Here is a 144,179-nt window from a genome sequence, read left to right as displayed (position 1 = left end):
CTCCTCCAAGAGAGCCAATGATGGGACACCACCAGTGACATTACTTCACTTCTCATGCTGGTGTATCCTGTTGGCTGGTCAAAGGATCATGTTACAGCAGCATCACTAACAGTCCTTCTGGAGTCTGTTGTGATGTCCCATGCATTTATCATGCTGATCAAGGTTGTCCACATATCAATCCTCCACACATTACTTCTTGCCCATTCAAGCAGTCTGTGTCCAAGCTGGCACAGAGTATCAGTGATGACAATGTCATTTTCTCAGGGAGAGAAATTGCCATCTCTATTTCAGTTTGTCACCCGAAATACAGTGATATGCACATAGCATAATTGATATGGGGCCCACATATGGACATGATGATGTTGCAAGCATATTTCAGTTGATCTGCCCTGCATTCATGTGCAAAGCAAAGCTATATAAAATAATCCCTGTCATATAAAGTACTGTTAAATATACAAGAACATAAGTGACATGAAAACAACTTCTGAATACTAACACGTGGCACAATGTGTTTATGTCAGATTATTGAGTTTTCGGAAACTTGAACTTCATGCGGTTGAGACCATATGTTCAACTTTCCAAAAACCCGAATGAAACAAATTAACAAAAATCTATTTTTTGTAGGAGGGCAAGCCCCCCTGCACCCCCACACCTGTCATACACAACCACAGTCACAGAGACATAGTGTAATAATGAAAGTTACTGTCAATATATGGTATGCAACATGATGCTATAAAGCAAACCTGTAGAAAGCAAACAGTCATAGTTGTGTGAACTGTTATGCACGAATATGTACATATCAACACAATAAACAGTGAGCAGGCAAGGACATCCCCATTTTGACTTCCTGGGGTGAAATGCACTAACAACCATTACTATATTGCTATTATAAGAAAGTATCTGTACAGTAGCAATTAGTTATGGAAACCATCAGAAAGACTCTTTATCAGTAGGCATACAAGGTAACCAGACATGAACATGGATATATTTTCATTCTGGTGCTATCTATAGGGCAAGTATTGCAAAGCATCAATGAATACCCAAGAATATCATATCATTATTGATATCAATTAAACTGATCAACATTCAATGTACAGATACACTGAGAACATGGCAATTTCTGCAACTATAACACAGAATGTACAGGGTCACCAACAATGCATGCAGATGTATTGTCAGCCTGTCTGTATAGGCTGGTCACTCAGGCTCTTTCCATTTATCTTTACAAGTGCTTATGTGAAATCCCTGCTTGTCAGTGATGCAGATGTACCCATCTGCATGCATTGTGGTCAATCCAACATCCCTGCAGTATGTCACAGTAGTTTTGCAGACAATTTTGCAAAAGAAATGTCTGTCAACATGCATAAATAGATTTATAAGGAGTAAAAATAACATAGGTTTATAATGAGTGATATATTCTACCACAGCAATGCAAGCAGGTGTTACATTACCTTTGAAACTACCTGTAAGTCAGGTATACCTTAAAGTAAGGGAAGCTATGTGCACACAGCTTTAAAGTGCCATTTGCACTGTACGTAATTAATGAGATTCATTATTATTCAAGGTTTTGCATATACAGCCATGTAAGTTCTTGAAATTTGGCACATTGATGAATAGCTCAGCATAATAGGGAGGCACTCTGCATCATTATCCAATAGGTGTCATTAAACTGGACCATCTGTAGCACATGACCTTTACCCTCCAGTGAGATGGCTACTACAAGGATTCTTTGGCTTATCTTGGTGTTGAATTGGAATGAGGAGAAGACGACCCAGATGCTTACCATGTGCACTGCACTTGAGCAATGTATGCAAGCAAAGCCCAGGAACTTTGCGATGGTAGACATATGTAACCATATTCCAAGGAAGCACTAATGATGAACAGAGCTATAACAGACCGGAGTGCAGGTTCACCAACTCTATGATGACTTATATTGGAGGGACGCAGAGGATCTTCACCAGAGGGTGACTGAGGTATACAGACAGCCTGCGGATGCCTACAGTAAATGTCATAATAACCACTGTAACTCTACATTCCTATATAATTACACATGTAGCTGTGAGCCATATGTCCTATTACTCTTTTATAGTAATTACTTACCTGTTCTGTCACTTAGTTCATATGGTTACAGAATAAGGCAATGTGACTGCTTCTCCCCTATGTGTGAGCTCAATTCCCATTGTAGGGGTTTCTTTAAAAGTGTTTATGTACATACAATTGAACAAAAGACTTATGTGTGTTTCGCAACTTATACAATACATTTTTCTAGACATACAGCATGGCCATGTTTTAGTGATGCCTATAGTGCCTAGGCTGTGGATGTCTATGCATTACTGCATTATCTGTAATACTCTGAGACTATCATATAGTATACTTCTGCATGTATGAATACTGAGTCATACAGATCTACATTATTCTTCTCTGTTTTAGAAAATGGACAGTCTCATTAAATACATGTTTTTGTTCAGATGGTCATGAATGTAAGAGCACAGTCAGCATGTCTACGAGTTGTTGTACTTTGTAAAACTTAATGCATTCTGGCTGTCACAAATCTTATTTGTATGTGGAATATAAAGGCCTATAGTGTTTAGGCGTCAGATGACTACCTTTTCCGTCATATTTTCCAGGAATCTGGACACATTTAATAGTAATTTGTTGAGGAGGAGAGTATTGTGTTGTCTCAGCTTAACCTGTCAAGCAAGAGGCCTGTGTGTGTGTGTGTGTGTGTGTGTGTGTGTGTGTGTGTGTGTGTGTGTGTGTGTGTGTGTGTGTGTATGTATATATATATATATATATATATATATATATATATAGATAGATACATATATATATACATGTATATATATATATATATATATATATATATATATATATATATATATATATATATATATACATATATATATTTATATATATCATGGATACCTGTGGGTTTGAATCCACATATATGGTAGCTTAGATTGCATTTTGATCTGGTTGTGTTAATGTTTTGAAACTGTTTGTACAGACAACTGCTTATTCATATAGACAGATAGATCGTACATGTTTACGCCCATAGCATTTAATTATCGGATTACTACTAATAGCTCTTTTATCTGTAAATTTTCTGGAAACAGCATAGCTATTTCAGTATAATTGTATGTGTAAGACTTTGATCATAGAGGTCTACTTCACATGTACATTTGGAGCATAGCTCTCAACCAATCAGGGATACATCACAACATACTCATGGATTAATCCAGAAATACTTGACACTCAAGGGTACATTTTCTCTGTTAGTACTATTAATGTGTGACAGTAACAGAATACAGGAATGTGAAATAATATACATTTGTCAAAGTTAAAAGTATTCTATAACTGTACTTATTGTCATTATTTATTAAGCACAATTAATCACCTTTCTCCTAGTGTTACTAGAAGGGAGTGAGAGAGACAGAGCTACACTTTGAGTCAAAATCTGCGACATTTGGGAGGTATGATTTGGTACATCCAAATACATTCTAGTTAGACACTGCCTGCCCTCCTACCTATCACACATGTTGATGAATGACATAACAGTGATTAACATGAAGTCCTGCGTATTTGTCTGTTAAGTGCAGCCACATGTTCTATTACAATGTCTGAGACTCTCAACTATGAAATGTTACTGCTGTGTCGTGTGCTGTTTTTGTGACCAGTGTGCTGACATGCTGTCAGGCTTACATGTTTTTGCTTACAAATGCATAGCATGTAGTACATGTTATTTATTTATTTATTGATTTATTTATTTATTGTCATTTGTTAACCGTGTTGGTACAATTGAGCCAAAGGCCCATTTTCAGTGGGGGCCCAAGGAGAAAAGCTCCAATTGCAATTACAGACATTCTAAAAAAAACAGTAATTAATACAAAGACGAAATATTTCAATAGTAATATTGCCAAGAAACATTTACATAAAATGAAATAAACAAAGACAAAATATTTATATATAAGTTTAAAAAAATCTAATACAATAGTGTCAGGGATAAACCCTGAGTATGAATATTTGCAAGAACCTGATTTTAGATAAACTGCAAATTGGAGTGTTAGAAGAGCAAAAAAGAATGGCAGATAAAAACAGGGAAAAACTTAAAGTAAACAAAAGTAGAATTTAGGAAGAAATCAGTTAGAGATCAGGTCGGAGCTTGGCAAGGGGAGGACCAGGTCTTAAGAAGGTAGTGTTTGAGTTGTAGCTTGAAATAGAACTTATGGGGGATTCTTCTTATTTTAAGTGGAAGGGAGTTCCAGGTGTTTGTTACAGAGTATTTATATAGGCCCCGGGATTCATGAAGCTTGCGCCAGGCGCAGGCATAGCATAGGCAGTATAACACCAAATATGGCCGCCGAGCGATTCAGGTACGATCCAATTCCACGTGCACTACCAGCATACGCCAGATCTGCACAGCTCTCGGCTTATGTATGCTAACCACCCCATGCGCAGTAGTGCAGCATGCAAATGAAGGTACATAGCGATTCATGAAGTGGTGCAGGTGTAGCATAAGCATACAGAAATGCAAACCAAAAAAAAATGGTTTACATTTTTCCAAACAGAACATCGGAGCCATGAAAGCAGACCAAACTTACGTATTACAAAGTTAACATATGCCAATGGCTAAATATACAGCCAATGGCATAAAAAAACACGCACAACACATAAAAAAAATAACATTTAATGTCATGGCCACACTAACGTAAAGTACAACTGCAGGGAATGTGTGCGCAAATGGGAACACAAGGAAAATATATACAGATGTCATAAAATTGTAATGTAACACAGATCATGATTTCACCATAATAGTCAATGGTATACATGCTACACCACAACCAAGGTGTAAGGGTTGCTAAGGGTCTGTGACAGTGTTCGGCATGGTAACTATGAATTAGTAGTCAATGCCAGGCAAATGAGGCAAATAATACTGAATCGCAAATGTCACGCCGGCCTAAGGATGTACCATACGGTGCAGTGGTACAACACTGAGGAGTGGTCTGGAGGTATACATGACATCAGCAGTGGGGTGTGCCACCGTAGCTGTAAGCACATTGGAGCATTGCTAATCCGGGTTGCCCATTGCTAAGCAAAGCCGCAGGATAGGGGTGTGGATGTAGCCATAGCTTTGCTTAGCTGAGAGCACACATGGTAACCGAAAGCGCATGGGTACGTGGATGACAACGCACTCGAAACCCGGTAAACTGGTGCGCACGGTGCGCACCACAGCTGAAACAGGAAGGATACGGGAAGACAATAAGGAAATGCCGCAGTAGGGTAATTGGAGTACAACTGAGTAATTAACACCTATTAATTCACAGTGGGCCATTGACGGTAGCTAACAAGGCTGCTAGTAGCAACCTGCAGAACAGGATAGGGGAGGTGCCGGATTGCAAAGAAAAGAGAACTGTCACCGCAGAGCAAAGCAAACCTGCAGTAGATCGGCTATAGAACACATTTTGCAACACAATCCTGGGTTGGGAAAGTACAAAACAAGAAAGCAGGCTGTTGGATGCTTGGCTGACAATGGCAGGGGAATCATTATGAAAAGTGAAGGCAAGGGCAAGAGGTGATCCACGGCAGCTAAATGTAATTCAACACCAAAGGCACCACAATAGCAGTACCTGCAGTAACACACATAAGTAAGATACCCTGCGGCTCTGATTGTACATACATACTCTATGACATCATCAGTTTCCAAAGCACAATAGTATAAAGTGTGAAGGCACCTCACACACACTTGTGTATTCCCAAACACTGCACCATCAGTGTAAACAGATGGGGAACATTTACAATGTACTTGTTGGGAGCTGCCATAGCTGTGATTCATCACCATGTGTTGGAGACTGAAGGTGGTGTGGAGGATGATGCTGACAACCACCTCAGGCCCTGGAGGAGGAGGAGAAGAGTGTTCAGACCAAGGGTAACCTAGCAGGGGCTAGATGATCTGGAGATAGTAGGCATTGCAGGGTGGGCAGGGACATCATGCAGCAAATCGTTGAGCTGTGCCGGCCATGCTGCAGAGCCAGAAACAACAGAGGGGAAACCCATCCCAGTGGACACGAAGGTATGTGTAAGCCTGAGAATACTAGTCACAGGTACCTTTCAAAGGCCAACTGGAGATATCATGGGGATCTCACAGGTATCAGTATCCAGGGTACTCCACCAGTTCCTGGACGCCATGTTACCACATGCCAATGAGCATATATACTTCCCCCAAACTCAGGAGGAGTTGGCCAGCAATATGCACCTCTTCCACCATGTGGCAGACTACCCGGAAGTACTGGGTGCAATAGACTGCATGCACATACATATCAAGTCACCACCCGGTGAGCATGGTAGGCACTACATAAACTGCAAGGGATACCACTCCATCAACTGCCAGGTTGTGTGCAATGCTCAGGGCATTATCACAGATGTGTGTGCTGGCAGCCTTGGAAGCTACCATGACTCCCACATCTGGCATGCCTCACAGCTGTACCAGGTATTTGTCAGGGGGGACATCCCATATGGCCACCTTGTGGGGGATGCTGGCTATGCACTGGAGCCGTGGATGATGACTCCCATCAGAAATGCACACACACCCATGCAAGAACGCCATAATGAGGCACACGCACAAACCAGAATCATCATAGAGCATGTGTTTGGGATGCTGAAATCACAGTGTCATTGCTTGGACATATCTGGTGGAGCTTTGCAGTACTCTCCAGGCATGTGTGCCCACATCTTCATAGTATGTGCCATGCTACATAATATGATCCTGTGGAAACAGCTACAGCAGGGACATAATAGTGAAGGCCCTCACAGCACACTGCAATTGCCAAGGGCATCACAGGCACAGAGGGATTCAGACCATGAACACCCTGTGCCAGCCCCAGTAGGCAGATGGAGGCGTGCCCAATATGCCCATGCCTTGGCAAAGAGAGAACGTATAGCACATACACTGACAGTGGATGCCACTATGGACTGATACACTTCTCCACCTGCACACACAGTAAAATGGATGGCACACACACACGACCACCTGTAAATTGTTATGTATAGGTGGTCTACTGTGCGCATCCTATATAGGTAGCCCTCAACTATTGCACACACAACAGCTATTGGTACAAGGTAAGTCAACACCTGCACAGTAAATTAAGCTAACAGCACGTGTTGATACTGTATGTATAGGTTCCTAGGTACATCGGTAGGTACATGCCTAATTGTCAGAGGCCATTCATCAGCCTAGTCAAAATGTGTCTGGTGTCGCCACCCCATTGATTAACTAACTATCCCTCTGTGGAGCAGATCCAATTGCAGTATCCCTGGGGTGTAACCACTGTTCCCCACCCACTCTGCAAGGATTCCCTGGTGTGTTAATGAGGGGCGGGCTCCATATAATGTAATAAGGGATGTAGCTCCGAAGCATGGGAGTACCCATGATAGGTATCTGTCACCCCAGCATTCTCCAGTTATGGTTGTGGCAAGGTGTAGCACATTACAGTGTGTGGCTCACTGTGACATGGATTCCCATATCTGGAGCACATCCATTAAGCATCACTTGGACATACCATTAATAGGTATCATCCATATGTAAACTAACTGAGTTACACATTTGTTTGCAGTATGGAGGAACAGCCGTAGTACAGTCCACATACTAAACACCATAACACTTGTACACATTCCAGATGAGCCAGTGGTAAAGCCACTGACTGGCTCGTGCATGCTCCCGGTTCCATGATCTGCAAGGGCTATTACTTAATTTCGATGTCCCAAATAATGGATGTTGGATGCAGGTCATTAGAGCACATTTAAGCACATGCTAGCGGGTTTATGTGCCGGCAAGTGCCGGTAAGTGTCATTTAAACATGACTACACGGATATGCGCAAAACAGGTCTAAGCTTTGCTGAATATCTCACAGATCATGGGCAAAGCTGGCCAGAACTGCTTAAATCTGTGTTATTCACCCTTGTACTAATAGTGCCTGCTCAGAGAGGTAAAACTACCACTGCTAGGAGTAGAACATGCAACCATGTACACAATCACCTATCACTAAGCTACCTGAGATGTACCAACAGCAGGTGTGTATTGTGACAGGTTAAAACACAAAAGGGCAGAGTTCGGGAAATAGTATACACCGCCATGTACCCAACAAAAGGTGTGTTCTCTCTCTCTCTCTCAATATATATATATATATATATATATATATATATATATATATATATATATAATATAGAGATAGAACGTGTAATAGAGAGATATATGTCGATATATATGGATATACATATATATGCAAATATATAGATAGGTTAACAACATGTACACAACCATGGAGGTACATATATATAGGATACTACCAAATACCGAATGCTTTACATACCGGCATGTGTAATCACGAGGCTTAAAGACCGAAAGACCACAGTACCGGAACACTAGAACTGCGAGTACTATTATCACAATGTTAAGGGACATTTAGTTAGTGCTTCTGGTGCTGCGGTCCAGGTAGGTACTGTGTTTAAGTGTGTTTCTGATTGCTGTAGTGTGTTTAAGTGTGTATTCTGAGTATGGCGTGTGTTTCTGTGGGACTGTAATGTGTGTGTGTGTGTGTGTGTGTGTGTGTGTGTGTGTGTGTGTGTGTGTGTGTATGTGTGTGTGTGTTTGCTTCATATGTCTGTTCTTGCTATCTCGGAGGTAGATTATTACAGTAGGTGTGGTGTGGGGGGTGCAGCCACCCACATGGGGTGTGTATGGGGCATGGCCACCTGGCCATATGTAGTGTAGGATGGTTTGTTTGGATGTGATGGGTAGCAGTGTGTCTGTGTGTGCGTGTGTGTGTTCTGTGTTTGTGCTAGTTCTGGGAGATTGACTGTCGTGAGTTTGAGTGTTCGGTATTGTGGGGTTTGGGGGTCTGTGAATGGTAATGTGGTTGTTGGAAGTGTGTGCATTCCTGAATCCATGGGTATGCCGTATACAGCAGTTGAAGTCTTCAAATATGTGCACAACATGGACCATAGCAATCACACATTCCGCCATGACTGAACATTATGAACAAAGAATATGGAGACTATATTATAGCAATAACCCACGCCTGGGTGTGGGTAATGCTGGATTTACCCATGGTTGGTGTAGTTTGGTCACGAGGGCGAAGCCCGAGTGGCCAAACAAAGACAACCGTGGGTAAATCCAGCATTACCCACACCCAGAAGTGGGTTATTGCTATTATACAATGACATTATTTAAGAAATAAAATAATTATTATTCTTAAATAATGGTATTGTATAATGCCTCCTTGCTGCCCTTCCGCAGCTGTCTGTTATTTTGCAGCAGTTCTGATGTACTGCACATGTGTATGCTTATGCAGTACATCAGAGCTGTGGGCAAAAGCAACGAAGAAGCAAGATCTCTGTTGCTTTTTACAAAGTGTCTCGCTATGTTAAAGGAGCTTAACATAGCAAGACAGCTTTAAAAAATCAACGGTGTACTGCGCATGTGTATGCTTATGCAGTACATCACAGCTGTGATCAAAAGCAATGGAGAAAGCAAGATCTCCGTTGCTTTTTTAAAGCTGTCTCGCTATGTTAAACTCCTTTAACATAGTGAGACACTTTGTAAAAAGCAATGAAGATCTTGCTTTCTCCGTTGCTTTTGCCCACAGCTCTGATGTACTGCGTATGCATAAAAATTTATTCAATGCCATTATTTAAGAAAAATAATTATTTTTCTTCTTAAATAATGTCATTGTATAATAGCAATAACTCACTTCTGGGTGTGGGTAATGCTGGATTTACCCACGGTTGTCTTTGTTTGGCCACTTGGGCTTCGCCCTCGTGAACAAACCACACCAACCGTGGGTAAATTCACCATTACCCACACCCAGGCGTGGGTTATTGCTATAATACACTATTACAAATATGTGCTATGGACATGAGCTAAACATAGGGTTACCACCTGTCTCACCTTGCGAGGGGCAGTCCCTCTATGTGTGGTAGTGTCCTGAACAAAATGAGTACAAATACTAATGTCCTACAATCTTGAGACGTTCTGCAAGTTCCATAGTTAATGTAATGGTTGCATAAAATAGTCATCTGTATCTAAAATACCTACATGTAACAAGAAACAGGATAAGCAAGTAAACCGCTACAAGAATATAAGCTTTTATATAGGCATATATGCAAAGTTCTATACTTTGTACTGACCATGGGTATATGTCGGCCTCTAAAATCCAATGTGTGTCCTGCAAATGTCCCACTATGGCCATTTGAAAAGGTGGCAACCCAAGCCAAAGAGGTTCAGTCACCAACACAACTCCAATGAGTGCAAATATCTGTGACAGAAATACATGAGACAGCTTTCATGTAGCAACATTTCATTACATACCGATGTATTTCCGAATGGATTGAAGGACCAACATCACCTGCATGCTTTATAGGAACCAACTAACAATGGCTTAATGAATAAGCCTTCAATAACCATAGTATTAGTCTACTAAATGATAGGTCTTCAATTAGGGAAGGAGCTCTCACACACATATGGAATATGTATAAATGCAGTTCCTACACACCTTCATCTGCTATGTACACCCACCTACATCTCCCCCACACCCGAAACAATTGCAATACAGACTGTAATAACATCACAAACATCCACTCACTCTGTGACATCTGCAGAAGCCTTAACATACCTTGTGAGAGAAACACTATAATGGCCCTATGTGAAATCATTGCTGTTGTACAATGGAACAGATGCCGATGTTACAGGGTTTGTTTGCAATAATCCCATATCAGATGGCTGATATAACAGCTACACTCACATGTAGAACTACATTGTCTAGCGGTCACACACAATCCACGGGGGCCATGAAGTTAAAATATCTCTGTGTCTCTCCATATAGCTGTTGCAATTCATCACAAACAACACATCCAGGCCATCTTCCTTGAAAGTAGGGCAAAGGGACAACGCCCAAGTGGAGTATTCAATTATACACCACTGTTGCCATGTCATTGGCTAATGGAGTAGCTGCACAGCTGATGCACATGTAATCATCTACTCTGGAACACCAACTGGTGGCAGGATACCACATGTTACTGGTATCTACGTATAAAAGGATGGCTTGTCATACATTCAAACCATATGTACATATGAGAAAACTGTTAAAACAGAAAAGGAATAGGACTGATATTATCATCAACTTGGACTACTAAGAAGGTATGTAGAACACTCAGTATGTTAGTGTATGTAGTGCCTGTTCTGTATTAATGAAAGTGTACGCAATGCATATAGTGGGAAAAGGTATTATGTAGTGATATGTTGAGCATAGTAACACTCATAGAAATTGTGTGTACTGCTGTGGGCCACAAGGTAAACACCTCATACACCACAAGGGATGCTACATAAGGACTTTAAACACAAGTCCACTCCAGCCGCTGTCAGTGGCAGGGTTTGTCCAACAAGTACATGCCATAACAGGGGATAGTATATGTTGATATACTGTAACAGCAGGCATATGTATGGGTGCATAACTGAGAATAACATGTCTAAGGTGGTCCTGCTGTGCAATTATGATTTGCATTGTGGGATATTGTTGCAAAAATGTGAAATGTACAGTATTGTAGGAAAATATGTCTAACATTTTACATAGCATTACTGTTATATTATGTAAACATCAGGTATGGCTATTGGCATGTGCAATACACAATAACAGGATACATAAGACTTGTAGCCACCAGACAGTGTATCAGCATAATATCTAATTGAAATGGAAGAGCTAGTCAATTATCCATGCACAAAGGATATGTAATAGCTTCATAGGTTCATAGTTAGGTACTATGCTGTCTGGCCAAGTCCATTCATAAGCCTACCTACAGTGTTTTCACTTGCGGCACCTCCCTTGGTTAGAGTCCTGTGCCTGTGAACAGCAGAGCCATTCATTTCCTGCACCTCTGTACAGCAGAGCCACTGCAGTGATCCCTGGTGTACATGTCTGTCTCCCATCCACCCACCGAGGTATCTCTAGAAGAGTGCTAGTGAGGGTTCCTGCCTGATGTACATAGGAATCATGTTCCAAAACATGGTGAGTGTCCGGGTCAGGAATGTATCCCTCCAGCACGTCCTAGTCATCGTTGCATTTAGGTACATATCCCAGAGCATGTGGATCTCAGTGGCTTTGCTTATGTGGAGCATATCCATCAATATTGTTTTGGACACGGGCCTTGTATGTTCAGCAGAGATCACCTCTGAGTATGCAGTATGCAAAGGAGTACAGTTGGGGTTTCTGTAGTTGGGCTGCATACGTCATCCTTCGGATGTCAGTAATCCTCTTGGTGTGGTAATGTTGTGGTATTTAAAGCCATTGTTATTGTCTCGTAAGGTACATCCCAAATGGGGTGTTGTACCCTTTAATGTGTTTCATAAGTCATGAGTAGAGAGGTACAATGGCTGCCTTTGTTCTGGCTACAAACCCATTAGAGATTAGGGTGGCCACGTAGAAGGATATCCACACCACCTTGGCAATATGGTTATCAAAGGAGTGGATGCTATCTACTTGGGTTCTAAGATCCCTTATTATGTCTTATGTATGTAGGGGACTACCACCTATGTGATAGTCCGCAGGTGATTAGTGTAATCCAAAGGGGATGTCTATGCACCTTGTGGCATGCAGCTTGAGGCAATGTTATTGACACCTTATGGAGGGTGTCTGTATCAGCTGGTGAATCAATCATTGCCCCTAGTTTGCAGTCGTCTACAAACCTATTCAGTGTAAGTCCTTCTGTGCTAGCCTGTACCTCAGAGAAGCATATACCGAACAAGAGGGGCCCTATGACCGAGGACTGGGGGATGCCAATTGTAACTGATTTACAGTAGGAACTAGGGTATGCTACCCTTACTGTGTGGGTTCTGTCCATGAGCCACTTTGCATAACATCTCGTGACGTAGGGGTTGATGTGCAGGTGGATGTGTATGTTGACAATACCAGAATGGGGAATGGTGTTGAAAGCCTTTGAGAGGACAAGGTAGGCTGTGTGGACCTCCTTACCCTCATCTGCTGCCTTGGCAACTGTCTCAAAGGACTCCATCAGGTTTAGGAGGCATGGTCTGGCCCTAACAAATCCAAACTGGGTGGGATCAAAGGTTTGGAGGCCACCAATGTCTCTGTGAATGAGATCCATGATGATGTGCTCCATAGCCTTGCAGAACAGTCTAGTCAGGCATATAGGGCAATAGTTCCCCTGGTCCATTGTGGTGCCACCTTTGCGAAGTGTGATAACTGTTGCTGTGCGCCATTCAGGGGCCACAAGGCCTGATGCAAGGCTATTAGTGAATTTGTTGCCCAAGTGGGGAGCCATTTCATTCTGAAGTTCGTGGAAATCGCAGCCTGGGATGTTGTATGCTCACATGGATTTTGTATTACTGACTTTAGACAGTGCAGCATTGAACTGTGTAGTTATGATCACAGGGACTCTGCATTGTTCCTGTATAGATGTGGGCCCTTTAGGGTGTGAGAGGGGTGTAAAGTTAGCACTGAACCTATCTGCCAGGATGTTGCCAATATCAGTCAGTTCTGTAATGTTCGTGCCTAACTGCTGTACGTCAGAGCAGATGTGGGTATCACCATCGAGAGTAGTGACATACCTCTAGAATGCTTTGTGGTAGTCCTTGGAATGGGTCACAGTAATGTTTACGTAGCTAGCTTTGGAAGATGTGATAAGGGATCTCAGATTCCTACTGAGGCTGACAAGGGAGGTCCCCCACTCACGGGATTGTACTCTACTTTGCAACAGTCTTCTCCTTCTGTTGTACATTATGTCCATGGCAGTGGACCACTGGAGTGGTGTCCATTTTCTGGTGGGTACCGTCATGGCTCTGTTTGGGATAGCATGATCCATGCAGTCATGTAAGTACTAATTAAGTGCAGTTATGTATGATTCAGTTGTTGTAACTGTATTGTCCATCTGCACGGGTGTCATGACGTTTACTACTGTTGTCATAAGAAGCCTGAAGTTGGCTTTGTAGAAATATTGTACTGTGTTTTCCGAAAAGGGTGCGGTGCTGGGATGTGGATAACAAGGGTGATTAGTGTACGTTCAGATCTGACCAACGAGGAGATAACCCCAGGTGTGGAACACCAGTCACACATGTTGGTAATGTTCAGGTCTAGGATATTGTTGGCCCTGGTGGTGGTGTTGATAGGTTGAGCCAGCCGATTGGAGGTTATGAATCCCAGAAAATGTTGGCCTAATGTGTCGGTACATGAGTAGGTATCCCAGTGAATGGTGGGGTAGTGTCAGTCGCACATCAGTAGTTTCTGTTTGAACCCTACTTTCGAGTACACCAAGAAGTGAGGACCGTTAACCGTGGGGTATGGTGTGGAATCTGTAGCAAGCTACAATTTGTATAGCAGTTATGTCCAGAGTTAGTTGCACTTGGATTACGTCTGATGCATTACATGACTGAAAGGTGTGGTCTGAGCAATAGCCTGTTAGTGCAGGGCTGCTCTCAGGAGCCTAGAAGCAGGTCTCAGTCATTGCAGAGATATCGAAGTGGTCCATTACAAGGAGTGCCTCAGGTGAGTGCATTTGAGATGAAGATGTCAAACATTGAGTAGCATTACCCTCAGGTTTTGCTTGCCTGTTCCTGTTATGGTGGTGAATATGTTATTTGAACCATGCCTAAAACAGTCACTATAGGAGCAGCAAGAGCCTTAGACATTATCCGTAATCCGAGGGCCGACAGGTGCAGGTCATCTGTGCCAAAGCATCGTGTGCTGTCAACCATGTCATTCAAAGCAGACAGATACTGGATACCCTTGGAATGACAACAGAAGCATAGCCAACTGTTGAAGTAAATAATTCAGTCCCTGTACTGCATAATCAGTCTGGATGAATGCCGAATGCTTCTCAGGGCTAGGGCGATACCTGCCTGGGCTACAAGATCAGAGAGCTATTCCATGTCTCTGTACATGTAGTCCAGGAAGTTACATCTCAGTGCATTCACACTAACATGTAGAATGACGCAGTCATATTGTACCTGTTGAGGAATGACCTGAGTGCATAGGTTATGTTGCAGATCCTGTTACCCGACAGCCAGCTGAAAGTGACTATCACCTTGTGTAGCCTGCTGAGTGGGACATCAGTGAGACTGCCTATAGAGTCACCTATGACTAGTGTGTTGGGTATGTTATATCGCCCTATTGGCTGTGGTTGATGGGCACACTGAGTCTGTGGGCTATACGTAATTGGTGTTGTGTTGGGTGGTGGGGGCTGCCTGTTTTCTGCTTTGGAGTTCTCTGTTGCCTAGACAGAGTAATATTGAGAGGCTCCACAAATGTTGTAGTCTTACTATGTGTGGCCTGTGGTGGTGGAGATCTAGTGAGACTATGTGATGAGTGTGGTGTGGTGCAAACATTTAACATCCCCACGTGATTGTCAGGTTCAGTTTGGATTGGAGAGAGCTTTACCTCCAGCATGGCTAGATATGTGCATCTTCCACAAGTTGTAGTGTTGTATGTAGGAGGGGAGTATTGACTGTGTACACGAGACAATTCCTATATTGCCTCATGATGCCCATATTCATCATATAGACAGGTGATAACACTGGGAATTGACACTTGGGCATGCCTGAATATTTAACTATTTCCCACTAGATATGTGAGGAAAGTGTGTACAACAACTGTCTTACTCTAAGCAAGTGGGAAATGTGAGTACAAACAGTGTTTACCTGTAGGTAATGAGGAGGATTGAGTGCTATAGTAATTAGTAGCTCATGAAGTGCTTACATGTTCTGAACAAGTGCTGAGCATGAATAAGCAATACAGATAAGGTGTCGGATAACATAAACACACTGTGCCCCCCCCCAACAGGTACACAATCACATATCCATGAACACTACAGAGCCTCTGTAACCATAACTATGATGGTACAAGGTGCACTCAGGCTGCATGTGACCTGTCCACATCCCTGGTTGTATCATACACATATGGCAAAACAGTTTGCTCTACACATACACATCATGTAAAACATAGCTTCATGTCAGTCTGTGAAAACACTGAATGGTGCACACCAACAGTTATCACAACCCACAAAGTGGAGACACCACTCATAATGGGAGGCACTGCACTATTACCCTGCTGCGTCTGGTCTGAAAGTCCATGAACCTTAATCAACGTATATGTCGTTAGCAGTACAGATGTAGATGACAGTACGGATGATTTCACACTGCATATCATACCTGTGACAGGTCACAGGACATCATCACCCATACTGTGTTCCACCTACACTCAGTATACTAGATGTACCTTTGTATGTCAGAGGAGTGTTCTGCCAGTGGACTGTTGACAGAACCAACACTACAAAAGGTGTCCGAGTAATATGTGCATATCACACCAGTGGCAGTTACAGTAAAAAAGGGTTAATTCATTGTACTCCCCCTCAATGTAGCCCATACCACACAGACAAATGGGAGGCATCTGCGTATTTAAGTATGTGAATGGCTATGACCTAGGAGCAATAGCTGACTCAGTGTTGCAGACAACATACAGAATGTGCTTTGTGGGTGTGGTGTGTGACATATGTGCACAATATGACAGCTGCATATTGCATTGTCACCGCTAGGTTAATAACCCTGTACCCATGAACTACCACCTAGGCAGCGATCAACATAATGGACACTGTGTGTAAGGGATGGTGCTGTGAAGTTTACATCCCTCAGCTAGTGACATCACCAAGCCTATTAGGTAATCATAAGAGGCAACCCTAGTCATGACAGGGTGCCATCCATGAACATGGAGATCATTGTACAGCCATATTCATCACTCAAGTGACCAATATTGGATCACATATCACCTTTAAGGGGTATTGCCCATGTTTGGATGGGCGACACCAGCCTTCACAATCCTCATCTCCACTATGTAGCATGATGCCTACCCTGCATAGAGACATGTCCAACACTGTGATGTTGGACATGCTACACGTACATATCCTGATCTGAAATACATACGTCATGGACATCCACCTTCCTAGTACAAGGACCACCACATGCTGGACAGATCCTTGTGCCATACACGTTACATACTCCTGCCATACAATACAACCCTGTCCAGCAAAGCTGCACATTTCACCTCTGTCAGACATGGTGTGATGACCGCATGGTAGATGTATCATTAACCGTCTGGATCAGTTATGTGGCACTACTTCACCTGGCTCTGGAAATATGGCTGTCAGCTACAGCTAGAAAACCTTACATCCTACGCTCATACATGGCCCAGGGCATACAGACTAACAGATGACCTTGGCCGTACATGCTATAGTTAATAACCATCCCTTCAAATACCATCCGGCTAGCCATTGTCCCATGTGTATCACATGTGCAACACAGGCAATACGTGGCAGGATGCTGAACTGCTGTACAGTGCCGTGTAGATGTATATGGCAAAATACATGCATGTAAAGGCTTCTGTGTGCATGTCTGCATTGTCACAGGTCATGTCCGTTAAGGCAGTGTATGTGTTGATATGTGACATATACACAGCATCAAGGTCAACAGCATTAATGTGGACACATCCAGGCATATGCTGATAGGTAAGAACACCAGCACAGGTAAACAGACATGCCCACATCAAGACAGCATCCACATGGAGTATGAGCAATGTAATCAGGTGGCACACATATATGGTGATAATATCCAATCCCCATTGGGTGTCACACGTGTGTGACACAAACATGTCAGTGGTGTCAGTGTCATAAAGATTTGCAAAGACAACTGTTCATATGTACTAAATGTGACATGCATGTATGTGGAGCTGTATCTCTGTGCATCTCTGAGATACTGTGACCTGTCTCCATCATTATGTCTTCCAGATATGCCTCGAGCAAGGCTCCCAGCCTATACCCGCTTGAAGGATGAGGCCCTTATACCTTACCTTCAGGACAACTATGATGTCTTGTTTAGCCATGTGCCACATCATGCACAGCAGCATCATGACCTGTGGCAGGAACTTTGCAGGAGGGTTAATGATGTGGGTGGCCATAACCGCACATAACAGCAGGTGAGCAGACACTGCACGGACCTGATCAGATGTGCGAAACAGCCTGCGACTGCAATCACCAGGGAACAAGGTGCAACAGGTGGTGGGCCACCAACCCAGCCCCCACTCACACATACCAAGGAGCTACTGGCCAACCTGGGGAGACCATCAGTACAGCATCCACAAACCCTAGCTGCCATCATGGAGGTGGGTGTCTCTCAACCACCGAGCCTGGAGTTGCCTGGTAAGTCACTACTGCACATATAACTATTATATCCCATATAGTTGCATGTGTCACTGTACAATATCTTAAGTAACATCATATGCAAGGCATATATACACACATGCCGCATACTATAGTATGCTACTCTGTGTATGCACACATGTGCATACTCCATAGTATATGCTATTGTACTGGCGAATGTGTTAACATGCACATTGCACCCTGTAGCTGTCATACAGTCGTGGATAATGATCATACTGCTGTGTTACCCCTATATAGGTACCTCTGGCATTTCACAGAGACAGCAGGCCATTGCAGGTGAGACACTTATAAGTATTAGGCATGTTAATGCACAGATCTATTCACTATGTGGCCAGTTAACACATGTACACATAATGTATGGTCCGGTCACAATATACAGGTCGCATCTTTAATCCATCACACTGGCTACCCATGTGCAATACTTACAAACTAAGTGGAACACTGACATGAAACCACAGAAACTGTCATTGCTAGATGTGTGGACAGCTGTGCATACAACGGTGGAGGTGTTGTTCAGTGTAGGAATATGTACTATACATCAGAACTACACATGTAGGGTACACAAACAGTACTACACAGTGAGCTGGAGTATAGGCAGCCCACAGGATTCACCATTGTGGAATATGCCCCTGGAATGAGTGCACACATTGTGATGTGCCATCTGACATGTCCATGACATGTAGTGGTCCGGCTGCAACATTGTCTCACTATTCCATAAAACATACCCCACATACCAAACATACAACCCTTTGTCTGCATAACCCTGTGGACAGTGGAGTATCTGACATCTATGGGTGTATGTCATATGGGACAACACAGACATGTGAGATAGATGGCCATCACAACCGTTTGGCCAACCCATGTTCACACATGGCCATGAGGATGGCCAGAGACATGTAGCAACACACAGTAGATGTGATGTGTTTGTGTGTACACCCTGTTGTACATTGGCTACACATGGTCCAACTATAGCCTTTATTGAATGGTTATATAGCAGATGTGGAACACTCGACATCCTACAAGCCTGTGCACAGCTTGTGGAGGCATCACTTAATTCGACCACATAAGATGTGTTGAACATCATGACTGTGTCACAGCATGACAGTAGTCACCTGTACAGCATCCACATACATACATACACAGACAACCACATCAGGCCACAGATACAGTATATTTCCCTTGCTGCAGTTAGACATCACTTTCAGCCGTGCACCTCGTGTGTGCGGTACGCAAATGTCTTGTGGGGCATGGTGTATTGACAAGTCTGCCATGTGTGGACATGGTTGCCAGGCAGCTAAAATATGTTTGCAGATGTGCAGGGATGTCATCCGTATGTCCTTCGGTGACCTGTGTCACACATTACACATGGTTTAGTGTGTATACACCTCAGCGACGTGGGTCACAATCCACAGTATATATGTATTGTGTATGCACACAGTCATGGCTATGCACTGTGTGTGTAATCCACACTGTATAGCAATAGAGACACCTCATGATTCCATGCAATGGCACTGTGTCTGTACTTCACACTGTATAGCAATATAGACGCCTCATAATACCCTTCAATGGTCATGCACATCTGCTAAAAGTGCATTTTATCTGTAGGGCGTACAGACAACACTGCAATGTGACACCATTACACCACTGTACATGTGACAGGACACCATTGTGTCAAACATGTATGCATGTCAATGCACATGTCAGCAGATTACATGTCATATTACATGTTAATGTCAAGGTCATATGCCTCACATCAGCCATGTGTACTGTTAATCTGTGCTGGTCCACATGGTGTAACACAGGGATGCATGCTTACTACCATGATTGTGTGAAATGCCTGGCTTCTGCTATGACACATGCCTGCTGTTGTGTGCAACCCAGGGATGTATGATAACTACCACTAGTATTGTCTGAGCTGCATGCCGTCTGCTGTATCACATGCATGTTGCATGCCTTCTGTCAAATCACATGCATGGTGTGTGTGTGTGTGTGTGTGTGTGTGTGTGTGTGTGTGTGTGTGTGTGTGTGTGTGTGTGTGTGTGTGTGTGTGTGTGTGTGTGTGTGTGTGTGTGTGTGTCTGTATTGTAATGTAGAGTCTTTGTTTGCCTTCACAGGTGATGTAGGTGCGTTACCCTCCTGCAGTCCATCTGATGTTAGTGTCCCCAGAGACTCTAGCAGTGATGATGAACATATGCTTGAGGCACAGGCAGGGTTGTCAGGGGCTGCATCTGTGCCATTGTTTGCCATTCCACCTATACCCCCCTCATCCCCACACACAGATCTCATGCCAACACATACCCCATCACCAGTGGCCATAGAGGAAGGACAGTTAGCGTGTGGTAGCTTGGAACAGGAAAGTGTGGTGGCTACGGAAGGTGTGTATTTACACCATGGTGTCAGTCAAATGACTGGAGATGTGCCACACTGGCATGTGGTCAGTGCTGCTCGTAGGAGGACCTCTGGCTGACAGGCCCTTGCAGGACAGAGCTCAGCAGCTGGTGTCACCAGATGCATGTTTCAGACTGTAATGGCAGCACTGGCACATGCTGAATGGCAGAACAGAGAAGGGAAGAGGCTTCAGAGGGCTGCTATCCATTATTTAAATGACAACATCCAGGCAGTGGCAAATGCTCAACAGCAGATTGATGATGTTTTGGACAGACGATTGGGTGACATGGTTGGAATCCTTGACCGTGGCATGACAATCCACGAGCGTGAGCTGTCTGTGCTGGAACATCTGGTAGGAGTGAGGCATAGGTCACATGGACATAGGCCAGCTACATCACCTGGTGCAGGTTTATGTGAATGAGCTCCCTCACATGCCCGCTCCCATAGTGGCGGTAGCAGCAGCAGTGCAGCTGGTGCTGCGCTGTCCACACCAGGACACAGCAGGCCATGTGGATGTGGCCCTGGATGGTCCCAACAAGGACACGGTTCCAGTGGACATGTGTCATCATACAGTACCCAATCTTTACCTCTGCCTGGTAGTGCCCGTGCATCCCCTGGCAGGCACAGGTCACGTGGCCGTGGCAGGACACTGTGAGCTGTAAATCGTGGTCTATACAGTCTGGAGCTGTTAATAATACCCCTGTGTAGGCCAGACACATGGCAGAACTGTGTCCACACATACATGCACACACCAGAAACATCTGTAGGGCACCGCAACACTCACATGCATAACAACCACACATGGTCAGTTAGATCACAGGCTCTAACCCACACACATGATGTCATCCACTGGTGCAGCCTAGGCCACTGGCAAACATTATCACCCTGTGCATATGATGATGCCTGTGCCACATCCCTGTCATCCACACAATGGGTGCAGGGACATGCTCATATGGTCTGATGCACAGGGTGAATAGAATAGGGAGATAAGTGTAGATTACAATTGTTGTGTACTGTTGACACGCCGCAGACATACCATGTAGTATAGGTTTAGAATGCATTGTTTTCTGTTCACAGTATGTGTCTTGGTAACAATAGTAACATCATGTTGGTAATGATGTCCTGCTTCCCTCCATTAGGTCTAATTGCATGTGTCATTGAGTACCAGTGTTTGCAGTTTCCCATGTGTAAATGTGGACTACTCACAGGCATGTATGGCAATACCAGCATGCTATACGTAGCTTCAACCTCACTGTTAGAAAGGCTGACATTCCAAAGATGTCTACCACCTACTGATCCAGGAGCATGTGAGCTGTGTACTAAATTACAGTGGCTAGAGACATGACATCCATACCGGGTGACATCACAGGTACAGTTACATGGGGCAGGAGTTTACATAGTGGTCTAGCTGATGACAAGGGTAGAGGCCAGTTGATAGCTTGAGGCCTCACTGTGTAGCAGTAATACACATTCACATTACAGGATGAGAACACACAACTATACACACACACACACACACACACACACACACACACACACACACACACACACACACACACACACACACACACGTATTCGCACACATGTATTCAGACACAGTAACACGCCCACACACACGGGATCAGCGACACTGTAACACCCACACACTTGATAGTGTTGAGGTGAGGACCCCTGCCTATGTGGTAATCACCATTACAGTACTGTGCACCCACATGATGTGACACTGAGAATGAGCATGTACAGGTAGTCAGTAATGCCAAAGATCGACAGCATCAACAGGGTAGGAGATTGCATCACCTGGAGGGGTTAGGGGTCCTATTTGTTCACTATGGTAACATACATCCTCACTCCATGGACCAGACAGCCATATATACATGCACACACACACACTGTGGAGTCCACATTTGAATGCACCTATGTCATGCACATACAGATATCTCATATGTGTGTGATACACACCCCACCCCTGCCTATGTCTTGCTTTCTACACTGCAGTATGTACAGATCTCTACAACAGTGTACAGGGGTGTGTAACAATTGGGATGTATTCCCCACCATACGTGGCATATATGGACACACAAGCAAACACACATGGCAGTACTGTGAATCAAACACCTGCTATCTTATGATACGTATGACAGACATGCAGCAGTATTGCCCACATTACAATGTGTACCAGTGCTACCTTTGGCAATTGTGCTGACATATGCACCCGGGAGGTCTTAAGTGTTACAAGTGTCAAGTGATTTACAGTCAGTGGTACCCTGACCACTGTGTAGGTTGTATGTCTTCCCCTTCAATTAACAGAAACATAGCTCAGTGTTTGCACATGTTATGGTTGGATGGCTTGTGACACATCTGTGACCTGTCTTCAGCAAACATCCATCTGCAAAGATGGCCCACCACTTTATGTCCACATATCCATCCTTACCTGATGTACATCTTACCGTACTGTCAGTATTTCACCATATACAGTTGGCAATGATGGGGCTGCATTGCAACTGCATGTTGTAGTAAGACACAGATCCCCTGCAAACATCAGCTACTGCACACGCATGGTAGCTGAATGCACACCACTACATGTACATATGTGTAGGTCCTACATTCCAGTCAATTAGCCATGTTTATAGGCATTGCAATTGGTGGACATGTGTGATGACATACATGACACATGGACTGTTGCATGATATGATAGTTGTCATGGGCAACCAGTACAGAGGGAATGTTAACTCAGTCAACATTACTATCACACCTTATGTACTGTTAGCATTCAACAGCCATGGACCTACCTTCCATGTGCATGTGTGTAATTGCTGTAGCCACCTGTCTGCATGAAGGACAGCAACAGCTATGATATGTACATATGTGTTGTGTGTGTGTGGGGCATGTACATATCCATGGCAGGTACAAGTATGTCATATCCAAACATGAGGGTGTTTACTGGTGTACAGCAACAGTCATCTGTTACAGCTGTATATGACCCATGGCCCCTGTTATGTGTGCAGCCTACCTGATTACGAACAGTGGTATCATTGCATTGCATAATACATGATGCAACTGTGTCAATACATGGGTAGTCTGCACAGTTGTTGTAGAGCTAGGTACAGTCCACTGGTCATGGGTCACATGGTGTTGTACTAATATATGTTCTGTCACATGTATGGATGTGTGTTGCTGGTCTAAGGACATGGTGATGTCTGAGGGTTACATCCTAGAATGCGGCTTTTGACACTGTGATCTGCACCTGACACATCTGTGGAGGCTTTTAAGGGTGTACTGGTCAGTACATGTGAGTGGCCTTCATGTACGTGGGGACACCACCACCTGGTGTTAACGGTGTTATGGCCCACATGTCTGTATCCGAGGTATACGGTGGTAGTGCTATTGTGCACAACTGAGCCTTCAGCCAGGTGTTCCTCACTGCACAGATGTCAGTATTCCCCATTGTTGGATCTACCTTGGCAGCTGTGATTATGAACGCTACACATCTAGCAGTGTTTAGCATACACATACAATGCAGTTGTCCTCTAGGTGTCAGGGTGTTAACCTGGTCCCAGGACATTCATCTATGAATGGCAGTATATGGGCGAAGTAGCCACTCCTGACAGGACATCACCATGGGTGGTATTAGTGTGTCAGGTTTAGATTGGTACATCTAAGGTGATGGACAGCAGCAGACATTGTGTAGAAGATCGGTGCCAGATATATGTAGTGCAGCGTTCATGCTAACAATGACAACTATCGACACACTGTGCCCTTCCATGTTTAGAATCAGAGTGCATACAAAGCAGTCCTTTGCTACTAAGTGTGTGAGCATGCCCAGTATGACGTTGTGTAGATGGACACATAGTGCATTCCAAACGGACGTGTGCTACTAAGTGTGTGAGCATGCCCAATGACACCTCGTGTTGGGTATGTGCCTCTATGTGTATGGGCATGGCCATTGTAACCCTGTATAGCGATAGTGGTTGTCCAGGCAACAGATGGCCATACCCCACTTAAGGATGGATTCCTACATTGAACACACTGGTGCACAGGTATGCACATTGTAACTGCCAGCACCCATGTCGATGCCCACATTCCTAGAAGGTCATATTGACACTCTTGAAAGGTGTAGTGTCTGTGGCACATCTCATATTTATGTAGTATTGTAATAGTGGTCTGTAAATAGGCAGTTGTCCTGATCGCACCACTGGTGTGTGTTTGTCTCCGTCTGCCTGGGGACAGTAATATGCTTTTAGACTGCTCACACTCCATACAATCCCTATTGACATCTTTTCCATTGCTGATGATGGCACCCATCTAGAAGTATGCCTCTGGGAGTACTGTGTCCCAGTAATCTTAGTAGCGCGTTCTGTAACTGCGTAATGCTGTAGTGTGATAAGGTAGTTAGGTCTGTGTTCTAATCTCAGACATGCCAACTGTATGTGTGTATTTCCATCTGCCTGGGGACAGAATAATGCTTTTATACTGCTCACACTCCATACAATCCCTATCGGCATCTTTTCCATTGCTGATGATGTCAGCCACCTAGAAGTATGCCTTTGGGAGTGCTGTGTCCCAGTAAACTAGGTAGCGTGTTTTGTAACTGCGTAATGCTATAGTGTGATAAGGTTGTTAGGTCTGTGTTCTAATCCCAGCCATGCCAACTGTGTGTGTGTGTGTGTGTGTGTGTGTGTGTGTGTGTGTGTGTTGTCCTGTCTGCCTGGGGACAGAATAATGCCTTTTTAGACTGCTCACACTCCATACAATCCCTATCGGCATCTTTTCCGTTGCTGATGATATCACCCATCTAGAAGTATGCCTCTGGGAATGCTGTGTCCCAGTAATCTCGGTAGTGCATTCTGTAACTGCATAATGCTGTAGTGTGATAGAATAGACAGATAGGCGTTCTATTCCAAGGCATGACAGGTGTGTGTGTTTGGCAGTCACATCCTATGTGTTGGTATCTGTGAGAGGTTACTTCCAGGATGTGTTGAGCATGTTTTGTTGTTTTCCATAGTGTTCATAAATGTCACAATCGCCCAAGAGACTGGGTTGGCAAGACATACACATACATTCGCCAATAGGTCTGGTGAGTAAATGTCAGCAGCCCTAATCTTACCCTTAATACAGTCTGACCCATGTGACGCAACGAAACACACTTGCCTTGATAGTAGCACCAATACATAATGCAGGAGGCGCATGTGGTTTCCTTTTCATTCTTGTCTAATGCTTTGGTTTCACGTGGTCTGCTGTTTTATATATATTCTATCTATATCTACGTATGTGTGTGTATATGTGTATATATATATATATATATATATATATATATATATATATATATATATATATATATATATATTTGTGGACATTAGCACACATGAATCTACATGATGGAATACATGTCCTATACTGTTGAATGCCTGTGCTGGATGATCTGTACATGATCACCTCAGATGTATGTATATCTGCCATGGCTTAGTGGTAAAGCACATCGTCTGTGGTGTGCAGGGTCCCGGGATTGAGGCGTGTAGAGAACGGTTATTTTGTTGCTGAGAAGAACAAGGGACATCGAATACGGTGATAGTACGGCACTTTTAACCAGTTGTGTGTGGATCTGCGTGACAGTAAGCAGTGGTCATTATTTTGGAGGTTCAGTATGGGTCATGTAACTATGCATTAGAAGACAATACTATGCAAACAAGGTGGAAAATAGTGAATCCCATTTATCCCCAGGGTGTGATGCAGATCCCAAGAGTGTATGTGTATAGATAGCTGAGTGCAGGACTCGAATATAGATGAAACCATGGGGGGTGTCAGGCATACTGTACGTACATTGGAGCTCAGTGTCTCAGAATTGCTCCTGCCTTAGCACGCCTAAGCTAGGGGTGTGTCTATACCTGCCTAGTGCAATTGGGAGGGACAACAGCAGTAGGAGAGTAGTCAAAGTGAACAAGCTGCGCGAACAGGTGATAATTAGCACAATCAGCAGATTACAGGCCCAGCCCGGCCCAGAACACTACGATAAAGTGAGCAAGCACCATACACACAGTTTTTTTTCACACTCTACACCACTGGTGTATACATGCAGGGAAATTTTACAAAATAATCCAACGAAATGAGAAGGGCTGCAGTAGGCAACATAGACCAACATGTGCAGGAGGCTGAGGGTGGTGAGGAAGTGAATGCTGCCAAACAACCCTCAGTGAGGAGATAGAGAAGACTGTACAGACCCAGGTTAACCTACCAGGGGCTACATGAGCTGGAGATAGTTATGTGGTGGACAGAGACCTCCTACAGCAGATTGTTGAGCTGTGCTGACCACACCTGACACATCGAACAGGCCGAGGGAAACCCATCCCAGTGGATACTGGCCACAGGTACCTCCCAAAGCACAACTGGGGATATCATGGGGATCTCACAGGCATCTGCATCCAGAGTATTCCACCAGTTCCTGGATGCCATGTCACCACATGCCAGTGAGCACGTACATTTCCTCATCACACGTGAGGTGTTGACCAGCAATATGTGTCTCTTCCACCAAATGGCAGACTACCCTGGGGTAATGGGTGCTATAGCCTGCACACACGTATGCATCAAAAAACCACCCGGTGAATGGGGTAGGGCCTGCATTAACCGCAGGGGCATCCCCTCCATCAACTGCCAGGTTGTATGCAATACCCAGGGCATTATACTGAATGTGTGTGCTGGCTGTCCTGGAAGCTATGACAATTCTGATATATGGCATCTGACACAGCTGTACCACACCTTTGCCAATATGGACATCCCCTACGGTCACCTAGTGGGGGTTGTTGAGTACCCACTGGAGCCGTGGCTGATGACACCCATCAGAAATGCACACACACCTGAACAACTACGCCATAATGAGGTACACGCACAGGCAAGACATATAATTGAGCATGCGTTTGGGATGCTCAGGTCATGGTTCCAGTGACTGGACACATCCGGTGGAGCCCTGCAGTATTCACCAGCTATATGCACCCAAATTGTTATGGTATGTGCTATGCTACACAATATGATCCTTCGGAAACAGTAGCAGCAGGAACAGCATGGGGCAGGGCCACACAGTCCCCAACCAATGCCAAGGCCTGTACAGGCACAGAATGACTCAGAGGAGGAATTACCTGAGCCGGACCCAGTAGGCGGAAGGAGGCATGCCCAGTATGACCTGGCCTTGGCAAAGAGGCAACGCATAGCATATGCACTGACACAGTAGGTATCCAGGGAATGTCACCCTCTCTGGCTTGCACAGACAGTAAAAGGGATGCCAAACATGACACTACCTGTGCTCAGCCATGTATAGGAAGTGCACTATGTGCATCCGACATAGGCAGCCCTCCAGCACCATCCTCAGGTCTGTCACACACTCATGTTAAGTCAATTAACCTACCAATTGGCAGTTGTATTAGAATGTGTTTTTACCTGTAGCTATGGTATGGATGTGAGCATGCAAGGGAATTTGGTGGCCGAATGTTAGGGCAGTGGACAGTACACATCCATAGTGGCACCATGACATCTGTAGCACATACCACGGTCACAGTAGTAGCCAGTAGTACACAGGGTGTCCTAACCCACTGTGGGTTATGGACTGAACATCATGTGTGCTCATACAGCCCACACAAGTCTCAACCAGTTGGACAGGTGTAGACCAACACAGACAAATGCTGTACAATGTCCTCTGAATATGCCCAATGGATGACCCCCCCCCCACAGACACACACAGACAGACTACAGCAGGCCAGGCAGTTGGATGTAGGTTGTGAAGGCTAGGACATCTGAAACTAATATGTTGGTAATTAAAGCTAGGATCTGGAGTACACTGGTATGCCTCTAGCCAGCACATTAGGTAGGTCCACACACTGAAATGGAGTACCTGACATACCAGTACAGTAGTAGCAAAAGTGTACAACTGTCAGCTGTGCCCCCCTTCCAACGTACACATGTAACAGTCATGTGCGCCCCCCCCCAGTGCTGTGTAGGAATGTGGATACAGTTGGATGTCCCCCCACGCTGTGCAGAAATGCAGCAAAAGTCAATGCCTCATGACCAATGGATACCCTGCAGACACAGCATACCACCTGTCAGTGTACAACGCAGGGGTTGGCACCACAGTACTGACTACCTGGACATGTAACACATGTGATCCAGTTGACCATACTGGGCATGCTCAAACGCATGAAGGTATGATGGTAATGTCAGTTGGCAACATGCGTAACGGTCATATTGGGCATGCTCACACACTTAAACACAAGATGGCCAGGTCTGCAAACACCAGTGGTCTGTACATATCTGCTGGTACATTGCTATACTGTTGGATGACTGTGCTGTATGGTATGTGTGTGGTACTGTCTATTGTCTGTATATTTGCCATGGTGTATTGGTAATTCAGATTAGCTGTGTGCGCAGGCTGTTGCTACAAACACTTGAAAGGACGGTTCTTTGTTTGAGGCCAGAGCAAGGCCATTGGATACGGAGTGAGTAAGGCACATTGCAGCAGTTGGGAGCGGTTGTGCATGGGTTTGCATGGTATTAAGCACTGCTGACCTCTGGTTACAGTGTCTTATACTAGTTTAGACTCCACATTTCTTTAACAGTGCAATACTCGCATACTGGTAGCCAAACACGCTTACACCCGCTCGCTCCCTCACTTGCACATGCACCGACATTGATGCTTGCATTTGTCACTCACGCTGGGTGGGAGCGATCCCTTGTGATGCCTATTACATCGGACTACATGATTACAGTATCGGGTGTGGCTGACCATTAGGTGACAGCATGGCATTCGACTGTACGGAATTGGTGGCCTGTCTAGTGAGCTAATCATATTATATGCGTGTTCCTCATACAATCTGCTCCCATCTGGCTGATACATGGGAACAGATACTCTGGAATGCAAACAAATAAATGTGTTTTGGGAACCACATCCATCTGCCAGGTCATGCTACCGCATACATATTGCAGGTTTTCCACCTTTTAAATTGGCCGAAGTGAGACTTTAGGATTAACACCTGTTCCACTTTGCGTGGGACAGTCCCTCCTTAGGTGTATGTGTCATGCAAGAATAATCTAGGCATAGCAAATGTCCTCATTACAGGACAATTTTCTACATTTCTCTAATAGTCGCATGTAACAGTTATTGTATAAATGACACTTCTATATGTTATGTAAAGTAGCATAAGCAACTTGACTGCTGCTAGACTAAGCTTTGATTTGTGCTAATACGTATATTTCTGTACTATGCACGGCTGTAGGTATGTTCTGAACTGGTACGTCTGACATTTCAATGGACCAGGTCTCACTTTGGCCATTTGGAAAGGTGGCAGCTCTATAGGACCTATATGTAGAGATGTCAGATTCGGCAAGGCAACACATACCCACAGCCAGTAGAAAATTGACTACTTCACCGGTTTGCATAAGTAAAGGTTATTCTTGTAGCATTATAGCTGCTGATACTGTTTCCTATAACATCTAGGTGTTTCAGATACAACATAATTGTTTTATACAACCACTACAGACAATATATGGATTCTTTGCCTGAAATCACAGGCCATGTGCCATAATAACATTAATTTTGCAGGACACAACTGCCCAGAGGGGAGTGTCCCTCACAAAGGCGAACAGGTGGTAACCCCAACCTATTATGCTGTCATCTACCTAAGGTAGTCGGGGGAATATGCAATTTCCGTCACTAGCAGGCCTCACATACGAATGGGGGAGAATAAAAACTGTATCAGGGATACTGCATAACACACTCAGGGACACATTTAGATGATTGGTTCTATTAACCTGACACATTGACAGTCACAGGGCATATGTATTCATTTACATTTGTCGAGGGACATGCTGTTTATGACTCATACATGTTGTCATTAGTCATTACGTGTATTCCGCCACCTGTCCACCTAATATCACTAGTTCTGGAAGGGTTTAGTTAGGACTGTGTTAGACTCTGATTCGTAATTACGGACGTCCATGATAATCGGGTACAGGGCACTGATACATTCCCTATGTCTTCCCCCAATGGTTAACAGACTATCCAGTAGATATGCTTTTCAGGTTTGGGAGGTATGAGTGTCTGCTGTGCCCACATAGGAATATTAATTACTTCCACGGGGCGGGCCTAATACATCTCTGCCAACCAACACCTGCACACTTAGGCCCATTATTGCATACTCATGATTCCCCTACCTGACACCCCTCTAGAGCACTCTTGACTCATACTTACTGTGAGCGCAGCTGGGGTATGAACACACCCCTACGCACTGCCCACTCTCCCCGTCTTGGGACACATGTCGTACATTTTGTTAACCATTGTGTTACCAGACTTGCACAACCTACTGTTCCGTGTACAGCTACATCCTGTTCACGTCAATCATCATAGGTTCGCCTGCATGGCTAAATTTTGGTGTCCCGCAAGGGAGACCATGCTCCATGTTTAAAGTGTAGACCTTGCAGATCTCTCCCACTGGTACTTTCCTGCTGTTGGTCTGGAAAGCAGCGGTGTATTTACCTTTATTGCGTGTCTGTATGTCTCACCGGCCTTGCTGAGGAGGTGTGTGAGGTAAACATTTGTTTATTGGACCTTCCACTAACATATGCCTGGTCTGAGTATATGTTACCCGTAATTGCAGTAGCATAACCTAGTTATGTACATGTGTATATCTACAGTAATATATATATATATATATATATATATATATATATATATATATATATATATATATATATATATGTATATATATTAATTCCAAAAGAAAATGGTGCATGCGAACATACTGAATAGGTGCACGAAGTATAAAACACAAATGCCCAATAAATCTCCAGCACTCTATAACAAATTTTATTTATTTTTTTTATTTTACATTTGTTGACCGGGCTAGTCTAGCTGGATATATGTCCATTTTCAGTAGAGGCCCGGGGAGAAAAGCTCCACAGCAGATAGACACAGCTTAATATACATGTGTAAATATAGACATAAAGGGTTATTAAAAAAATACATTTAGTTATACATGGTATGAAAAGTCATACGATAAATATAGACATAAAGGTTTATTAAAAAAATATGTTTAGTAATGAGTCTAGCTTATTTACATTACATAACAAAAAAGAGAGCCATGTGAGAATGACTTAAATTAGGTATATAGAACAGAAGGAAGAAGATAAAAGGACATTTTTGACAACAGTGTTTAAATGTAGAAAAAAAGGTTAGTTATGATATAAGTAGATTCAGCCAGCGTTAGTACATGGACACAGCCATTGTGAGTTAAGGAAGATTTTTAGATGCTTTTTGAAAAGAGGGGTAGATGAAAGGGATGTGAGATTACTAGGAAGTTTATTCCAATGGATTCCAATAGTGTTAGCTACGTAACAAAAGTCAGAATGCTGACACGGAAGAATCACTGCTCGTTCAAAAGATGAAAAATATTTAATGTAGAAACTCCACAGATAACACGTACATAGGTTAAACGCTTTCAACTGTGCTAAACAGTCTTCATCAGACATTCGTTCTGATGATAGTGGACTACAGCCTAAACACAAGGTACACTGAGGTTGGTCTAAACAGACTGTTGCAGCTACTATATCTATCTTTATTCCGACAAGTGGTTGGTAATGAGCTTGTAGCCTTTGATGTACGAAAGTGCTTTGGCAGGACTTTGTAAGCACTTCATCTTTGCCTGGATTGGTACACACATTTATTTTTGGAACGTGCACTACCACGGCTCGTCACTTTGTGGATTCTACATATATATATATATATATATATATATATATATATATATATATATATATATAAACAAAGAGTTAAAAGGTCACACTGAAAAACCAATGAGAAAAAAAAAAACTAAATGAAAACTCCAGCCAAGCTAGAACTTTCTAAGAGTGACCTCCCAAACCTCCTGTAACAGAGGCCCATGGGATATATGCAAATGACCCTTATGAACATCAGGTGTTTCAGCTATATGGCGATTCTGAATGCCCATGACTTTTACGTTATTTGTGTGTGTGTGTTTGTGTGTGTATATATATATATATATATATATATATATATATATATATATATATATATATATATACATCTATATATATATATATGTATATAAGTTATATCTGTACATAAAAAATATAACATTTGCTATGCTGGGAGCTGCTTACACCTGCGCAGGCACACTCGCATATGCTTACTGTGAGTTACATATGTTTACTGCCACTTCTTACGTGTGCCTTATTCATTATGACAGTACCACTTTGATTTAAGGTGGCTTTACAGCACAGAGATATTTATTCCACAAGAAAATGATATGTGCTATAGCCGTACTTGAACCAGGAATAGCTTTACATTAGGCGGATGCTATAACCACTACACTATTGGTGTTCTGCTTCATTTATATGTATACCCATGGTTCATAGCTACCCTAACATACGCACCAATGCTTCACTTACACAGCAGGCATCCATTCTCCTGCTGGGAAAACTGCAGTACTACACATGCGACATTCCCTATTCCCTACTGCAATGGACCCGTGCTGCATGTTTACTCACTGCAAGGATATTCAGAACTCCAAAGCTTATAGTCCTGGCACATATGTGTGCTTGATTCTCAGGGTGTTCATGTGGTCATCTGGGCTTAGGCTTGTCCGACTGGAGACCGGAACTGCCCTGTATCTGTTTAAAAGTCAGAATTAACACATGGACAGAGTTAGTCCCAATGTTAACATTCTACCTGTGTTTACAGATGCGGGGGTTTTGACACCTCTGACCAGATTATTATGTCGACACTACATAATACGGGGTGAGGTTTCCACTGGGGTTTCCCTTCACATTCATTACGAATGCTTTATTGTGACCATGTTCATTCGTTTATATATATATATATATATATATATACATATATATATATATATATCTGTCTGTACATACATATACACCTACATACCTATTTACATTTCCCATACAGTTGAATGTCCGCTGCGCATCCCCGTTGCCTTTACCTCCCTATATCCGAAGGATATTATTCTGGCCATCACATAAAATTAGCAGCCCTTACATGGTTTGGACCCAGAAACAGACACACATTAGTCACTGGTGTAACCACTACACCATCCGTAGTACATTCAGCATGGATGGCAGTTAGGATATATGACTTCACTACAGGTATTCAGCAGTAATGGCAACAAATGTGACAGTTGGTTGGTGTACATATGTATATGGACCTCTCAACCACTCAGGGACTAATTTCAACAGTGACAGGGACAAGGCAAGGACAAATCAGGGACAATCCCGGACACTATTACAATATTAGTACTATTAACTTGAAACTTGTTGACAGATTCAGAGCATATGTATTAATACTTATTTTCTGAAGTTAAAAGTGTCTATTACTCTTAATTATTGTCATTATTCATTCAAGTGTCATTCAACACCTTTCCTCCGAAGCTCACTGGTTTTAGGAGGGAGTAAGAGGTTGGCCAGTTATTGTGCAAATGCTCTGACCATTGGTAGAGTTGCCACATTTTTATATGTCCAGGATGGGATATATTCAGGACACACCAGATTTTTTTGGCCAACACATACCCATGGTCAGTGCAGGGTTTAGAACTTTAATTATTTTCCTAGATGAGAGCTTATTCTTGTAGCAGTTTAATTGCTTATTCTGTTTCTTATAAGATTTACATATTTTACATACAGAAATAACTGTTTTAGGCAACTGTTACATGAAATATGTACATAGTTATTTCCTATAATCACAGGACAATTGCCATTGTATCATTCTTGGTCAGGATACACCTACCCAAACAGGGACTGTCCCTCACAAAGTGGGACAGGAGGTACCCTGCTTACGTCAGCACCTTAATCACCCTATATCCAACTGCCACTATGTGAATGTGTAAAGTATATTTTCTCTATAATTCATGTGGGGAGCCATGCATCACAGTCTGATGTTTAGACTGTTATCAGCAGGTAATCTTTGACTTGTATTTCAGTTCAAGATGGCTAGTGCTTCTACCTGCATGATTGCTGATGCTTTGTTTGAAATATATTTTTATCCTGTAGTCAAGAACTGTAATATTCAGAGACACTTGTGTTTTTCATTTATGCCTGTCTGATATCATACTCACTGATCATAATTACAGGGTTTTCATTTTGCAGGTACATAGATAGGGTTTCCTACAGCTGTATGTAATTTATATATGTGTTTAATCCCAGGTAGTAGATTCTGCATGAATGGCTGGAGGCTGAGCAGTCTCGTGAACCACTACTGCACATACAACTTGTATCCAGATGTCTACAGGATGGGACATCTTGTCGTGATACCAAGTCTGATGTTTACATAGGATACTTATCCTATGAGGGATATCTAAAAATTGAACAAGCCAATAGCCTTCGATTTTTTTGGATTTACGAAAATGTGATATGGTTTTACATGCAAGTGATACATAGTTTGCAATCCTGACACTGCCTAGGGCGACACTGCCTACTAGATATGAGTAGTGGTCACTATGTGCAGATATGGCTGCACCAAGCTAGCAGCCCGAGTATGGCTGTATTTGGTGGACGTTCAGGAATGGGGGGGGGGGTTGTGTGCTGTAGAGGGGATGATGGGTATTCAATTATGCATCCAGGTGTGTTGTAATTGGATGGCTCAGTTCTGTCCAGACAATTATGTGTGTATGTGCCAGTGACGTTTCTGTACATGTGTATCGCACATTTTAATATTCATATGTTTGTGTGATTGTGTTCTACAATATGGTCTGTCAGGTTGTATTGCGGATGTTTATGTTTGTTCTTTGTATTTCTTTCTGATTCACCCACTGCTCCCTCATACACCTCCAGTTCACCTATTGTACATCCAACACAGTCTCCCCTTTGCGGATTATTACATTTCCCGCCCCCCCACACCCATATTCCACACACTCCATCCATCCCTTCTCTGATTGATGGCCCATGGCATGGTCAAGGGAACCATACCTCCCAACCGTACCGAATTATTTGGTTTTTACCGAGTTTTGGGGTCTAAGTAATGGGGTGCCACGATTCCCTAGTGGCACCCCTTCATTTACGATTTTTTCCCAGGTTTTTTTTTATGTTTTTTTTCTTTCGCGTTTGAGCTGACGTCATCATGTGCGCGATGACGTCAGCTCTGTCAGCCTATCAGAATTGAGCTCAAGGGCTCACGTACATGCATTGCTACTGTTTGAATGAATTTGGATTTCCAGCTGTCTGCGAGCGGGAAGTACAGCATGGGTATAGTACTGCAGAGTGAATATTTCCAGAGTGGAATTAGTTCATGGCAAATGAGCTTTAAGGTATTTTTAGAGTAGTTATCGTCTTCTCTGTCTAAGTGCAGCATGCAGACTCTGAGCTTTCATTTGAATAATTAGCTAGCTCGTGAAATCAGCTTAGTCCAGGTATTTATTTTTGGATAGCTCTGTGTATTTTCTGTAATTATCTGCTGTGTAGCTTAATTTGGAGCAGAAGCTCTCATCTGTATTTTCTCTGCTGTGCTGTCACTGTAGCTTAAGCTTTAAGGTCTTTTCTGTGTGTCTCTAAGACAGTGCAGCGTGCAGAGCTGTCGTTTGAATAATTAGGTCGAGCAGTTATCGTCTGTACTGACTTGAGCTTAAGCTTTAAGGTATTTCACAGCAGTTATCTGTATTTTCTCTGCTGCCATGTAGCTTAAGCTTTAAGGTACTTGTTCCTGTGTGTCTTTCTAAGACAGTGCAGTGTGCAGAGCTGTCGTTTGAATAATTAGCTAGGTAGAGCCGTTATTATCGTCTGTATTGAGCTAAGCTTTAAGGTATTTCGGAGCATATCATCTGCATTTTCTATGCTGCTGTGTAGCTTAAGCTTTAAGGTATTTCCTGTGTGTCTCTCTAAGAGCTCTTGTTTGAATAATTAGCTAGCTCATATTTTTGGATATCTTGTCTGTATTTTCTCTCTGCTGTGTAGCTGCTTTTAAGGTATTTCAGAGCAGGGCTTAAGCTATTTCGGAGCAGTAATTAACTTTTGTTCTTTCTATATGGGCCTTCACTTGCATTAATGTTAAACAGACTGTTATTTCCTCTATTTTTTGGTCGTCTGTGATACAATTTTCATTTTCAAATTGTACTAAATGTTAATAAGACATTCCAGGGTAAAGGCTAATGCTAATTAGCCATGTGCTGTCACACAAATGTCTGTGGGAAGGATGGAATGCATGGAATCATTCAGCTGAGTAAATTAGCATGCTCTGCCACATTAAAGAATACAACCAAAATGCTGTATTTGCCCTGTAATAGCCAATAGGGAGACTGCATTTCATGCAATATAAGGTAAAATAAAGCATGTGTATATGCGTGCAGGGATATGAGTGGTCTTGAATAACCATATGTGTGAGATTGCATGTCTACCTGGCTAATTACACCAGGGCATTAGGCAAGGAAATTATTTTTGTAGGGTGTGTGTGTGTGTGTGTGTGTGTGTGTGTGTGTGTGTGTGTGTGTGTGTGTGTGTGTGTGTGTGTGTGTGTAGACTTTTATGATGGAAATGTTCTGAATTGGTCAGTTTTGTCATTATTGGTTCATGCATTTTGTTTCATTCCAGGGCATTAGGCAAGGAAATTATTTTTGTAGTGTGTGTGTGTGTGTGTGTGTGTGTGTGTGTGTGTGTGTGTGTGTGTGTGTGTGTGTGTAAACTTTTATGATGGAAATGTTCTGAATTGGTCAGTTTTGTCATTATTGGTTCATGCATTTTTTTTCATTGTCTACTGAAAAAATGTTCAAACAATAAATGTAAAATGTGCTCTGACTTAAATCTAACAAGTGTGCTGTATTATACAAGGAATATCATTTAATAAAGTCAGGAAGGTGCATCAAAGAACACATACTTTTTTTGTGTGCAAGGGGCCTATGATTTGAAAATGGCCCAAAGGTAATCTTTATCCACCACTGGCCAAATGCATTTTCTTTGTGGTGATGGTTTCAATGTTTTTTCAATGAATGTGAGTTTCAAGGGCAGAGAAGTTTTAATGACAAGTTTATTTTCATTGTGAGACAGTATTGCATTGTTTAGCAGATATCTATTGGTGGTTGTGCATTCATTGTGCTATAAAATGTAAAAATAAAATCCAAATAATCATTTTAGAAATAAAGCAGTATACATGCACACACTAGTGTTTATGGTAAATGGGGTGAAATAGCCAGTTAATGGGACATTGGAATGGCTACAGGGCAGGGGGACTCTGGTGCCATATTTTGGTGGTCTGTTCTTCAGTTTGCATTTGAAAGCTGGCATCCCACAATTCCACTGGAGTGGGCAGGTTATGTAATTATGTATGCAAATTTTATGTTAGTCAGAGTACAGATTTGTACCTATTTTTCATGGGCCTTGTCCAGATTTTTGATGTTTGCAGGTTGAGAGGTATGAAGGGAACACATTGCATACACTACATATCTCTGGTACCTGTATGGTTGTGAGGATTACCCTAGCATTTTTCACCTTCCACATGCTGTACATCACGCACATAGGTACATTCAAATACTTATCTTTCATGACATGGTAGGTTGTTGTTGTGTCTTTCGGCTTTTCCTGGTTAGGGGTCGCCACAGCGGAACTCTGGTCCGCTAATGATTGGCAGTAGATTTTTACGTGCCGAGTTGCCAGCTCTGACACACAACCTTCAGCAAAGGTATGCCCATTCACGCATATCTCCACACAGAAGATGCTCTAGTTGAGAATCGAATGGGACAACGTCTTACATGGTAGGTAGACCCAGGTAATACCCATTCATCTTTGACCCATCCTGAGAAGGATGGCTTGAACCGCAAATGGACAGATTTTGGCCGAATGCTCTGACCATTGGTAGGGTTGCCACTTTTTTATATGGCCAGGATGGGATATATTCCGGACACACATCAGATTTTACAGGCCAACACATACCCACGGTCAGTACAACGGATAGTGTTTTGGTTTTTATGCCTAAATGTAAGCTTTTTGTTGTAGCAGTTTAGATTCTTCTTCTGTTTTGTTAACTTGCTTATTCTATTTCTTGTAACATGTAGGTATGTTACATATGGAAATAACTATTGTATGTGACTATTACATGAGATGTGGGACATAATTATGTCATATGGTCACAGGATATTTTACATTTATAATGGTTTTGGTATGGACACAACTGCCCAGATGAGTACTGTCTCTCACAATGTGGGACACATGGTAACCCTGACCATTGGGCTAGACTTAGCTATTGGCGGCGTGCTAACATGATGCGTTTTGCTTCCACTTTCTATAACTATCAACACTGCATTAGAATACGGGCACGGGGTTTTACACGTCATTTTATGAGGGATGGGGACTCAATATTTGGCTACGTGCATTTGTGTTTGCTTCTTATTTTTGTGTTCGCAAGAATTGTCTTGCATGATTTCAAGTTTGTCTTTTTGCCTTTCATGCTTTGCATATGTTTCAGTATCCATGGACACTGACAGGTGTGATTACTATTGCAGGCAGGCTGTAATATTCAGCATTTTAGGTTGCACGTAAACAGCCGACATGTCCACGCCTCCGTGCCGCGCTTCAACATGCCCCATGCACTCGCGCACATTTCCTATGCACTTGGATGTGGCGGCAGCGCGCAAACATTAATATGCATATGGTGCTACTGCGCCATCTGCACGCTGCACGGTCGGTGCAAGCCTAACGCCGGTCTTGCTCTGAGCTTCATGAATCCCAGGGAGGGACTTTTTGATGTTTTGTAAATGTCAAGAAGATGTTTGTCAGATGTACGAAGTTGACATTGGGAGTTATACAGAGATACACTATTTGAGATGTTGGACTGTAGTGTATCCATCTTGTAATGTGGAAGCCCTGATCCATGTTTTTACACCTAACCTGAACAGTTATACATTTGTGTTGTTTAACTGCAGTTACTCCATGTAATCACAGCCAAGATGTATTATCTAGACAGGTAGGTGTCAGGATTATAATGTAAACAAAATAAGAGTCATAGGTTATAAGTAGGTGTCAGGATTATAATGTAAACAAAGTTCAGAGTCATAGGTGTGAATCGAGTTCTCCAGTTTATGCACAGCACTCTTCTATTGTGTAAGGTATTGCATGTATTGCACCAATAAATGAATAAGCAGAATCTGTAATGATTTTTCATGTCAAGGTTAGAGAACATGTGCTGCTCACTTTATTTCACTGTTATGTTATACATATCTATCATTATATGTTGACCTTACACAATCTGTCTGTGGAATTCATACATCTTTTGTACCTTTTGCAGGTGACAGGGATTGCAATAGAAATTTGGCACTGTGCAACAAGTGGATGCACAGGCTGAAGGAACAGCAGAGGGAGAGATGTATATGTTAGATATTTCCACTTTATTTTAGCTAGAATAGATAATACCATTGTTAGGGGAGTGGTTTGGCTTGCAGCTCAATGCATGCTAAGGAAGGATCATAACATTGCTAGGGGAGTGATCTGGGGTGCAGCTCAGTACATGCTAATGTTAATGTAAGGCTACCCATCATGCTTCTGCAAGGTAACTGCAACACTCATATGTTTACTGTGCTTACCAGTATATATTTAATTAAAAAGTGTATGTCTGAGATAGGTGCAAGCATGCTTGCTGTGGCTAATGTTTTTGATTGTACATCACAACCAATATGATGGGCAGTTCTGTATAAGTGTCATGGGGTTTTTACCTCTAATGTTTCATGAGCAAGTTCAGTTTTTATAGTAAGTAGTGTTTACTGACTGTTGTTATACTGTATGGGTGTTTGTTCTGTCAGAATTTAGACTGTTATTAGCAGGTAATCTTTGACATGTATTTCAGTGCAAGATGGCTAGTGCTTCTACCTGCATGATTGCTGATGCTTTGTTTGAAACATATTTTTATCATGTAGTCAAGAACTGTAATATTCAGAGCCACTTGTGTTTTTCATTTATGCCTGTCTGATATCATACTCACTGATCATAATTACAGGGTTTTCATTTTGCAGGTACATAGATAGGGTTTCCTACAGCTGTATGTAATGCAGTGACACATTAGTTAAGAGACAGTAATGGTGTATGAAATCACCTTAGTGTTTATATGTCACGTGCTGTCACTGTGACTATGATTGACCAATTGTGCATTGCATTACAACTATTTGATGTTGTTGTGTCAGCCAATAATGATGTCACATTACTTATCTCATTTGCATATATATTTTATGTTTCCCACTGATTGCTACTCTTGCTATATCTTCATAATATACATAGGTTATTTGGAGGCTATTAACATGACTAAGTACTTGCTCAGACACCTAGGTTATAATTGTGAGTAATTCACATATTGAAAACTTAACATAAATAAGTGAGTCACACATACAACATAGGGAATATGGGATTACTGACATCTACTTGATAATATAATGAGGTATATATCAAGGGGTACTCATTATTGACTGCACTTATGTTGTTAGTCTTATGGGGGGTCTTGCAGTGTAGCACTTGTTTTGGAGTGTGGGCATCAGTGTTGCATGCCACAGTGTCATGCGATGCTTGTCTTGATATGCCATGAGATGTTAATGTGCTGGCTGTGTACATGTTCGCTTGTTATGCATAATGATGGCTGATTCATAATTGGTCAGATAATGGCAAGATTTTCATAGATAAGCTGTGTATTAGATGCCCTGCCGTGCAATGGAGTAACAAGATGACTTTCTGTGATGGCTATATTCTTCAGACATGGGCTTCTATTGATATCATCCATACATATTGATAATAGGTCATTCGGAATGTGTTATGTGCATGACTAACCAACTGCTAGCTTCACTAGTTTTTATTGTACACTTTATACATACTCTCTGTAGGCCATATCATCTGAGAAACGGGTTTTAATGACACATATAATGTATTGTGACTTACCTCATGCCTCAAATGCAGGGATCATGATAATGACATACTATATACTATTGTGAACATTCTTTATGTGCACATCAGTTTGTGTTTAATGACAGCCATGATTTGTACAGGAAGGTATGGACTGTTAGGCAAGTTGTTTTCCTTATTATGCTTAGGATTCCTTCCTTACATCATATATGTTGGTAGAGTTGCCTGTGGATATACCTTAATGTACTATGTAATACTGAAGGTTTTCTGCCCATGAATTGTGTCACAATGGGTATGTTATGTACATATATAGTTGCTAGAATGTATTTTTTTTTTGTACTTTGCTTTCTGTATTTTATGTCTTCCACCTTGACAGAATGTGGGACCTATAGTCACTCTCAAATAAAACACCAGAGATGGTAAGATGTGAGACCACTGCCCAAATACTCAGAGTCCTAGGGCAATGATGATGACTGGGGCGACGATGATGATGAGGACAGACCTGGACCTGCACATGCTGTCATCTCTGCTGCACCCCCATAGGAGATGTCAACCATCACCACAGGCAGATGATTTTTGAGACCAGATCAGGGAAGTTATGTCTGATGTCTTTCAGACCTGATGGGGATTTTTTTCCAGGCCATGGCATGGGTCATACAGGACTCCTTCAGAGGAAATAACCCTCAAGATCATTTATGATTTTCAGCACCATCAGGGTAACTCCTCAGGACTGTAATCATTGTCTGTGTGATCCAGTCATGTAATGCTTTCACCATGGTGTTTGTAATATAAGCAATTGTACTGCATAGCATATTGCTGCCATGCTTATGTGATACACATCCAACTTTGCAACGCAGATGTCATGTGACATTTTGCATTATGCTGCACCTGGAGCATGACACACACATTACTATATTAGCCATGCAGTACTCATGTTGATGCCCTTGAAGTGCTGTACTTGATGCATACATTGCTCCATTTGGGCAGGTGTGCCACTCCTTACATATGTGTGCATGTGCGTACTCCTATGCATGTAGTGCAGCTTAGTATTCTTATGCCCAATACACTGTGGTCCTGTATGTCACACTTATGAATTTTGCAATTAACATGCTCTATTGACACAAGAATTCCACTGTATACATGTGAGGGATAAATGAAGTTTGGCAACAAACTAAGTTGTCCCAGGACATCTTCATGGGGGGGGGGGTAGATTAATATTAGGAGGAATAAAGTGGGCTGGGGAGGTGAAAGGGTTAAGTGGAGGCAGGGATGGTTGTGAGGAAATGAGATAATGATTGGGAGGAGCTCAAGAAGTTTAGTCTAGTGTAGCTGGGTTAAGCAATCACATTTTGGTGTGAACTTGCTATGCTACTGCAAGTATCATACCCTTGACGACCTGTAGGTACTGCTGCATGCAGGTAGGATTTGGGCTATACTAGAGGGTATGGTGGTTCATTCTGGTACAATTCTAGTACATAGACATAATGACAGAAGAACAGAGGTTTTTTTTTTTTTTTTTTTGTTTCTTTTTTGTATTTTCTGTGGACTGTGTGGTGACTGGGTTTTGTGGCAAGGCAGGGAAGAATGAGTTTACTTTCCATGCCTTCACGGCATTTACAGAACTGCATGGTGGCAAAATCCCGCTGTTTGGCAGTTTTGTGGGTCAGAGTGTTTTAAATTAGTTATGAATATGAGGTTTTGTCACTCTTGCCCCTTATTTTGGCTTTGTTGTGATTCTTAGGTCTATTTATGGCAGCCAGTTGGGTTAGTGTTGGTTGTGATGAGGTAATTGTTGGTTAAGGCCTTTTGAATGCAGCTCTGTGTAATTCTTTTTCAAGCTACTGTGGTGAAATACTTTGTTTCTTGATTTTACACACTTCATAATAAATGTAGTTGCTAGTTACTTTTCTTATCCATGGCCAATAAACTAACAACGTTCACAATGCTTTGCAAACTGAGAACTTTCCAGTCAATACAGTTTGAGATAACCCCAATACTTCAGGGGCAGGATGCATTTGTAGGTGCATAAATTCGGTGTGTCAGGGTCTTTCTGGGGTGAAGGCTGCTGTTTATGATATAGGGGGTGAGAGTCTTGCTAGATATGCTTTATTTAGCGGTTTTGAGTGAGAGAAATAGGGAGGTTGCTTTCCGCAGTTATGGTGATGAGTAACTATTGAGATTGTTTAATGGTGCCATTGGTTGCAGAATCATTGAAGCGATATCTGAGATGGTGGTCTGGTTTGTACTTCAGCAGTGCTCTTTTTCGCAGGTAAACCAGTATTGCCATTAACAGCACTAACTGCGCATGCGCATAGCAGGAATAACAGTCTGGTGAAGTTAACGGTTCTTCCTTAGGGGGGAGGATTGTGTATGGGTTTAATTATATTTTAAAGTATGAAAAGGCTATATATTTATTTTATGAAGCTTAAGTGACGATGTTTTACTTCACTGGCTCACCAGATGCGTAGTAGCAAGCACCGATCAAACTCGCCCACGGTATTAGGACATTTCACACATGAGAATAACATGGTTCAGTTTAACAAGTCAGTAGAAGAAACAATGGATGTAGTTAAAAGGCCATTATAAATGCATGCGATCTATGTCTGTATTTGATACATATTACATATACACACACCTACATTAATTGGAGCACAGAGGCATGGTTAGGGGAATATGGGAAGCTTTTTGGTCCCATATTGAGTAGAAAGCATGGCCTCTGTGTAATTTGGGATAAGCTCCATTACAACTGGCAGCAGTTATTATACCGGTAGTTATACAAAGCCAATCTCATCTTCCATCATATATCTTTATGTCTCAAGTCAAGTTTGCTCTTACTCTCTTAAAATTGATAAAAGTGGTCAAGCATAGACAATAAGGATCATTGTAGTTATGAATTTCCTTTATTTAAAAAAAAAAGCCACGCAAACTCACAATCTCTTATTCTCTCAACTTTATTTAAAAACTGTCATAGATTTGGGGACTCCTTGATTCTAACTTTTTTTGGCTTTGCCTTTGATTGTGAAATTTGTGAAGGGAAGAAGTTGAGATCTGTGCGTCAGAACATGCACTGGGTCTTGTCTAATCTCTGTAGTTGTATTACCAATATAGTTCTGGTATTGTGGTTTTTGTATCTAGCTGTTGAAATGTTATATACAGCATCAAAACACAGAGATAAGGGTGAGGCAGTACTCTATGTTTATTTATGTAACTTCCGTTTACCAGGAAAGTTCGACTGGGATAGAGATCATTTTCAGTGGAGCCCTGGAGAGAAACATGCCTGACGCATGTCTTTGAATGTGGGAGGAAACCGCAGCTCTCTGAGGAAACATGCAAATTCAGGGAGGACGTGCGGAAGGCACCCCAGTGGAGAATCAAACCCAACTACCTCTTGCTGTGAAGCGCTAATGCTAACCTCGGCATAACTACCCCACTGTTTGTGTTAACAGTACCACCAATATATAGATATAGATATAGATAGATAGATAGATAGATAGATAGATAGATAGATAGATAGATAGATATAGATATGGATATATATATATATATATATATATATATATATATATATATATATATATATATATATATATATATATATATAAACACACACATACACACACATACATACCCAACCCATACATGGTAATTCAGAAATGTTATACGTTTGGGTACTTGCTGATAAGTAATGCAAATCTGCTAGAGTATCTATATACTGTAAATGTATAATATAGCGATTGTCAATTTAATACTGTTGTGTAACATAGCTGTATTCTATAATGTATTGAGTGTAGGACCTGTGGCCAGTGAGAAGAAACTGTTTGCCCTCGTATGTGGGGCTGCGATCGCTGTACTTGCAGAGGACAATATTGCGGTTTCACGGGCTTTCACCATGCTGTTATTCACGGCACATGTCTGCTGTAACCTGGCCATAGTGGGGGGAGGGTAAAAAAAAAAAAACATAGCAAAAAATGCATGACAGTTAGTCAAAAGGTGAAAGGTACATGGACAGCTGACTGATGCAGGGTACAACAAGATGTCAGTATTTACACAAACCACACACAGTGCTACACAGACCAAAGTATTTCTGTTTCTAATGAAGTTAAATTTATGTAGTTTTATTACTTTTTGATAAAATGCTGTGTACAATAAATGCGAAGATGTCTGTGTTTTCTTTGCACTTGTTAAATGGTGGTTTATAGGCAAACCATTGAGGGCTAAAGTCGATAAACAATGGTACGTATTTTAGCTGCAGCTGTCATATCCTGGAGGGTGGTCCATTTACCATAAATAGGGGTTTTCGGGGAGGTTATTGGTAGGTCGTTGGATAATTCTGCTAGGAAATGTCCGACCTTACAGTCAGGGGGAAGGAGGCTACTTTCCCTGCGGATTATTTATTTATGTATGTCTAGTGCATCATATTTAAAAATTAGCAGTCAAAAAAAAAAAAAAAAAAACACTTTGATATGGTGGGGTCCCTCTCGGCATAGAGTAAAATGCTAATTTTGGGAGGCTGCTAGGATTGGGAGGGCTGTTCAGTCAATTGGGAGGGCTGTTCAGTGGGCATGGGAGAGGTATAGATAGTAGGCAGGTTGGGAAATGGTTTTGGACTTGATGATTTATTTCCTCCTCCTGGAGGTCAGGCTTAATAGGCAAAGGGCAAAGCTGTAAATATATACTACTATGGCAGGGCTCATTTTCTGGACTATAAATTATAGCGCTTTACAAAGTACATGGTTCAATAGGTGTGCAAGGTTACTGGTGTGCACTTTGCTTTGGATTTCTCTGTCACTGATTATCAAAGGACAGCTTTACCTTTCAACTGTACACATTTTCACACAACGTTCAGATTTTACTTCATATTTTCAGGTTTTCATAAAAATTGGTTTCGGGCAACTCCCTGAGGGTCAAGGTCAGAAAATGACAGACATTTGAATTTCAGACTTTATATCTTTCAGATATTCAAGATAATACAATATCTGTTATTCTATCAATTTGCTAAGTTTGTAAGAGAAATATTCAGAAGTGTCCCTATTTGTGCCTTTTGTTTTCCCATTATTTATGGTTGTTCAGACTGTTTGTTCTAGGAAGTTGAAAGATATGTTGACAGCCATTTGCACTTCTTTGATTATAGCATGATTCTTTGATTATAGCATGGCTGGTGCTACAGAGATCAAGTGTTAATATTTCTGGGGGGGGGGCATATTTCAGTCTCTCTTAGGATTACCAGTTAGATTTAAAATTTGAAGTGGCATTCACTTGGGGTTCTATCTTCATTTGTCTGGTAAATACAGGCAAATCTTTACAGCCTGGATGTATGTACTGAAAGGAGTTGGCAACAACAATAGTGGGGACTTGCACTGATGTGACTCCAGTTACCTGTTGGCTATTCTAACTTTATAAATAGCCATATTAAAGAAGGTGCCACTATATTGGGTCATTGTCCCACATTACTTATAGCTTGGTTTACACATTTTCCTCAGTGAATTGAGAGGGATGACTAGCAGGTGTTTTGTTGCTATTTTGTAGTATGTGGACATTGCTGGCCTGAGGTGGCAGAAGAGACAGATTTTAGTTATGGTTCCCCTTAGAACTTTACGATCTTCGTTTGGGGCTCTTAAAGCTGTCAGACAAATGATGGTAAACATTAAGGGGGGGTTATACATATAAGGTGTCTGCCCCATAGACACGTGGTATAGGATTTGAGACTTGTTTTGTTCAATCTTGTAAAGGCTATGTACTTAATCTGTTTTCTTTTGCAGGTGGCAGGGGTCCAGAAGTTGATGGGGTGTTGGTGGTGATCTGAAGGAAAGTAATTGAAAGGTGATGGAGGCAGTTGCCATGGAAATCCCAGTTATTTTGGTACTGCACAATGGGGTCACAGATGGGGTACTGCATAAAACTGGAAGGTAATGGATTCTGCTTTTGATTTTGATAGCCACATTGCATTCATAAAGGGGATTTGCATTAGGGGGTGTTTAAGGCTGGGTAGGTAGATTACTTCTTTGTTGGATATAGGCGAGTTTTCATGAACCATTTCAAGGGGTGCTGGTTGGGTGTGAGACTTGATACTAGTTGTTTTGACTGGGTGTTGAATTGAGTTCTTTTTGTGGTGGTTATAGGTTGTCAATTCGTTCAGGTTGAGCCGCGATTTCAGCTTTGAAGGTAGAGGGCTGAAAGGGTATTTATTCTCTTGGTGTGGATGTTCCGGTGTTACAACGTGGTCACGGTAATCCTACTTTATTTAGTTTCATTAGGGTGTGTTTCATTGAAGGCATGGTATAGGGGTTTCTGACGGGATTCTAAGGTGCTTTGCAAATGATGAGTACACCAAATGATGTTTGGCTTGACCCTTCCCTTTATGGGTAGTGCATTGAACAATTTTGGGTAGAAGGGAGGGGTAACAGCCTGGTCAGGCTGGTTGGCAGAAAAGAGGGATAGGCTTGCTCTCTTCTGTTCCCCCTCTGATATCTGGATGTTCATTTCAAGGATCTGGGGAAAGGAAATGAGTAGTTGGAGGAAGCTTGCTGAATAGATAAGCAAGCTGAGGTAAGGATGGTGCTAATTTTGTGGAAGGTAATTCAATGGATGGTGTATGAAGTGAGTTGGGATGCTGCTTCATAAGTAAAGGAAGCGAGCAGAGGTATGGACCCTGCTTGTTGGGCCGGGTGAGTAGGTACACTGCCCTGATTAACATTACAAGGATGTTATGCGGTATTTAGAATCATCTATATCATGAATAGTTGTAATTAATAAAGTTGGTGATCAAAGCTATGTTATGGAAATTTAATAAAGGTCGCCAAATGTCATTTGCTGTGATGTGTGTTACTGAAAGGGACCGGGACAACAGCATTTTTTTGTGTGGCAGTGTCATGTCTGTTCATTCACATGGCATGTCCTTTTCCCCTGTGCTTTCCATGACACTGTTATGTCATCATACTGTCACGCTGGCATGATGGCTTTGCATGTGTCATTTATTGGCCATGATGATGCCATGTTCCATAATAGTACTGGGGCAGCTATATATGGGCAGTCCTCCTTCAGATACTGCATAGACTACCACTGTACCATTTGTGTATACACCATGAATTTGCTGCTTTATGTAGCCACATTCCAGGATGCTTTCATTGTCCTTCTGTTATTTTACAACATGCATGGATATGTTTGCATATTTGCCCATTTTTTGGCAACTGGTGTATATATGCACTGATTTACATACATATAAATGTGTATGCACATATTCTGATTGATATGGAAACCCAATTTTACCTTGAGACTGTGAACATTCATTTAATCCATGTTCCTGAGCTGTACTGTTGTTCACAGGACTGTCCTTTACTCAGTCATACCCATAGTCAGTGACATATATATTACCACAGGAGTTTTTTATACAATTTCTAGTATAATCCAAAAAACTGTGAGGACACACGGTAGTGAAGTCCAGATAACTCAGAATGTAATTTAAAAAAATCCAATTTTTAATTCAACGAACAGGATTTAAGTGCTTTCACAATGATAACATTGCTTCATCAGACAATCTAAATCACTAGCAACAAGCCTTATATACCCTTAGAAATCAATTAGGCAATTAGTGCAACAGTTACAACCCTCATTCATTAAAGCTGCAATAAAATATAATATACAGTTCCTAAAAACTAATGTTGTGTCTTTCCACTTTTCCCGGTTAGGGATCGCCACAGTGGAACTCCGGTCCGCTAATGATTGGCAGTAGATTTTTAAATGCCGAGTTGCCAGCTCTGACGCACAACCTTCAACGAAGGTACACCCATTCACGCATGTCTCCACACAGAAGACGCTTTAGCTGAGACTCGAACAGGACAACGCCTAAAAACTAATAAACAAATAAAATATTTAACATTTAACAAACATATTATATATACACATATAAAAAATATATATACACATAAAATAGAAATATCAAATTATATCTAAAAAAATATATACATATATAAATATATATATATATATATATATATATATATATATATATATATATATATATATATATATATATATATATATATATATATATATATATATATATATATATATATATATGAAACTGTATATTATATTGTATTGTAGCTTAAATGAATGAGGAATGTAACTGTTGCACTAATTGCCTAATTGATTTCTAAGGGTATATAAAGCTTGTTGCTAGTGATTTAGGTTGTCTGATGAAGCAATGTTATCATTGTGAAAGCGCTTATATCCTGCTCGTTGAATTAAAAATTGGATTTTTTTCTATTACATTTTGAGTTATCTGGACTTCTCTGCCATGTGTCCTTACAGTTTTTTGGATTTTGTTTTTGCTCACACAAGTGAGGTCTGTCACCTTTTCTAGTATGTTTACATGACATGTATGTATATATATATATGTATATATATATATATATATATATATATATATATATATATATATATATATATATATATATATATATATATATATATATATATATATATATATATATATATATATATATATATATATATATATATATATATATATATATACATATGTCTGTGTGTGTGTGTGTGTATATGATACTGATTCTTATTTTGTGTACCAGTACCTCTTGTTGTTTGATGATTTCACATTACTGTGTGTGTGTGGGTGTGTGTGTGTGTGTGTGTGTATGTGATTTGTACACAGCCATGTTTAATGCATCAGCAATGCAATCTGCCCAAGTGACATACATTTGGCATTTGCTTCTTTGTGGCTTGGGTGGACTTCTGCACCAGCCTTTGTGGTGTAGACATTCATATACATATGCAATGTGTTCCCTTAGATAGTGGTCTTCAGATTTACTGTATGCATACTTTGCTTTGATGGCATGTTCTCCTTGATGTGGGCCTGTGTTGTCCACCTCCCTTCCCCCTTTGTAGGTTTAGCTTATATCCTACACATATGCATAACATACATTAACCTTACTTTGCGTTATCATCCACTATTTTACAGTTGAATTGTTAAAATGCTTCCTTGTGCCAACAGTTTGGCCATTATATACATGCAGGACATATGCTCTTAAGGTGCTGGCAAATGCTTGCTTTTACATCCTTGTTCCTGTTATACTTGTATGTTACATATTACCTGGGCTATTTGATTGTAGTTCATCTGTATAATCTGACATTCCTTATATAGCATTATTCGTACATTTCCTAACCTTTATTATAACATGTCCTGCAGTGGTTCAAATTCTCAGAAACTTTGGTGGAATTAATGCAAGCTATGTGCAAGGACCCAATGTATCATGTAGGGCAGTGTTCAGTCTCACAGAGGAGATCCCAGTGGGAGTGGGTGTGTATCAAGGTATAGCTCTGAGCCCACTGCTGAACATACTAGTGATGCACTACATTTCCAAACAGGTCAGAGGGGTGGGTCAATAAAGCTGCTGTATGCAGATGATGTGGCATTACAGGCAGCCTCTGTGCATAAACATCTGCAAAGGGTAAGGGAATGGAAAGCAAAACAGAAGGCACAGCGGAAGAAACTGAGGACAGATAAGACAGTTGCAATGGCAGCAAATGGGAAATTAGAAGAAGCTGAAAACTGAGATAGAAGGGAAAATTGTAAAACAGGTTAGCAGTTTCAGGTATCTGGTAGGGTGGTAGAGCAGAAGGAAAGTCTGAATGAGGAAGTCAAAGCTAGAATCAGAGGGCATGCAGCCAACTGGCACAGGGGTAGTGTATGACAGAATAATCTGAGTACAGTACAATTGTATACATAAATAAACACACAGATTCAGTACAGATACAAGAATAAATTCTGAGGTTTGCTGACTAATAAATGTAATATGTGTATGTTCCTTAAGGACAACATGGCATATATTGACAAAACTTACACAAAACTATTGCCTTAAGAAGGGAAGCTTCACCATGGTCATATTGAATAAGAAGCCATATTCTGCAAGTTATGAGACATTCAACAGAAAAAGTAGAATTTTCTCCGTCCATTGATTGTTACTTGAATAACACATTCCCCCATATAACATATGTTGTCAGTGCAGCATTAGCATAGTGATAAGTGGAGTACCTCAGGGTTCAGTCCTGGGACCGTTCTTGTTTGGCATATATTCTCTGAAGTACAGTCCAACACTAAGGGACTCTGGCTAACAAAGTTCACAGATGACTGCAAACTCAGAGCAATTATTGATTCCCCAAATGATGTGGATATTCTACAAAATGGCATTACAGAAACAGATACTTGGTACCAGAGCCATGGGCTCAAGCTCAATGCCAAGAAATGTATAGTTATCCCCTTTGGGAAAAAAATATGTACCCGTGAATTACCACATAGGTGGCAGCACACTAAACACTGAAAGTGTGATAAGAGACTTAGGGACACAGGTGGACAGTGGTCTCTCTTTCAATAACCACATCACCACAAAAGTCAGGAAATCCTTCTTTGTGGTGCACCTCATCACTAAGGGCTTTTCATCCAGAAAAAAGGAGGTCATTGTCCGACAGTACTCATCCCTCATTAGACCCATTATAGAATACAACGCACTGTTTGGTATGTACCTCTCAAGACATCTGCAACAACTAGAAAGGCTGCAGAAATACCCCACTAAAAGAATCACAGGCCTAAAGCAGATGCCCTTTGCTGACCATCTAAAAAAACTCCACCTATACTCTTTCACATATCGTCTACTCAGAGGCAATCTCTGCTTAATGTACAAGGCCATGTCAAACCCAGAGCTGTTGGACATGTTACACTTAAAAAAATCCCAATTCCTCAGAGCCACATGCTCCAGGGATCTACACCTTGTCATCATAATGACCAAAACATGCTGGAGGGATAGGTTCCTGACCCAGAGACTCCCCAGACTCTGAAATATACTGCCCATACATGTCAAGCAGAGTGCCTCTTTGGCCCTCTTCAAAAGGAATCTTGATGATTGGATGGGAGATAGGAAATTTAGCCTGGGGATCACATCAGTTGCCCTGATAGACAGGGGTCCAGGGAAGTAAATACTGTGGGAAGAAATAGCCAGGGAATTGTTAAGGCTAGGCTTGTATAGGCCCTTGGGCCGATAGCCTAGTATGAACCTATGAACCTATAGAATTATGTGACATATACATGTAAAGCAAACAGATATGTCTTTTTTGAGTTTGGACATACCAGATATTTGTTCTTTTGACTCATCTGCAGCCTGGGAGGTAAAGGTTCCTAACTCTAGTTCTGTGGGTGCACTAATTTCTTTTACATTTTCTACCCAACTTCTAATGTTTCTTCCTTTTCGATAAATGAAGGATGGCTGTGGGTCCAGAATCTGATTGACTGAATGGTTCTGCTTATGATGCTCCAGTTTTCAACTGTTTTTCTTTTTATTACGTGTGAATCCTTGGAATAAGTCAGGATCATGGCTCTTTTATATTTGTCATTTCTTTTACTGATAGGGTCCTTGTGTAATGTGTGACTTTTTGTAGGAAGTTCACCATATCTGGATCTTTATTTTGTCTGAGGAGTTTAATGAGTCCTAGTATGTTAGCAACCAAATTCTCACTGTATCGTCTTTCCAGAAAATTGTGCTACAGTTGATCTCGGTTGGGGATCATCGGTCTATCTCCAGAACCTCTGGCTATTCTCATTCCCTGTGATTTGATGACATTTTTCTTAGTAATTTTGGGGTGCATGCTGTCAATGTGTATAAGCAGATTCACTTGTGTAGGTTTACTGTAGAGGTCATTTTTAAGCTTCACCTTTTTTCTGTCCTTGTAGTTGGTGGTGTCCAGGAATTCCACCTTATCATTACTATAGTAGTTGGTAAAGTGTAAAAAATGGTGGTGCTTTCATTAGAATTTCTGCAGCTTGTCCAGGGAACCTTTCCACATGGTAAAGATATTATCAACAAAACAATAGTAACAATCCATATATTGATAGAATTCTGAGGAAAAGATGTTCTCTTCCCATCTTGCCAAAGTTATATTGGCTGAGCTAGAGGCCATAACAGGTCCCACAGCTATCCCCTTGTTTGTTTGTACCATTTCTAAATGAAGTAAAAGCAGTTGTCGGTGAGTATGATGTCCAGCAAATTACCGATAGTTTTAATTTCTTTATGGTTGGTGTTGGTCGTTGACCCAATGTACTCTTTCACAGCAGCAATACAGTAGTTATGGGGAAAATCAATGTATAGGTCTTCCACATTAAATGTTTTCCAGTTTTATATTTGTTTGATTTTTGTTTCAGAAAATCCAATGAGTCCCAAATGAAGGAGGGAGCACTCCTAGTGAATTCTTTAATCTTAAATTCCATAAAAAAGGATAAAGTTTCAGTGGCCGAACCACCTTCTGCTACCAGTGGGCAATAAGGAGGATTTTCCACATCTTTTTTGGTTTGGGATGCCAAAAATTTGCAGTATCCTATGGTGCCAGACCGTCAGAAAGCTAAACAAATCATCATCTAGAAGTCCCTCTGAGTTAAGCTTAGCAAGTCTTAAGACTTGTTCAATATCTACTCTATTGTAGAAATTCTGATTCCTTAGTATTTCATCAACACTCTGATCATATTTCTCAGTGCCTCTAATGAAGATGCCACCACCCTTCCTGCTTTCATAATCCTTCTTGTCTTGTCTTCACTGAGTCATTTTAAAGCTGACAATTCTTCTTTTGTGAGGTTATAAACTTTCCTCTTGCATGGGTGAGCTAGAATTCTATGTACATCATCCTCATATTTCACTTCAAATGCTTAGATAGAAGGGTGAAGTGGGGGCAGAAGGTACTAGGTTTCCTCCATTTGTTGTCATTGTTCATTGCTTGCTGTTCTGTACCTTGATCTTTGCCTTCTTCAAGTTGTCTGTTTCTCTTTTCCCTCTCATGAAAAAATATTTTGAGATTCACTTTTCTATAAAACAGGTTAAGGTCAATGACTGTAGTAACAAGGTTGCTTCTATTATGTGGAATGAAGGTAAGTCTGTTTTCTAGTACTTTGGTTTCTGCATCCATTAATGGTGTCCTTGAGTAATTCCAGATTTTGTTCTTGTGAGCATTTGTGGAGGGGTGGTCCGATTCACTCTGGTGTAGTTCTGGCTGGTGGATGCTATCCTTTTCTGTTTGTATCCTGGAAATCTCTTGTTCATAGATTCATAAGTTCATAGGTGTTAGATGGCAGTACACTAAACACTGCAAGTGTGATAAGAGACTTAGGGACACAGGTGGACAGTGGTCTCACCTTCGATAACCACATTGCCACAATAGTCAGGAAATCCTTCTATGTGGCACATCTCATCACTAAGGGCTTTTCATCCAGAAAAAAGGAGGTCATTGTCCCACTATACTCATCCCTCATTAGACCCATTATAGAATACAATGCCCCATTTGGTATGTACCTCTCAAGACATAAACAACAACTGGAAAGACCACAGAAATACCTCACTAAAAGAATCACAGGCCTAAAGCAGATGCCCTATGCTGACCATCTAAAAAAACTCCAGCTGTACTCTTTTTCATATTGTCTACTCAGAGGTGAGTTCTGCTTAACATACGAGGCCAAGTCAAACCCAAAGCTATTGGACATGCTACACTTAAAGAAATCCCAATCCCTGAGAGCCACAACCTCCAGGGATCTAGACCGTGTCATCACAATGAACAAAACATGCTGGAGGGATAGGTTCCTGACCCAGAGACTCCTCAGACTCTACAACAGACTGCCCATACATGTCAAGCAGAGTACCTCTTTGGCCCTCTTCAAAAGGAACCTTGATGATTGCATGGGAGATAGGAAATTCAACCCAGGGATCACGTCAGTCGTCCTGCTAGACAGGGGTCCAGGGAAGTAAATATTGTGGGAAGAAATAGCCAGGGAATTGTTATAGCTAGGCTTGTATAGGCCCTAGGGCTGATAGCCTAGTACCAACCTATGAACCTATGAACCAGGCTAAGGTTCACAAGGGCATTTTTAAGCCTAGCCATGCATCCTGAATCTCTGACAAGTTCTGGTACCCTTGATAAGTGTAATCTGGGCCTTAGGAGATGAAACACTGACAAGCAGGGGCCTGTGGCATGCACCATTTACAGACTGCCTGTGTCCATTAGTGACATAGGTGCCAAACCAGGGATGAATTTCTTGTTCCCCTTCTGATTCTCCAAGTTACACTTGAATTGGGTTAGGGAGGAGCTCTGCTTCAGATTGATGGGGAGCCTGGTCTGGAGAAGAGGTAGTCTGTGGGCACATGCCTGTCTCTCCAACAGGTTCTGTTTATATCACAAGCAAGGTTTAAGTTTTTAGAATGGGTGATTCTGGTTCTGTTTGTTTTGTAAAAATATAGAATCTCCATCATGGTGGGATCTAACAATGCCTTTTATGCCAGGCAGAGATCTCCTCTCAACAGCCTGTATGAGACAGAATACAGTGATAGGGGCTTGAGGGGGTCTGCATAGGACATGTTACTTATGCTCTGTATTCTTTAGTAAGGAACCTCTGTGGACATTCCAATTGTTGGATATGCCTGGTTAGGTACATAGCAGTGGGAGCATTGTACTCAATGACAGTTCTAATGAATGCTGAATACATTGGAACAATGACTTCCTTGGATCTAGATGCCATACTTTTGTTTATAAGTTACACAACACAGAATAAGTTTCTCACTACTGTAGACATGTGGTGGTCAGTGGCTAGATTACTGTCTATGTGTGTACCCAAGTCCATAACTACAGGGTCAACTCTTCGTGGTGTGCTGTCAACATGATAATTATAGGAATGGATGACGTCCTGAAGGATGCTAGTATACATTTCTTGGCATTTAGTTTTAGTACATGGCTCTGAAACCAGTTATTTGTTTGTGTCAGCCCTTCCTAGAGAACATTTATTATGTCAGTGGAGGATTCTATGACATTCTTCCTAATGTTATACAGCCTGTTGATCTTGTAATTTCAACAAGGTGGCTTGTTTTTTCAGTTAATTCTGTACTTCTTCCTAGTGAGTACAGCTGCCTCTATGTAGCTGTTAACATGCTTGCATAGGGTTTCTGTGAACAGTTTTGCATAGGCAGTAGTGTTCTCAGGGTTTATAGGGGTTTGAAATTTTGCCAGGTTATCACTTCATAGTAAGAAGTTACTGTTAGAGTAGTTCCTGAATATTCCAGGGTTAGCTGGGGGGGTTCCCAGTTTTATTTTTACCTCAGAGGAGACCATTTTGTAGTCTGACATTACCAGAGAAGTCATTGCAGTGGGGGATGTGCAGCACTCTCTCATACTAGTGAGAACCAGATTTAGTATGTTTGCACCTCTGATCAGTGTATTGACAGTCTGGTAGAGGGAGTTTCTGTTTACAAAATCTAGGAATATCTGCACCTGTATGTCTGGCGTTGTATTTGATTCCCAGTCATTAGTGGGATGATTGAAGTTGCCCATGAATATGATATTTGGTTGGATAGTGAGTGTTTTCAATAAGTTGAAATATATGTTATGGGTTTCCTGGGTCATACAAGGGGACATATAGCTTGCAAGGAAGAGGTATGGGATTTTGCTATGGTGATTTCAATGTGGAGAAGCTCAAGTGCATTAGCATGTTTGACCAGACTTGAGAAATGTTTATTTTTGATGTAAATCAAGACACCTCCACCTTTAGTCCTACCTCTGCATAGTAGCTGGTCTAAATGTGTTGAAAGCATTATAGCATTGCACTGCTGGTGTGCTCTCCGTGACTTTAAAACATGTCTCAGTGACCGCAGAGACATCAGCATTCTCTAGGTTGAGGAGAGCTTGTAGGGAATGGAGTTTTTTTGTTTAGGTTCCTAGCACTGAGCAGTAATACCTTTAGATTTTCTTGGTTTTGATTTGCTATGTCAGAAGTAGTTTCAGCTTGGTATTTCCTAAAAAAGGCAGTATGGGGGATGACAATGTTTTAGCTAATATTCAAAAGTCTAGAGAGGAGAGGTGCAGACTATCCCTGACAAAGCAGAGCAGAGTGGTTTGTTAACCATCTCTTTTCATGTTGAAAAATAATGCTCCTCATTAGAACGACACCAGAAACTAAGACGATTATTAAAGTCAGTCATCTTCTGATCATATTGTGGCATCATTCTTGGAGAAGGTAAAAGGATGCTGAATGACAGGCTCATACCAGCCTGGGACACATATTCTGAGAGCTTCATTTACACCCACATGGACTATGACCGAGTCATATTAGTATTTGTGGTCCAATGATCTGAATCCATATGTAATGTGACAAATCCTATCCCCTGATAAGCAACTGATCATCACTTTCTCCTTACTCAGCCTAGTGAGAGGGACATTGGTGTCTTTCAAAATGGAGTCTCCAATGACTAGAACATTGAACTGTGTATTTGCTTGCCTTATAGGCTTAGAAATAGAGGTTCCATAAGATGTGGCTGTATGTGTTGATGTGGGTGTTGTTTTGAAAAACTGCATTCAGGGCTGCTGAGGGTATTTGTTATGTGTAGTTCATCTGGGAAGTCTTTGGAGTTTAAAAAGGTAACATTTAAGTGCCTCAGCATATGTAGGTCTATGTGTCTACTTTGCACTGTGTGTTATGGATGCAGTGTGTGTGCTAACAACCTGTTTGACATTAGAAGTGCTTTTATGTGACAACTTGGCCTCCAGTGACATTGTCTAAATATACCTCTGACATACCATATCAGTTTGTTTGAGAATTAACTGGTTGTCAGTAAAAATAAGGCAATTTCTACATTGCCTCATTATGCCCATATCCACCAAGCTGGTAATGGAGATATTGGGAAAGTTCATATCCATGGCAACAGACCCTTTTTATTGATTAGATGGTTGGAGTGAGAATATAAAGTAATATCAGGAGTATCTGGTTTGCAACTCTAGGGGCAGTGCTTGTCACTGCAAATCAGTTGGCTTATTTGCAACTAGGTACTGGCAGAATTTCAAGGGTGCTTTTACAGGAGAGATGTCAACTCAAGTTGTCTTTGTCTGTACAGGGCACTGCCAAACACTTGAATGGAAACTGATAAGTTGACACTGATGACTTTTGGATGAAGTATTTAGGGAGATATTCTGAAGTTAAGTTAGACAGCAGCAAATCACACAGTCCTAACTGAAATGAAAGAACTGGCTTTGTCAAGAATGATGAAAAGAGGAGATTTGCCTGAATATCTACCACCTGGCTAATACTAGTTCTGGTCTCACCATGGCTACATGATGCTGGAATGCAATGTTCCTTTGCTTCTTTTCTCAAAAGAAGCAGAACAGTAACACTAATCCCAAGATGAGTAGCAGGCCACAGGCTTTTTGATGATCAAAAGTCTTGTCCCAGATGATGCAAGGGTCTCCAGGTTTGATTTAGCCTTTTCTGGTAGATACCTTGAATAACAACCAGACCAGGAGGGTCCAACTCCGACAATCACTGCCCAATCAAAAACAGTCAGGAATCAATGCACTCTGCTGCTTCTGTCACCAGGAGAAAAATATAAGCACAAATTCCCAGCTGGCACCTATAAATCAGTTATTCGGCTTCATGGCGATCAGCAATCTCCACTAAATAATGTCCCTATGCTCCTTCTCTCACCAGGAGCAAAACAGAAGCACTAATCCCAAGATGACTACTGAGATGCAGAATGTGGGCTCTCCAAAAGTTGGTGGTCTTGGAAGACATTTTGTAGACGTTAAATGTAAGATGGAAAAAATGGGTTAATATTCTAAGAGTTGCAGGGTGCAGTAAGCAGTTAGATATGAAAGAGAAGGTAACTTAAGCTTTAACTATCTAAGTTGGGAGCCACTAATATTAAAACAGCAAGATAGAAGGGGAAGGGGGTTCGCACTTTGTATTCTGAATGTATGGAATTTAGTGGGATGATAATTTTATGCTTACTCACAATAGCCAATGAAAGATGGGAGGGAGGGAGAAATGTTATCAAATTAACAGAAGGGCAGGTAACTAGAAAGGCAATTGAGTTTAAAAACACAGCATCACCAGGGTGGAAGAGTGGGGGAAAATTTAAATTCTGTCTGACTCACAAGAGAAACAACTGTGGTCTATTTCCTCATTTAAGTAAGCAACTAAAAGCCGAATATAAGTAAAATACAGTGTATAGAAAATAAACCACACTACACAAACTAGAAAAAAACAATAAAGCAATACAAAACACCAGAAAGCAAAAGCAAACTAACTTTTCCTCACAGCAATCTGTGGCAGATTGAGCTTTTACGAACCTGACTGGTTGACATTTTTTCCTTGGGGCAGTGGGGTTCTTCTGTAAGTCTTTCTCTTCTTGTGCTGAATGGGTATTTGTTGCTTAAACCACACTTGTGATGCTATCCTCATTTGTTGATTCTGTGGGATTTTATCTGATGGCAATGCTCTGCTGACCATGATGAAAATCCTGCTTTGGTTTGTAAAAGTCATCTGCTAAGTTTATTTGTGTCTGAGGAGGAGTAGCTCAGATAAGGCTAGTAGTTTTTCTTCAGTTATTCTCTTACTAGGAGCAGTTTTTGAGTTACCAAAGTCTGCATCTTGTTACATCTTGTTGCATTCCAGGACTGTTGGAAAGGAAGAAGTCATTGCCTGCTGATATTCTCTCTGTCTGAATTAGTTTTTTTTTTTTTTTTTTTGTGGCTGCACTCATTTTAGTCATTTTTGTCTCTTTCCACCTTACTACGTTTTCTGGTTTTGATGTTTTGCTCAGATTTGGCCACCATCTCTTTCATGAGTTTCAATTTTTCTGACATGAAAACATTTTTAAATGAATGTCTAATTTCAGTTTTCAGTTCCATAATAGTTGCTTTGAATATGACTTACTGCTTTTTGTTGTTGTTAGTTTCAACATTATTTCTTTATAACAATTTATGTTTTTTATATGGAAAATTGAAAAATATATACTAATTATTACTTATATGTATAACTTAGATGGGATAAAGCTCTAAAAAGGTAGACAGCGCTGATCGTTTTTTTATGTTATAAACTGTGGGTTAAACAAGCAATTCCAACTTGAATCACGTTTCTTGTTTTTTTTAATAAGAATCCAAGTGAACTTTCATGCAGATCTTACATTAGAATTTATGACAATGGTCTATTATAGCAATTTATATGCTGATGACTTTCCTGTGAAACAAGTTTTCCATTTTTCCTTTTTTGTGTGTTTATATATATATATATATATATATATATATATATATATATATATATATATATATATGTATATGAACTTTTACACAATATAAGTAAAAATAGAGAGAGACAACTGCCCTATATAGACATTCTATTGTATGCCCTAATTTCAAAAGGTTCACTTTTGGCATTTTAGAAAAAAACTAAAACAAATACTAGGGGTGGTGAATGGCAAAGAATGCTCCTAAAGAGGGGAACATCTGTGGCAGTTAAAGTTAAATCCCACATTTTTTCCTGGTCTGCATGACCAAGTATCATTGGACCAATATTAAAAGAAAGAGCAGAAGTTTTAACATAAAAATACAAGTGTTATATGGAAATTAACTTTGTAAATGACTTAAATGGTCAGGGCGTGTGCACATTACAATATTATGTGAATGGTGTTGATGGAAATATTTTGAACTGGTTTTATAGTGTTTTGTAGCTTTAAGAATTTAATTGTTAGTAATTTAATCAAATTAATGATTGTAATTAATGTGTTGAATTTAATATATAAAGAGGACTGAGGCTGGATGTTTTTTGTCTGATGAAGTCTCCTTGAGAGATGAAAGTGCTTATTGAATGTTCATTTAGTGTGTTTTTATATTAAATATTTCATCTTCTATGGCTTTTGAGTCTGTCGTGCTTTTTGGACTTTACAGTTACTATTGTGAGCCACTGCTTGGATTTCTGCATGTATATATATTAGTGTGCATCTATAAATGTACACAGGCACACAGACACACACACACACACACACACACACACACACACACACACACACACACACACGCGCGCGCGCAGTGTAGGTAGATCGATATATAGAGAGAAATACAGACAGAGACATGTAGTTGTGTGAGTATGTATATGTATATCATTCCCCACAGAGAGTTCACAGTCATATGTATAAATGTGATGCCTGTGCTATATAACTGTGAACAGATTATATTGCTTACAGATTCTCAGCATTATACAATCACTGCATGTAGAGAAGCCTTGCAGATCCTGATGATATGCTTACTCATTCATGGCCTTCATGGACTTGCAAACATTGTATGGCAGTAACTGTTCTGCACATTGTCTGGGAAATATAGATAGTACGCAAAAGTAAATTGTATTTTTCACATTACATGATATAACAAAGGGAGTTCATTAGACAATAATAGCATTATAATGGATTGATGTAGGGAAAGAACCCACATAGACCCAATAATCAATATGACAATGACTGGATAGATTTATTCTGCTATACTGCATTATCATGATTCCATATTGTAGATCAATATGTGTGTTTATACCTTTAAGAAGCAAGTGTATAAATACTGAGCATGTGCAAGTCTGACTGCCATTTTGTAGTTAACCGTTGTGATGTAACAATGTATGTATATAAGGTCTGTCTGTTAACCAGTTTGTTTGTATTTTATGATGCTGCTATCCATCCTGATGTGTTTCTATGTATTAAAGCATCTAAACGAAATACCCTGCTTGCTTGTCCTCTATGTTATACAGAGACTAGTGACATGGTGTCAGAAGCGGCATGTCTAAAATGACTTGAAGCCAGGATGGAATCCAAAATCTTCAGTCTGAGTTCGAGAGGCACCCGGTTGAAACTGGAGGCATATAAAGGAGTCACCCATCCCTACAATGTACATACTTCGCAAAACAGGTCAGAAATGAATTTTAGATATTAAACTTGCTCAGCACTATTTTTTATTCACAATATATGAAGCGAGGCATACAGAACACTCAAAATGATATTTGTATAAACTGGTATTTCCGATATTGATAAAAATATTTGAATTACTATGGAAAATGTTGAAATTAAGTCCAAATTGCATAAAATGAATAAATAAGCGGAAACAACTACATTTTCACAAAACATATTTTTCTTATTAATCTGAGATATCTGAGTTATCAGAAGTGTATAAAGTGTTCACATGTTTGTGCATTATTACAATGAAGTCATTTTCACAAGATACAGCCATTACGGTGCATATTTTACAAAGTGCACTATTTCAAAGAGTTTATTGTACATTTGAATGCTGTTACAATCTCACAGAACAGTTTGTCCGTACATAATAATAAGGGCCATATTTTCAGTGCGTTTGTACATACTTTGTGGGAATGTCAGATGGATTTCAAAACCCAGTGCACTTATGTTTGACATTAATATTGCAGAGAACTGGAGAGTGTTTGAGCAAGAGTATGACATTTTCATACAGACTGCATTTTCTGATAAAGATGACAGTACAAAGGCATTTGTTCTGCTTAATTTAGCTGGGTCAGAAGCCATAGAAAGGGAATGTTCATTTGTGTATGCACCTGCTATCTATACAGGAGAAGTGGAAAACCATCATACTTTTTTAAGGGATGAGTTGATAAAGGATAGACTTGTGTGTGGTATTAAAGAGGATGCTGTGAGAAATATTTTGCTTTGTGACAATGATTCAACTTTGAATAAGGCCATTGAGATTTGTCAGATATACAAATTCACAGAAAAGCACACAAATATGCTTACAAATGAGAGTAGCTCTAGAAGGTACAGTGACAAAGCTCATGTTGATAGTATGCAGCACGTTCTTAAAAGAACCAGGCCCAGGCACATGGCAGCAACTGTAGCCCCTGTAGCACTATACCCTAGAGCTTTCCAGCAAATTCCAGAGTTCACGCAGCCTCAGTGAAGCATAAGAGTGAGTTAGCAAACTCAAAGCATGGGCCCCCACCCACTTTCATTGCCAACTGTCATAACTGTGGTGGAAGTCATGAATCTAAAAGGGAAAGATGTTTAGCTTTTGGTCAGCAATGCCACAAATACAATAAATGGAATAATTTTTAAAAGTTTTGTAAATCGAAAGGCCCACATTCTTTTATTAAAAGGGAACATTTTAAGAAACCAGTTGACAAAAAGCTGCAACCCTACTCTTTATGTTGATGGTGTGTCAGTGCTTCATGAAACAGTCAATGCAGTAGATTTAAGGGCAAAGAATGAAGTATTTTGTACCATTCGGATAAATGGCATGCCCATAAAGCTCAAAGTTGACACAGGTTCCAAGTGCAATGTTATGTCAGCAGAAACATTTGCTAGAGTGTGAAAATAGAAAAGGCCTGATTTGGCAAATGGTGCAAAGCTTGTTACTTATGGAGGTGAAGAAATTCATACCAAAGGCTCAGTAGTGCTTTCATGTTACTCTGCTGGAAGATGTTACGACTTGTTATTTTATGCAGTCAAGAGGCATGTCCAGTCATTATTAGGCTCATAGACAGTTTGAAAATATGACTGCTTTCATAAATAAGCAAATCCACCAAGTTAGCTTAAAAGACCATTACTCTAATTTCATCCAGTATTTTCTTTTCTAGCTATGCTGATCTTTTCTAAGACAAATTGTGGAGGCTCCCAGTTATGTACTCCATGAAGTTAGACCCAGTGGTCAAACCGGTTATCAGGCCAGCTCGAAAAGTTCCAATAGCCATGCTGGACAGAGTCAAAGCTGAGCTAGATAAAATGGTGCAACAAGGTGTGATTTGTCCAATTTGTTCATCTACTCCTACTGATTTGGTATCTTCCATGGTGGTAGCTTATAAGGTAAGCTCAGATGACATCAGAATATGACTTGATCCATGAGATTTGAACAAAGAACTAAAAAGACCTCATCATCCAATGTGTACAGTCAAAGAAGTCACTGATCTTATGCCAAATGCCACTGCTTTTTTCTGTCTTAGATGCAAAGAGTTCATTTTGGCAAATTCAGCTTGACAAAACACCATCATTGCTCAGTACATTAAGTACTCCAATTGGAAGGTACAGATTTTTGAGAATGTCATTTGGGATAAATTCTGCAAGTGAAATATTTCAATGTGCAATAGAGCAATTTTTTTCTGGGTATCCTTGTGGTATTATAGTCAGTGACATACTAGTAGGTCACAGTGAATGTGAGCATGATGGAAATCTCAGAAAAGCTCTGGAAAGGGCATGCCAAGTGACTCTTAAGCTCAACCCACTGAAATGTAAGTTCAAACTACAAGAGGGTACTTATGTTGGTCATTTATTTACCAGTTCAGGCCTACAACAAGACCCTGCAAAACAAACAGCCATTCTTGAGATGCTAGCTCCAGACAATGTTCAAGCCCAGCAATGTTTTCTTGCCATGGTTAACTATCTAGGATAGTTCATTCCAGACTTGAGCCAACTTTCAGCACCACCCCGAGAGCTGACACATAAAGGTGCATCATGGTCTTGGTTAGAGCAACAGCAAAGAGCATTTGATGTCCTGAAACTGAGAATTGCTAGTGCACCAACTCTGAGATACTATGATGTTTACAAACCAGTTATGCTTTCATATGATGTTTCAAAATTTTGTCTTGGTGCAGTCATTCTACAAGAGGATCAACCTGTCACCTATGCATTGAGAACTCTTACCCAAACCAAGATGCAGTATGCCCAGATGGAGAAATACCTTTTGGTAGTTGTGTTTGCATGTTCGAAGTTCCAAGATTATGTTTATGGTAGACCTATCCAGATTGAAACAGACCACCAACTTTCAGTCACTATCTTGAGACAGCCTATACATTTAGTTCCAGCCAGACTGCAAGATATGATGTTGAGATTGAAGAAGTATAATTTCAATCTTGTCTACAAGAAAGGCAAACTTCTTTACCTTGCTGAAACATTATCCAGATCACCCAGAAGTACCACAGAACTGCATGAGCATAAGAACTTGATTTTGAAGTCATGGAAGTGAGAAATATTTCTTCTATGCATCTTGATGAGCTGAGTGATCACATAGCCACATATCCAGTTTTACAAAGGCTCAACAACTTTATTAATCAAGCATGGCCTTTAAAGCAATCTAGTTTACCTCAAGAAGTGCAACCTTATTTTCCATACAGAGATGAGATTTTGTCTGATAGTGGTATCATTATGAAGTAATTGTTCCAAAGTCCTTGCAACAAGAGTACATTGCTAGGTTGCTTCGTGGTCACCCAGGAACCAACTTTACCAAAAGAAGAGGACTAGTATTTTGGCCTTCTATGTCAGAAGATATTGAGAGACCACTTTTATCTTGTTCTGTTTGTAACAGTACAAAGCCACATCAGCAGAAGGAACCACTTCAGATAAACCAGATTCATGAACTACCTTGGTCGACAGTAGCCACCAACATCTTTGAGTGGAATGGTCAACATTATTTGGTGTTAGTAGACTCTTACTCTAATTGGTTCAAGATTACCTACTTCCTAATCTAGTGTCCAGTACTGTCATTACTAAGATGAAGGATCATTTTGCTGTACATGGTAGTCCGCACAAAGTTATTTCTGACAATGGTGCACAGTTTACAAGCCAACATAAGAGATCTGGGAACACAGGTTGACAGCAACCTCTGTTTTGACCACCACATTGCAGCTGTGGTCAGAAAGTCCTTCTATGTGGCACATCTCATTACTAAGGGGTTTGCATCCAGTAAGAAAGAGGTCATTATCTCCCTCTCGTCTTCCCTCTTTAGGCCAATCATCGAGTACAATGCCCCATTTGGCATGTACCTCACTAGACACCTGCAACAACTGGAGAGGCCACAAATGTACCTCACAAATAGGATCCTAGGCCTTAAACACTTGCCCTATATGGACAGACTCAAAATACTCCAACTATTCTCTTTCTCATATCGCCTACTTAGAGGCGATCTCTGCTTGACTTACAAAGCCATGTCTGACCCAGCTTTGTTAGAAATGCTACATCTAAAGAAACCCCAATCTCTCCATACCACATACTCCAGAGACCTCAAGCACATTACCACAATCAACAGAACATGCTGGGGGGACAGGTTCCTTACCAAGAGACTTCCCATACATGTCAAGCAGAGAACCTCACTGGCCCTCTTCAAGAGAAATCTGGATGAGTGGATGGGAAATAGAAAATTCACCCCAGGGATCACTCCAGTGGCTCTACTCGACAGAGGCACTAGGAACTAAGGTTGGGTGGCATGATGCCAGGGTAATCCTATGGGCTAGGCTTGTAAAGGCTCCAGGGCCAATAGCCTAGTACACACCTATGAACCTATGAACAGTTCAAAAGATTTGCTGAAGAATGGGACTTTGCTCATGTCAAGAGTAGCCCTGAGTACCCATAGTCAAATGGTTTGGCAGAACGTGCAGTTCAAAGTGCAAAACAGTTACTAGATAAGTCAAAATGAGATAGTAGTGATGTTTTCCTGAATCTCTTTAATTTCAGAAACATTCCTCATAATAAACATCTTATTTCACCTGCTCATACCCTTATTTCCTGACAAACCGGAACACATTACCAATCAGTAATAAATTGTTGGTTCCATGTGTCAAGAACAACAGGTCAGTGAAAGCCAATCTGTTGAAGATGCATTTAACCCAGAAGTCCTAGTACTATAAAACCAGCAAACTGCTCAATCCATTACGAGAAGGAGAAGTGGTAAGGAAGCAAACATCCAAAGGTTATGATCGGATTGGTGTCATGAAGAATATTTGTGCAGAGCTGAGATCATACATTGTGGAATCATGAGAAGTAGACTGTGGGTGGAATTGGAAACATTTGAGACCATTGTCCATGCCTATACCACAACACATATCCAGTGGGAAAGACTCTTTATCTCAGAGTGAGTTGTCCAGTTTTCCAATTCCAGAAGAAGTTCCAGAGGACATTCCCATTCCTGTGATGAATCCAGAAATTCCAGATACAAATTGTTCACTGAAGATGGTCTCTGTTGCTAAATTCAGTCCATATTGTTATGTTACGAGATTTGGTAATATCTCTAAACCATGTAACAGATGCACGGCAATTTGGACATGAACATTGTTTTTGTTTCTAATGTCTATAATAATGCATGTCCAATTCCAATGTTGTCTTTACCAAGGGCAATCTTTTTAAGAAGAAGGATGTAGATCAATGTGTGTGTAAATACCTTTAAGAAGCTATCCAAGGGCTTGCACAAGTGTATAAACATTGAGCACATGCAAATAGTTAGCTGTTGAGATGTAAGCATACATGCATATAAGGTCTGTCTGTTAACCAGTTCATTTGTATTTTATTATGCTGCTATCCATCCTGATGTGTTTCTATGTATTAAAGCATCTAAACGAAATACCCCACCTGCTTGTCATCTATGTTAGAGAGAGATGAGAGACACATATGAACAATTGCTGAAAGACAAGTGTAATTATATTATCCAGTTGGTTGAAATGCCTTCATACCTGAAATGCTCACATATCTCTAATGCATAAATAAGTTAGTTTCCGTTCATACTCAGTATGCTACACACGTAACACTGAGAATATACAGTTAAGTGTATGCATAAAGGGTACTGTCGAAATTCAACAGTATTCTTTGCATTAATGCAAATAATAAAAAGAATAGCCTTGGACTGTTGTGGATAACAGAAATGCCTAGTCATCGGTGTTTTACTGGCAGTATCATTTATGCATAATGACACTAGTGCATGTCTACAAAATAAATTGATCATCTGAACAGCCGACATTATCATAGTAGACACAGTACTTCAAAAACATATTGCACACGCAAAAGACAGCAAAAAGCTAATGTGGGTTTTGATCTCACAGTCATACAGATTCCCACACTATTGAACTGGTGGTGTACCTGGCCCTAGTAGGTGTTCTAAGTACATACCAATATGTTATACCATAACACACACTAAAGCATAAACAGGAATATTGTGCTATAAAATACTGCACACTTGGAATTTAGTTCTTGTTGAACTATGGATAACCATGGAATGTGTACTCATATGTCCACTAATGATGTTCTGTTAACATTGTAACTCACTTACCAATGGCAACACAGCAGAAAAATCATAACATTAAAAATACAGTCAGACCATTATAAATCTGTGTGCTGTCGAATTTATTACTTTTGTATACATCTTCACATTTGCTTGAATGAACACAGAATACTTAGGGAGCAGAAATGATTAGTATACAATAACTGGTTAATAACTGCAAAGTGTAGAGAAAAGGTGCTAGGGTGTGAAATATATAATATGCTGTAGGGATTCGAGGGACTGTCAGTGAATGTCAGGAATTATCACCAGCAGTTTCTCCTATTCCCTACAATGGAAATTGTCATAATGGTGGTAGACCTGCACCCCAATCCTGAAGATCCGTGACCATCCTTGAGACTCCCTGGAAACCTGGTTCCACGTGTCAATCTAGGTGAAGTTCTCTGACATGTCTACTTCCTCTCCTCATGCTGGACATATACACCAGCATCTCCATCATCTCTTTGTCCATCCAGTTGAGCACTCAGATTGGCAACAGCCACCTTTCAGTTGACATTTTATTTGGAATTGATGAATATAAGTAGAAGAATGCATTTTGAAAATTGATCAGTGAGGTACCACTCAGTTTGCAAGCAGCGAAGGAATAATCTATAAGTGCATCATTATCACTTTTTAAAATTGGAGCAATGAGGTTGGTAACAGCCTATTGGTGGGTATTGTGCACATGTTCTACATGTACTCATACACTGACAACTATTGAGTGTTTGCACTGAGTACTGCACACTTACGCTGAGCTATTGGTGAATAGGCTGAGATTTCAGAATTTATGCGAACGTTAGAAGATGCAATTCCAAAACATTCTATGCTAATGAAGCTCATTAGTTATGTATGGCGCAGTACTTGCAATGTTCTACATACCCATAAGTTAAGCTTTTAAAAAGTTAGCTTCTTGCGTTTCTGCATTCACAAATTGAAGCTATCATTGCTCAGGGAGGATCAGACTTTCCTGTGTGTACCATTGTATGCCATAGTACATTGAAATTACACTTAGAAGTCCTCAGTACATGTACATGCAGCAAAATAAAGGGCACATGTTGGCCTTCTACCATATGTAGGTATATTGACACATTTCCAGCTTTGCTCAGAAAGCTGCAGACATAGATTCCAAACATATATGCAGGGAATGCTGGGCTACCTGGAAGTCCACAGCACTGTTTGCAGATAACTGTGGGTTATAAGAGTGCCTGCAAAGTGTATAAATGACATCTGATTTGTAGATATTGAGTGTTGTTGATTCTTATATTGCACACTACAGTGCCATTCTATGGGACTGCAATGACATCCAAATGTCTCAGCATGTATCCCTCTTCATGTGGTGAAATTAAGACGTCATTTCTAAGATGCAGATCTACATTTATTCCTAATTTACTGAAGTGCTGTTTTCCAAATATTACTTACTTTGTGGGTCACATGCTATTCATATATATGCTCAACACATTACACAGTTCTGTAGCACTATGTGACTTATTGTATTGATGTCTGTTCCATATATCCAGTTTGTATAAGTGATGTGGTACAGATATGGAGCTATGCAGATGAATACAGGTGTGGATACAACCATGTACATTGTTGCTGAAGTGGTGGTGGAGTGGTTATGTGTATAGTAAATGACTTTGAACAGTCCCACAGACCTTGTTCCAAATCCAACTCTGACTTAGGACATGTTCCAAGCTGTAGACTGGGGAGTGTGTAGAACACATTTTTTATGCTTTGTTTTATTTATATGTGTGGCACCTATTAGCTGCCATGTGTTATTATTCTGATTATCTATAAGAGATAGCTGTGCATGCCCCAAATTGTCATGTTATCTTATGCATTGCAGTAGGACTTATATATGGAGCAGTAACCAATCTCATACTGCGAATCAGGATATGAAAATAGGAGTACTACATGTACACATCCTGATATGTACATCTTTTATTTTAGAAAATGTCTGGATATGATAATTATTTCCATAAGGAGAATAAAATTATTCTAGAAGCCCTCCAATAACATGGCAGGAATCTACACAGACTGATGGGTGACACATTGTGGATGACACTGGTTTAGAGGGATATTACCAACATGATCAGTGCTGTGGGTGGTCACAACTGATCAAAGAATGCCTGCTGTCGGTGCTGCACTGATATAATCCTCCATGTAGCTAGAAGATTTGACCATTATGAGAGAGAGAGAATGCCACAAGTGGTGGACTGCCTATCCACTTCATGCCTCCTCCACAAGCCCTTTCACTAATCCTGGGTAGAGATGTGATACTCCTCATTCAGACAGTACAGCAAAAACACAAGGCACTGCTCTTGGGTCAATATCGTCATGTTCTGGGGATCAGTCATGTGGCTCTTGGTATAGCATCCGAAGGGGGGGATAGTTTGGCCAGTCAGTCTGATGTTGTTAGGACATCAGACATTTGTCATGATGATGATAGCCTTGAGCTGGTCTCCCTGGTTGACTCTTAGAGTGATGGTGACTCTGCCTCACAAATGCGACATAATGTCAATAGGACTGCAAGTGGACATGTGACTGATAGTGTACACCTGTTCTTACAGGTGCATGAATGTTCTCATCTATGCCATGGCAATGGCCTGTGTGCATTTGTACACACCAGCTACATGAATTACATGAGGTTCAGAAGCACAGGCATGAGATTGAAGCACTGGCTGTACAGCATGGTAAGATGCTGTCCCTAATCCATATATATATATATATATATATATATATATATATATATATATATATATATATATATATATATATATATATAAACCTACAGAGGCAGAAAACATGGGAACTATTGATTTATTTGCTATTTTGTAGGTAGGTACATGGATTGGTCCAGAGACCCTTTTCAAACATGACCTAGACTCAGATGCAATAAAAAGTGCAAGTAAACTTGCTATAAATATGATAGACTGTTAAGTTTACATAATTGCAAAACTTTAGCAGGTTAACTTTGAGTTATTATTCAGTTTTATAAAGTAGAGTATTATGTAGTGCTTTTATATTTCTAATAAAGTAGAAAGATTAAATTATGCTTTAACAGTTTACATGGGTTGCATTACAGTTTAGCTACTTGAAATTGCTTGTTAAAGTTTAAAACTGAGTTTCCTTGAAAAATAAAACTCATATGGATTTGAGCAAAATAGAGATTTCAGAGACAGGCCTAGAGATTAAGAAGAGAACAAAGGAATGAGAAGAAATAAATGGCAAAGGTAAACAGTTAAAATATTGCAAGCATTTTAGAATTTTAAGCATTTTAAGAGTTTATCAATTATCCCTAAAGCATTTACAAGGGACTTTCATGAAGAGGTACTCAGAAAGGGAGCTCTTAACTTGTTAAGAGTATATTGATGCCTTGTTTCAGCTGGTAGTTTGTTCTAGAGAGCTTGATATCTTGAAATGAAGGCTCTTTCATGAATGACTGTTTTAAATGGAGAAAATTTGAGTGATATTAAGTTCTACTGGAATTTTTTTATGGGGCAGGAGTCATTTGTGATTGGGAGTTTTCTTATCAGAGGGAACAGTATCCATTATTTAGAAGTTTAAATAGTAAGGTGCAAAGAAAGTAAGTGGACTTTCAGTAATGGGTAGCCAATTTAGGTAATTTAGAAGGTTACAGTGGTGTATGTAGGAGTCAGCAAGTAAGGAAAATCTGGTAGTTTTAATCTCAGTGACTTGTACTCTTTGAGTATTGTAAACTGTGTGTAAAGAGAGTGCAGAAAGACAATATTCTAGTTTTGGGAGGAGGACATTCTTGGTGAGACTCTCTCTGGTCCCATCCATTTTTCTTCTTCTTTTTTTTTTGGTATATTATATTTATATTAAACACTGTGTCAGGTCAGATTTTGGTGGTTTTTAAAATAAAGGGTAATGCATGCCTACATTTTTCTGTTTCCAATGCCTGTACTCTTGCGATATATCTCTCCATAATTAGCTTAGCAGGCACTATAAAAAACATTTACTTTCTTCCGAGTATGGCTACATTCCTCATGTATTCCTAAATGTAAATAAAATCAGATCCATGATATTCCCACTCCAAAAAAGTTAACCTTTTTTCATGAAATGTACATTTAACATTGTAATAAACATACCATTGAACATTATTGACAGAATGAAATATTTGAGAATTAGGCTGGAGCAAGGAGTTAAACTACACAGGCACTTCCAAACTATCTCAAACAACATGCATACATCTCTAAGGGTGGTATTGACAAACATGTTCTGCACTTTGTAGGACTTGTATCCAGTAGAAATTATATACCTTGGACCTACACAATTCACAAAATGTCCTGTTATCTGCACCCTGTTGACAGCCACCCTGGAGTAGTATTACTTTGCCATGGCTGGTGTACGTTTGCAAATGAATGTGGCCACTGTGACAAACTGAAATGCTGCCAGCCCAGCTAGCTGGAATTTTGTAGATAAGTCTATGTCATTTGTGAATATTAATATGATTTTTATAGAAATGTAACAGAAGGAAATACTGCCAGCCCAGCTATCTGGAATTTTGTAAATAATCATATGTCATTTGTGAATATCAACATGATTCATATGCTTGTCTTACAAATATAAGAGAACTATATGTTATGCGTATATTAAACTACTGGTCCAGAAGTGTGTGTTAAACAGGGTTTGTACAGTACTGAGCTTCAAGGGTGTGTCCACAATGTACCCTACTGAAAAGAACACAAATCTATATAAACTATATACCTGTGCAAATGTATGTTTTAATAGTAGAAGCTGGAACATACAGAGTTAACTTGCAAAACCTCAAGAAAATAAGTTGAAATTAAAGTGTTTTCCAATTATCTCTCAGTATCAGTTCAGCAACAGCCACAATGTCTAGAGCTAGAAGTTTTTGTATTGTCTTGAAACAGAAATAATTACTAGATTTCAAATGTAAAAGCGTTTTATTGTTTTATGACTTCCAAACCCATTTGGCAAACTTCTGAGAGATATGTACTTCTCACACAAGAGATGTTAAATTTCTATTAGTTTCTGTTTTAGCCTGGGAATTGAAGGCAGGTGACAAAAAGTGATGTCATCCAGGCTAACCCAGCAGTACTGTTTGATAGTAATTTATGAACTCTCTCAGAGAGACTGGGCATTTTGCATTTTGTCTTTGACTTGGAAACATCCATCATCATCACCATCTGCACTTGCCTTTCTAATAGTAAGTAACTAGAGTACAGTAATTTCTCTTAGATATAGATAGGAATATAGTAAAGATTAGTTTAGATGTTTTCTGTATTTATTTGAGACTGTCTTGCAGTGTTGTTTTAAAATATTTCCTGTGATTTTGAACTCTGAAGTAACTGTGTTTGTTATTGAGTATTGTTTTGTCCTTTTATTATTTATGATTAAATATATTTAAACCTATCTTTGTGGCTGATATTTGTGAGACATATTTAAGTTCTTAGAGGACTTGCATATGTATTTGATGACACTATACAAGACACTCCTAAATAGACTAGCAAGTCTTGGTCAAAACTACCATTTAGATAATAGTAACATTACACAGTAGGATTGGACACCCTTTGTAAGGGCCTTATAGTAGCTGATAAGAAGGGACTGGTGGCAGTGGAAACTACCTTATACTCTGGGCAGAGGGGAGGGCATAGCTAGTAAACCTGTGCCAGCCTTCCCTAGGTGTATGTGTGTGTCTGTATATAAATCAAATCTCAAAGTGTGTGTGTGTGTGTGTGTGTGTGTGTGTGTGTGTGTGTGTGTGTGTGTGTGTGTGTGTGTGTGTGTGTCAGCTACTTGGGCAGGAACATGAAGCACTGGTTGGACAGAAAGGGTGCTGGAGGTCTTGGCTTGAACCATCAGCTGAGACATTAACCCTATAGCTGTGCCAGTGGGGAGTCTTATTGGGGATCTGGAGAAAGAGGGAGAAACCAGCCCCAGACTGACTATGTTCTCTGTGTGCTCTTAAGGGAAATTGCACGTTTCTGTGTGTGTACTTGTCATCCTCCCATTATGTATATCCCCCACTGTTGCCAGTGGTGAGGATTGAGGGTCCTTGATTATTGGGTCAGTGCAGGGACATCACAACCACTATCAGCTATGACTTGTTAACATGCAACAACCTTACAAAAGGCAGGCTGCAGAGATGCTTGATTATGGGAATACAACCATATAGAAAAAAAATCAGAATATCAACACGTTATAGACCTGATGTGTGTCTCAGCACAACATGGCTAAACAACAACAGCAACAAGCACTGTCTGTTAACTATGCAGAATTAAATATTTTGTCAGCTTACTAAAGTGCATAGTAAAACATACATTATTTCAATATTCACTAGATACTTCAGTACTCTTTCACTGGTTTTTGTTAACATTTCATTAACATCTCAAATCATATTTTCAGCATGGTGCACAAATCTTAACATGGCCAGAATTGCTACAGCTTTACTTTTCCACACATATTACAACATCAGTGATGCTTAGGAAAGTGCATTCCAAATTGTAGATACATACAAGAAATCATTACAGCTCCTAATGAATTGTTGCATTTCTTGACCTATAGCTGAATAGCATCTTATGAAAGTAATGGCATACTTGGCAGAATAAGTGTACATAATATGGTAAGGGCATTGCAATTATTCAGGAAATGTGTTTTAAGTGGTTACTTTTCTATTACTGTTCCATCTCAGATTGTTATACCGCAGATCTTACCCTGTTTATTAACTTGAAGAGCACTCTTATCTGTTATTGCTTCTTCAGACTCATACATTCTCATTTATAATTACTTCGGTCCTATTTACATTTACTATAACTTTCATACAAATCCATCTCTTCCTATTTGCTGCTGTTCCCTGTTCACCTCACTCATCTTCCAGTTTTTGAAAACTAAAACACTGTTCATACTTGTTATATCTATGGTCATACTGAAAATAAGATTCAGTATTCTGTTCTCCACACGAGTTTCAGTCCCTCATCAAACATTAACTTCTGTTTGCATGGGCTTTCCTTTATTGTGATGTATACATTTTCCCTGATGTCCTTTCCTTTATTGTGATGCAGACATTTTCCCTGATGTCCTTAACTGATTTATTATTCTTTATTATTTTCCATTTCATGGCATGTTTCTCCCTGGAACCCCAGTGTCCATTCCATGTTACCCAGCTGGACTCATTCATCATTGATTCTATAATATCTGCTTTATGCAGGATCATGGGGAAGCCAGAAGCTATCTCGCCACTTAGTGAGAGCAAAGCACAGAAACTAATCCTGAATAGTTTGTCAGTCTATCAGAGAAAGCACATGCATGAACACACGAAGCACCTGGTAAACATCTAGATTGGTATGTCTTCCCTAGACATGCAGACAGCATAGACAGCATGTCAGGTGTGAGATGGACTGACAAACTAAGTACTGTTAGGCATAAATTTTAACTTCTGTGACACTATGCTATGTGGCCAGATGAGCTATCACAGTAAAATAATTAAAGAAAAACAATGGTTTTAAAAGTGGAACTATTTTTGGGGAGTTAGGATCACATGTGAGAGCAGGGTAGATGACACATTACTTCCTGAACTCTTTTATTTCAGGAAACGTCACAGGTGAATAGGGACTTACTTTAACCACAGACTGCTACATTCTCATTTATAATTACTTCGGTCCTATTTACATATTAATCTGTATAATATCTTAAGCTACACATTTACTATAACTTTCATACAAATCCATCTCTTCCTATTTGCTGCTGTTCCCTGTTCACCTCACTCATCTTCCAGTTTTTGAAAACTAAAGCACTGTTCATACTTGTTATATCTATGGTCATACTGAAAATAAGATTCAGTATTCTGTTCTCCACATGAGTTTCAGTCCCTCATCAAACATTAACTTCTGTTTGCATGGGTTTTCCTTTATTGTGATGTATACATTTTCCCTGATGTCCTTAACTGATTTATTATTCTTTATTATTTTCCATTTCATGGCATGTTTCTCCCTGGGACCCCAGTGTACATTCCATGTTACCCAGCTGGACTCATTCATCATTGATTCTATAATATCTGCTTTATGCAGGATCATGGGGAAGCCAGAAGCTATCTCGCCACTTAGTGAGAGCAAAGCAGAGAAACTAATCCTGAATAGTTTGTCAGTCTATCAGAGAAAGCACACGCATGAACACATGAAGCACCTGGTAAAAATCTAGATTGGTATGTCTTCCCTAGACATGCAGACAGCATAGACAGCATGTCAGGTGTGAGATGGACTGACAAACTAAGTACAGTGAGGCAGAAATTTTAACTTCTGTGACACTATGCTGTGTGGCCAGATGGGCTGTCACAGTAAAATAATTAAAGAAAAACAATGGTTTTAAAAGTGGAACTATTTTTGAGGAGTTAGGATCACCTGTGAGAGCAGGGTAGATGACACATCACTTCCTGAACTCTTTTATTTCAGGAAACGTCACAGGTGAATAGGGACTTACTTTAACCACAGACTGCTAAAGAACCAGGACTCTTAATCATAGACCCAATCCTAAGCCACTTAAACCAAGACCAGTCAAACTGAGCTTAATGCACGAAATCAGCTTCAGTTCAATAAAACAAACAAAAAATAGTTTTTGAGGGGGTAACTCAAATGTACTCAGTTTTCAAGTGGCTTCCCCCCACACACCTCCTTCACTTATATATACTAAGTTCTTGGTCACAAATATGTGCAGCAAAAAGAAAAGCCTAGATATGCAGAATCACTGCTAGTTACTTGTGAGGTTTGATGACTTTAAAGGTAGCTATATTACCTGTGCAAAATCTACTGCTCCCTGCAAATGTATCATGGGGGGGTCATTTGGCTATTGTAAGCCATTTAACTGAAGTCCAGAGTGTCTATCAAGTTTTTCACACATTATTTTGATGATGCGACTGGCGACAGGATGTAGCAGGGCTTAGAGGGCATGACGGGTGACAATGTCTTGGCCATTTTTCTTTGGACAACTTACAGTTTTGTATGAGTGGGCCTTCCTTGATGTATTTGTAGAATCACTAAAAAGATAAAATCTACTGTGAGTTGGCATAATACTGAAGGTATCATACCTTTGGATTCTCAGCAAAAGCATTATTTTCCTGCAGTGATATGGGAAACCTATTGAGTCTACATTTCTGTTCTTTTTATAGCCAAGTTAGGGACCTCTACTATTCAGGCCAACTCTGACTTAATGACAGTTTAATACCCTTTACTTGGATTTTACAGTAAAAATGCTCTGTTGTTACAGAACTGGCTTCCTGTATAAAGAGGGTTAGGAAACTTTGCTCCCATTGTCTAAAAGGATGCTCTTTCATTATTCTTCATGAGTTTTTGATGGGTGTTTCTAAGAACTTTGTGTATTGAATTATCTGCAGGTAGCTGGTCTGCCCCTTTGTCTTATACACCTACATTTATTTATTTGACCTATAAGCCTGAACATTTTGTCTTTGCAGACTGTGAACAGTTATAATTCATGTTATCCAGCCTAACCATTTGGGCTTTATGAACAGGATGCAGGAACATACACCATTAGATAAATGCTCTTGCTAGAGCAGTACTGTGTGAGTCACCAATTATGATATTGAGACTAGATGCTACAAATGACTTTGATAGTGTGAGTGTGAATCTGCACTAGGAAGAGCTTACTCAGGAATAATTCTGAATTGTAGAACACCTGCTTGTATATGCAGATCCATTTAGAATGCCTAAACAAGATGTAACAAGTATGTCATCAGCTGAAGTAGCTTAACATTCTTGATGTTTATTGTGGATTTGGCATATAGTGTCTGACAGGCAAAGATATTAAGGGGTTCTTGATAGCAGTGTTGTTTTTAATTAACTTATTTGTTAATTAATTAGAATTAGAATTAGCAACTCATTTTTGTTAATTAATTAGAATTAGATTTAGCTGTCTGACATATCTAATTAATTAGAATTAGCCAACATTGAAATTAATTAAGCTAATTAGATTTTTAATTAGCAAATTACTACCAACTGTCTTAACTTCCCACTTTTCAATCCAAGTGTTCAACTTGAAAACAATGTAGTCAATGTCAAATCATAAAAGTTAAACAGTATCTCTAAGCACATGTTTAGCTAAATAATCAACTGCACAGTAAAACATATTTAAAAACATAAAATAATAAAATCATCAAATAGTAATGTTCAATTGGTCTCTGTTGCACTTGGCAATGACAAGCAACTCCAGTGATGTAGCACTAAGTCTACTTCGCCTAGCTAAAGCAATGTAACCAGCAGTAGTACTGAAAACTCTTTCAGTGTTTGCTGAAGTAGCAGTTATATGGTGGTGCTTAAGATGTAACTTGTATAAGGCTGGAAATGATTCTTGGCACACAATGTCACTCCAGTAGACTATCATCTCCAAACTGTTGCATGGTGATGACAAATACGATCCCAATTCTGATTCAATGCTGTTTGTTGGTGTGCTGTTGTTTTCTATCATGTCCGAAAACAGAATGTCCGGCTGCAAAGCTGATGGTTCTTGTTGTGGTATTGGTGCATAGGCAACTTCTTGTTCTGCAAGTAGTTGATGTTTATATGATTGACTTAATACTTGCATCTCAGTCAGTAATGTCTGTCATGCTGTGTTGCTGTCACCTGGATCTGTTGTCCACTTCAGTTTGAATTATGGGTCCACAGCTGTGGTGATCAGGCAATGTGCCTGGTGAAACAGATAATCACATCTGTTGCTCAACGATGCTAAGAGACCAGACTTGACTGATGTACAGTGCTGTATTTCAATCTTCGCTATGTGTTTCTTCAACCCAACTATTTTGGTAGAATCTGACTACTTGTCACAACAACTTCAGATTGTAGGCGAACAGTAGCCATTTCAAGTGCACACAAGAGCTGGTCTATTTCTCATAGTACAGCAAAGTCATTTGGTGCGAGAGCAATTCTGGATGGCAGAATATTGCAAACTCGCTGAAGGGTTCCTTCATGTGATTTGATCCCAACTATTGCTGAAATCATTGACAGATTACTGTTCCGTCGTGTACTGTTCGAGGATAGAATTCGGATCCTTTTGCCTCCAACAACTCCATAGCTCGGCATTACTTAAAAAGAGCTGAATGAAACTGTCACATTTGACCAAGACATTGTTTATCTTTGATGAGGCTTCAGCAAGTCCAGAGTGAACTACCAACTACAAAGTGTATGCCATGCACATGTAGCGCACAGGTACTGGACAGCTACCCTCTTCTACAAGTTGTTCCCAATAAACTGGACATGGTCCACCTCTTCTCCTGCTTCATCTTTATCACCTTTCTCCTCTTCATCTGCATTTATCACATCAACAGGCATCAGGAATGCCTTCACCATGTTAGCGGCATTGTCTGTGACTATTCCGACAACTGTCATCTGACTCTTGAATTGTTTCATAACAGATTGACAAATCAAGGAAATGTTTTCTTCCATATGTGAGCCCATAAACCACTTCATGCTCACCAGTCAGGTTTCCATCTTCGGGATGTATATAAATGACAGGCTTACTCTGAAGTAGCCATGTATACACTGACTGGACCATATATAAGCTTGGGCACAGCAATGCTGACAATCATTTTTTATCTTCTCAATTGTTTTTATCACCTCTCTGCACTGATTGTGAACTTGCACAGTAAACTTTGCTCTGGTTGTAATATGATATAACAGTTGTGCAACACTCATTAGAAAACAAAATGCTTCTTTTTCAACCAGACTCAAAGAAAACATATCTAGCATGACAAATTTGATGACAGTATCATCGACTCTTTCACTTGAAATGCTTTGTGATGACAGACAAAAATATTTAGTCAGAGAATAAATACCATCCAGATCCTGTTGTAGGTTCTTCCGTTTTATGTTTCTTTCTACCTCATAAGTGTTGTATTTGCCAGGATTCCACAGCTTTGAGTGACTTATAAAATTAGAAATCATCCTTGTTGGCTTCCATTTGCTGATAATTCTTTTCTTGCAGGCCTTACATGCTCCAGAAATTTGTGTTTTATTTCATTAATAACATTTAGTTTAAAATCAGTGAAAAAATGTACATTATATGGTATTTCTTGAACAACAAATACTAAACATCTGGAATCTGTATGGCATGCTGGGATTGAGGCTTAGAAAACACAGACATCCCTGTCATCCAACATAGTACACTGAATTTTCATGGTTGTGATTCTGCTAATTGTAGCATTCACGAGAAGATAATTGTTAATTTGACTACCAGCTATAATGGCTATGGTGGTTCTATTCAATCAAGAAACTAATTTCATTTTCTTATACTTGCCACTAACATGTCAACCCTGTTTATTTAAGGATACCTTGAAGCTCATGATGAGCTTTTCTCCTCAGGCCTCTACTGAAATTGGAAATATATCCAGTTAGACTAGCCCGGTCAACAAATGTAAAATAAAATAAATAAAATAAATAAATAAACATCTGCCATATTTACAATTTAAATAAACAGTAAACTGGGATTGAAAGATGGAAGTTACTTGCGGTGTAGGTAACTTTGTAAAGTTTTCATATGGTCCAGGCATAATTTCCATCCTGAGTACCTGGAAAAACAAAAACACAAAGCAGGCACCAAGGAGTCGATAGTCCAACCTTCAGATACAATGCGCTCTTAAAAGCAGTTTGTTAAAGTGAGTTGTGTTTCGATGGTCAGTAAAAATTCACCAAAGCTAAACAGCGAATGTAAAACCAGAAGAAAGGAGCCAAAACGTTAAATCCCTTAACGCAAGATTTATTAAATAAAAAAAACCTAGCGTTTTCGCTGGAGCCACTGTGGTTGTGGCTCCAGCGAAAATGCTAGTTTTTTGTTATTTAATAAATCTTGCATTAAGGGATTTAACATTTTGGCTCCTTTCTTCTGGTTTTACATTCGCTGTTTAGCTTTGGTGAATTTTTACTGACCATCGAAACACAACTCACTTTAACAAACTGCTTTTAAGAGCGCATTGTATCTGAAGGTTGGACTATCGACTCCTTGGTGCCTGCTTTGTGTTTTCGTTTCTTGATTTTTTGTTCATGCTTACCTGGAAAAACAGTTAATAGGCAATACTCACTGGCGGAAACCAGTCTGGAAAAGCATATGTGCTTTTCTTTTCTGCAAAGCACATTGTACAAATCAGATGATAGCATAATGGCTATGGTGGTTCTATTCAATCAAGAAACTAATTTCATTTTCTTATACTTGCCACTAACATGCCAACCCTGTTTATTCAAGGATACCTTGAAGCTCATGATGAGTCCATCACTTTGGTTATTTGAGGCAGAGGAAGATTCTGTCTCAATTTCAGGTTTACAGACCTTTAACGTACATTAATGTACCAAAATCTGAGAATTATAAGCTGGTAGTCAAATTAAAAATTATCTTCTCGTGAATGCTACACTTAGCAGAATCACAGCCATGAAAATTCAGTGTACTATGTTGGATGACAGGGATGTCTGTGTTTTCTAAACCTCAATCCCAGCATGCCATACAGATTCCAGATGTTTACTACAGAGTACTTGTTTATAGCTTTGTGGGAGAGATATGTATAGAGCTTACATTATAATAATGTGAAAGATATCCCCCGGGATTCATGAAGCTCAGCACAAAGTGGTGTAGAGATGGCGCAGCAGCACCACATGCATATTAATGAAGGCATGCTGCCGTAACGGCAACGTGCATAGGAAATGTGTACAAGTGCAAGTGGTGTGTCCAAGCACTGCACGGAGGCGTGAACATGTCGGCTGCATACACGCAACCTAAAATGCTGACTAGTACAGCCTGCCTCTAATAGTAAAAACTCCTGTTAGTGCCCATGGATACTGAAATGTATGCAAAGCATACAAGACATCATTGCGAACACCACAATAAGAAGTAAACACAAAGGCACATAGTTGAATATTGAGTCCCCATCCCTTGGACTAAGATATTTAAAACCCCGTGCCCGTATTCCATTGTAGTGTCGCTAATTATACCAAGTGGAAGCAAAACGCATCATGTTAGCACACCGCCAATTGCCAAGCCTACCACAATGGTTTGGGTTAACACCTGTCCCACATTGTAAGGGACAGTCCTCGTCTAGGCAGGTGTGTCCATACGAAAATCATAATAAATGTGAAATGTCCTATGATAGTAGGACATAATTATGTCCCATATGTTATGTAATAGTCCCATACAGTACGTATGTCCGTATATAAAATACCTATATGTTACAAGAAATAGAATAAGCAAGTAAATGAAACAAAATAAGCAAATACACTGCTACAACAATAAAAGCTTATATGTAGGCATGAAACTAAAGTACTATCCTTTGTAATGACTGTGGGTATGTGCTGGCCTGTAAACTCAGATGTGTGCCAGGAAAATGTCCCATCCAGGTCATATGAAAAGGTGGCAATCCTACCAATGGTCAGAGCATTCACCCAATATCAGCCTATTCGTGGTCCAAGTCGTCCTTGCCAGGACGGCCCATAGATGAACGGGTATTACCTGGGTCTACCTACCATGTCATGAAAGATAAGTATTTGCGAGTACCTATGTGCGTGAAGTACAGCATGTGGATGATCTGAAATGTTGGTGTAGTCCTCACAACCGTATTGGTCCCAGAGATATGTAGTGTACACAATGTGTTCTGATTACTGTGCCATGGGCCATCAACTAGAGAAGGGATGAATGTTGTTTGTGGAATATGGGGGTGGGGGGTGACAGGTAATGTAATAATTCACCAAGGGGAGACTGGGTTGGATGCACAATAGGTGAACTGGAGGTCCACGAGGGAGTGGTGGGTGAATCAGGAAGATAACCAGAGAACAAATATACACATCTGCAATACAATCCCACAAACATGTGAACACTAAAATGTGCAATACACATGTACAGAAATGTTACCGGCACATACCGACATAATGGTCTGGCCTGAACTGAGCCATCCAACCCCAACACACCTGGATACATAATTGAATACCCATCATCCCCTTCACAGCACACCACCCCCCCCTTCCTGAAGGTCCACCAAAACCAGTCATACTCAGGCTGCTAGATAGGCGCTGCCACATCTGCCCATAGTGACCCCTACCCATATCTAGTAGGCAGTCTCACCTTAAGCATTCTCAGGATTGCAAACTATGTATCCCTTGCATGTATAACCCTACCTTACAGCCATAAAGCAAAGATGGTCATCGGTCCCCACAATTTTTGGATATCCCTCATGGGATATGTATCTGTTCTAAACATTAGACTTGGTGTCACGACACAATGTCCAGTCCTGTATACATCTGGACACAAGTTGTATGAGCAGTAGTTGTCCACAAGACTTCTCAGCCTCCAGCCGATACTGCAGAACCTACGACCCAGGATTAAACACCTGACTGTGATGCATGTCTCCCCACGTGCATTATCGGGAATATATAGCTTACACATTCACATAGTGGCAGTTGGATATAGGGTGCTTAAGGTGCTGTCAACCAGACGTAAGTAGGGTTACCACCTGCCCCACCTTGTGAGGGACAGTCCCTTTTTGGGTAGTTGTATCCAGACCAAATATAATGAAATGGCAAATGTCTTGTGATTGTAGGAAATATGTCCCATATTTCATGTAACAGTTGCATAAAACAGTTATTTATGTAAAATACTCAAAGTTACAAGAAACAGATGAAGCAAACAAACCGATACAAGAATAAGCATTCATTTAGGCAAATAAGTAATGTTCTAACCTTTGTACTGACCTTGGGTATGTGTCGGCCTGTAAAGTCTGATGTGTGTCCCAAAAATTCCCTGCTTTGGCCATATGAAAAGGTGGCAACCTGAGACATAAGCGGGTATGCAAGCGTGTATGCGTGACGGTAGGTGGCAGTGATTCAGCGGTATGGGATATGTAAATGAGCATGTAGGTGTATATGCATGTGTATGTACAGACCAATACACACACACACACACACACACACACACACACACACACACACACACACACACACACACACACACACACACACACACACATATATGTGTGTATAGATATATATCTACATACATGAGAAATATATACATACATATATATATATATATATATATATATATATATATAAAAAAAGAATGGACGTTGTAACAGTAAAGCATACACAAGGAATGTGAAGGGAATCAAGAGCAATGTTGGTATTATAAAGTGCTTTCAGCATATGTCATAAAAAACTGCCCAGGAGTGAGCAGAGCACCGCTACTCACACCACAGACAGGGTATTACCAGTAGGAGTAACATCGTTGAAATGCTATGTCTACTTTACATACAGACGGAATGTAGTCCCATGCTGGGACCTCCAAAAATTGGAAAGCACAAATGGCCGTATTCCATAACCCCAGGAAAGGCATGTATGTGCAAATATACATGGCGGGAGACCCTGTGAATACATGAGGTGGGACAGAATGTGTGCAGGGTCCCAAAAGCTCTGTAGAGGGAAATGTGTAAAGGTGTGTCATGGCTGCAATAACAAGTGGATAATGGATGTTACGTGTGTAAATTTAACTCGGGTGGGGAAGAGGAACTATGGGTATGCAATTATGGATCCAGGCATGCAGGGTTGGATGGGCCAGTTCTAATGGACCACCCCGTGCAGGTCAGCTTGGTCCTAATAGGTATATATGCATACTCACATGCAGACAACAATATATGTTGATGTACAAATTCTGCAACACATGCATTCCATTTGTTGGCATAAATAATAGGAATGTGCCCATACAAACATCGACAGTACATGGAATAATAGGCTGTGCAGAAGAGGGACAGGCCAAATCACATTATCACATTCCGATTACCATCGGTAATTGTACATGGACATATAGTGGCATCTGTCCGCTGTATAACGTGCTACATACCGATTACAAGATAACTGGAGTGTGTCGGTGTTATAATGAATAAGGCACTAGTATGCTGGTGAACCTTATAAACACCATTACGCATGTGTAAGTGTGTATGAGCAGGCAATGTATTGACACATTGATGTACATATATATATAATTATATATACACATATATATATATATATATATATATATATATATATATATATATATATACGCACAAATATATATATATATATATATATATATATATATATATATATGACAGCAAGATATGAATATACATGTATGAATACATATGCAGATATGTCTGTATATATTAATGTAAATAGATATATGTTACAGTGAAATACACATGTATATGCCTAGGTTATGTTACAGCAGTTACAGATAACATGTTTAGACCGGGCATATGTTGGTGGGAGGTCCACTCAACAAATGTCTACTTACCACCCCCCACCCCCCACCCCACACCAGCTAGGCCGGTGAGACATACAGACATGCAATAAAGGTAAATACAACACTGGTTCCCAGACCACCGGCAGGAAACTACCAGTGGGAGAGATCTACAAGGTCTACACTTTAAACATGGACAGCGACGTCCCTTGCGGGACACCAAAAATATGGTGCCTTCAGCCAATGGGAGTAACACAGTTATGACCAAGATGCAGCTGTAAATGGAACAGTAGGTTGTGCATGCCTGATAATGCATGGATTGACACAATGTACAACATGTGTCCCGACACGCGGAGAGTGGGCAGTGTGTAGGGTTGTGTTCACATCCCACCTGCATCCACCTGCGTCCACAGTAAGGATGAGTGCTGTAGAGTTGTGGCAGGTGGGGGAACTATGCGTATGTAATTATGGATCCAGGCATGCCAGCGTTGGATGGGCCGGTTCTAATGGACTGCCCCATGGAGGTCAGCTAGGTCGTAATAGGTATATATGCATACTCACATGCAGACAACAATATATGTTGAAGAACAAATTCTGTAACACATGCATTCCATTTGTTGACATAAATAATAGAAATGTGCCCATACAAACATCGACAGTACATAGAATAATAGACTGCACAGAAGAGGGACCGGTCGAATCACACTATCACATTCCAATTATCATTGGTAATCTGTACATGAACATATAGCAACATCTGTCCGCTGTATAACGTGCTACATGCCGATTACAAGATAACTGGAGTGTGTCAGCATTATAATGAATAAGGCACTAGTATGTTGGTGAAGCATATAAACACCATTATGCATGTGTAAGTGCGTAAGAGCGGGGAATGTATTGACACACTGATGTGCATATATATAATTCTATATATCAATATATATGTATATCTATATATATATATATATATATATATATATATATATGTATATATATATATATATATATATATATATATATATATGCAGATATGTCTCTGGGCGTTTTCTTCTGGCTATACTGCTCAGACAAGCTCCTCGTGGTCCTGCAGAGTGGTCCTAGCTACAGAGAACTCAGAAAAGCGACTACTTTCTGGATTTAAGTATCTTTGCTTTTTTTCACTTGGAATAGCTTCTGTAGCTTACCCTGAACAAGCTTGAACTGTTTTTAACTGTTTGCTGCATTATTTTAAAATCTGCACTTAAAGTTACTTTTTAGTCGAATTTGATCAAAAGTTTGTTTGTTTGTTTGTTTAATTTAACTGTTGAGGCTGCCCACTAAAGTGTGCTAGCCTGTGTAACTGATTTATCACTGTTTCTGCATTTTCTGTGTGTTTCTATCAAAAAACAAAAACAAAAAATAATCCTTGTTTTCCCGCCTCTCCTCAACTAGTTTAGACCAGTTTACAGGCATTGCTGTATTCTGGGCTGTGGTGTAGTTCCTGTGTTGTCCATTACCTTACTTGGATAGAAGGAAGTTTCTTTGCTCACCAGTGGGAGTGGGGAGCCTTGAGCAGCCTACCTGTCCCTGTAGGAAGTGACCTCAGCACAAGAGCTGTAGTAATTGGTTGTTTTGGACCATTTCTAGCTCTTTTGTAGTTCCCTGTTTAAAATCCACCTCTGGGCATTTTTTTCTGGCTATACTGCTCAGACAAGCTCCTCGTGGTCCTGCAGAGTGGTCCTAGCTACAGAGAACTCAGAAAAGTGACTACTTTCTGGATTTAAGTATCTTTGCTTTTTTTCACTTGGAATAGCTTCTGTAGCTTACCCTGAACAAGCTTGAACTGTTTTTTTAACTGTTTGCTGCATTATTTTAAAATCTGCACTTAAAGTTACTTTTTAGTCGAATTTGATCGAAAGTTTGTTTGTTTGTTTGTTTAATTTAACTGTTGAGGCTGCCCACTAAAGTGTGCTAGCCTGTGTAACTGATTTATCACTGTTTCTGCATTTTCTGTGTGTTTCTATCAAAAAAACAAACAAAAAATAATCCTTGTTTTCCGCCTCTCCTCGACTAGTTTAGACCAGTTTACAGGCATTGCTGTATTCTGGGCTGTGGTGTAGTTCCTGTGTTGTCCATTACCTTACTTGGATAGAAGGAAGTTTCTTTGCTCACCAGTGGGAGTGGGGAGCCTTGAGCAGCCTACCTGTCCCTGTAGGAAGTGACCTCAGCACAAGAGCTGTAGTAATTGGTTGTTTTGGACCATTTCTAGCTCTTTTGTAGTTCCCTGTTTAAAATCCGCCTCTGGGCATTTTTTTCTGGCTATACTGCTCAGACAAGCTCCTCGTGGTCCTGCAGAGTGGTCCTAGCTACAGAGAACTCAGAAAAGCGACTACTTTCTGGATTTAAGTATCTTTGCTTTTTTCACATGGAATAGCTTCTGTTGCTTACCCTGAACAAGCTTGAACTGTTTTTAACTGTTTGCTGCATTATTTTAAAATCTGCACTTAAAGTTACTTTTTAGTCGAATTTGATCGAAAGTTTGTTTGTTTGTTTGTTTAATTTAACTGTTGAGGCTGCCCACTAAAGTGTGCTAGCCTGTGTAACTGATTTATCACTGTTTCTGCATTTTCTGTGTGTTTCTATCAAAAAAAAAACAAAAAATAATCCTTGTTTTCCCGCCTCTCCTCGACTAGTTTAGACCAGTTTACAGGCATTGCTGTATTCTGGGCTGTGGTGTAGTTCCTGTGTTGTCCATTACCTTACTTGGATAGAAGGAAGTTTCTTTGCTCACCAGTGGGAGTGGGGAGCCTTGAGCAGCCTACCTGTCCCTGTAGGAAGTGACCTCAGCACAAGAGCTGTAGTAATTGGTTGTTTTGGACCATTTCTAGCTCTTTTGTAGTTCCCTGTTTAAAATCCGCCTCTGGGCATTTTTTTCTGGCTATACTGCTCAGACAAGCTCCTCGTGGTCCTGCAGAGTGGTCCTAGCTACAGAGAACTCAGAAAAGCGACTACTTTCTGGATTTAAGTATCTTTGCTTTTTTTTCACTTGGAATAGCTTCTGTAGCTTACCCTGAACTAGCTTGAACTGTTTTTTAACTGTTTGCTGCATTATTTTAAAATCTGAACTTAAAGTTAATTTTAGTCGAATTTGATCGAAAGTTTGTTTGTTTGTTTGCTTAATTTAACTGTTGAGGCTGCCCACTAAAGTGTGCTAGCCTGTGTAACTGATTTATCACTGTTTCTGCATTTTCTGTGTGTTTCTATCAAAAACAATGAATAAATAAAAAATAATCCTTGTTTCCCGCCTCTCCTCGACTAGTTTAGACCAGTTTACAGGCATTGCTGTATTCTGGGCTGTGGTGTAGTTCCTGTGTTGTCCATTACCTTACTTGGATAGAAGGAAGTTTCTTTGCTCACCAGTGGGAGTGGGGAGCCTTGAGCAGCCTACCTGTCCCTGTAGGAAGTGACCTCAGCACAAGAGCTGTAGTAATTGGTTGTTTTGGACCATTTCTAGCTCTTTTGTAGTTCCCTGTTTAAAATCCGCCTCTGGGCATTTTTTCTGGCTATACTGCTCAGACAAGCTCCTCGTGGTCCTGCAGAGTGGTCCTAGCTACAGAGAACTCAGAAAAGTGACTACTTTCTGGATTTAAGTATCTTTGCTTTTTTTCACTTGGAATAGCTTCTGTAGCTTACCCTGAACAAGCTTGAACTGTTTTTTAACTGTTTGCTGCATTATTTTAAAATCTGCACTTAAAGTTACTTTTTAGTCAAATTTGATCGAAAGTTTGTTTGTTTGTTTGTTTAATTTAACTGTTGAGGCTGCCCACTAAAGTGTGCTAGCCTGTGTAACTGATTTATCACTGTTTCTGCATTTTCTGTGTGTTTCTATCAAAAAAACAAAAAACAAAAATTAATCCTTGTTTTCCGCCTCTCCTCGACTAGTTTAGACCAGTTTACAGGCATTGCTGTATTCTGGGCTGTGGTGTAGTTCCTGTGTTGTCCATTACCTTACTTGGATAGAAGGAAGTTTCTTTGCTCACCAGTGGGAGTGGGGAGCCTTGAGCAGCCTACCTGTCCCTGTAGGAAGTGACCTCAGCACAAGAGCTGTAGTAATTGGTTGTTTTGGACCATTTCTAGCTCTTTTGTAGTTCCCTGTTTAAAATCCGCCTCTGGGCATTTTTTCTGGCTATACTGCTCAGACAAGCTCCTCGTGGTCCTGCAGAGTGGTCCTAGCTACAGAGAACTCAGAAAAGCGACTACTTTCTGGATTTAAGTATCTTTGCTTTTTTCACTTGGAATAGCTTCTGTAGCTTACCCTGAACAAGCTTGAACTGTTTTTAACTGTTTGCTGCATTATTTTAAAATCTGCACTTAAAGTTACTTTTTAGTCGAATTTGATCGAAAGTTTGTTTGTTTGTTTGTTTAATTTAACTGTTGAGGCTGCCCACTAAAGTGTGCTAGCCTGTGTAACTGATTTATCACTGTTTCTGCATTTTCTGTGTGTTTCTATCAAAAACAAAAAACAAAAATAATCCTTGTTTTCCGCCTCTCCTCGACTAGTTTAGACCAGTTTACAGGCATTGCTGTATTCTGGGCTGTGGTGTAGTTCCTGTGTTGTCCATTACCTTACTTGGATAGAAGGAAGTTTCTTTGCTCACCAGTGGGAGTGGGGAGCCTTGAGCAGCCTACCTGTCCCTGTAGGAAGTGACCTCAGCACAAGAGCTGTAGTAATTGGTTGTTTTGGACCATTTCTAGCTCTTTTGTAGTTCCCTGTTTAAAATCCGCCTCTGGGCATTTTTTTCTGGCTATACTGCTCAGACAAGCTCCTCGTGGTCCTGCAGAGTGGTCCTAGCTACAGAGAACTCAGAAAAGCGACTACTTTCTGGATTTAAGTATCTTTGCTTTTTTCACTTGGAATAGCTTCTGTTGCTTACCCTGAACAAGCTTGAACTGTTTTTAACTGTTTGCTGCATTATTTTAAAATCTGCACTTAAAGTTACTTTTTAGTCGAATTTGATCGAAAGTTTGTTTGTTTGTTTGTTTAATTTAACTGTTGAGGCTGCCCACTAAAGTGTGCTAGCCTGTGTAACTGATTTATCACTGTTTCTGCATTTTCTGTGTGTTTCTATCAAAAACAAAAACAAAAAATAATCCTTGTTTTCCGCCTCTCCTCGACTAGTTTAGACCAGTTTACAGGCATTGCTGTATTCTGGGCTGTGGTGTAGTTCCTGTGTTGTCCATTACCTTACTTGGATAGAAGGAAGTTTCTTTGCTCACCAGTGGGAGTGGGGAGCCTTGAGCAGCCTACCTGTCCCTGTAGGAAGTGACCTCAGCACAAGAGCTGTAGTAATTGGTTGTTTTGGACCATTTCTAGCTCTTTTGTAGTTCCCTGTTTAAAATCCGCCTCTGGGCATTTTTTTCTGGCTATACTGCTCAGACAAGCTCCTCGTGGTCCTGCAGAGTGGTCCTAGCTACAGAGAACTCAGAAAAGCGACTACTTTCTGGATTTAAGTATCTTTGCATTTTTTTCACTTGGAATAGCTTCTGTAGCTTACCCTGAACAAGCTTGAACTGTTTTTTAACTGTTTGCTGCATTATTTTAAAATCTGCACTTAAAGTTACTTTTTAGTCGAATTTGATCGAAAGTTTGTTTGTTTGTTTGTTTAATTTAACTGTTGAGGCTGCCCACTAAAGTGTGCTAGCCTGTGTAACTGATTTATCACTGTTTCTGCATTTTCTGTGTGTTTCTATCAAAAACCAAAAAAACCAAAAAATAATCCTTGTTTTCCCGCCTCTCCTCGACTAGTTTAGACCAGTTTACAGGCATTGCTGTATTCTGGGCTGTGGTGTAGTTCCTGTGTTGTCCATTACCTTACTTGGATAGAAGGAAGTTTCTTTGCTCACCAGTGGGAGTGGGGAGCCTTGAGCAGCCTACCTGTCCCTGTAGGAAGTGACCTCAGCACAAGAGCTGTAGTAATTGGTTGTTTTGGACCATTTCTAGCTCTTTTGTAGTTCCCTGTTTAAAATCCGCCTCTGGGCATTTTTTTCTGGCTATACTGCTCAGACAAGCTCCTCGTGGTCCTGCAGAGTGGTCCTAGCTACAGAGAACTCAGAAAAGCGACTACTTTCTGGATTTAAGTATCTTTGCTTTTTTCACTTGGAATAGCTTCTGTAGCTTACCCTGAACTAGCTTGAACTGTTTTTAACTGTTTGCTGCATTATTTTAAAATCTGCACTTAAAGTTACTTTTTAGTCGAATTTGATCGAAAGTTTGTTTGTTTGTTTGTTTAATTTAACTGTTGAGGCTGCCCACTAAAGTGTGCTAGCCTGTGTAACTGATTTATCACTGTTTCTGCATTTTCTGTGTGTTTCTATCAAAAACAAAAACAAAAAAATAATCCTTGTTTTCCCGCCTCTCCTCGACTAGTTTAGACCAGTTTACAGGCATTGCTGTATTCTGGGCTGTGGTGTAGTTCCTGTGTTGTCCATTACCTTACTTGGATAGAAGGAAGTTTCTTTGCTCACCAGTGGGAGTGGGGAGCCTTGAGCAGCCTACCTGTCCCTGTAGGAAGTGACCTCAGCACAAGAAGCTGTAGTAATTGGTTGTTTTGGACCATTTCTAGCTCTTTTGTAGTTCCCTGTTTAAAATCCGCCTCTGGGCATTTTTTTCTGGCTATACTGCTCAGACAAGCTCCTCGTGGTCCTGCAGAGTGGTCCTAGCTACAGAGAACTCAGAAAAGTGACTACTTTCTGGATTTAAGTATCTTTGCTTTTTTCACTTGGAATAGCTTCTGTAGCTTACCCTGAACTAGCTTGAACTTTTTTTAACTGTTTGCTGCATTATTTTAAAATCTGCACTTAAAGTTACTTTTTAGTCGAATTTGATCGAAAGTTTGTTTGTTTGTTTGTTTAATTTAACTGTTGAGGCTGCCCACTAAAGTGTGCTAGCCTGTGTAACTGATTTATCACTGTTTCTGCATTTTCTGTGTGTTTCTATCAAAAAAAACAAAAAAATAATCCTTGTTTTCCCGCCTCTCCTCGACTAGTTTAGACCAGTTTACAGGCATTGCTGTATTCTGGGCTGTGGTGTAGTTCCTGTGTTGTCCATTACCTTACTTGGATAGAAGGAAGTTTCTTTGCTCACCAGTGGGAGTGGGGAGCCTTGAGCAGCCTACCTGTCCCTGTAGGAAGTGACCTCAGCACAAGAGCTGTAGTAATTGGTTGTTTTGGACCATTTCTAGCTCTTTTGTAGTTCCCTGTTTAAAATCCGCCTCTGGGCATTTTTTTCTGGCTATACTGCTCAGACAAGCTCCTCGTGGTCCTGCAGAGTGGTCCTAGCTACAGAGAACTCAGAAAAGCGACTACTTTCTGGATTTAAGTATCTTTGCCGTTTTTTCACTTGGAATAGCTTCTGTAGCTTACCCTGAACTAGCTTGAACTGTTTTTAACTGTTTGCTGCATTATTTTAAAATCTGCACTTAAAGTTACTTTTTAGTCGAATTTGATCGAAAGTTTGTTTGTTTGTTTGTTTAATTTAACTGTTGAGGCTGCCCACTAAAGTGTGCTAGCCTGTGTAACTGATTTATCACTGTTTCTGCATTTTCTGTGTGTTTCTATCAAAAAAACAAAAAACAAAAAAAATCCTTGTTTTCCCGCCTCTCCTCGACTAGTTTAGACCAGTTTACAGGCATTGCTGTATTCTGGGCTGTGGTGTAGTTCCTGTGTTGTCCATTACCTTACTTGGATAGAAGGAAGTTTCTTTGCTCACCAGTGGGAGTGGGGAGCCTTGAGCAGCCTACCTGTCCCTGTAGGAAGTGACCTCAGCACAAGAAGCTGTAGTAATTGGTTGTTTTGGACCATTTCTAGCTCTTTTGTAGTTCCCTGTTTAAAATCCGCCTCTGGGCATTTTTTTCTGGCTATACTGCTCAGACAAGCTCCTCGTGGTCCTGCAGAGTGGTCCTAGCTACAGAGAACTCAGAAAAGTGACTACTTTCTGGATTTAAGTATCTTTGCTTTTTTCACTTGGAATAGCTTCTGTAGCTTACCCTGAACTAGCTTGAACTGTTTTTAACTGTTTGCTGCATTATTTTAAAATCTGCACTTAAAGTTACTTTTTAGTCAAATTTGATCGAAAGTTTGTTTGTTTGTTTGTTTAATTTAACTGTTGAGGCTGCCCACTAAAGTGTGCTAGCCTGTGTAACTGATTTATCACTGTTTCTGCATTTTCTGTGTGTTTCTATCAAAAAAAAAAACAAAAAATAATCCTTGTTTTCCCGCCTCTCCTCGACTAGTTTAGACCAGTTTACAGGCATTGCTGTATTCTGGGCTGTGGTGTAGTTCCTGTGTTGTCCATTACCTTACTTGGATAGAAGGAAGTTTCTTTGCTCACCAGTGGGAGTGGGGAGCCTTGAGCAGCCTACCTGTCCCTGTAGGAAGTGACCTCAGCACAAGAGCTGTAGTAATTGGTTGTTTTGGACCATTTCTAGCTCTTTTGTAGTTCCCTGTTTAAAATCCGCCTCTGGGCATTTTTTCTGGCTATACTGCTCAGACAAGCTCCTCGTGGTCCTGCAGAGTGGTCCTAGCTACAGAGAACTCAGAAAAGTGACTACTTTCTGGATTTAAGTATCTTTGCTTTTTTTCACTTGGAATAGCTTCTGTAGCTTACCCTGAACTAGCTTGAACTGTTTTTAACTGTTTGCTGCATTATTTTAAAATCTGCACTTAAAGTTACTTTTTAGTCGAATTTGATCGAAAGTTTGTTTGTTTGTTTGTTTAATTTAACTGTTGAGGCTGCCCACTAAAGTGTGCTAGCCTGTGTAACTGATTTATCACTGTTTCTGCATTTTCTGTGTGTTTCTATCAAAAAACAAAACAAAAAATAATCCTTGTTTTCCCGCCTCTCCTCGACTAGTTTAGACCAGTTTACAGGCATTGCTGTATTCTGGGCTGTGGTGTAGTTCCTGTGTTGTCCATTACCTTACTTGGATAGAAGGAAGTTTCTTTGCTCACCAGTGGGAGTGGGGAGCCTTGAGCAGCCTACCTGTCCCTGTAGGAAGTGACCTCAGCACAAGAGCTGTAGTAATTGGTTGTTTTGGACCATTTCTAGCTCTTTTGTAGTTCCCTGTTTAAAATCCGCCTCTGGGCATTTTTTTCTGGCTATACTGCTCAGACAAGCTCCTCGTGGTCCTGCAGAGTGGTCCTAGCTACAGAGAACTCAGAAAAGCGACTACTTTCTGGATTTAAGTATCTTTGCATTTTTTTCACTTGGGATAGCTTCTGTAGCTTACCCTGAACTAGCTTGAACTGTTTTTAACTGTTTGCTACATTATTTTAAAATCTGCACTTAAAGTTACTTTTTAGTCGAATTTGATCGAAAGTTTGTTTGTTTGTTTGTTTAATTTAACTGTTGAGGCTGCCCACTAAAGTGTGCTAGCCTGTGTAACTGATTTATCACTGTTTCTGCATTTTCTGTGTGTTTCTATCAAAAACAAAAACAAAAAATAATCCTTGTTTTCCCGCCTCTCCTCGACTAGTTTAGACCAGTTTACAGGCATTGCTGTATTCTGGGCTGTGGTGTAGTTCCTGTGTTGTCCATTACCTTACTTGGATAGAAGGAAGTTTCTTTGCTCACCAGTGGGAGTGGGGAGCCTTGAGCAGCCTACCTGTCCCTGTAGGAAGTGACCTCAGCACAAGAGCTGTAGTAATTGGTTGTTTTGGACCATTTCTAGCTCTTTTGTAGTTCCCTGTTTAAAATCCGCCTCTGGGCATTTTTTTCTGGCTATACTGCTCAGACAAGCTCCTCGTGGTCCTGCAGAGTGGTCCTAGCTACAGAGAACTCAGAAAAGCGACTACTTTCTGGATTTAAGTATCTTTGCTTTTTTCACTTGGAATAGCTTTTGTAGCTTACCCTGAACAAGCCTGAACTGTTTTTAACTGTTTGCTGCATTATTTTAAAATCTGCACTTAAAGTTACTTTTTAGTCGAATTTGATCGAAAGTTTGTTTGTTTGTTTGTTTAATTTAACTGTTGAGGCTGCCCACTAAAGTGTGCTAGCCTGTGTAACTGATTTATCACTGTTTCTGCATTTTCTGTGTGTTTCTATCAAAAACAAAAACAAAAAATAATCCTTGTTTTCCCGCCTCTCCTCGACTAGTTTAGACCAGTTTACAGGCATTGCTGTATTCTGGGCTGTGGTGTAGTTCCTGTGTTGTCCATTACCTTACTTGGATAGAAGGAAGTTTCTTTGCTCACCAGTGGGAGTGGGGAGCCTTGAGCAGCCTACCTGTCCCTGTAGGAAGTGACCTCAGCACAAGAGCTGTAGTAATTGGTTGTTTTGGACCATTTCTAGCTCTTTTGTAGTTCCCTGTTTAAAATCCGCCTCTGGGCATTTTTTCTGGCTATACTGCTCAGACAAGCTCCTCGTGGTCCTGCAGAGTGGTCCTAGCTACAGAGAACTCAGAAAAGCGACTACTTTCTGGATTTAAGTATCTTTGCTTTTTTTCACTTGGAATAGCTTCTGTAGCTTACCCTGAACTAGCTTGAACTGTTTTTTAACTGTTTGCTGCATTATTTTAAAATCTGCACTTAAAGTTACTTTTTAGTCGAATTTGATCGAAAGTTTGTTTGTTTGTTTGTTTAATTTAACTGTTGAGGCTGCCCACTAAAGTGTGCTAGCCTGTGTAACTGATTTATCACTGTTTCTGCATTTTCTGTGTGTTTCTATCAAAAAAACAAAAAAACAAAAAAATAATCCTTGTTTTCCCGCCTCTCCTCGACTAGTTTAGACCAGTTTACAGGCATTGCTGTATTCTGGGCTGTGGTGTAGTTCCTGTGTTGTCCATTACCTTACTTGGATAGAAGGAAGTTTCTTTGCTCACCAGTGGGAGTGGGGAGCCTTGAGCAGCCTACCTGTCCCTGTAGGAAGTGACCTCAGCACAAGAAGCTGTAGTAATTGGTTGTTTTGGACCATTTCTAGCTCTTTTGTAGTTCCCTGTTTAAAATCCGCCTCTGGGCATTTTTTTCTGGCTATACTGCTCAGACAAGCTCCTCGTGGTCCTGCAGAGTGGTCCTAGCTACAGAGAACTCAGAAAAGTGACTACTTTCTGGATTTAAGTATCTTTGCTTTTTTCACTTGGAATAGCTTCTGTAGCTTACCCTGAACTAGCTTGAACTGTTTTTAACTGTTTGCTGCATTATTTTAAAATCTGCACTTAAAGTTACTTTTTAGTCGAATTTGATCGAAAGTTTGTTTGTTTGTTTGTTTAATTTAACTGTTGAGGCTGCCCACTAAAGTGTGCTAGCCTGTGTAACTGATTTATCACTGTTTCTGCATTTTCTGTGTGTTTCTATCAAAAACAAAAAACAAAAAATAATCCTTGTTTTCCGCCTCTCCTCGACTAGTTTAGACCAGTTTACAGGCATTGCTGTATTCTGGGCTGTGGTGTAGTTCCTGTGTTGTCCATTACCTTACTTGGATAGAAGGAAGTTTCTTTGCTCACCAGTGGGAGTGGGGAGCCTTGAGCAGCCTACCTGTCCCTGTAGGAAGTGACCTCAGCACAAGAAGCTGTAGTAATTGGTTGTTTTGGACCATTTCTAGCTCTTTTGTAGTTCCCTGTTTAAAATCCGCCTCTGGGCATTTTTTTCTGGCTATACTGCTCAGACAAGCTCCTCGTGGTCCTGCAGAGTGGTCCTAGCTACAGAGAACTCAGAAAAGCGACTACTTTCTGGATTTAAGTATCTTTGCTTTTTTGCACTTGGAATAGCTCCTGTAGCTTACCCTGAACTAGCTTGAACTGTTTTTAACTGTTTGCTGCATTATTTTAAAATCTGCACTTAAAGTTACTTTTTAGTCGAATTTGATCGAAAGTTTGTTTGTTTGTTTGTTTAATTTAACTGTTGAGGCTGCCCACTAAAGTGTGCTAGCCTGTGTAACTGATTTATCACTGTTTCTGCATTTTCTGTGTGTTTCTATCAAAAACAAAAACAAAAAATAATCCTTGTTTTCCGCCTCTCCTCGACTAGTTTAGACCAGTTTACAGGCATTGCTGTATTCTGGGCTGTGGTGTAGTTCCTGTGTTGTCCATTACCTTACTTGGATAGAAGGAAGTTTCTTTGCTCACCAGTGGGAGTGGGGAGCCTTGAGCAGCCTACCTGTCCCTGTAGGAAGTGACCTCAGCACAAGAAGCTGTAGTAATTGGTTGTTTTGGACCATTTCTAGCTCTTTTGTAGTTCCCTGTTTAAAATCCGCCTCTGGGCATTTTTTTCTGGCTATACTGCTCAGACAAGCTCCTCGTGGTCCTGCAGAGTGGTCCTAGCTACAGAGAACTCAGAAAAGCGACTACTTTCTGGATTTAAGTATCTTTGCTTTTTTCACTTGGAATAGCTTCTGTAGCTTACCCTGAACTAGCTTGAACTGTTTTTTAACTGTTTGCTGCATTATTTTAAAATCTGCACTTAAAGTTACTTTTTAGTCGAATTTGATCGAAAGTTTGTTTGTTTGTTTGTTTAATTTAACTGTTGAGGCTGCCCACTAAAGTGTGCTAGCCTGTGTAACTGATTTATCACTGTTTCTGCATTTTCTGTGTGTTTCTATCAAAAAACAAAACAAAAAAATAATCCTTGTTTTCCGCCTCTCCTCGACTAGTTTAGACCAGTTTACAGGCATTGCTGTATTCTGGGCTGTGGTGTAGTTCCTGTGTTGTCCATTACCTTACTTGGATAGAAGGAAGTTTCTTTGCTCACCAGTGGGAGTGGGGAGCCTTGAGCAGCCTACCTGTCCCTGTAGGAAGTGACCTCAGCACAAGAAGCTGTAGTAATTGGTTGTTTTGGACCATTTCTAGCTCTTTTGTAGTTCCCTGTTTAAAATCCGCCTCTGGGCATTTTTTTCTGGCTATACTGCTCAGACAAGCTCCTCGTGGTCCTGCAGAGTGGTCCTAGCTACAGAGAACTCAGAAAAGCGACTACTTTCTGGATTTAAGTATCTTTGCTTTTTTTCACTTGGAATAGCTTCTGTAGCTTACCCTGAACTAGCTTGAACTGTTTTTAACTGTTTGCTGCATTATTTTAAAATCTGCACTTAAAGTTACTTTTTAGTCGAATTTGATCGAAAGTTTGTTTGTTTGTTTGTTTAATTTAACTGTTGAGGCTGCCCACTAAAGTGTGCTAGCCTGTGTAACTGATTTATCACTGTTTCTGCATTTTCTGTGTGTTTCTATCAAAAACAAAAACAAAAAATAATCCTTGTTTTCCGCCTCTCCTCGACTAGTTTAGACCAGTTTACAGGCATTGCTGTATTCTGGGCTGTGGTGTAGTTCCTGTGTTGTCCATTACCTTACTTGGATAGAAGGAAGTTTCTTTGCTCACCAGTGGGAGTGGGGAGCCTTGAGCAGCCTACCTGTCCCTGTAGGAAGTGACCTCAGCACAAGAAGCTGTAGTAATTGGTTGTTTTGGACCATTTCTAGCTCTTTTGTAGTTCCCTGTTTAAAATCCGCCTCTGGGCATTTTTTTCTGGCTATACTGCTCAGACAAGCTCCTCGTGGTCCTGCAGAGTGGTCCTAGCTACAGAGAACTCAGAAAAGCGACTACTTTCTGGATTTAAGTATCTTTGCTTTTTTCACTTGGAATAGCTTCTGTAGCTTACCCTGAACTAGCTTGAACTGTTTTTAACTGTTTGCTGCATTATTTTAAAATCTGCACTTAAAGTTACTTTTTAGTCGAATTTGATCGAAAGTTTGTTTGTTTGTTTGTTTAATTTAACTGTTGAGGCTGCCCACTAAAGTGTGCTAGCCTGTGTAACTGATTTATCACTGTTTCTGCATTTTCTGTGTGTTTCTATCAAAAAAACAAAAAAAAAAAATAATCCTTGTTTTCCCGCCTCTCCTCGACTAGTTTAGACCAGTTTACAGGCATTGCTGTATTCTGGGCTGTGGTGTAGTTCCTGTGTTGTCCATTACCTTACTTGGATAGAAGGAAGTTTCTTTGCTCACCAGTGGGAGTGGGGAGCCTTGAGCAGCCTACCTGTCCCTGTAGGAAGTGACCTCAGCACAAGAAGCTGTAGTAATTGGTTGTTTTGGACCATTTCTAGCTCTTTTGTAGTTCCCTGTTTAAAATCCGCCTCTGGGCATTTTTTTCTGGCTATACTGCTCAGACAAGCTCCTCGTGGTCCTGCAGAGTGGTCCTAGCTACAGAGAACTCAGAAAAGCGACTACTTTCTGGATTTAAGTATCTTTGCTTTTTTCACTTGGAATAGCTTCTGTAGTTTACCCTGAACTAGCTTGAACTGTTTTTAACTGTTTGCTGCATTATTTTAAAATCTGCACTTAAAGTTACTTTTTAGTCGAATTTGATCGAAAGTTTGTTTGTTTGTTTGTTTAATTTAACTGTTGAGGCTGCCCACTAAAGTGTGCTAGCCTGTGTAACTGATTTATCACTGTTTCTGCATTTTCTGTGTGTTTCTATCAAAAACAAAAACAAAAAATAATCCTTGTTTTCCGCCTCTCCTCGACTAGTTTAGACCAGTTTACAGGCATTGCTGTATTCTGGGCTGTGGTGTAGTTCCTGTGTTGTCCATTACCTTACTTGGATAGAAGGAAGTTTCTTTGCTCACCAGTGGGAGTGGGGAGCCTTGAGCAGCCTACCTGTCCCTGTAGGAAGTGACCTCAGCACAAGAAGCTGTAGTAATTGGTTGTTTTGGACCATTTCTAGCTCTTTTGTAGTTCCCTGTTTAAAATCCGCCTCTGGGCATTTTTTCTGGCTATACTGCTCAGACAAGCTCCTCGTGGTCCTGCAGAGTGGTCCTAGCTACAGAGAACTCAGAAAAGCGACTACTTTCTGGATTTAAGTATCTTTGCTTTTTTCACTTGGAATAGCTTCTGTAGCTTACCCTGAACTAGCTTGAACTGTTTTTAACTGTTTGCTGCATTATTTTAAAATCTGCACTTAAAGTTACTTTTTAGTCGAATTTGATCGAAAGTTTGTTTGTTTGTTTGTTTAATTTAACTGTTGAGGCTGCCCACTAAAGTGTGCTAGCCTGTGTAACTGATTTATCACTGTTTCTGCATTTTCTGTGTGTTTCTATCAAAAACAAAAACAAAAAATAATCCTTGTTTTCCGCCTCTCCTCGACTAGTTTAGACCAGTTTACAGGCATTGCTGTATTCTGGGCTGTGGTGTAGTTCCTGTGTTGTCCATTACCTTACTTGGATAGAAGGAAGTTTCTTTGCTCACCAGTGGGAGTGGGGAGCCTTGAGCAGCCTACCTGTCCCTGTAGGAAGTGACCTCAGCACAAGAAGCTGTAGTAATTGGTTGTTTTGGACCATTTCTAGCTCTTTTGTAGTTCCCTGTTTAAAATCCGCCTCTGGGCATTTTTTTCTGGCTATACTGCTCAGACAAGCTCCTCGTGGTCCTGCAGAGTGGTCCTAGCTACAGAGAACTCAGAAAAGCGACTACTTTCTGGATTTAAGTATCTTTGCTTTTTTCACTTGGAATAGCTTCTGTAGCTTACCCTGAACTAGCTTGAACTGTTTTTTAACTGTTTGCTGCATTATTTTAAAATCTGCACTTAAAGTTACTTTTAGTCGAATTTGATCGAAAGTTTGTTTGTTTGTTTGTTTAATTTAACTGTTGAGGCTGCCCACTAAAGTGTGCTAGCCTGTGTAACTGATTTATCACTGTTTCTGCATTTTCTGTGTGTTTCTATCAAAAACAAAAACAAAAAATAATCCTTGTTTTCCGCCTCTCCTCGACTAGTTTAGACCAGTTTACAGGCATTGCTGTATTCTGGGCTGTGGTGTAGTTCCTGTGTTGTCCATTACCTTACTTGGATAGAAGGAAGTTTCTTTGCTCACCAGTGGGAGTGGGGAGCCTTGAGCAGCCTACCTGTCCCTGTAGGAAGTGACCTCAGCACAAGAAGCTGTAGTAATTGGTTGTTTTGGACCATTTCTAGCTCTTTTGTAGTTCCCTGTTTAAAATCCGCCTCTGGGCATTTTTTTCTGGCTATACTGCTCAGACAAGCTCCTCGTGGTCCTGCAGAGTGGTCCTAGCTACAGAGAACTCAGAAAAGCGACTACTTTCTGGATTTAAGTATCTTTGCTTTTTTCACTTGGAATAGCTTCTGTAGCTTACCCTGAACTAGCTTGAACTGTTTTTTAACTGTTTGCTGCATTATTTTAAAATCTGCACTTAAAGTTACTTTTTAGTCGAATTTGATCGAAAGTTTGTTTGTTTGTTTGTTTAATTTAACTGTTGAGGCTGCCCACTAAAGTGTGCTAGCCTGTGTAACTGATTTATCACTGTTTCTGCATTTTCTGTGTGTTTCTATCAAAAACAAAAACAAAAAATAATCCTTGTTTTCCGCCTCTCCTCGACTAGTTTAGACCAGTTTACAGGCATTGCTGTATTCTGGGCTGTGGTGTAGTTCCTGTGTTGTCCATTACCTTACTTGGATAGAAGGAAGTTTCTTTGCTCACCAGTGGGAGTGGGGAGCCTTGAGCAGCCTACCTGTCCCTGTAGGAAGTGACCTCAGCACAAGAAGCTGTAGTAATTGGTTGTTTTGGACCATTTCTAGCTCTTTTGTAGTTCCCTGTTTAAAATCCGCCTCTGGGCGTTTTTTCTGGCTATACTGCTCAGACAAGCTCCTCGTGGTCCTGCAGAGTGGTCCTAGCTACAGAGAACTCAGAAAAGCGACTACTTTCTGGATTTAAGTATCTTTGCTTTTTTTTCACTTGGAATAGCTTCTGTAGCTTACCCTGAACTAGCTTGAACTGTTTTTAACTGTTTGCTGCATTATTTTAAAATCTGCACTTAAAGTTACTTTTTAGTCGAATTTGATCGAAAGTTTGTTTGTTTGTTTGTTTAATTTAACTGTTGAGGCTGCCCACTAAAGTGTGCTAGCCTGTGTAACTGATTTATCACTGTTTCTGCATTTTCTGTGTGTTTCTATCAAAAAAACAAAAAAAATAATCCTTGTTTCCCGCCTCTCCTCGACTAGTTTAGACCAGTTTACAGGCATTGCTGTATTCTGGGCTGTGGTGTAGTTCCTGTGTTGTCCATTACCTTACTTGGATAGAAGGAAGTTTCTTTGCTCACCAGTGGGAGTGGGGAGCCTTGAGCAGCCTACCTGTCCCTGTAGGAAGTGACCTCAGCACAAGAAGCTGTAGTAATTGGTTGTTTTGGACCATTTCTAGCTCTTTTGTAGTTCCCTGTTTAAAATCCGCCTCTGGGCATTTTTTTCTGGCTATACTGCTCAGACAAGCTCCTCGTGGTCCTGCAGAGTGGTCCTAGCTACAGAGAACTCAGAAAAGTGACTACTTTCTGGATTTAAGTATCTTTGCTTTTTTTCACTTGGAATAGCTTCTGTAGCTTACCCTGAACTAGCTTGAACTGTTTTTAACTGTTTGCTGCATTATTTTAAAATCTGCACTTAAAGTTACTTTTTAGTCGAATTTGATCGAAAGTTTGTTTGTTTGTTTGTTTAATTTAACTGTTGAGGCTGCCCACTAAAGTGTGCTAGCCTGTGTAACTGATTTATCACTGTTTCTGCATTTTCTGTGTGTTTCTATCAAAAACAAAAACAAAAAATAATCCTTGTTTTCCGCCTCTCCTCGACTAGTTTAGACCAGTTTACAGGCATTGCTGTATTCTGGGCTGTGGTGTAGTTCCTGTGTTGTCCATTACCTTACTTGGATAGAAGGAAGTTTCTTTGCTCACCAGTGGGAGTGGGGAGCCTTGAGCAGCCTACCTGTCCCTGTAGGAAGTGACCTCAGCACAAGAAGCTGTAGTAATTGGTTGTTTTGGACCATTTCTAGCTCTTTTGTAGTTCCCTGTTTAAAATCCGCCTCTGGGCATTTTTTTCTGGCTATACTGCTCAGACAAGCTCCTCGTGGTCCTGCAGAGTGGTCCTAGCTACAGAGAACTCAGAAAAGTGACTACTTTCTGGATTTAAGTATCTTTGCTTTTTTTCACTTGGAATAGCTTCTGTAGCTTACCCTGAACTAGCTTGAACTGTTTTTTAACTGTTTGCTGCATTATTTTAAAATCTGCACTTAAAGTTACTTTTTAGTCGAATTTGATCGAAAGTTTGTTTGTTTGTTTGTTTAATTTAACTGTTGAGGCTGCCCACTAAAGTGTGCTAGCCTGTGTAACTGATTTATCACTGTTTCTGCATTTTCTGTGTGTTTCTATCAAAAAAACAAAAAAACAAAAAATAATCCTTGTTTTCCTGCCTCTCCTCGACTAGTTTAGACCAGTTTACAGGCATTGCTGTATTCTGGGCTGTGGTGTAGTTCCTGTGTTGTCCATTACCTTACTTGGATAGAAGGAAGTTTCTTTGCTCACCAGTGGGAGTGGGGAGCCTTGAGCAGCCTACCTGTCCCTGTAGGAAGTGACCTCAGCACAAGAAGCTGTAGTAATTGGTTGTTTTGGACCATTTCTAGCTCTTTTGTAGTTCCCTGTTTAAAATCCGCCTCTGGGCATTTTTTTCTGGCTATACTGCTCAGACAAGCTCCTCGTGGTCCTGCAGAGTGGTCCTAGCTACAGAGAACTCAGAAAAGTGACTACTTTCTGGATTTAAGTATCTTTGCTTTTTTTCACTTGGAATAGCTTCTGTAGCTTACCCTGAACTAGCTTGAACTGTTTTTAACTGTTTGCTGCATTATTTTAAAATCTGCACTTAAAGTTACTTTTTAGTCGAATTTGATCGAAAGTTTGTTTGTTTGTTTGTTTAATTTAACTGTTGAGGCTGCCCACTAAAGTGTGCTAGCCTGTGTAACTGATTTATCACTGTTTCTGCATTTTCTGTGTGTTTCTATCAAAAACAAAAACAAAAAATAATCCTTGTTTTCCGCCTCTCCTCGACTAGTTTAGACCAGTTTACAGGCATTGCTGTATTCTGGGCTGTGGTGTAGTTCCTGTGTTGTCCATTACCTTACTTGGATAGAAGGAAGTTTCTTTGCTCACCAGTGGGAGTGGGGAGCCTTGAGCAGCCTACCTGTCCCTGTAGGAAGTGACCTCAGCACAAGAAGCTGTAGTAATTGGTTGTTTTGGACCATTTCTAGCTCTTTTGTAGTTCCCTGTTTAAAATCCGCCTCTGGGCATTTTTTTCTGGCTATACTGCTCAGACAAGCTCCTCGTGGTCCTGCAGAGTGGTCCTAGCTACAGAGAACTCAGAAAAGTGACTACTTTCTGGATTTAAGTATCTTTGCTTTTTTCACTTGGAATAGCTTCTGTAGCTTACCCTGAACTAGCTTGAACTGTTTTTAACTGTTTGCTGCATTATTTTAAAATCTGCACTTAAAGTTACTTTTTAGTCGAATTTGATCGAAAGTTTGTTTGTTTGTTTGTTTAATTTAACTGTTGAGGCTGCCCACTAAAGTGTGCTAGCCTGTGTAACTGATTTATCACTGTTTCTGCATTTTCTGTGTGTTTCTATCAAAAACAAAAACAAAAAATAATCCTTGTTTTCCGCCTCTCCTCGACTAGTTTAGACCAGTTTACAGGCATTGCTGTATTCTGGGCTGTGGTGTAGTTCCTGTGTTGTCCATTACCTTACTTGGATAGAAGGAAGTTTCTTTGCTCACCAGTGGGAGTGGGGAGCCTTGAGCAGCCTACCTGTCCCTGTAGGAAGTGACCTCAGCACAAGAAGCTGTAGTAATTGGTTGTTTTGGACCATTTCTAGCTCTTTTGTAGTTCCCTGTTTAAAATCCGCCTCTGGGCATTTTTTCTGGCTATACTGCTCAGACAAGCTCCTCGTGGTCCTGCAGAGTGGTCCTAGCTACAGAGAACTCAGAAAAGTGACTACTTTCTGGATTTAAGTATCTTTGCTTTTTTCACTTGGAATAGCTTCTGTAGCTTACCCTGAACTAGCTTGAACTGTTTTTAACTGTTTGCTGCATTATTTTAAAATCTGCACTTAAAGTTACTTTTTAGTCGAATTTGATCGAAAGTTTGTTTGTTTGTTTGTTTAATTTAACTGTTGAGGCTGCCCACTAAAGTGTGCTAGCCTGTGTAACTGATTTATCACTGTTTCTGCATTTTCTGTGTGTTTCTATCAAAAAAACAAAAAACAAAAAATAATCCTTGTTTTCCCGCCTCTCCTCGACTAGTTTAGACCAGTTTACAGGCATTGCTGTATTCTGGGCTGTGGTGTAGTTCCTGTGTTGTCCATTACCTTACTTGGATAGAAGGAAGTTTCTTTGCTCACCAGTGGGAGTGGGGAGCCTTGAGCAGCCTACCTGTCCCTGTAGGAAGTGACCTCAGCACAAGAAGCTGTAGTAATTGGTTGTTTTGGACCATTTCTAGCTCTTTTGTAGTTCACTGTTTAAAATCCGCCTCTGGGCATTTTTTCTGGCTATACTGCTCAGACAAGCTCCTCGTGGTCCTGCAGAGTGGTCCTAGCTACAGAGAACTCAGAAAAGCGACTACTTTCTGGATTTAAGTATCTTTGCTTTTTTCACTTGGAATAGCTTCTGTAGTTTACCCTGAACTAGCTTGAACTGTTTTTAACTGTTTGCTGCATTATTTTAAAATCTGCACTTAAAGTTACTTTTTAGTCGAATTTGATCGAAAGTTTGTTTGTTTGTTTGTTTAATTTAACTGTTGAGGCTGCCCACTAAAGTGTGCTAGCCTGTGTAACTGATTTATCACTGTTTCTGCATTTTCTGTGTGTTTCTATCAAAAAAAAACAAAAAATAATCCTTGTTTTCCCGCCTCTCCTCGACTAGTTTAGACCAGTTTACAGGCATTGCTGTATTCTGGGCTGTGGTGTAGTTCCTGTGTTGTCCATTACCTTACTTGGATAGAAGGAAGTTTCTTTGCTCACCAGTGGGAGTGGGGAGCCTTGAGCAGCCTACCTGTCCCTGTAGGAAGTGACCTCAGCACAAGAAGCTGTAGTAATTGGTTGTTTTGGACCATTTCTAGCTCTTTTGTAGTTCCCTGTTTAAAATCCGCCTCTGGGCATTTTTTTCTGGCTATACTGCTCAGACAAGCTCCTCGTGGTCCTGCAGAGTGGTCCTAGCTACAGAGAACTCAGAAAAGCGACTACTTTCTGGATTTAAGTATCTTTGCTTTTTTTCACTTGGAATAGCTTCTGTAGCTTACCCTGAACTAGCTTGAACTGTTTTTTAACTGTTTGCTGCATTATTTTAAAATCTGCACTTAAAGTTACTTTTTAGTCGAATTTGATCGAAAGTTTGTTTGTTTGTTTGTTTAATTTAACTGTTGAGGCTGCCCACTAAAGTGTGCTAGCCTGTGTAACTGATTTATCACTGTTTCTGCATTTTCTGTGTGTTTCTATCAAAAAAAAACAAAAAAATAATCCTTGTTTTCCGCCTCTCCTCGACTAGTTTAGACCAGTTTACAGGCATTGCTGTATTCTGGGCTGTGGTGTAGTTCCTGTGTTGTCCATTACCTTACTTGGATAGAAGGAAGTTTCTTTGCTCACCAGTGGGAGTGGGGAGCCTTGAGCAGCCTACCTGTCCCTGTAGGAAGTGACCTCAGCACAAGAAGCTGTAGTAATTGGTTGTTTTGGACCATTTCTAGCTCTTTTGTAGTTCCCTGTTTAAAATCCGCCTCTGGGCATTTTTTCTGGCTATACTGCTCAGACAAGCTCCTCGTGGTCCTGCAGAGTGGTCCTAGCTACAGAGAACTCAGAAAAGCGACTACTTTCTGGATTTAAGTATCTTTGCTTTTTTTCACTTGGAATAGCTTCTGTAGCTTACCCTGAACTAGCTTGAACTGTTTTTAACTGTTTGCTGCATTATTTTAAAATCTGCACTTAAAGTTACTTTTAGTCGAATTTGATCGAAAGTTTGTTTGTTTGTTTGTTTAATTTAACTGTTGAGGCTGCCCACTAAAGTGTGCTAGCCTGTGTAACTGATTTATCACTGTTTCTGCATTTTCTGTGTGTTTCTATCAAAAAAACAAAAATAATCCTTGTTTTCCCGCCTCTCCTCGACTAGTTTAGACCAGTTTACAGGCATTGCTGTATTCTGGGCTGTGGTGTAGTTCCTGTGTTGTCCATTACCTTACTTGGATAGAAGGAAGTTTCTTTGCTCACCAGTGGGAGTGGGGAGCCTTGAGCAGCCTACCTGTCCCTGTAGGAAGTGACCTCAGCACAAGAAGCTGTAGTAATTGGTTGTTTTGGACCATTTCTAGCTCTTTTGTAGTTCCCTGTTTAAAATCCGCCTCTGGGCATTTTTTTCTGGCTATACTGCTCAGACAAGCTCCTCGTGGTCCTGCAGAGTGGTCCTAGCTACAGAGAACTCAGAAAAGTGACTACTTTCTGGATTTAAGTATCTTTGCTTTTTTCACTTGGAATAGCTTCTGTAGCTTACCCTGAACTAGCTTGAACTGTTTTTAACTGTTTGCTGCATTATTTTAAAATCTGCACTTAAAGTTACTTTTTAGTCGAATTTGATCGAAAGTTTGTTTGTTTGTTTGTTTAATTTAACTGTTGAGGCTGCCCACTAAAGTGTGCTAGCCTGTGTAACTGATTTATCACTGTTTCTGCATTTTCTGTGTGTTTCTATCAAAAACAAAAACAAAAAAATAATCCTTGTTTTCCGCCTCTCCTCGACTAGTTTAGACCAGTTTACAGGCATTGCTGTATTCTGGGCTGTGGTGTAGTTCCTGTGTTGTCCATTACCTTACTTGGATAGAAGGAAGTTTCTTTGCTCACCAGTGGGAGTGGGGAGCCTTGAGCAGCCTACCTGTCCCTGTAGGAAGTGACCTCAGCACAAGAAGCTGTAGTAATTGGTTGTTTTGGACCATTTCTAGCTCTTTTGTAGTTCCCTGTTTAAAATCCGCCTCTGGGCATTTTTTCTGGCTATACTGCTCAGACAAGCTCCTCGTGGTCCTGCAGAGTGGTCCTAGCTACAGAGAACTCAGAAAAGTGACTACTTTCTGGATTTAAGTATCTTTGCTTTTTTTCACTTGGAATAGCTTCTGTAGCTTACCCTGAACTAGCTTGAACTGTTTTTAACTGTTTGCTGCATTATTTTAAAATCTGCACTTAAAGTTACTTTTTAGTCGAATTTGATCGAAAGTTTGTTTGTTTGTTTGTTTAATTTAACTGTTGAGGCTGCCCACTAAAGTGTGCTAGCCTGTGTAACTGATTTATCACTGTTTCTGCATTTTCTGTGTGTTTCTATCAAAAACAAAAACAAAAAATAATCCTTGTTTTCCGCCTCTCCTCGACTAGTTTAGACCAGTTTACAGGCATTGCTGTATTCTGGGCTGTGGTGTAGTTCCTGTGTTGTCCATTACCTTACTTGGATAGAAGGAAGTTTCTTTGCTCACCAGTGGGAGTGGGGAGCCTTGAGCAGCCTACCTGTCCCTGTAGGAAGTGACCTCAGCACAAGAAGCTGTAGTAATTGGTTGTTTTGGACCATTTCTAGCTCTTTTGTAGTTCCCTGTTTAAAATCCGCCTCTGGGCATTTTTTTCTGGCTATACTGCTCAGACAAGCTCCTCGTGGTCCTGCAGAGTGGTCCTAGCTACAGAGAACTCAGAAAAGCGACTACTTTCTGGATTTAAGTATCTTTGCTTTTTTCACTTGGAATAGCTTCTGTAGCTTACCCTGAACTAGCTTGAACTGCTTTTTAATTGTTTGCTGCATTATTTTAAAATCTGCACTTAAAGTTACTTTTTAGTCGAATTTGATCGAAAGTTTGTTTGTTTGTTTGTTTAATTTAACTGTTGAGGCTGCCCACTAAAGTGTGCTAGCCTGTGTAACTGATTTATCACTGTTTCTGCATTTTCTGTGTGTTTCTATCAAAAACAAAAAACAAAAATAATCCTTGTTTTCCGCCTCTCCTCGACTAGTTTAGACCAGTTTACAGGCATTGCTGTATTCTGGGCTGTGGTGTAGTTCCTGTGTTGTCCATTACCTTACTTGGATAGAAGGAAGTTTCTTTGCTCACCAGTGGGAGTGGGGAGCCTTGAGCAGCCTACCTGTCCCTGTAGGAAGTGACCTCAGCACAAGAAGCTGTAGTAATTGGTTGTTTTGGACCATTTCTAGCTCTTTTGTAGTTCCCTGTTTAAAATCCGCCTCTGGGCATTTTTTCTGGCTATACTGCTCAGACAAGCTCCTCGTGGTCCTGCAGAGTGGTCCTAGCTACAGAGAACTCAGAAAAGTGACTACTTTCTGGATTTAAGTATCTTTGCTTTTTTTCACTTGGAATAGCTTCTGTAGCTTACCCTGAACTAGCTTGAACTGTTTTTAACTGTTTGCTGCATTATTTTAAAATCTGCACTTAAAGTTACTTTTTAGTCGAATTTGATCGAAAGTTTGTTTGTTTGTTTGTTTAATTTAACTGTTGAGGCTGCCCACTAAAGTGTGCTAGCCTGTGTAACTGATTTATCACTGTTTCTGCATTTTCTGTGTGTTTCTATCAAAAACAAAAACAAAAAATAATCCTTGTTTTCCGCCTCTCCTCGACTAGTTTAGACCAGTTTACAGGCATTGCTGTATTCTGGGCTGTGGTGTAGTTCCTGTGTTGTCCATTACCTTACTTGGATAGAAGGAAGTTTCTTTGCTCACCAGTGGGAGTGGGGAGCCTTGAGCAGCCTACCTGTCCCTGTAGGAAGTGACCTCAGCACAAGAAGCTGTAGTAATTGGTTGTTTTGGACCATTTCTAGCTCTTTTGTAGTTCCCCGTTTAAAATCTGCCTCTGGGCATTTTTTCTGGCTATACTGCTCAGACAAGCTCCTCGTGGTCCTGCAGAGTGGTCCTAGCTACAGAGAACTCAGAAAAGCGACTACTTTCTGGATTTAAGTATCTTTGCTTTTTTTCACTTGGAATAGCTTCTGTAGCTTACCCTGAACTAGCTTGAACTGTTTTTAACTGTTTGCTGCATTATTTTAAAATCTGCACTTAAAGTTACTTTTTAGTCGAATTTGATCGAAAGTTTGTTTGTTTGTTTGTTTAATTTAACTGTTGAGGCTGCCCACTAAAGTGTGCTAGCCTGTGTAACTGATTTATCACTGTTTCTGCATTTTCTGTGTGTTTCTATCAAAAAAAAAAACAAAAAAAAATAATCCTTGTTTTCCCGCCTCTCCTCGACTAGTTTAGACCAGTTTACAGGCATTGCTGTATTCTGGGCTGTGGTGTAGTTCCTGTGTTGTCCATTACCTTACTTGGATAGAAGGAAGTTTCTTTGCTCACCAGTGGGAGTGGGGAGCCTTGAGCAGCCTACCTGTCCCTGTAGGAAGTGACCTCAGCACAAGAAGCTGTAGTAATTGGTTGTTTTGGACCATTTCTAGCTCTTTTGTAGTTCACTGTTTAAAATCCGCCTCTGGGCATTTTTTTCTGGCTATACTGCTCAGACAAGCTCCTCGTGGTCCTGCAGAGTGGTCCTAGCTACAGAGAACTCAGAAAAGTGACTACTTTCTGGATTTAAGTATCTTTGCTTTTTTCACTTGGAATAGCTTCTGTAGCTTACCCTGAACTAGCTTGAACTGTTTTTTAACTGTTTGCTGCATTATTTTAAAATCTGCACTTAAAGTTACTTTTAGTCGAATTTGATCGAAAGTTTGTTTGTTTGTTTGTTTAATTTAACTGTTGAGGCTGCCCACTAAAGTGTGCTAGCCTGTGTAACTGATTTATCACTGTTTCTGCATTTTCTGTGTGTTTCTATCAAAAACAAAAAACAAAAAATAATCCTTGTTTTCCCGCCTCTCCTCGACTAGTTTAGACCAGTTTACAGGCATTGCTGTATTCTGGGCTGTGGTGTAGTTCCTGTGTTGTCCATTACCTTACTTGGATAGAAGGAAGTTTCTTTGCTCACCAGTGGGAGTGGGGAGCCTTGAGCAGCCTACCTGTCCCTGTAGGAAGTGACCTCAGCACAAGAAGCTGTAGTAATTGGTTGTTTTGGACCATTTCTAGCTCTTTTGTAGTTCACTGTTTAAAATCCGCCTCTGGGCATTTTTTTCTGGCTATACTGCTCAGACAAGCTCCTCGTGGTCCTGCAGAGTGGTCCTAGCTACAGAGAACTCAGAAAAGCGACTACTTTCTGGATTTAAGTATCTTTGCTTTTTTCACTTGGAATAGCTTCTGTAGCTTACCCTGAACTAGCTTGAACTGTTTTTAACTGTTTGCTGCATTATTTTAAAATCTGCACTTAAAGTTACTTTTTAGTCGAATTTGATCGAAAGTTTGTTTGTTTGTTTGTTTAATTTAACTGTTGAGGCTGCCCACTAAAGTGTGCTAGCCTGTGTAACTGATTTATCACTGTTTCTGCATTTTCTGTGTGTTTCTATCAAAAAACAAAAACAAAAAAATAATCCTTGTTTTCCGGCCTCTCCTCGACTAGTTTAGACCAGTTTACAGGCATTGCTGTATTCTGGGCTGTGGTGTAGTTCCTGTGTTGTCCATTACCTTACTTGGATAGAAGGAAGTTTCTTTGCTCACCAGTGGGAGTGGGGAGCCTTGAGCAGCCTACCTGTCCCTGTAGGAAGTGACCTCAGCACAAGAAGCTGTAGTAATTGGTTGTTTTGGACCATTTCTAGCTCTTTTGTAGTTCACTGTTTAAAATCCGCCTCTGGGCATTTTTTTCTGGCTATACTGCTCAGACAAGCTCCTCGTGGTCCTGCAGAGTGGTCCTAGCTACAGAGAACTCAGAAAAGTGACTACTTTCTGGATTTAAGTATCTTTGCTTTTTTCACTTGGAATAGCTTCTGTAGCTTACCCTGAACTAGCTTGAACTGTTTTTAACTGTTTGCTGCATTATTTTAAAATCTGCACTTAAAGTTACTTTTTAGTCGAATTTGATCGAAAGTTTGTTTGTTTGTTTGTTTAATTTAACTGTTGAGGCTGCCCACTAAAGTGTGCTAGCCTGTGTAACTGATTTATCACTGTTTCTGCATTTTCTGTGTGTTTCTATCAAAAAAAAACAAAAAAAAATAATCCTTGTTTTCCGCCTCTCCTCGACTAGTTTAGACCAGTTTACAGGCATTGCTGTATTCTGGGCTGTGGTGTAGTTCCTGTGTTGTCCATTACCTTACTTGGATAGAAGGAAGTTTCTTTGCTCACCAGTGGGAGTGGGGAGCCTTGAGCAGCCTACCTGTCCCTGTAGGAAGTGACCTCAGCACAAGAAGCTGTAGTAATTGGTTGTTTTGGACCATTTCTAGCTCTTTTGTAGTTCACTGTTTAAAATCCGCCTCTGGGCATTTTTTTCTGGCTATACTGCTCAGACAAGCTCCTCGTGGTCCTGCAGAGTGGTCCTAGCTACAGAGAACTCAGAAAAGTGACTACTTTCTGGATTTAAGTATCTTTGCTTTTTTCACTTGGAATAGCTTCTGTAGCTTACCCTGAACTAGCTTGAACTGTTTTTAACTGTTTGCTGCATTATTTTAAAATCTGCACTTAAAGTTACTTTTTAGTCGAATTTGATCGAAAGTTTGTTTGTTTGTTTGTTTAATTTAACTGTTGAGGCTGCCCACTAAAGTGTGCTAGCCTGTGTAACTGATTTATCACTGTTTCTGCATTTTCTGTGTGTTTCTATCAAAAAAACAAAAACAAAAAATAATCCTTGTTTTCCCGCCTCTCCTCGACTAGTTTAGACCAGTTTACAGGCATTGCTGTATTCTGGGCTGTGGTGTAGTTCCTGTGTTGTCCATTACCTTACTTGGATAGAAGGAAGTTTCTTTGCTCACCAGTGGGAGTGGGGAGCCTTGAGCAGCCTACCTGTCCCTGTAGGAAGTGACCTCAGCACAAGAAGCTGTAGTAATTGGTTGTTTTGGACCATTTCTAGCTCTTTTGTAGTTCACTGTTTAAAATCCGCCTCTGGGCATTTTTTTCTGGCTATACTGCTCAGACAAGCTCCTCGTGGTCCTGCAGAGTGGTCCTAGCTACAGAGAACTCAGAAAAGCGACTACTTTCTGGATTTAAGTATCTTTGCTTTTTTCACTTGGAATAGCTTCTGTAGCTTACCCTGAACTAGCTTGAACTGTTTTTAACTGTTTGCTGCATTATTTTAAAATCTGCACTTAAAGTTACTTTTTAGTCGAATTTGATCGAAAGTTTGTTTGTTTGTTTGTTTAATTTAACTGTTGAGGCTGCCCACTAAAGTGTGCTAGCCTGTGTAACTGATTTATCACTGTTTCTGCATTTTCTGTGTGTTTCTATAAAAAAAAAAAACAAAAATTAATCCTTGTTTTCCCGCCTCTCCTCGACTAGTTTAGACCAGTTTACAGGCATTGCTGTATTCTGGGCCGTGGTGTAGTTCCTGTGTTGTCCATTACCTTACTTGGATAGAAGGAAGTTTCATTGCTCACCAGTGGGAGTGGGGAGCCTTGAGCAGCCAACCTGTCCCTGTAGGAAGTGACCTCAGCACAAGAAGCTGTAGTAATTGGTTGTTTTGGACCATTTCAAGCTCTTTTGTAGTTCAATGTTTAAAATCCACCTCTGGGCGTTTTTTTCTGGCTATACTGCTCAGACAAGCTGCTCTTGGTCCTGCAGAGTGGTCCTAGCTACAGAGAACTCAGAAAAGTGACTACTTTCTGGATTTAAGTATCTTTGCTTTTTTCACTTGGAATAGCTTCTGTAGATCACCCTGAACTAGCTTGAACTGTTTTTAACTGTTTGCTGCATTATTTTAAAATCTGCACTTAAAGTTACTTTTTAGTCGAATTTGATCGAAAGTTTGTTTGTTTGTTTGTTTAATTTAACTGTTGAGGCTGCCCACTAAAGTGTGCTAGCCTGTGTAACTGATTTATCACTGTTTCTGCATTTTCTGTGTGTTTCTATCAAAAACAAAAAAAAAATAATCCTTGTTTTCCCGCCTCTCCTCGACTAGTTTAGACCAGTTTACAGGCATTGCTGTATTCTGGGCTGTGGTGTAGTTCCTGTGTTGTCCATTACCTTACTTGGATAGAAGGAAGTTTCTTTGCTCACCAGTGGGAGTGGGGAGCCTTGAGCAGCCTACCTGTCCCTGTAGGAAGTGACCTCAGCACAAGAAGCTGTAGTAATTGGTTGTTTTGGACCATTTCTAGCTCTTTTGTAGTTCACTGTTTAAAATCCGCCTCTGGGCATTTTTTTCTGGCTATACTGCTCAGACAAGCTCCTCGTGGTCCTGCAGAGTGGTCCTAGCTACAGAGAACTCAGAAAAGCGACTACTTTCTGGATTTAAGTATCTTTGCTTTTTTCACTTGGAATAGCTTCTGTAGCTTACCCTGAACTAGCTTGAACTGTTTTTAACTGTTTGCTGCATTATTTTAAAATCTGCACTTAAAGTTACATTTTAGTCGAATTTGATCGAAAGTTTGTTTGTTTGTTTGTTTAATTTAACTGTTGAGGCTGCCCACTAAAGTGTGCTAGCCTGTGTAACTGATTTATCACTGTTTCTGCATTTTCTGTGTGTTTCTATCAAAAAAAAACAAAAAAATAATCCTTGTTTTCCCGCCTCTCCTCGACTAGTTTAGACCAGTTTACAGGCATTGCTGTATTCTGGGCTGTGGTGTAGTTCCTGTGTTGTCCATTACCTTACTTGGATAGAAGGAAGTTTCTTTGCTCACCAGTGGGAGTGGGGAGCCTTGAGCAGCCTACCTGTCCCTGTAGGAAGTGACCTCAGCACAAGAAGCTGTAGTAATTGGTTGTTTTGGACCATTTCTAGCTCTTTTGTAGTTCACTGTTTAAAATCCGCCTCTGGGCATTTTTTCTGGCTATACTGCTCAGACAAGCTGCTCTTGGTCCTGCAGAGTGGTCCTAGCTACAGAGAACTCAGAAAAGTGACTACTTTCTGGATTTAAGTATCTTTGCTTTTTTCACTTGGAATAGCTTCTGTAGCTTACCCTGAATTAGCTTGAACTGTTTTTAACTGTTTGCTGCATTATTTTAAAATCTGCACTTAAAGTTACTTTTTAGTCGAATTTGATCGAAAGTTTGTTTGTTTGTTTGTTTAATTTAACTGTTGAGGCTGCCCACTAAAGTGTGCTAGCCTGTGTAACTGATTTATCAATGTTTCTGCATTTTCTGTGTGTTTCTATCAAAAAAAAACAAAAAAGCCTCTCCTCAACTAGTTTAGACCAGTTTACAGGCATTGCTGTATTCTGGGCTGTGGTGTAGTTCCTGTGTTGTCCATTACCTTACTTGGATAGAAGGAAGTTTCTTTGCTCACCAGTGGGAGTGGGGAGCCTTGAGCAGCCTACCTGTCCCTGTAGGAAGTGACCTCAGCACAAGAAGCTGTAGTAATTGGTTGTTTTGGACCATTTCTAGCTCTTTTGTAGTTCACTGTTTAAAATCCGCCTCTGGGCATTTTTTTCTGGCTATACTGCTCAGACAAGCTCCTCGTGGTCCTGCAGAGTGGTCCTAGCTACAGAGAACTCAGAAAAGCGACTACTTTCTGGATTTAAGTATCTTTGCTTTTTTCACTTGGAATAGCTTCTGTAGCTTACCCTGAACTAGCTTGAACTGTTTTTTAACTGTTTGCTGCATTATTTTAAAATCTGCACTTAAAGTTACATTTTAGTCGAATTTGATCGAAAGTTTGTTTGTTTGTTTGTTTAATTTAACTGTTGAGGCTGCCCACTAAAGTGTGCTAGCCTGTGTAACTGATTTATCACTATTTCTGCATTTTCTGTGTGTTTCTATCAAAAAACCAAAAAAAATAATCCTTGTTTTCCCGCCTCTCCTCGACTAGTTTAGACCAGTTTACAGGCATTGCTGTATTCTGGGCTGTGGTGTAGTTCCTGTGTTGTCCATTACCTTACTTGGATAGAAGGAAGTTTCTTTGCTCACCAGTGGGAGTGGGGAGCCTTGAGCAGCCTACCTGTCCCTGTAGGAAGTGACCTCAGCACAAGAAGCTGTAGTAATTGGTTGTTTTGGACCATTTCTAGCTCTTTTGTAGTTCACTGTTTAAAATCTGCATTTGCACGGCTTTTGCGGTTGTGCATATAGCACCAGTTAAACAAGGTTAAACTTCTTCTGGCTCCGCCAGGTCTGCTCTTCAAATTTTCCCTTAAGGAAGCTCTACTCTTAGTATAATCAGACTACTCACTATATTATAAGCCTAGCACTTGTTCTCAATACTTCTCTACTAAGTAAGCACTCTCGTACTAAGTAAAGCACTACATCTACCTACCACCCCTGTGAATATCCACTTCCCTTAAAGGTACAGCACTCCCTTATACTGTTCTAGCATGTCGAGTGGTAGATTACTGGCGTCCTCTCCAGTTCAGCTGGTCAATCTGGGTATCTTGAGACAATGCTACAATTGTCTCATGTACACAGACAACCCTCTCCTCCTCCCAACAAACACAAATACATGTGAGAGATGCAACTATATAGCCAAACTGGAGGCTGAACTCTCTCAACTCAGGGCTGGCATGACCAGACAGGAGGAGATGGTAACCACACACACAACAATCCCAGTCCCACATAGACCTACCACAACTGCAAACCAAACACATAAAAACACAAAGACATACTTGGAGGCTCTAATAAAAAACTTACCAAAACAACAGAGGCTCCCAAAGCAGACATCCAAAAATCCACCACCTCAAAACAAAACACATGCAACACATACTTCAATAAATCAGTGTGTCAACCAATCACAGCCCTTAAGGCCAAACACCATGCCTGATACACTAGTAATAGGTGACTCTATAGTCAGACACACTGATGTCCCGCTGACCAGGCTGAACAAGGAGAGGGTGACTGTGAGCTGTCTATCGGGAGCTAGGATCCGCCACATAACACACGCACTCAAGTCACTCCAAAGCAAGTACAAATATGACTCCGTCATTGTCCATGCTGGTGTGAATGACCTGAGACGTACCTCCCTGGACTACATGAAAAGAGACATAGAGGAGCTCTCCGATTATGTAGCCCAGGCTGGTATGACCCTGACCCTGAGCAGCATCTTGCCCTCACCAAGAATGATACCACAATACAAAGACAAGATGATCAGCTTTAATAATTGGCTCAAGTACTGGTGTCATTCTAAGGGGATCCAATGTCTGTCTGCCTGGGATGACATGTTGGACAAGCCACGCTGCTTCACAAGGGATGGCTTACACCTGTCACCACTGGGCTTCCGGATATTGGCTAAGGCTCTTGCCACCCCATAGTGCCTTTTTAGGCAAGGCTCAAAAGACAAACCCACCTCCTTAGAAAACAAAATGGAAAAAACTAAGGGTAATGCTGCTCAATGCCAGAAGTCTAAATCTCAAGATGCAGGCACTTGATGCACTCCTCAGCATGGAGAACATCGACGTCTGTGCAGTAACTGAAACCTGGTTCAAGGCTCCTGAGAGCACCCCAGCACTACCAGGCTATACCTCGTATCATGCTTTTCGCCCCAAAACCGGGCCGAACCACAAAGGGAGGGGAGTGTCCATATTCATCAAGGACACCCACACCTCCAGGTTAGTAGCAACACATGAAGCATCAGAGACCATACAGGTGCAACTAACCATAGGCAAAACTGCTATACAACTGGTAGCATGTTACAGACCACCCTCCCAATCTCAAGAACCCCACTCAGCCTTCCTGAAGACATTGGAGGATATGAATGTATCACAAAATACCATCATACTGGGAGACTTCAACTACCCAAACATAGATTGGGTACATTATTCTAGCCCTAATACCCTAGCCCAAAGGTTCCTGGAATTCATAAATTCAAATGCACTGGAACAACTAGTCACCTCTCCCACTAGGGAGATAATATACTAGACCTGATCATCACAAACATGGGGACAAAATGCTCCACACCGGAAGTATACCCCTCACTAGTGAGATCTGACCACAAACTAATCACCCTGGATATACATATCCCACCTCCACCCCAGCACAAAAGACCACAGTGAAAAACTTCTCAAAAGCAGACTTCACTCTTCTTAAGACTGAGATGGTATCCTTTAAGCCCACTGTGCCAGTGGATACCACATCCCACAATGCCGAATCCTTCACAAATGCTTTCTATGGACATCTCCAAGAATGCATGGATCATGCAATCCCAAATAAATCCAAGTCCCTCTCCACCAAAGGCAAGCGTCCTGTCTGGTGGACCTCAGCCATTAACAAATTGTATAACAAAGAAGGAAGCTACTGCACGTCAGAGCAAAATCCCATGAAGGGAAGACATCTCTGATCAACATTAGCAGAAAACTACGTTCTCTCATAAAAACATCCAAGGCCAACTTTGAGAGAAAAATCGCTAAGGACACTAAAGATAACCACAAAGCCTTCTTCAGCTATGTTAGAAACCTGGGCAGAAACCCTCAGATATGCCGAGAGTTGGGTGACAACAAGAAAAAACACACTGAACCCACAGATATTGCCAACATTCTGGCTGACAGGTTCAGTGGAAATTTCTGGCGTCCCTCACCCCCAAAAGAAGAAATACTTATCCCAGCTGAATGTAATCTCCCTGTCATCTCAGATGTCCAAGTGAGAACCACCTAAACAAAGCTAAAAACACAGCATCAATGGGACCTGACGGTATCCCGGGTTGCGTGTTACGTGAACTCCAAGAGGAGCTAAACCCACACATAAAAATGCTATTTAACCTTAGCCTTACTTCAGGATATGTACCTGAACACTGGCGTACAGCAACAGTGGTCCCACTCCACAAAGGGGTGCCTCTACAGACCCTGAAACTACCGCCCCATAAGCTTAACCAGCCTGGTCTGCAAAGCTATGGAAAGAATCATTATGGAACTCATAAACAGAGACATAGGGGACCTACAGACACTTGACCCCACCCAGTTCGGCTTTGTAAAGGGCAGATCCTGCCTTTTGAACCTGGTTGACTTTTTGAAACAGTCACTAGAGCCATTGATGAGGGCAAAGCAGTCCATACAGCCTACCTGGACTTGGCTAAGGCCTTCGACACAATACCCCACTCAGGCATCATAGATAAGCTCAACAGCTTAAACGTAAACCCTTATGTCACTAGATGGGTTGCAAACTGGCTAAAGGACAGAACCCATAAAGTTAAAATCGCTGGAGCAATGTCAGACTCAAAGCCAGTCACAAGTGGTGTCCCACAGGGATCTGTCCTGGGACCCCTCTTGTTCAGCATTTATTTCTCAGATGTTAAAGCAAACATGGGAGGGTTGTGGCTGACAAAGTTCGCAGATGACTGCAACTAGGCGCCATAGTCGATACACTAGCTGACACATACATCCTACCAAAAGGCCTCACAGAAATGGACAACTGGTGCCGGAGTCACGGCCTTAAACTAAATGCCAAAAAATGTATAGTCATCCCTTTGGGAAAAACAAAGTACCCACAAATTATCACATAGACAGCAACCCACTGAGTACGGAAAAAGTAATCAGAGACCTAGGGACCCAAGTCGACAGCGACCTCTCATTTGACACCCACGTTGCCAAAGTGGTTAGAAAAACATTCTACCTTGCACACCTCATCATGAAGGGATTCACATCCAGATCCAAGGATGTCATTGTACCCCTATACTCCTCCCTCATCAGACCCATGATTGAGTACAATGCCCCATTTGGTATGTACCTCACCCGGCATTTGCAACAGCTGGAGAGACCACAAAAGTACCTCACCAAGAGGATCAAGGGTCTCCAACATATGTCTTATTCTGCCAGACTAAAGAAACTTCAGCTCTATTCAGTAGCATACCACCTGCTCAGAGGTGATCTCTGCCTGACGTACAAGGCCATGTCCAATCAGGATCTGATGGACATGCTCCACCTCAAAAATCCAAATCCATCAGGACCATGAGAGCTAAAGACTTAAACCTCGGCACAAGTATGAATAGGACATGCTGGAGGGATAGATTCATAACCCAGAGGCTTCCCATGCTTTGGAACAAGATCCCAGTTCATATTAGGCAGAGCCCTCACTGACTCTCTTCAAGAGAAATCTTGATGAGTGGATGGGAGATCGGAAGATGGGGAGACCCAGGGGTCACATCTGTGTCACTGCTAGACAGGGGCACAGTAAACTAATTCTATTATATAAGGGGACCTTCACTTGGAATAGCTTCTGTAGCTTACCCTGAACAAGCTTGAACTGCTTTTTTAACTGTTTGCTGCATTATTTTAAAATCTGCACTTAAAGTTACTTTTTAGTCGAATTTGATCGAAAGTTTGTTTGTTTGTTTGTTTAATTTAACTGTTGAGGCTGCCCACTAAAGTGTGCAAGCCTGTGTAACTGATTTGTCACTGTTTCTGCATTTTCTGTGTGTTTCTATCAAAGAAACAAAAAAACAAAAAAATAATCCTTGTTTTCCCACCTCTCCTCAACTAGTTTAGACCAGTTTACATGCATTGCTGTATTCTGGGCTGTAGTGTCGTTCCTGTGTTGTCCATTACCTTACTTGGATACAAGGAAGTTTCTTTGCTCACAAGTGGCAGTGGGGAGCCTTGAGCAGCCTACCTGTCCCTGTAGGAAGTAACCTCAGCACAAGAGCTGTAGTAATTGGTTGTTTTGGACCATTTCTAGCTCTTTTGTAGTTCCCTGTTTAAAATCCGCCACTGGGCATTTTATCTTGCTATACTGCTCAGACAAGCTCCTCGTGGTCCTGCAGAGTGGTCCTAGCTACAGAGAACTCAGAAAAGCGACTACTTTCTGGATTTAAGTATCTTTGCTTTTTTTCACTTGGAATAGCTTGTGTAGCTTACCCTGAACAAGCTTGAACTGTTTTTTTAACTGTTTGCTGCATTATTTTAAAATCTGCACTTAAAGTTACTTTTTAGTCGAATTTGATCGAAGGTTTGTTTGTTTGTTTAATTTAACTGTTGAGGCTGCCCACTAAAGTGTGCTAGCCTGTGTAACTGATTTATCACTGTTTCTGCATTTTCTGTGTGTTTCTATCAAAAAAACAAAAAAACAAAAAAAAAATCCTTGTTTTCCCTCCTCTCCTCGACTAGTTTAGACCAGTTTACAGGCATTGCTGTATTCTGGGCTGTGGTGTAGTTCCTGTGTTGTCCATTACCTTATTAGGATAGAAGGAAGTTTCTTTGCTCACCAGTGGGAATGGGGAGACTTGAGCAGCCTACCTATCCCTGTAGGAAGTGACCTCAGCACAAGAGCTGTAGTAATTGGTTGTTTTGGACCATTTCTAGCTCTTTTGTAGTTCCCTGTTTGAAATCCGTCTCTGGGTGTTTTTTTCTGGCTATACTGCTTAGACAAGCTCCTCGTGGTCCTGCAGAGTGGTCCTAGCTACAGAGAACTCAGAAAAGCGACTACTTTCTGGATTTAAGTATCTTTGCTTTTTTTCACTTGGAATAGCTTCTGTAGCTTACCCTGAACAAGCTTGAACTGTTTTTTTAACTGTTTGCTGCATTATTTTAAAATCTGCACTTAAAGTTACCTTTCAGTCGACTTTGATCGAAAGTTTGTTTGTTTGTTTGTTTAATTTAACTGTTGAGTCTGCCCACTAAAGGGTGCTAGCCTGTGTAACTGATTTATCACTGTTTTTGCATTTTCTGTGTGTTTCTATCAAAATAACAAAAAAAACAAAAAAATAATCCTTGTTTTCCAGCCTCTCCTCGACTAGTTTAGGCCAGTTTACAGGCATTGCTGTATTCTGGGCTGTGGTGTAGTTCCTGTGTTGTCCATTACCTTACTTGGATAGAAGGAAGTTTCTTTGCTCACAAGTGGGAGTGGGGAGCCTTGAGCAGCCTACCTGTCCCTGTAGGAAGTGACCTCAGTACAAGAGCTGTAGTAATTGGTTGTTTTGAACCATTTCTAGCTCTTTTGTAGTTCTCTATTTAAAATCCGCCTCTGGGTGTTTTTTTCTGGCTATACTGCTCAGACAAGCTCCTCGTGGTCCTGCAGAGTGGTCCTAGCTACAGAGACCTCAGAAAAGTGTCTACTTTCTGTATTTAGGTATCTTTGCTTTTTTTTCACTTAGAATAGCTTCTGTAGCTTACCCTGAACAAGCTTGAACAGTTTTTTTAACTGTTTGCTGCATTATTTTAAAATCTGCACTTAAAGTTACTTTTTAGTCGAATTTGATCGAAATTTTGTTTGTTTGTTTGTTTAATTTAACTGTTTAGGCTGTCCACTAAAGTGTGCTAGCCTGTGTAACTGATTTATCACTGTTTTTGCATTTTCTGTGTGTTTCTATAAAAAAACAAAAAAATAATCCTTGTTTTCCCGCCTCTCCTCGACTAGTTTAGGCAAGTTTGCAGGCATTGCTGTATTCTGGGCTGTGGTGTAGTTCCTGTGTTGTCCATTACCTTACTTGGATACAAGGAAGTTTCTTTGCTCACCAGTGGGAGTGGGGAGCCTTGAGCAGCCTACCTGTCCCTGTAGGAAGTGACCTCAGCACAAGAGCTGTAGTAATTGGTTGTTTTGGACCATTTCTAGCTCTTTTGTAGTTCCCTGTTTAAAATCTGCCTCTGGGCATTTTTTTCTGGCTATACTGCTCAGACAAGCTCCTTGTGGTCTTGCAGAGTGGTCCTAGCTACAGAGAACTCAGAAAAGCGGCTACTTTCTGGATTTAAGTATCTTTGCTTTTTTTCACTTGGAATAGCTTCTGTACCTTACCCTGAACAAGCTTGAACTGTTTTTTTAACTGTTTGCTGCATTATTTCGAATCTGATCGAAAGTTTGTTTGTTTGTTTGTTTAATTTAACTGTTGAGGCTGCCCATTAAAGTGTGCTAGCCTGTGTAACTGATTTATCACTGTTTCTGCATTTTCTGTGTGTTTCTATCAAAAAAACAAAAAAACAAAAAAATAATCCTTGTTTTCCCACCTCTCCTCGACTAGTTTAGACCAGTTTACAGGCATTGCTGTATTCTGGGCTGTGGTGTAGTTCCTGTGTTGTCCATTACCTTACTTGGATAGAAGGAAGTTTCTTTGCTCACCAGTGGGAGTGGGGATCCTTGAGCAGCCTACCTGTCCCTGTAGGAAGTGACCTCAGCACAAGAGTTGTAGTAATTGGTTGTTTTGGACCATTTCTAGCTCTTTTGTAGTTCCCTGTTTGAAATCCGCATTTGCGCGGCTTTGCGCGATTGTGAGCATATCACAGCACCGGTTAAACAAGGTTAAACTTCTTCTGGCTCCGCCAAGTTACTCTTCAAATTTTCCCTTAAGGAAGCTCTACTTTTAGTATAATCAGACTACTCACTATATTATAAGCCTAGCACTTGTTCTCAATACTTCTCTGCTAAGTAAGCACTCTCGTACTAAGTAAAGCACTACATCTACCTACCACCCCTGTGAATATCCACTTCCCTTAAAGGTACAGCACTCCCTTATACTGTTCTAGCATGTCGAGTGGTAGATTACTGGCGTCCTCTCCAGTTCAGCTGGTCAATCTGGGTATCTTGCGACAATGCTACAATTGTCTCATGTACACAGACAACCCTCTTCTCCTCCCAACAAACACAAATACATGTGAGAGATGCAACTATATAGCCAAACTGGAAGCTGAACTCTCTCAACTCAGGGCTGGCATGACCAGACAGGAGGAGATGGTAACCACACACACAACAATCCCAGTCCCACATAGACCTACCACAACTGCAAACCTAACACATAAAAACACAAAGACATACTTGGAGGCTCTAATTAAAAACTTACCAAAAGAACAGAGGCTCCCAAAGCAGACATCCAAAAATCCACCACCTCAAAACAAAACACATGCAAAACATACTTCAATAAATCAGTGTGTCAACCAATCACAGCCCTTAAGGCCAAACACCATGCCTGATACACTAGTAATAAGTGACTCTATAGTCAGACACACTGATGTCCCGCTGACCAGGCTGAACAAGGAGAGGGTGACTGTGAGCTGCCTATCGGGAGCTAGGATCCGCCACATAACACACGCACTCAAGTCACTCCAAAGCAAGTACAAATATGACTCCGTCATTGTCCATGCTGGCGTGAATGACCTGAGATGTACCTCCCTGGACTACATGAAAAGAGACATAGAGGAGCTCTCCGATTATGTAGCCCAGGCTGGTATGACCCTGACCCTGAGCAGCATCTTGCCCTCACCAAGAATGATGCCACAATACAAAGACAAGATGATCAGCTTTAATAATTGGCTCAAGTACTGGTGTCATTCTAAGGGGATCCAATGTCTGTCTGCCTGGGATGACATGTTGGACAAGCCACGCTGCATGAGGGATGGCTTACACCTGTCACCACTGGGCTTCCGGATATTGGCTAAGGCTCTTGCCACCCCTATAGTGCCTTTTTTAGGCAAGGCTCAAAAGACAAACCCACCTCCTTAGAAAACAAAAATGGAAAAAACTAAGGGTAATGCTGCTCAATGCCAGAAGTCTAAATCTCAAGATGCAGGCAATCGATGCACTCCTCAGCATGGAGAACATCGACGTCTGTGCAGTAACTGAAACCTGGTTCAAGGCTCCTGAGAGCACCCCAGCGCTACCAGGCTATACCTCGTATCATGCTTTTCGGCCCCAAAACCCGGGCCGAACCACAAAGGGAGGGGGAGTGTCCATATTCATCAAGGACACCCACACCTCCAGGTTAGTAGCAACACATGAAGCATCAGAGACCATACAGGTGCAACTAACCATAGGCAAAACTGCTATACAACTGGTAGCATGTTACAGACCACCCTTCCTATCTCAGGAACCCCACTCAACCTTCCTAAAGACATTGGAGGATATGAATGTATCACAAAATACCATCAGACTTCAACTACCCAAACATAGATTGGGTACATTATTCTAGCCCTAATACCCTAGCCCAAAGGTTCCTGGAATTCATAAATTCAAATGCACTGGAACAACTAGTCACCTCTCCCACTAGGGGAGATAATATACTAGACCTGATCATCACAAACATGGGGACAAAAATGCTCCACACCGGAAGTATACCCCTCACTAGTGAGATCTGACCACAAACTAATCACCCTGAATGTACATATCCCACCTCAACCCCCAGCACAAAAGACCACAGTGAAAAACTTCTCAAAAGCAGACTTCACTCTTCTTAAGACTGAGATGGTATCCTTTAAGCCCACTGTGCTAGTGGATACCACATCCCACAATGCCGAATCCTTCACAAATGCTTTCTATGGACATCTCCAAGAATGCATGGATCATGCAATCCCAAATAAATCCAAGTCCCTCTCCACCAAAGGCAAGTGCCCTGTCTGGTGGACCTCAGCCATTAACAAATTGTACAACAAAAGAAGGAAGCTACTGCACGTCAGAGCAAAATCCCATAAAGGGAAGACATCTCTGATCAACATTAGCAGAAAACTACGTTCTCTCATAAAAACATCCAAGGCCAACTTTGAGAGAAAAATCGCTAAGGACACTAAAGATAACCACAAAGCCTTCTTCAGCTATGTTAGAAACCTGGGCGGAAACCCTCAGATATGCTCAGAGTTAGTTCACAACAACAAAAAATACACTGAACCCACAGATATTGCCAACATTCTGGCTGACAGGTTCAGTGCAAATTTCTCCCCTCCCTCACCCCCAAAAGAAGAAATACTTATCCCAGCTGAATGTAATCTCCCTGTCATCTCAGATGTCCAAGTGAGAACCGCCCTAAACAAAGCTAAAAACACAGCATCAATGGGACCTGACAGTATCCCGGGTTGCATGCTACGTGAACTCCAAAAGGAGCTAAACCCGCACATAAAAATGCTATTTAACCTTAGCCTTACTTCAAGATATGTACCTGAACACTGGCGTACAGCAACAGTGGTCCCACTCCACAAAGGGGGTACCTCTACAGACCCTGGGAACTACCGCCCCATAAGCTTAACCAGCCTGGTCTGCAAAGCTATGGAAAGAATCATTATGGAACTCATAAACAGAGACATAGGGGACCTACAGACACTTGACCCCACCCAGTTCGGCTTTGTAAAGGGCAGATCCTGCCTTTTGAACCTGGTTGACTTTTTCAAAACAGTCACTAGAGCCATTGATGAGGGCAAAGCAGTCCATACAGCCTACCTGGACTTGGCTAAGGCCTTCGACACAATACCCCACTCAGGCATCATAGATAAGCTCAACAGCTTAAACGTAAACCCTTATGTCACTAGATGGGTTGCAAACTGGCTAAAGGACAGAACCCATAAAGTTAAAATCGCTGGAGCAATGTCAGACTCAAAGCCAGTCACAAGTGGCTTCCCACAGGGATCTGTCCTGGGACCCCTCTTGTCCGGCATTTATTTCTCAGATGTTAAAGCAAACATGGGAGGGTTGTGGCTGACAAAGTTCGCAGATGACTGCAAACTAGGCGCCATAGTTGATACACCAGCGGACACATACATCCTACAAAAAGGCCTCACAGAGACGGACAACTGATGCCGGAGTCACGGCCTTAAACTAAATGCCAAAAAATGTATAGTCATCCCCTTTGGGAAAAACAAAGTACCCACAAATTATCACATAGACAGCAACCCACTGAGTTTGGAAAAAGTAATCAGAGACCTAGGGACCCAAGCCAACAGCGACCTCTCATTTGACACCCACATTGCCAAAGTGGTTAGAAAAACATTCTACCTTGCACACCTCATCATGAAGGGATTCACATCCAGATCCAAGGATGTCATTGTACCCCTATACTCCTCCCTCATCAGATCCATGATTGAGTACAATGCCCCATTTGGTATGTACTTCATCCAGCATTTGCAACAGCTGGAGAGACCACAAAAGTACCTCACCAAGAGGATCAAGGGTCTCCAACATATGTCCTATTCTGCCAGACTAAAGAAACTTCAGCTCTATTCAGTAGCATACCGCCTGCTCAGAGGTGATCTCTGCCTGACGTACAAGGCCATGTCCAATCAGGATCTGATGGACATGCTCCACCTCAAAAAATCCAAATCCATCAGGACCACGAGAGCTAAAGACTTAAACCTCGGCACAAGTATGAATAGGACATGCTGGAGGGATAGATTCATAACCCAGAGGCTTCCCATGCTTTGGAAAAGGATCCTGGTTCATGTTAGGCAGAGCCCCTCACTGACTCTCTTCAAGAGAAATCTTGATGAGTGGATGGGAGATCGTAAGTTTACCCCAGGGGTCACATCTGTGTCACTGCTAGACAGGGGCACAGTAAACTAATTTTATTATATAAGGGGACCTTCATTGTGTCACTACTAGACAGAGGCACACTATTCTAAATTTATTCTGTACATTTTTGTACCATTTCATGGGGTGGCAAAAGCCACATCACTATGGCTAGGCTTACAAATGCCCCAGGGTAGATAGCCTAGTACTAAACTATGAAACTATGAAACTATGAAACTATATTAATGTAAATATATATATATATATATATATATATATATATATATATATATATATATATATATATATGTTTCAGTAAATATACACATGTATATACTTAGGTTATGTTACAGCAGTTACGGGTAACATGTTTAGACCGGGCATATGTTTTTGGGAGGTCCACTCAACAAACATCTACTTATTAACCCCCCTCCATCTAGGCCACTGAGACATACAGACACGCAATAAAGGTAAATACAACACTGCTTCCCAAACCACCGGCAGGAAACTACCAGTGGGAGAGATCTACAAGGTCTACACTTTAAACATTGACAGCGACGTCCCTTGCGGGACACCAAAACTTTGGTACCTTCAACCAATGGGGGAACACCATTATGACCAGGATGTAGCTCTACACAGAACAGTAGGTTGTGCAAGCCTGATAACACATGGGTTGACACAACGTACGACATGTGTCCCGACACGGGGAGAGTGGGCAGTGTGTAAGAGTGTGTTCATATCCCACCTGCATCCACCTGTGCCCACAGTAAGGATGAGTGCTGTAGATTAGTGGCAGGTAGGGGAACTATGGGTATGCGATTATGGGGCTAGTCGTGCAAGTGTTGGCTGTCAGACACATATTAGGACTGCCCCGTGGGTGTAAGTAATATTCTGATGTGGGTATAGCAGATGCCCATACCTCCTAAACTGTAAGAGCACATCTACTGGACAGTCCATAAACCATTGGGGGAATACATAGGGACCATATCATTGAACTGTCCCCGATTACCAGGGACATCCGTGATTACGAATCAGAATCTTAACACAGTCTCAACTAAACCATCCTAGAACTAGTGATATTAGGAGGAAAGGTGGCAGAATACATGTAATGAATAATAACATGTAAGAGTCATAAACTGCATGCACCTCAGACAATGTGTATGAATACATATGTGCTCTGTGTCCGTCAATGTGTCAGATTAATAGCACCAACCTTCTAAATGTATCCCTGAAGTCATTATGCAGTGTCCCTGATTCAGTGTTTATTCTTCCCCATTCATTTGAGAGCTCTGATAGTGAGAGTAAGCGCATGTTCCGCTGACTACCTTAGAAAGTTGATAGAGTAATAGGTTTGGGGTTACCACCTGTCCACCTTTGCGGGGTACACTCTCCTGTGGGCAGTTGTGTCCTGCATAATAACTGTAATTAAGGCAAATGTCCTGTGATTTAGGGCAAAGACTACCTATATCGTCTGTAGTAGTAGCATAAAACAATTATGTTCCTATGAAACACCTAAATGTTATAGGTAACAGTATAAGCAACTATAATGCTACAATAGTAACCTTTTATTTAGGCGAAACAGCGAAGTGCACCCCTTTCTACTGGCTGTGGGTGTGTTGCCCTGCAAAGTCTGATGTCTCTACATACAGGTCCTATAGGGTTGCCAACTTTCCAAATGGCCAGAGTGGGACGTTCTGTAGAAATGTCAGACATTCCAGGACTAAACATACCTACAGCCATGCCTAGTACAGGATTACACTTATTTTCACAAATAAAAGCTTAATCTAGTTGCATTTGAATTGCTTATGCTACTTCACATAACATATAGAAGTGTCATATATAAAATAACTGTTGTATGCAATTATTAATGAAACGTAAAATATAATAATGTCCTGTAATTTGGACATGTGCTATGTCATGATTATTTTCATACTGTCCCTCGCAAAGTGGGACAGGTGGTAACCCTAAAGTCCTACCTTGGCCAATTGAGAAGGTGGCAAACCAATGACAGGTATGCGGTAGCATGACCCGTCCGATGGATGTGGCTACCACAACCCAACTACTCATTTGTAATGCAGGGTCTCAGTTCCCATGTATCAGCCAGACAGGAGCAGAGTGTATGCGGAACACACAAATATGATTAATTCACTGGATGGGCCGCTGATTCCATAGAGTTGAATGCCATGCCATCGCCTAATGGGCAGCCATTCCCGATACTGTAGTCATGTAGTCCGATGTGATCGGCATTACAAGGTGGGAGTAGATTGTAAGAGGAACACACAATTATAAATGATTCACCGGACAGGCCACTGATTCCGTACAGTCGAATGCCATGCGGTTGCCTAATGGGCAGCCATTCCTGATACTGTAGTCAGGAGTGGCCTTAGGTCAACTGGTGCTGTAGGCAGAGGGCACAATGGCACCACCCACCACACCACCCAGTGCCCCCATCCTGGTCTACCTACACCAAATAAATACTGGTAAAGTGCACCCACTAAAGCGTTGCCCTAGGCGGCCGCTTAGTTGGCCTATGTCTAAGGCCAGCTATGACTGTAGTCATGTAGTCCAATGTGATAGGCATCACAAGGTATGCCTAAGCGGAACACACGAATATGAATGATTCTCCGGACAGGCCGCTGATTCCGTACAGTTGAATGCCATGCCGTCGCCTAATAGACAGCCGTTTCCAATACTGTATTCATGTATTCCAATGTAATAGGCATCACAAGGTGGGAGCACATTGTATGAGGTACACACAAATATGATTGTGTCACTGGACAGGCCGCTGATTCCGTACAGTCGAACGCGATGCCGTCACCTAATGGGTGGCCAATCCCGATACTGGAGTCATGTAGTACGATGTAATAGCCATCACAAGGTAATATTGTGGTCCTCGCTCACACCCAAGGGCGTGAGTGACAGATGGAAGCACCAATGCCGGTGCATTAGGAAGTGCGGGATCGAGTGGGTGTAAGCGTGTTTGGCTACCAGTATGTGAGTATTGCATTGGTTAAGCAATGTAGAGGTTACTTGAGTATAAGAGGCTGTAACCAGAGGATATCATACAGCACAGTCATTCAACAGTATAGGAATGTATCCCATCATGTAGATGTACATGTGAGTGTTTATGTCCAGCATATAGGTACATACATATATAGAGATGTATCAGGGACATACCATGTGGCAACAAAGCATTACAAATGAATGAAACAGGAAACACCAGCGATGCCTGAATTATGTAGTGGTGTTGCTCTATGTGATCACAAGACTCCCTCAGACAGACAATAGTTGTACATTGGCCATATACATCACTCTGTGCATGTAATGTACATTAACACAACAGTACCTGTCCAATCATTATGTGTGAACAGTACTCCTGCAATGTGCTGTGTGCAACATCATCATCATGATAAAGGTAAATGGGGTAACCATAGAGGGACTGGTAATGTTTTGTGTACAATGGAGTCATCCTCCTCATGTGTACCTGGACCATGTAGGAGCGATGTGCATACCAGGACCGTGCGCCTGAGGGACAGTGGTGAGGATAACAGTAGTATGTTATGATGCATATTACAAGGGTTTCATGTGTCCAGTGGGCATGTGTGTGTAATGGACAGCTATGTATAGGCCAGATGGTGTCCTAGGAGCCGAATGGATTTATGTGTCCGTAGGTGAGGGTCAGATGTTGGGGAAGGAGTGCAGGTATGGCCGTGGAGGATAGGTAGGAGCACAGAAATGACAACATACAGGGTTGGTATATGACACATGTGGGGGGGATACACCCTGGATGGGGATGGGTCTTTGGCATTCAAAAGCCTATGGGAACAGTGGGAAGGAGGTTTCCAGCCATGGGCAACTGCCACTGCACCTACACACCTGCAAAGAAGGCAGTGCTGGGGGCTGTCCAGGAGGGGCAGCATCACCCTGTAAATTTGTCACTCCACCCTTGAACTGGCATATCTGGCTTCGTAATCCCTTAGGGAGCCACCTACACAACATGTCTGGGACCGCACAACAGCAGATATGTACCTGTCTGTTCCCGCTCCCAAGGGGGACATGCTCCATCCTCAGTGGTGGTACCACCAGAAGGTGGTGCAGAGCCAACAGAGGTTGATGTTAATGGCTGGGCCCCAGATGTGCTAGTGCCCAGTGCCATGGTCAGCTGAAGTGGGACAGGAGGATCTGTCAGGACCTCCCAACCCATTCAGCCTATGGTGTTGCGTTTTAAACCCACATATCGCTTAGTGATAGACAACAGCATACAGGATTACCAACGACAGTATGCATAGATATCACCAGCAACCCAACACAACAGATGGTATACATTTGCAGAGGGGAGCACAATACATGCATATATACCACATGGCAACTGTACAATGTATAGTAGACGTGTGACCGCAGCTATGAACAGTTGCCCATCATTGGCTTGTCACTGGGAATCCCACACAGTGTCAGTCATACCACTGTTTCATGTGACACATGTCCAGTCAGGGATGTGATGGCAGTAACACATCCCTATCATCATGTACTGACTGCAATCCCCACACCATGCTTCTGCTGTGCACAGAAGTGTGTTCAATGTGTAACACAGGAAACAAATGGTTGCACACACTGACCTGTTCAAAGATGGCCCTACAGATGGGGTTCCCTCATGAACAGAGTACTGTCACGTCTGTATTTTAACATGCAGAATAGCCATTACCACACACATGTTAAACAGGCAGTAGTCTCAATGCAGCATAGCTACACTTACATGCTGTAGTTGTGTGGCACATCACCCTCCTGTCATTAAGATATTTCCCACTGTTGAAAATGATTGAGGTACTTCCATATGTCATCTGCGATGCCATGTCAGAACACCACATCCAGGTACCACTCACAGCGACTGTCATGGCCAGATAATAACATGTTTCCCTAGATAGTGTACTGTGTTTATCATGCGGATGGCTATGGGAACACCATCACAGCTGTACCACATGCAATCAGCTAGAGGAGGACTGTAATAGGTACAGAGGCCATCACCTGACCATTTCCACCTGATACAATACACATGCCGCTGTTGTGAGGTGTACACATTCACATCCACCAGAGAGTGGGTGTGCGGGACAGGCAATGTACACCAGGGAACGGCTTGGAGACTTAGCCATAATCTGCCACATGCTGAATAGTACAGGGGCAAACCGCTGACTACTAATTACTATTACATGTGCATGACATTACTACATGCCACAGAGGTGGCATGTTGCAGTGCTATAAGAACATGTGTGTAGGTGAGTGAGTGCTATCTGAAACAGATATTGTAGACATACATTAGGTGTGGCACACGTCAGACCATGTGAATGGATGCCATTGTCACCACAACCAAACTCTAATGGACACGAATTGACACCTTTGCCAGGGTGGCAAATACACAATGTAACTACTTAGTTTGCCACACCGCAGTAATGCACAGGACCACATGCACCACAGGGGATATCTGGAGGTTCTATGGGCTAGGCCAGGTGAAAATACTTGACAACTGTTGGTATGCCAACGAGGTTTATACTGGGAGTGACTGTGGTTGGGAGCATCACAACCCACATGTAGACACAGGGTGCCAGTACTGTCATGCAGGTATGCATTGCTCCATGGGTGTGTAGTGTTTGGCTGTGCAAGATGGCTGTACAAGGCTGGGTGAGGAGTAATGCTTGCCATTACTTCACCCGACAATGGTGTGCAGTGCAGGGGTGTAGTGTCAGCAATGTTCCACACAGATGGGTACTGCATTTTCTGGCCTGACATCCTGGTTACCAATGTGTAGGGCCATAGCTTTGCAATGCATGCCATGTCTGTGTTTGATAGTCCTTCACATGGACATTGCCTGGGATGCGCATGTCCCACAATACTGTACAGTGACATGTACAGGTGTACCTGGTTTGACAGACACATGTAGTGTACACAGCCTGTTATACCCTGATATTCCAATACAGGCCTGGTTTGGTGAAACCTGCTTATAGTGAGCAGGTCGGCCCTGCACCTGCATGGATAAAATGGACAGACATTCCGTGGTGTCAGTGGCATGGATACATACAGGGCACATGTGGACAGCATTGTCTGGCCTTAGTGGATCACATATGATGGCACCACATATGTTGCACCATTCAGTGTGGAACATAGTGAAGGCACAATGTCTGCATATATGTGCCTATTGTTCCATTGTACAGGGTGCTATGTCCTCTGCAGGCCACTGTGGTCACACCATGCCTACTATCTGTCCTCAATGTGCATGTTACTAGCAACATAATGTGATATCCTAGGCAAGGTTGTATGTGCATGGCACATGGGTGCAGGACATATACTGGGTACTAGTAGGGCTGCATACTTAGTTCACCAGCCCTTTTACCAGATGTATGGGTATGGCTTGCCAACACAGTGCCGTGGCTGACTGACAGCTGTATGCTTCGTGAGGTGGCCAGTGTGTCATAAGACGGATACTATATAGGAAAACTACAAAACCTGCTCCCAAACATGTCCAATGGTAAGACAATCATGGCCACCTCTACACAGGCTCTGACAGACAAACACACACTTGCATGTCTTGTATGCAAAGCCCTACCCTGTCACACTGCAGCAACATGCTTTTAGGGCACGTGCTACAGTGAATACTACAAAGCACTGTACTTGTCTCATGCAGGCAGACACACACACACACACACACACACACACACACACACACACACACACTTGACATGTCTGGGATTAGAACACTGACCTAACTACTTTACTACACTACAGCATTATGCAGTTACAGAACGCACTACCGAGATTACTGGGACACACCACTTCCAGAGGTGTATTTGTAGATGGGTGACATCATGGGCCTTGCTAACGGTGGGTAGAAGAAATGTATGGAGTGTGAGCAGTATAAAAGCATTACTCAGTCCTCAGGCAAACAAGGACACGCACACCCACATGGCAAGTGTGGGACTAGAACACTGACCTAATTACTTTATTATACAGTTACAGAATGTGCTACCAAGATTATTGGGACACAGCATTCCCAGAGGTGTATTTGTAGATGGGTGACATCATCGGCCTTGCTAACGGTGGGTATAAGAAATGTATGGAGTGTGAGCAGTATAAAAGTATTACTCAGGCAAACGGGGACACACACATGGCAAGTGTGGGACTAGAACACCGACCTAACTACTTTATTATATTATAGCATTACGCAATTACAGAATGCACTACAAAGATTACTGAGACACAGCATTCCCAGAGGTGTATTTGTAGATGGGTGACATCATCAGCCTTGCTAACGGTGGGTATAAGAAATGTATGGAGTGCGAGCAGTATAAAAGCATTACTCAGTCCTCAGGCAAACGGACACACACACACACACACACACACACACACACACACACACACACACACACACACACACACACACACGGCAAGTGTGGAACTAGAACACTGACCTAACTACTTTATTACACAACAGCATTACACAGTTACAGAATGCGCTACTGAGATTACTGGGACACAGCACTCCCAGAGGTGTATTTGTAGATGGGTGACATCATCGGCCTTGCTAACGGTGGGTATAAGAAATGTATGGAGTGTGAGCAGAATAAAAGCATTACTCAGTCTGCAGGCAAACAGGGACACACACACAGCAAGTGTGGGATTAGAACACCAACCTAACTACTTTATTACACCACAGCATTATGCAGTTACAGAACGCACTACCGAGATTAATGGGACACAGCACTCCCAGAAGTGTATTTGTAGATGGGTGACATCATCGGCCTTGCTAACAGTGGGTATAAGAAATGTATGGAGTGTGGGCAGTCTAAAAGCAATTTAGAGTCCACCGGCAAACAGGGACAGACATACACACACATGCCAGTATTGGGTACGGAACACCTGCCTATTTATAGATTACTATTACAATACTACATACTTACAAATCGCGCCACACAGACTACACATGTCAAAGATGTCATTATGACCATCTGGGAATGCGGACATCAACAGGGATGCTGGCAGTTAAGATGTACATACCTGTGAATCTGTGTGTTTAAAGTAGGAATCCATCCTGACCTGGAGTATGCCCATCTGTGGAATGGATGACTACTACCACTATACAGGGTTACAATGGCCATGCCCATACACAGAGGCACATAACTGACACAAGGTGTCACTGGGCATGCTCACACACTTAGTAGCACAGGGCTGTTTTTAGTGCACTATGTGCCCATCTACACAAGGATAGCACAGGGCTGTTTTGAGTGCACTATGTGTCCATCTACACAAGGATATACTGGGCATGCTCATACACTTAGTAGCATAGGGGAAATGCTCACACACTTAGTAGCACAGGGCTGGTCAGAATGCACCACTATGTGTCCATCTACACAAGGATATACTGAGCATGCTCATAGTCCTAGTAGCACAGGGCCGACTGGGATGCACTCTGATGCTAAACACAGAGGGCCACAGTGGCCATGCTATTACAGGTAGATGTAAAGAACACATTGTAACGGACTGTGGTGTTAGTAGTTGTCATTGTTAGCGGGAACGCTGCTCTACATATATTTGACACCGGTCTTTTACACAACACCAGCTGTCATTCTGGGATGACATGGCTGACAGTAGGCAGGCCTTTGTCACATATCACATGCATCCATGATACAAGGGAGTGTGGATATTACCCAAGTCGCATCCGCCCACACAGTGCCTTTCCAAGGCAAGTGTCCTAAACACAGGTTAACTTATATATACCTACAGGACAACTGCATTGTTTTCTTATGCTAACCAGTGCTAGATGTGTAGCATCCATATACACAGCTGGCCACTGTAAATCCAATAATGGGGAGTACTGATATCTGTGCAGTGAGGGACACCTGGCTGATGTCTCTGTAGTGCACAATAGCACTACCACCATATACCTCAGAACCTAGCACTACCACCATATACTTCAGAACCAGACATGTGGGCCATAACACAGGTACGGACCACTCCAGGTGGTGTACCCACATACATAAAGGCCACTCACATGTACTGACTGGTCCCCCCATGAAAAGCATCACAGATGAGCCATGTGCAGGACACAGTGCCACATGCTGCATTCTAGGATGTAAACTGCAGACACCACCATGCCCTCGGACCACCAACACGCAACCATACATGTTGTATGACAGACAAGTACACCAGCATGTGACCCTTGACCTGTGTACTGAACAAAGCTCTACATCAACTGTAGACAGTACATATGTACTGACACAGTTGCATCATGTGTTATGCAATGCAATGATACCACTGTCTGTGACCAGGTCTGCTGTACACATACCAAGGGCCCTCGGTACTTTCCATCATTAGCAGATGTCTGTTGCTGTACACCAGTACACACCCTCATGTATAGATATGACATACATGTACCTGCCCTGGCTATGTACATGCCACACACACACAACATACCTGTAAATAGCATAGCTGTTGTAGTCCTTTGTGCAAACAGGTGGCTACAGCCATTACACACATGCACATGGAATGTAGGTACATGGTTGCTGACTGCTAACAGTACATAAGGTGTGATATCAGTGTTGACAGAGGTAACATCACCTTAGTACTGGTCACCCATCATATCATACAACAGTCCATGTGGCATGTATGTCATTACACATATCCACCAATTGCAATGCCTACAATGTGACCAAATGTCAGGATTGTAGGACCTACACACCTGTACATGCAGTGTTATACATTCAGATAACATGCGTGTGCAGTTGCTGATGTATGCAGGTGGCATGTATCCTAGTACATCATGCAACTGGAATGCAGCCTCAACATTGCCAACTGTATATGGTGATATGCTGAATGTACAAAAAGATGTACCACAGGTATGGACAGATGTGTCGAAATAACTAAGTGGCGGGGCATCTTTGCAGATGGATGTTTGCTGTGGACAGCTCACAGGTGTGTCACAAGCGGTCCTACAATTCCCTGTGTAACCGGTAAGCAAGGGTTTCATTAATTGAAGGGCATAACACACAACTTATACAGCAATCAGGGCGATAGCGAAGGTAAATCACTTGAAACCTGTTAATAGATATGACATCCCTAGTGCATATATCAGCACTGTTGGCACAGGAAGCACCAGTACAGTTTGTAATGTGTGCAATACTGCTGTACGTCTGACATACATAACATGAACTAGGCAGGTCTGAGATTCATAGTACTGGCATGTGCGGCTGCGTGTGTGTCCATATATGTCACGTATTGTGGGGAATACATCTCAATTCTTACTCACTCTCCTGTACACTAGTGTAAACATCTGTACAAACTGCAATGTAGAAAGCAGGACATAGGCAGGGGCGTGTATCTCACACATGTGAGGTATCTGTACGTGCATGACATAGGTGTATTAATTACTGAATGCCACAGTGTGTGTATGTAGGGCTGACTGGTCCCTGGGGTGAGGATGTATGTTACCATACTGAACTGATAAGTCCCCTCCCACCATCCAGGCGATGTATTCAACTATCCGTGTTGATGTCCCTGATCTTAGGCTGTACTGACTACCTTTACATGTGTATTCTCTGTGGCGCGTCATGTAGGTGCACAGTACTGTAATGATGATTTGCACATAGGCAGGGGTCCTCATCCCACCAATAGAAACTGTAAGAACATGTGTGTAGGTGAGTGAGTGCTATCTGAAACAGATATGCGAGTGTGTGTTACTGTGTCAATGAAGCCGTGAGAGTGTGTGTGTGTGTGTGTGTGTGTGTGTGTGTGTGTGTGTGTGTGTGTGTGTGTGTGTGTGTGTGTGTGTGTGTGTGTGTGTGTGTGTGTGTGTGTGTGTGTGTGTGTTACAGTGTCACTGAATACATGTGTGTCAATACCTGAGTGTGTGGGTGCAGTTGTGTGTTGGCATCCTGTCATGGGAACGTGTACTACTGATTCCCATTGAAGCATCACACTTCCCACTGGCCTCTACCCTTGTAATCAGCTAGACCACTCTCTTACCTCACCACTCCATGTAACTGTACCTGTGATGTCACCCTTTATGGATGTCACGTCTGTGACCATAGTAGTTTAATACACAGCTATCATGCTCTTGGAATGGTAGACGTGTTTGTAACATGGGACATTCTCACTGGTATGTGGCAGTTACACGGTGCATGCTGGTATATTCATACATACCTGTGAGTAGTCCACATTGACATATGGGACAATTAACTGCAAGCACTGACATCCACCGGCACGTGCAATTAGACCTGAAGAAGGAAAGCAGAACATCATGGCCAACATGCATTTGCTGTTGCTACACAAGACACATACTGTTAACAATATTACACATCTGTACTACATGGTATATCTGCTGCCTGTCAACAGTCCTCAACATTTGTAAACTACACATATCATCCTAGTCTGTTCACCCTGTGCATCAGACCATATGAGCATGTCCCTGCACTGATGGTGTAGATGTCAGGGATGTGGCACAGGCATCATCATATGCACAGGGTGTTAATATTTGCCGGAGGCCTAGGCTGCACTGTTGTTACACAAGACACATACTGTTAACAGTATTGTACATCTGTACTACATGGTATATCTGCTGCCTGTCACCAGTCCTCAACATTTGTAAACTACACATATCATCCTAGTCTGTTCACCCTGTGCATCAGACCATATAAGCATGTCCCTGCACCGATGGTGTGAATGTCAGGGATGTGGCACAGGCATCATCATATGCACAGGGTGTTAATGTTTCCCAGAGGCCTTGGCTGCACCATTGGATGACATCATGTGTGTGGGTTTGGGCCTTTGATCTAATTGGGCATGTGCGGATGTTATGCATGTGTGTGTTGCAGTGCCCTACATATGTGTCCAGTGTGTGCGTGTATGTCTGCACACAGTTCTTCCATGTGTCTGGCCTACACAGGGGTATTATTGACAGCTGCAGACTGTACAGGTGAGGTTTTACAGTTCACGGTGTCCGGCCACAGACATGTGACCTGTGCCTGCCAGGGGTTGCACGGGCACTAACAGACAGAGGTGCAGATTGGGTACTGTCTGATGTCACTAGTCCACTGGAACCATGTCCCTGTTGGGACTGTCCTGGGCCAAGTGCATGTGGCCTGCTGTGTCATGGTGTGGACAGCACAGCACCAGATGCACTGCTGCTGCTACCGCCACTATGGGAGCGGGCATTTGAGGTAGTTCGTACACGTAGATCTGACACAGGTGATGTGGCAGGCCTACGTCCATGTGCCCGATGCCTCACTCCTATCAGATGTTCTAACACAGACAGCTCACGCTCGCAGATTGTCATGCCATGGTCAAGGACTCCAGCCATGTCACCCAACCATCTATCCAAACCATCAGCAATCTGCTGTTGAGCATTTACCATTGCCTGAATGCTGTTGTTTAAAGAATGGACAGCAGCCCTCTGTAGCCTCTGATCTTATCTGTTGGGCTGTTCAGCACACGCCTTTGTCTCCATTACAGCCTGAAACATGCATCTAGTGACACCAGCTGCTGTGGTCTGTCATGCAGGAGCATGTTGGCCAGAAGTCCTCCTATGAGCAGTACTGGCCATGTGCCTGTGTGGGGCACCACCAGTAGTTTGGCTGACACCATGGTGTGCAGGCACACCTTCCATAGCCCCCACACTTTCCTGTTTCAAGCTACCACACACCAACTGTCCTTCCTCAATGGCCACTGGTGATGGGGTATGTGCAGGTATGGGATCTGTGTGCAGGGATGAGGTGGATATAGATGGAATGGCAACCAATGGCACAGTTTCAGCCCCTGACAACTCTGCTTGTGTCCCAATCATACATTCATCATCACTGTTAGAGTATGTGGGGACACTAACATCTGATGTACCGCAGGAGGGCAATTCACCTACATCACCTGTGAGGGCAGACAAGAACTGCACATTACAATCTATACAAAAGACACACACACACACACACACACACACACACACACACACACACACACACACACACACATGTGATATGACAAAAGGCATGCAACATGCATGTGATACTGCAGACGGCATGCAACGCAGACAATTATAGTGGTAGTTATCATACATCCCTAGGTTGCACACAACAGCATGCATGTGTCATAGCAGACGGCATGCAAATTACACAATCATAGTAGTGGCTAGCATACATCCCTGTGTTACACCATGTGGACCAGCACAGGTTAACAGTACACCTGCCTGATGTATGGCATATGGCCTTGATAATCACATGTGGTATGACATGTGATCTGCTGATGTGTGCAATGACATGCATACATGTTTAACACAATGGTGTCCTGTCAAATATACAGTGGAGCAATAGTGTACCAATTCAGTGTTGTCTGTCCACCCTACAGATATACTGCAAATTTAGCTGATGTGCATGTCCATTGCAGGGAATCATGAGGCATCTCTAGTGCTATACAGTGTGAGTTACAGAAAGGGATCATAGTCATGACTGTGTTCAAATACAATACATACATACTGTGGAATGTGACCCATGTCACTGAGGTGTATACACACTAACCCATGATGTGGAAGTTGTGACACAGGTCACTGATGGGTATACGGATGACACCCCTGCACATATGCAACCATACGGCTGTAGCATGGCAACTATGGCCAGACATGGCAAACACGTTGGTACACCATGTCCCACATGACATCTGTGTACCACACTCGCACACACAAGGAGCTAGTATGGCATTTATGTCCATCACCAGCAACGGGAATGTACTGTATCTGTGGCCTGATGTGGATACTGTACAGGTGACTGCTGTCATGCTGCAACACCCTCAAGATGTTCAACACATCTTTTGTGGTGGATTGATGTTACGCCTACACAAGATGTGCACAGGCCTGTAGGATGTCTAGTGTTCCACATCTACATTATGACCATTATACAAAGGCCATGGCCGAACCATGTGTAGCCATTGTACGACAGGGTGTACACACAAGCACAACACATCTACTGTGTGTGTTGCTCCATGTCTCTGGCCATCTTCCATGGCCATGTGTGTACATGTGTTGTCCAAATTATTGTGATGGGCATCTATTTCACATGTCTGTGTTGTCCCATATGACATATATGCTCCACTGACAACAGGGTTATGCAGATGAAGGGTGGTATGTGGGATATGTTTTCAGGTTAAGTAGGCAGTGTAGCAGCCAGGCCAATAGATGTCATGGACATGTCAAGATAGCACATCACATTGTGTGAATTCATAGCAGGGCTATGATCCACACCGGTGAAACCTGTGTGCTGGCCATACTCCAGCCCACTGTATAGTACTGTTTGTATTCACCACATGTGTAGATCAGATCTGTTGTACGTTCCTAAAGTGAACAACACCTCCACCATTGTATGCACAGCTGTCACCACATCTGGCAATAAAGTTTATGAGGATTCATGTCGATGAGATGATTCACATAGTTTGCAAGTGTTGCACATGGGTAGTCATTTTGATGCATTGAAGGTTCGACCTGTATATTGTGACAGGACCATACATTATGTGCACATGTTGTGAATGGCCACATGACAGATAGATTTGTGCATTATGGTTCCTGATAAATAATAACACTCTCACCTGCAATGGGCTGCTGTCGCAGCGGAATGCCAGCGGTACCTAAATAGGAGTAACACAGCAGTATGAGCATAATCCACCCCTGTATAAAGGCTACAGGGAGCAATGTGCATAACACATACACCAGTACATTAGATTATACTATGGTGTATGCACATGTGTAGAGTAGCATACTATAGTATGTGGCATGTGTGTATACATGCCTTGCATATGATGTTACATTACATATTGTACAGTGACACATGCAGCTATATGGAATATAGTTGTTATAGGTGCAGTACTGACTTACCAGGCAACTCCAGGCTCAGTGGTTGAGAGACACCCACCTCCACAATATCAGCTAAGGCTTGTGGATGTGGTTCTGCAAGTGTCCCCAGGTTGGCCAGTAGCTCCTCGGTACGTGTGAGTGGGGGCTGGGTTGGTGGTCCACCACCTGTTGCACCTTGTTCCCTGGCGATTGCATTTGCACGCTGTTTCGCCTGTCTAATGAGGTCTGTACAATGTCTGCGCACCTGCTGGTATGTGCGGTTGTGGCCACCCACATCATTAACCCTCCTGCGAAGTTCCATCCACAGGGCATCCCACTGCTGTGCATCCTGTGGCACATGGCTGAACAGGATATCATGATTGTCAAGTAGGTATGGGATGAGGGCCTCATCCTCCAAGTGTGTAAAAGGGGGAAGCCTTGCACGCGCATACCTGGAAGACATAATGATGGAGACAGGTCACAGTACCTCAGAGCCATACAGAGCTACAGCTGAACATACATGTGTATCGCATTAATTCAGTTTAAATAGCTGTATTTGCAAACCTACATGACACTGAAGTGTTTGTGTCACACACATGTGACACTCAATGTTGAGAGGATATTATCACCATATATGTGTGTGTGTCACCTGATTACATTGCTCATACTCCATGTGGTTGCTGTCTTGATGTGGACATGTCTGTTTGCCTGTACTGGTGTTCCTACCTATCAGCACATGGCTAGATGTGTCCACATTAATGCAGTTGTCCTTGATGCAGTGTATATGTCACATATAAGGACTTACACTGCCTTAACAGACATGACCTGTGACCTTGCAGAAATGCTTACATAAGGTTTTACATGTATGTGTTCTGCCATATACATCTACATGGCACTGTACAGCGATTCAACATCCTGCCATGTATCACCTGTGTTGCACATGTGATACACATGGGACACTGGCTAGCCAGATGTTATTTGCAGGGATGGATATCAACTATAGCATGTACAGTCAAAGTCAACTAGTGGGCTATATGCCATGGGCCATGTATGCATCTAGGATGAAAGGTTACCTGGCAGTAGCCGATATGCGGGTCTGTGGGGCCAGGTGGAGCAGTGCCGCATTACTAATCCACAGGGTTAATGATGCATATACCATGCGTTACCATGCCGTCATCACACCATGTCTGAGAGGGGAGCAATGTGCAGCTTTGACAGACAGGAATGCATAGTATGGCAGGACTATGTCAAGTGTATGGGACAAGGATCTGTCCAGCATGTGGTAGCTGGTTGTCCATGAAGTATGTGATCGAGATCAGGATGAGTACGTGTAGCATGTCGGACATCATTGGGTTGGACATGGATTTATTCAGGGTATGCATCATGAAACATAGTGGAGATGGGGAATGGGACGGCTGGTGTAGGCCATCTACACATGGCTAATACCCCTTAAAGGAAATATGTGGTCTGATATGGGTCACTTGAGTGTTCTATATGGATAGACAATGATCTCTATATTCATGAATGGCACCCTATCATTATTAGGATTGCCACATATGACTCCCTGACAGGTGTGGTGACGCAGCTATCACAGGAAAGACAACTGTCCAGCTGCATCCCTCACACACAAGTATCCATTATGCTGACCGCTGCCTAGGTGGCATTTCATGGGTACAGGGTTATTAACATAGGGGTGACAATGCAAGTCAGCTACTGCTCCTAGGTCATAGTAATTCACATACTTCAATAGGCAGATGCCTTCTGTTTGTCTGT

Source organism: Protopterus annectens, chromosome 3.part0 (genome assembly GCF_019279795.1).
Source record: "Protopterus annectens isolate FY-2018-M chromosome 3.part0, PAN1.0, whole genome shotgun sequence".
Lineage (NCBI taxonomy): Eukaryota > Metazoa > Chordata > Ceratodontiformes > Protopteridae > Protopterus > Protopterus annectens.
The sequence above is the reverse complement of the archived record's forward strand: the minus strand, read 5'-3'. Positions refer to the sequence as shown.